The sequence below is a fragment of the Salminus brasiliensis genome, chromosome 24 (genome assembly GCF_030463535.1).
Source record: "Salminus brasiliensis chromosome 24, fSalBra1.hap2, whole genome shotgun sequence".
Lineage (NCBI taxonomy): Eukaryota > Metazoa > Chordata > Actinopteri > Characiformes > Bryconidae > Salminus > Salminus brasiliensis.
The window spans coordinates 4,878,704-5,000,599 of record NC_132901.1 but is presented as its reverse complement, the minus strand read 5'-3'; the positions used below and the strand labels follow the sequence as shown (position 1 = coordinate 5,000,599).

The 121,896-nt window shown below is 41.3% G+C and overlaps 8 protein-coding genes across 9 annotated transcripts; 5 read left to right on the top strand and 3 right to left on the bottom strand.

Moving 5' to 3' along the window:
• Positions 1 to 593: 593 nt before the first annotated feature.
• LOC140546894 (uncharacterized) lies at positions 594 to 50,558 on the top strand. Its single transcript, XM_072670348.1, has 7 exons — positions 594 to 731; positions 3,492 to 3,621; positions 4,646 to 4,870; positions 5,060 to 5,095; positions 5,552 to 5,694; positions 50,179 to 50,285; positions 50,384 to 50,558. Exons 1-7 carry the CDS (start codon positions 636 to 638, stop codon positions 50,535 to 50,537), a joined length of 891 nt encoding a protein of 296 aa, XP_072526449.1. The 5' UTR covers positions 594 to 635; the 3' UTR covers positions 50,538 to 50,558.
• LOC140547186 (uncharacterized) lies at positions 19,154 to 22,909 on the bottom strand. The gene is made up of 5 exons (XM_072670775.1): positions 22,741 to 22,909; positions 21,227 to 21,613; positions 19,573 to 19,697; positions 19,381 to 19,487; positions 19,154 to 19,298 (listed from the first exon to the last, which is right to left on the bottom strand). The coding sequence occupies exons 1-5, from the start codon at positions 22,907 to 22,909 to the stop codon at positions 19,154 to 19,156; spliced, it is 933 nt and encodes a 310-aa protein (XP_072526876.1).
• On the top strand, positions 32,158 to 36,577 carry LOC140547185 (uncharacterized). The gene is made up of 7 exons (XM_072670774.1): positions 32,158 to 32,260; positions 32,349 to 32,429; positions 33,156 to 33,368; positions 34,673 to 34,688; positions 35,677 to 35,785; positions 35,880 to 35,986; positions 36,092 to 36,577. The coding sequence occupies exons 1-7, from the start codon at positions 32,158 to 32,160 to the stop codon at positions 36,246 to 36,248; spliced, it is 786 nt and encodes a 261-aa protein (XP_072526875.1). The 3' UTR covers positions 36,249 to 36,577.
• A 5,398-nt stretch (positions 50,559 to 55,956) lies between the features above and the next one.
• On the bottom strand, positions 55,957 to 57,906 carry LOC140546355 (C-type lectin domain family 4 member K-like). The gene is made up of 4 exons (XM_072669545.1): positions 57,756 to 57,906; positions 56,471 to 56,613; positions 56,245 to 56,351; positions 55,957 to 56,144 (listed from the first exon to the last, which is right to left on the bottom strand). Exons 1-4 carry the CDS (start codon positions 57,904 to 57,906, stop codon positions 56,000 to 56,002), a joined length of 546 nt encoding a protein of 181 aa, XP_072525646.1. The 3' UTR covers positions 55,957 to 55,999.
• Positions 57,907 to 73,306: 15,400 nt separating this feature from the next.
• Positions 73,307 to 78,495, top strand: LOC140546887 (uncharacterized). The gene is made up of 5 exons (XM_072670337.1): positions 73,307 to 73,567; positions 75,613 to 75,915; positions 77,126 to 77,268; positions 77,889 to 77,995; positions 78,096 to 78,495. The coding sequence occupies exons 1-5, from the start codon at positions 73,387 to 73,389 to the stop codon at positions 78,229 to 78,231; spliced, it is 870 nt and encodes a 289-aa protein (XP_072526438.1). The 5' UTR covers positions 73,307 to 73,386; the 3' UTR covers positions 78,232 to 78,495.
• A 1,679-nt stretch (positions 78,496 to 80,174) lies between these two features.
• LOC140546899 (C-type lectin domain family 4 member A-like) lies at positions 80,175 to 90,227 on the top strand. The gene is made up of 7 exons (XM_072670357.1): positions 80,175 to 80,281; positions 83,595 to 83,795; positions 86,479 to 86,619; positions 86,788 to 86,823; positions 87,234 to 87,376; positions 89,629 to 89,735; positions 89,836 to 90,227. The coding sequence occupies exons 2-7, from the start codon at positions 83,615 to 83,617 to the stop codon at positions 89,990 to 89,992; spliced, it is 765 nt and encodes a 254-aa protein (XP_072526458.1). The 5' UTR covers positions 80,175 to 80,281; positions 83,595 to 83,614; the 3' UTR covers positions 89,993 to 90,227.
• Positions 90,228 to 93,003: 2,776 nt separating this feature from the next.
• Positions 93,004 to 97,235, bottom strand: LOC140546354 (CD209 antigen-like protein C). Its single transcript, XM_072669543.1, has 5 exons — positions 97,226 to 97,235; positions 96,922 to 97,104; positions 96,198 to 96,340; positions 93,902 to 94,005; positions 93,004 to 93,796 (listed from the first exon to the last, which is right to left on the bottom strand). Exons 1-5 carry the CDS (start codon positions 97,233 to 97,235, stop codon positions 93,640 to 93,642), a joined length of 597 nt encoding a protein of 198 aa, XP_072525644.1. The 3' UTR covers positions 93,004 to 93,639.
• A 15,509-nt stretch (positions 97,236 to 112,744) lies between these two features.
• On the top strand, positions 112,745 to 116,017 carry LOC140546890 (uncharacterized). 2 transcript variants are annotated; one of them, XM_072670341.1, is made up of 5 exons: positions 112,745 to 112,916; positions 113,204 to 113,464; positions 113,972 to 114,114; positions 115,633 to 115,742; positions 115,843 to 116,017. In XM_072670341.1, the coding sequence occupies exons 1-5, from the start codon at positions 112,745 to 112,747 to the stop codon at positions 115,976 to 115,978; spliced, it is 822 nt and encodes a 273-aa protein (XP_072526442.1). In that variant the 3' UTR covers positions 115,979 to 116,017. The 2 variants fall into 2 exon arrangements, with proteins under 2 accessions (XP_072526442.1, XP_072526443.1); XM_072670342.1 differs by lacking the exon at positions 115,633 to 115,742 and having other exon boundaries at positions 115,843 to 115,957.
• The last annotated feature ends 5,879 nt before the right edge of the window (positions 116,018 to 121,896 follow it).

Below are 121,896 nucleotides of genomic sequence, written 5' to 3'. Positions count from 1 at the left end.
GAAAAGTGTGTGTGTTTAGCATGTGCTAATGTCACATGGCAGCTGTATGTGCTAAAGAACATGTCATGTGGTTGAGGTGGAAATTCAACAAGGCACACAGTCTCTTAGTATATCAGCCTAAGTATCCAACTGCACAGCTGGACTCTGACCTGACTTCATTAATGAAACTCAATAAAAAAATAACCAATAGAAGACCAGTTTGTCCTTAATTGAGGAGTTTGCATCAAAAGTTTGCTGGATGTTTGGGTGTCTGACACCGAACACCACAGAGATAAAGGTTATTGGCATCTAATGAGGGCAAAAATAATGAATACAATGTATTTAGACAGACTGCGTCTAAACTTTGACATTCAGAACCGTGCATGGAAATAATCAGACATAAAGAAGCTAAACTCAGATTTTATTATAATATCTTATAAATGTAAAAGTGTATGAGGGTGAGAACCAGCTTTAAGAAAGAGCAAGAGAGCTCTGCTGCATTCACACCTCCAGCACACAGAAAACTGTACTCAGGGCTCGGTCACTTCCTTTACTAACACCTCTAATGCAGTTAAACTAGCCGAGCCGTGCAGCAGTGCTGTAGTGTTCCTACAGAGACGCAGTAATTCAGTGTTTCAGTCTTTCAGAGATTAGAGATGTCTCTCAGTGTTTATGATGAAGTGATCTACTTTGAGGAGCTGAACAGAGGAGATGAAGAGGAGATAACTGTGGTTATGTATGAGAGCGCAGACGCTGTTAGAGGACATGACCCCAACACAGAGACAGAGGCCGTCAACACGAGGAGGAAGCTACAGACACAACAAGCAGGTATCATTACTAATCCTTTATTTACTCCAAGTTATGCATCTGTTGAACAAGATATTGCACCTGCAAGCACTGACCATTTTATCAGAAACACCTACCTACACCTATATAAGTATAAGTAGATTTACAGTCACTGACTGTAGCTCATCTGTTTCTGCACAGTTTTTCAGCCCCTGAGAAAATGTCTGTAAGTGGAAGGGCCCACCATAGGGCACCACTGAGCAGTTATTATTTGTGTCGTGGACAATTCTCAGTACAGCAGTGACCCCTACATGGTAGTGATGTGGAAGTGTGTGTACAGCTGGTACGAGTGTATCAGACATGCTGGTGTGTTCACACACATCATTGTAACTGCTGAATTAAAGTATCCAGCCAACTAAAGTATCCAGCCAAGGCTGTTAGGTCAGAATGCAGTGAAATGTGGGTATAAGAAAGGTGAAGCTGATAAATTTGCTAAAGCCCTGCTGGAGTTGCCCTAGTCAAATGCGAGTGCTGTCAGTGTGAAGGGGAACACTATATATATATATATATATATATATATATATATATATATATATATAGTGCCCTCCATAATTATTGGCACCCCTGGTTAAAATGTGTTCTTTAGCTTCTAATAAATTGAGTTTTTTTCTAAATAATATAGGACCACGATGGAAAAAAGAGTAAAATCCAACCTTTAACTCAAGTGAATTTTAAGGGGGAAAAAAACCCTAAGAAATAATTATTCTTCATAAAATCACATGTTCCACAATTATTGGCACCCCTAACATTTCTTAGTGTAATTAAAGTATTTCTGTCAATTCTACAGTAGTTTACGAAGTTGATCAGAGTATGTAGGAACATTTAATTAGTAATTCACAACTTCCTGTTTCCCTGGGGTATAAACACAGAGGCCATTTCTCTTCAACATGGGAAAGACAAAGGAACATACCATTCTAGTAAGGCAGATGTGTGTTGACTTCCACAAGTCAGGCAATGGCTACAAGAAAATAGCCACTCACCTGCACCTGTCCATATCTACTGTCAGAAGAATTATTAAGAAGTTTAAAACAACTGGAACAGTGGTAAACAAGCCTGGACGAGGACGCAAGTTTATTTTGCCCCCACGCACAGTGAGGAGGATGATCAGAGAAATAAAAAGGTCTCCAAAGCTCACTCTTACAGAATTGCAACAAATGGTAGCTTGGGGTCACAAAGTCTCCAAAACAACCATCAGGCGCTATCTGCATGCCAACAAGCTGTTTGGGAGGCATGCACGGAAAAAACCTTTTCTCACTCATAATCATAAACGCAAACGTTTGGAGTACTGGAACTTCAACTGGGACCATGTGCTTTGGTCAGGTGAAACTAAGATAGAGCTTTTTGGCAACAAATGCTCTAAGTGGGTCTGGCGTAAGAGCTGAGTATGCAGAAAAGCACCTCATGCCCACTGTGAAATATGGGGGAGGATCAGTGATGCTGTGGGCCTGTTTCTCTTCCAAAGGCCCTGGGAACCTTGTTAGGGTGCATGGCATCATGAATGCTTTGAAATAACAGGACATTTTAAAACAAAATCTGGTGGCTTCTGCCCAAAAGCTGAAGATGGGTCGTCACTGGGTCTTTCAGCAAGATAATGACCCAAAACATATGGCCAAATATACACACAAATGGTTCACCACACACACAATCAAGCTCCTCCCATGGCCATCTCAGTCCCCAGACCTCAACCCCATTGAAAACCTGTGGGGTGAGCTGAAGAGGAGAGTGCAGAGGAGAGGACCCAGGTCGCTGGATGATTTAGAGAGATTGTGCAAAGAGGAATGGTCAAAGATCCCTCTATCTGTATTCTCCCATCTTGTGAAACATTATAAGAGATTAGGTGCTGTTTTTTTGGCAAAAGGGGGTTGTACAAAGTATTAACATCAGGGGTGCCAATAATTGTGGGACACATGATTTGATGTTAAACAATTATTTCTTAATGTGGGATTTTTTTTTCTACTGAATAAATTCACTTGAGTTAAATGTTGGATTTTACTCTTTTTTCCATCGTGGTCCTATATTATTTAGAAAACAACTCAATTTATTAGAAGCTAAAGAACACATCTTAACCAGGGGTGCCAATAATTATGGAGGGCACTGTATATATATATATATATATATATATATATATATATATATATATATATATATATATATATAGTTCATTTATTAAAATTACTGATACTGGTCGGACTGACAATAACAGTGGCACTACTTTTAACAGCACACACACACACACACACACACACACACACTTCTCTACTGCCCTCTAAAGGAAAGCAGCTGCAGCTCCTTCACTGAAGAGGAGCAACAGTGCTGGATCTTCAAAGCACGGTTTAGTGAATCTGTTGGACTCTGGTTTTCTGAATGGATCAGTTGATGATCTTCAGTTCATCTATGAGAGATAAATGTAAAAGTGTATGAGGGTGAGAACCAGCTTTAAGAAAGAGCAAGAGAGCTCTGCTGCATTCACACCTCCAGCACACACAGGAAACTGTTCTCAGGGCTCGGTGACTTCCTTTACTTAACACCTCTAATGCAGTTAAACTAGCCGAGCCGTGCAGCAGTGCTGTAGTGTTCCTACAGAGACGCAGTAATTCAGTGTTTCAGTCTTTCAGAGATTAGAGATGTCTCTCAGTGTTTATGATGAAGTGATTGGAACTGAGGAGCTGAACAGAGGAGATAGGGTGGAGATGGTGGTGGAGATCTATGAGAGTGCAGACGCTGTTAGAGGACATGACCCCAACACAGAGACAGAAACCGTCAACACGAGGAGGAAGCTACAGACACAACAAGCAGGTATCATTACTAATCCTTTATTGAATCTCTTCTTTTACAGACAGTAAGTCCTAGAATACTGGAACACTGAGCTGTATTCTGTAGGAGCTCTACTGTAATGCTGCACTTCTGGACTAGGTGAACTGTTTCAGTGGTGGTAAAGAACAAGCAGCATTACTACAGTACAGCTATCAGTGCATCTTTGTATTGGACTGTAGAGAACATCAGTAGATCACAGGTTCTTGAGAAGCTCTCAGTAAACACAGGTAAGTCAGGTGTAGTTTAGTTTCAGATAGGATTGGTCCGAGAGACCGCAGTATAGGTTAGACCAACACTATAGAACTGTTCTCTGGTTACTAAGAGATCTGCATTGGTTTTATATGGTTTTAACAAAGACATTGTGGTATGAAGACAGACCACAGACAGTCTGGATGATCTGACTGAAGTCCATATTGTAGATTTACAGTCACTGACTGTAGCTCAAAAGCGCAAAAGTTCACTGAAAAAAAAATCTGGCATAACCAAAACAGAGACCCCAGTCATATTTGGTCTCATTATATTTACGCCCCTTAAATTAAATTAAAACCACCCAGATCACTAAAAGTTAAATTCAAGGGCTACTTTGCCATGAATGAATTAACGTTGATCTTTGTGATTAAAAATGCTAAACTCAAATATAAGTAAATCTGTCCCACTGTTTAGGCCTGCGTTCACTCCGGTTCAGACTAACTCTGGTTTTATTGGTTGCCTTGTTCAAAATGACACAAGTTTTTCAGCTGGAGTTAAGTATGTTTAAACTTGATGAAGGGGAAACTTTGATATGTGTGTTTAGTTGAATTATTGGTGTATTTAGGAACGGGCAGTAACCTCAGCCATTGATTACAATATGGCCGAAAGTAGCGCCATAGCTATGCATGCCTAGGCTATGCTATATGGCTACTGTTAACCAGCCAATTAAAGCAAGGTTTATTGATTTGTTATGAACTCAAGCTCCATAAAGAAAATGTATATGACTGAAGCTCATGTATCTGTGTTTCCCCCATAGAAAGTCACTCTGCAGGAAGCAGATCCTACAGACTGACTGCAGTGTGTCTGGGGCTGCTGTGTGTTCTCCTGCTGACTGCCATCACACTGCTGTGGATCAAGTTCATCAACCTGACTGCAGAGAGAGACCAGTTACAAACCAGTTACACCAACCTGACTGCAGAGAGAGACCAGTTACAGACCAGTTACACTAACCTGACTGCAGAGAGAGACCAGTTACAGACCAGTTACACTAACCTGACTGCAGAGAGAGACCAGTTACAGACCAGTAACACCAACCTGACTGCAGAGAGAGACCAGTTACAGACCAGTAACACCAACCTGACTGCAGAGAGAGACCAGTCACACACCAGATATACCAACCTGACTGCAGAGAGAGACCAGTTACACACCAGTTACACCAACCTGCAGGCAGAGAACGATGGGCTGCAGAAAAGGCGTTCTGAACTGGGTTAGTGATTTATTTCAGTTTGTAAATTCAGCTCATTACTGACACCTTTATTAGGAACACTGTTCTGTTATAGTAGTGGTGTTGTGTGTTTGCAATGGAACTGGTGGCACTGAGCATGAAATAATCATGCCAGTGAGGCTAGACATGGCCTTAGTCACCAGGGAGGCCAGTGTGGTTCTACAGTTATGAAGTTGGTTATGGTCAATGCGTCTATATTGCCCATCCCCCCTCTTTTGATAGACTATTGATAGTTCTTTAAGAACACTAGGAGAAAGAGGAACACTCATGTCTGTGGAACTTCACTCCATTAATGGAGGAAACGGGGAGGTTCCAGATATTCTGTACTTTACTTTATTTGTGTGTTTTACTCATAATGGATTACTTTTGTATTTCATTTCTATAATTAAACCCATAAGTAATTCACCATGAGTGAAACAACCTTTATTTGATCTGTAGAAAAAGCCAATGAGGAGGGATGGATCTACTTCAGCTCCAGCCTTTACTACATCTCTACTGAGGAGAAGAGCTGGAGTGAGAGCAGAAAGGACTGCAAAGAGAGAGGAGCAGACCTGCTGATCATCAACAGCAGAGAGGAACAGGTAAGAGAGCTCTAAAACTGGGTAATGCTGTATCTGAGAAATGTGATTTTACCTTTAAGACACTGTATAATTACACAGTTAGAACAGATCTTCAGAACACAGTACTGTTGTTCTCACAGGCTTCCTGCAGGTGGAGTTCTGCTTTTCACTGAAGACAAGAGTTCAAACTGATGACACCTTTAGTGTGTGTATATTGAGTGTGTGTGTGTGTGGTGGGTTGTTGGAGATGTGTAAGCAGTTATTGTACTACAACAGAACTTCATTCACCAGTTGAGAAAACGTTGGCAATCTTGGATTGGTCTGACTGGCGGTGAAAGAGAGGGGGCCTGGAAATGGGTGGACGGCTCAGCACTGACCACTGAGTAAGAGACCACTGAACTGAACTCTGATCATGAAGCAGTTACTGACTCTCACTCTTCACTGCTCTGATAAACACACTGATCATCTGATTCTCTCTCAGATTCTGGGGATATGGAGAACCCAGCAGTTATGCTGAAGATGAAGACTGTGGTGTATGTGGCTATTGGTTTGATCCTGTAAAGAACTGGGCTGTTTATCCCTGTTCTTCCCAGTTGGTTTGGATCTGTGAAAAGAGAATAATAATAAGTGCCTGAGCGTGTTAGTGTGTGTGTGTGTGTGTGTGTGTGTATGTGAGATGTGAAATGTGGGAGGAGTCAGATCACTTTCAGTCAATTTTAGTCAATTGCTTTAGTCTTTTTTAAGTCAAATAATGAAAATAAGAGAAGAGAAAAATGAGAAGTCCACTTTAATGCAACTCAAACGGGAAAACCTAAATAAAGATTTTTTTTTTGTATTGGCTTTTAATTTTAAGCTAAATAAATAAATAATAAATAAATGCCCAGTGCTTTTCTTTACCTACTCACATAAATATCTGATGCATGGGAGTTAAATAGGTATGTTTTAAATTGATAGAGAGTAGCTCAGAGTAGAACTTTAAAGTAAAAGGTAATTTAGAGATCAGCAGTTATAAGGTAGTTGACTTGTAGGTCCTGACTTTAGCACCCATTACTCCTCCTAAAAGGGGCCCCTAAGAGGATCATGTGGACTCCGCAGGCGGAGGGGTCCTTCCAAGTGCTCAAACGGGCGTTCACCTCGGCGCCGCTGCTAAAACATCCAGACCCCCTACGTGATTTTATAGTTGTAGAGATGGATGCCTCCAGCACTGAGGTGGGGGCTGTCCTCTACCAACAACACAGAAGGGAGGACAGGCTTCACCTCATAGCTTTCTATTCAAAAAAGTTAACAGCGGCTGAGCGTAACTACGGAGACAGAGACAGGGAGCACCCTCGCCGTGAAGATGGCATTGGCTTAAGGGCGCTGCTCACCCCTTCTGTGTGGTCACAGACCACATGAACCTTGAATTCCTACGTCATGCTAAGATCTTGAACACACGTCAGGCTAGGTGGTCTCTCTTCTTTGCCCATTTTAAATTCGCTATCATGTATCAACCTGGTTCACGTAACACCAAGACGGATGTCTCGCATCCACCAGGAGGGAGAAAGTGGAGAAACCACACCTGAACCCATTCTGCTCTCAACCATGTCAGTTCATGCCATCCGGATATAGACACGAAGATAGCTCAAGGCCTAGCTCAGACCGCCATACCCACCTTGTGCCCCTCCGTTTGTATGTCCCAGAATCACTCCGTAAACGTCTCATTGCCTGGGCCTATTCCTCCACGTATTCTGGCCACCCGGGGGAGACCCGCACATATCACCTCCTCTCTCCAAAGTACTGGAGGGAGAGCATGCGTGCGGATATCCATGCCGTGGTGGCCTCATGTAGTGTATGCGCCTAATGTACGATCCCCAAGACACTCCCTGCTGGAAAGCTCATGCCCTTACCTGCATGGGTTTTTGATGTGAAGTCAGACCACAGACCGTCTGGATGATCTGACTGCTGGATTTGATCAGTTATAGATGAGGAGCTGTGAAATGACATTTCTCCCAAATGCTGGATGCAGCTATTAGTATTACAACAGAGCAAATATCTAACACACACTCACTTACTTAATGTAACACACACACTTACTGAATGTAACACACACTTAATGAATCTAACACACACTCTTCTTTAATCTAATACAAACATCCTGAATCTAACACACTTTAGGTCAAACCAGGTCAATAGGCCTTTATTATCCTGGCCTTTATTATCCTTTATTATCCCTGGTCGCATCTCGCTGTCGACTTTATCACCGATATGCCCGAGTCCGGGGGGCAGTTGGTGATAATGTCGATTGTGGACAGGTTCTCCAGAGGCGTGCACTTTCTTCCATTCCTGTCCTTGCCCACGGCCATGCAAACCACCCAAGCCCTGGTCGACCATGTCCTCCGTAACTTTGGCATCCCGGAGGACATCATGTCTGACCGGGGCAGTCAGTTTACTTCGAAGGTCTGGGGGGCCTTCTGTGAACATCTGGGGGTAAGCGTGAGCCTCACTTCTGGGTACCACCCCCGAACCAATGGCCAGTGTAAGCGCATCAACCAGGAGCTGGGGAAATTTCTTTCGTTAAGTACCCCAGCGATTGGTCGGAGTATTTAGTCTGGGTAGAGATGGCCCAGAACTCCCTAAGGTGGACTCACGCCTTACCAAGTATGCCTAGAATATCAGCCTCCGTTGGCCCCCTGGACCTGAGCAGAGACCTCAGTGCCTGCCGTGGAGGTCTGGAGCAGCACACACCAGCACATCCAGACCTTCCTGCGGTGCTACAAGATCCAGCATTTAAGCTGCTGATTAGCGCCCTCTTGTGGACCATCATGATGTTCACACCCAAACTCCACCTGTTTCAAATGCTGACTGAAGCTCCTGAAAGGATTATGAAATGCTGAGTGAATACTGCTCATAACTGTAGAGTTTTCTAATGATTTTCTTCACTGATCCATATATATTTCAGCTGGAGCTGAAAACTGGAGATTTTATCTAACGATAGTTTTAATATAATTTACAGTGGGGTTTTAATAAAAACCCATTCAGAGAGGATTTGTTTTGTTCACAGCTGTGCAGCTTGTGTCTAATGTGAAATAAGCAGCTGTGTGAGAAGAACAGCACAGTAATAGTAAGAATACTTCATAAATAGATAAACAGATAAAACACAGTTTCAGAGAATCTTAGTGGGAGAAACTGCAGATTGAAGGAGAGCTGAAGTGAGTAGTGTGTCTGTAGCTGTTAGTGCAGCTTAGCATGAGAGCTAAAGTAGAGGTGGAGATGCTTGTACTGCTCTGACTGACCAGACCAGCAGCACTACTTAGCTTTTCCACAGCACACACACTTCTCTACTGCTCTCTAGAGGAAAGCAGCTGCATGCAGCTCCATTACTGACGAGGGTCAACAGTGCTGGTTCTTCAAAGCACGGTTTAGTGAATCTGCTGGACTCAGTTTATGATCTTTAGTTCATTTAAACTCAGATTTTATTATAATATCTTATAAATGTAAAAGTGTATGAGGGTGAGAACCAGCTTTAAGAAAGAGCATGAGGGGCTCTGCTGCATTCACACCTCCAGCACACACAGGAAACTGTTCTCAGGGCTCGGTCACTTCCTGTATTAACTCCACTAATGCAGTTAAACTAGCTGAGCCATGCAGCAGTGCTGTAGTGTTCCTACAGAGACGCAGTAACTCAGTGTTTCAGTCTTTCAGAGATTAGAGATGTCTCTCAGTGTTTATGATGAAGTGATTGGAATTGAGGAGCTGAACAGAGGAGATCGAGAGGAGATAACTGTGGAGAGAGGAGATACTGTTAGAGGCCTTGACCCCAACACAGAGACAGAGGCCGTCAACACGAGGAGGAAGCTACAGACACAACAAGCAGGTATCATTACTAATCCTTTATTGAATCTCTTCTTTTAGAGACAGTAAATACTAGAATACTGGAACACTGAGCTGTATTCTGTAGGAGCTCTACTGTAATGCTGCACTTCTGGACTAGGTGAACTGTTTTAGTGGTGGTAAAGAACAAGCAGCATTACTACAGTACAGCTATCAGTGCATCTTTGTATTGGACTGTAGAGAACATCAGTAGATCACAGGTTCTTGAGAAGCTCTCAGTAAACACAGGTATCTCATACTGATAAAGGTGCAGTTTAGTTTCAGGTAGGATTGGTCAACAGAGAGACCACACTATAGGTCAGACTCACACTATCATGTGAGCTCTGTACAAATACACAGTGGAACGAATCAGCATTTTTCCCAGAACAAGGTTTCAGCATGGAACAAACGAGAACAAAACAAGACAGTACAGAACAGACTGCAGAAAGTGCAACGCACAGATGTAGGTGACAACATTAAACTAGAAAGACAATACAATAAATTTCTGAGTTGAGGTAGTGAGTGTAAGGTGCATAGATATTTATATGATGCCATGACATCATATGCAGACTGCTTATAACGCATATGAAACATGAAACACAGCAGGTACTGAGGTATAGAATAAATAAATAAGATAAATAAGATGCAGACAGATTAACATGTGGGTCGTGGGGTATTTCAGACCCTGTGAGTTACAGTTTTTCTTGATTGTTTAAACACATTTTCTGACAGCATGCCTCATACTCTCCGAATCAGAATTATTGGCCAAGTTTGTTCACACACACAAGGAATTTGTTTCTGGCTGTTAGTGTCTCTCTAGTATAAACAATATACAGCTACTTCACATATAATTTACAGACAATGCACTATATACGGAGAACAATAGTATACACGGTATACATAGACTGTGCGAAGACATTTATATACAGTGTAACACTAATAATTGATCAGTAATATCTATGGCCTATAGCTGATGATTGTGATCAGCTGTTGATGAAAGTGATGGCCTGAGTGTAAAAAACTGTTCCTGTGTCTGACAGTCTTAGTGGACATAGTTCTGTAGCGCCTGCCAGACGGGAGCAGCTGAAAGAGGTAGCAACCAGTGTGCGAGGAGTCTGTAATGGTGTTCTCTGCCCAGCAGTACACTGAACAGTCCTGAATGGAGGGCAGAGAAGCACCGATGATTCTCTCAGCTGTGCTCACTGTTCACTGCAGTCTGTTCCTGTGACTGCTCCAAACCAGACAATGATGGATGTACACAGGATGACTGCAGTGTAGAACTGGCTCAACAGCTCCTGAGGCAGACCAAACTTCCTCAGCTGAAAGTACATCCTCTGCTGGGCCTTTTTGAGGATGAAGGAAATGTTGGGCTCCCACTTCAGGTCATGAGAAAGGGTGGTACCCAGGAACCTGAAGGTCTCGGCATCTGACACAGGGTTGTTGAGGATAGAAAGGGGCAGCAGAGCTGGAGGGTGTTTCCTACATCCACTCTCATCTATACAGCATTGAGCGTGTTCAGCTCCAGGTTGTTCTGACTGCACCAGAGTACTATTCTTTCAACCTCCTGCTGATATACAGACTCATACAGACAGTCATCATCCCGGATGAGTCTAATGACTGTAGTGTCATCTGCAAACTTCAGGAGTTTAGCAGACAGGTCATTTGAGGTGCTGTCATTGGTATAGGGAGAGAAGAGCAGTGGGGAGAGAACACCTCCTTGAGCAGCATTAATGTTGACAGTCTGTGTGCAGGACATGACTTTCCCTAAATGCACTGGGAGCTGGGAGAGTTTGGAGGACAGAATGTCTGGGACAATGGTGTTGAACGCCGGGGTGAAGAAACAGAATGTCCCTGGGCAGTCAAGATGATCAAGAGGCCTGTAATTGACATCATAGGTAGACCTCAACTATGAAAGACAAAATGAGAAAAAAAATTCTGAAAATCTCTGATTTTTAAAGAATTTATTTGCAAATAATGGTGGAAAATAAGTATTTGGTCACCTACAAACAAGCAAGATTTCTGGCTGTCACAGACCTGTAGCTTCTTCTTTAAGAGGCTTCTCTGTCCTCCACTCATTACCTATATTAATGGCACCTGTTTGAACTCGTTAACAGTATAAAAGACACCTGCCCACAACCTCAAACAGTCACACTCCAAACTCCACTATGGTGAAGACCAAAGAGCTGTCGAAGGACACCAGAAACAAAACTGTAGACCTGCACAAGGCTGGGAAGACTGAATCTGCAATATGCAAGCAGCTTGGTGTGACGAAATCTACTGTGGGTGCAATAATCAGATAATGGGAGACCTACAAGACCACTGCTAATCTCCCTCGATCAGGGGCTCCATGCAAGATCTCCGCCCGTGGGGTCAAAATGATCACAAGAACGGTGAGCAAAAATCCCAGAACCACACGGGGGGACCTAGTGAATGACCTGCAGAAAGCTGGGACCAACGTTACAAAGGCTACCGTCAGTAACACACTACGGCGCCAGCGACTCAGATCTTGCAGTGCCAGACATGTTCCCCTGCTTAAGCCAGTACATATCCGGGTGCGTCTGAAGTTTGCTAGAGAGCAGAGTTCCGGAAGAGTATTGGGATGTCTTATGGTCAAAACCAAAGAAGAACTGTTTGGTACAAACACAACTCGTTGTGTTTGGAGGACAGTGAATGCTGAGTTGCATCCAAAGAACTCCATACCAACTGTGAAGCATGGGGGTGGCAACATCATGCTTTGGGGCTATTTCTCTGCAAAGGGACTCATGTATTGTGAGATTTTGAGTGCAAACCTCCTTCCATCAGCAAGGGCATTGAAGATGAAATGTGGCTGGGTCTTTCAGCATGACAATGATCCCAAGCACACTGCCAGGGCAACAAAGGAGTGGCTTCGTAAGAAGCATTTCAAGGTCCTGGAGTGGCCTAGCCATGCTCCATGTTGGAGCTTTATAAATTGGAGCTTTTTTCCACTTTCCGGGACAATTCTGTATCTTTTAGCTTGTAAAATTCAGGTGTGAAGTTGTGTCTTCACTGCAGTGAATTACACTCTTCACCTGTAGGGGGAGCTGATGACCGAAAAAAACAATTCTCACATAATGATTATTTAAATCATTTTTTTCAAAAGATCAGGATCAGTTTTCACTGTTGAATCACTATTCACAAGATTTAAGTTGTTAAATCACAGGATACTGATTACCTTTCATAACATTTCAATCACTATTCAAAAGATTCAACTCACTTTTCAAACGATTCAACTCACTTTTCAAAAGATCTGGATCAGGTTCTGAAACATGCAAAATACTTTTGGTAAGTTTCTAATGATTTTTAACAGATTTTAATCCATTTTCAAGAGATTCCAATGACTGTTTAAATGATTCAGATTGCTGGTTAAAATATTTCATATTAGTTTTCAGAAGATATAGATCACTTTTCAAAACATTTGTATCACTGTTTAAAGCTTTATAGCTTTAAAAGATGTAAAAAAAAATTCATTTTAAATCACGATTTACTTAGAAGATGAAGAAGCTATGAAGAACGTCTGCTCTCATCTTAAACTTGTTCAGAAAGTATATGAACATTTTTGTGACACAAAAATGTTTACTAAAAAGTAAACATTTTTAGTAAAAACGTTACTAAAAAAAAAAAAAACTTTACTAAAAAGGTGCCGACAATCCTCTGAGGAAGATCCAGTTAGCATTTTAAACAGCCTGAGTTTGGGAGTCACCTCATAATGATCCACAAGAGGGAGCCAATCAGCAGCTTAACATCAGATCCAACCAATGCCTGTATTTCTGAGTTTCTGCATCCAAAGATACTGAGTTCCACACATTAGTGTAGAACACACCAGCATCAAGCTGTGCATGTTTCTTACAGTCTGTTAGTCCTCATAGAGTCTTTAAAGCACAGAATCTGTACAGAAGTGGGATTTTCAGCAGGAGAACTGCCTCTTGCACATTCAGTCCTGCTCCAATAGAGTGTTTGATTGTATACGGAGGTCACTGACTCTCCAGATCAGCTGTTGATCAGTATGTGTGTTGATTTATTGATTATTTAGCTCGACTGTTCACTGTGCTGACAGATGATATATTTCTCCCAGAGCTAAATTTCTATGTTGCTTACTGGAGCTGTCCATGGTGCTGTATTCACCTCTCATTGAGCAGAACTGATGCTTCTTATTTTTCTTTTCTTTATTTTATTGTAAAACTCTGAGTTCTCCACAGTCCACAGTGACCTACTGAACCCAGTACAGTGCCAGAGAGACACTCATACACTGGTTATCACACTGGGGGTTACAGTGTGGGGATGAGTGAGTGAAGAGAACGCTGCATCATTGTATATATTTATCTTTTTCTATGAGATCAGAGATCAGATCCTCTTTGTCTGCAGTGACTGGTTATTTACCAGCAACTCACCACTGAAACCAATGCTAAAAATAATGATGGTCAGAGTACAGAACAGCCGGCTGACTTCAGCACAGCTTCTTAGTATTAAGATCATGTTAAATAGAGAGAGTGTTTTATGTAATGCCGGCTTTACCATTTAACATGAGTCATTAATTTGTGCTGGAAGGCTTTTTGGAAACTCATCCCTGTAGCTGACAATAAAGATCAGAAGGAGTTTAAATAAAATAGGTCTGAATATTACTGAAATATATGAATGTGCTCATACTGAAGATAAACACAAAACAAATAACAGTTTATTATTTTATCATTTAATAATAATCGATTGTTTAGAGAAAGACCAGAAGACTGAGTGAAAGTGGACTAAAGAATTTAACTTTTTGACACGTTTATGTGTATTTTCTCTTCACTTAGTATTTTGTGCATGGTGAGACATTATGTGTACAGGTGGTCTTGGCAGTACAATGGTTAAGGATACCTGTCTTAAACAATGATGCATTTTGATGGATGTGGACTGAGTCATATTACAGGATTTTACACAATCTCTAGGTAAAAGAGTGTGTAATGTGTGTATCGTAGCAGATTCTAAAAACACTTACAGAGTCAGTGTTTTCTTTGTTCAGTTTACAAGGGCAATGGGATCCATCATCATAATATATTCTGCTCTTTAAAAATGCATTCAGCTACTTTAAGTTGCACCTGTTGCTGACACAGATGTGCAAATGCACACACGCATCTTCTCTGGTCCCTGTAGAGAAGTACTGCCAATAGAAAATCTAGCTCTGTAACAGATAACATTAACCTATTAGCACCATGTTGCCTAATGCCAGGCATGGGCTAGAGAGGTATAAAGCCCTAAAGGAATTACATAGTGCCATGGCTCAGGATTCAAACTCGCAACCCCCAGGGTCATAGTGGTAGCACATTAGACCACTGAGCCACTAAACAACAGAAGACAACAGAATACTGGAAATCAAGAAATTAGTAAATTAGAAAAATTAGAAATTAGAAAAATCAGAATCCCTTAAAAACAAAAACTCATACCTAGCTTAGACACTTCCCATTAAAACACCCACAGTAAAAAGGACCAGAACCATTAAGCACAAGATAACCACACCCCCACCCCCAGAGCCAATCCACAAACCATAAACCTCACACTCCATCCCACCAACACTTACGCTAAGACACATTTACCCATCTGTAATAAAATCCCAGTAATGAACAAGGATCCATTTTCCCCCTCATACTTTTTCCCTCCAATCAGTTCCCTCAATATTGTTTCCTCTTAACATTACAGTCATTTCATTATAAATGCAAGTGATCTAAAGGACAAGGTCTACCACCAAAATGTAGTGGATGCAAGACTGCCCATGACTGTTCAGCTGAGGAATTAGATCCTAAACCACTGATGTTTGATAGACATTTCCATTTCAGTCTAAAAGCTTCTTTTTCAGAAGGAAAGGTCAGATCTCAACAATAAGATCCTTTAACAGAATTCCCACTAATGTCTTCTAGAAATACAGAGAAAAGTTTCTGTCCCACCTGTGATTTTTCTTTGTAGGTCCTTCTGTATCCTGGTGTCCTCCATCTCCCTTTTGGCCTTACCGTCTGCACTCTCACTCTGCATGTCCACTGCCACCTCCACCAGTTCTCCTCTGATGATATTATTACAGTAGATCACATCTTCAGAATTACCCTGAGACATCTTTAAAACATCTATAAAAGACTTACCAAAACATTGAAATTAGTTGGTATGTGGCTCACCCCCTGTAAATGCCACACCGCTGCTGGTCTGACTGGGACAGTGTGGTTTAAGAAATGTGGAGCCATCAAATAGGGAAGTCCCTGTTGTGCTGCTGTCAGAAAAGGAAGTCTTACAGGTCACCTTAAGCTGTGAGTGCAGATCCAAGCCATTGGCCATTTTAGACATCCAAAGTCCTAAGTGAGGAACCAAATAAGGTTTCTTCAGGTCGCGGTGAGAAAAACTGTACAGTAGACTTTAAGCACATGATAGAGACTAGACAGAGTGCAGTGGATGAAGTGGTGAACAGGGATGAGCTAAATGAGTCTGAATAGTACTGAGAACCATCAAACAGCTCTCGCCAGCAATCTGACTGCATGGTAGAAGAATCTGTACATGAGTCTGAAGGACTTGGCCAGGTGCTTCAGTCAAATGAAGATTATGGATCCAGGATTGAGAATCACAGATATGGGGAACCATTAAAATAAAAGGTATCTATTTTAATGAAAATAATTGAAGTGTCTAGACTCATCTGATCAGAGTTTTTTTGATCACTTGTATTTCAGACTTTCCTCCTGATTCTACTCTCCAGTGTAGAAGAATGACTTCCCCTTTTGAGTTTTACTTCCTTTTACTGTTTCTTCTTCTCAGGCCTACTGGTTTCACTCAGTGTCAGTCATTATTTCCATTTTAAGGTACAAATGCTACATAGCAGTTCTCTTTGTAAGAGTGTTTTCTTGGCTTTCCACACAACTTGACCTTCACCACTTCTGTTAACTTATTTCTTAATTACATTATGAACTTAGCAACCCGGGCTACCCGAAAAAAGACTGTATTGCCTGGCCTTTCCTGACAATTAAGAACAAGCCATAGCCCTAACAAGGTCTAATACTTTAGTCAAACTTTTCTGAGACTCTAGTCTCTTGGTGTGCTTTTTAAAATTTAAAATTGTACTAATTGTGAGAAATACTACACTAATCTCGCCTAATCACTAATCTCTCAGGATGGTTGGTGTGGCGCAACAGATAATACCACTACCTGCTAGTGAGCTACCTCACCACGTGGGAGACTGGGGTTCGATTCCCAGTCTGGGTGACTATGCTGCGCTACACCAATAAGAGTCCTTGGGCAAGACTCCTAACACTACATTGGCCCACCTCTGTAATATGAGTAACCCTGTAAGTCGCTCTGGATAAGAGTGTCAGCTAAATGCCATAAATGTAAATGTAAAATGTAAAATTATAACTTTCATATCCCAGAGATATGTAATATATGTATATCCAGCATTAGTCATTTATTTATTTATTTATTTAATTAATTTGTTTATTATTTCCTTCCTTCCCCATCATATGAAGTCCAGTCTGATACCCCTAATGAGAAACTGTAGTTATTCGTGGATTCACTTTCCATATTATTTTTTAGCTTATGTACAGTAACTTTTACAGTGTGGTTTAAAATACTACAAATATTTGTAAAATAAAACTACTCATTATTCAGTGTTTCAAGAATTAATAAATCAGTCTTCTTATTGTGAAATCCTGTACATTGACCTAAACTGAGGCAAGTGAATGACCTGGACGAGTTGTCAATGTGCTCTTCATGTAATTTTGGTTGGCTGGTCACTCCTTCGAAGGTTCGCCACTGTTTCACGTTTTCTCCATTTGTGGATAATGTCTCTCACTCTGGTTCACTGAAGTCTCAGAGCCTTACCAGAGGCATCATGTGCTGCTTTTCGAGGCCTTCTAGCCTGCTCCACCTGGCCAGACTGGTTCTATTTAAGTGATGTTTACCCAGACAACATGCTCATATGTGGCTCCCATTGGTGGAACGTGGGCTAAGTGGATTCTAGGAGGGCTTGGTCTCTGAATGGGTTTGTGCAGGTGCTGTTACTGAGACCCAGTTGGACTTTCCAAATGGTCCAACCCAGATGGTGCCCATGTTTAACCCTTCCTGGTCCCACCACAACCATCAGCTGACCACTACCACTTTAATACAATACTGATTACCATACCAGTATTTCGCTACATCCCTAGTGTAACCTTTGGTTAACAAAGGCCCTTTAAACATAGAGTTTATTATTAAAAGCAGAGGGATGGAAGTGGTCAGCCAGGATGTTGTCACATTGAAAACCCAGACGTGAACAACAATGTATCTTTCTGACCACTGTACACTGATCTTAAGCCATCCTTCCAAATGACACTGTAAAAATAACTGATTACAACAGCACTTCTTAATTTCCACCACGTTTAACTGATGAATATTCTGCAAGTGACTAAATCCTACTTTACTGAAGTGAAATTATTAAAAGTAATTCACTATAATAAATCTGGCCTAAGAAATGTTTATTAGACAGAAAACTGAGAACCACATTAATAGTGTACTTGTTCAGTGGAGGAAGACACTTCAACTGTAACCAGATAATTAACCAGTATGTCCTCTGTCATACAACAGATACATGGACTGTCTCAGTTCACAGGTTGTTTCAGTCAGTAGTGCCTCACTAGAACCCAAAGCTGACAGAAAAATTACTGATAATAATGAACTTTAGCTAGCTGACAAGAAAGCTTTCGACTCAAAAGACTAGAGGCCATGTATGTTGAAAAGCTACTTCATAAAAACATCTGTAATTTAATATCAGATCACCTGGATATTTATGATACTGTTAAAAAATGTTTTAGCTAAGCAACAAGGTTTGGCAGCTAGCTAGGGAAGATAGCTTGCTAATACCAGGCTGGTATTAGTCTAGTTTAGTCCTTGGTACTCATGAATTAAAACTACACATCACTACCAGCAAGTGTGTTTCTGTGTCTTTACAGGTCATAGCTGCTTTCTGCATAGCCTGCTAGTGTTGGCCTGCTAGTTAGCAACTTTAGTAACTAGTTAGCAGTGCTACATTACTAACTACATTGTTATTTTCTCATTTGAAATTAATATAGGTATATTCATATATTAATTATATTAATCTTTTTTCCTAGTTGGTGAATATAGACGGATTTAGCAGTCTCCAGTTACTCCATCTCTCCTCACCTGATCCTCAAGAAAAGACACAGCTCTCTAACTTCACACCAGAGTAATGTTTTCTTACAGATCTTGAGATGTCATGTTTAATCACCAAAGTAACAAAGAATTTACAACAGTTCCACCCAATTAAGTAAAAATTCATCACATCAAAATTTTGTCACAAGCAATTTGTAGCATCTATAGCTCAATTGTATATTTTGCAGTGTAAAGATCAGGGCATGTTATGCTTCCTAGCCCTCTTGGCTGGGGTTGGCTGTTTGTCCATGCTTGTGGTCACTTCCTTGCAACAAGTGGTTCTTAGGAGCCTGTTAGAAGTTTTGAACTTCATTTAACCTTTTTTACACCAAACTGAAAGCAGCAAACACATAGAGTTATTGTTAAGCTTTGATTAATTGATGCTTTTAATACATACATTTCGAAATGAAACCTGGGCTACTCGTGCTGTTCTGCTCAAAAGCAAATCCAACACTCTCTAAAACTTTCTCTCACAGAGCCCGACTGCAATATGTCCACAGGGAGCATCAGCCCAGGTTAAAGTATCAGATGTAGAATACTTGAAGCCAGTTAAAGCACAGTCTTCATTTCCATAATCATTGGGTTCCCCCGGCCACCAGAACCTGAAACACACAATAATGAACATCTTCACTATTTCACATCCAGACTTTGACCATGATCAGATTCAGTTCAGTGGTCTCTTACTCAGTGGTCAGTGCTGAGCCATCCACCCATTTCCAGACCCCCTCTGTTTGGATGTCCGTCAGACCAATCCAAGCTTCAGTTCTGAGGAATGTTTTATTGATATAGTCCTGTGATTGTGGAGCACAGTAAAACAGGGTAAGAATGGCCATCTCTCTCTCTCTCTCTCTCTCTCTCTCTCTCTCTCTCTCTCACCTGTTCCTTTCTGCTGTTTATGATCACCAGGTCTGCTCCTTTACTTTGACAGGCCTGTCTACTCCCACTCCAGCTGTTCTTCACAGTTGTGATGGAGTAAAGACTAGAGTTGAAGTAATGCCATCCTTGTTCAGAGCAAAGATGGAGACATGTGGGTAAGTACAGAACACTACACTTTAAAGACTTCCTATAAAGTACAGGGGCTAGATGGTTCAACCTCAGTCAGTACAACATTTTTATACATTAGTATATTGGTGGGGGATTAGATTGAGATTAAAGGGCCAGGATGAGGGTTAGGATTAGGTTTTGGGTTGAAATTAAGATTAGGATTATGGCCAGGGTGACGGTTAGGGTTTGGACTGAGGTTAATTAGGTATTTCATTACAATGGAATTTATTCCTTTTGTGCTCTGGCTCACAGGTTGGACCCAACTGAACCTATTCGTATCAGAGATACGATGTGGTGTACTCTGAAGTCCCCAATCCTAGAGGGTTAGGGTAAGGGTTGGGGTTAGGATTGAGATTGAGGTTAGTGTTGATGTTTGAGTTTAGGTTTAGGTTCAGGTTCAGGTTAGGTTTAGGGTTAGGGCTGAAGTTTGAGTAGAGGTGAAGGTTTAGGTTAAGTTTTAGGTCGAAGTCAGCATCAGGGTTGGGGTTAGTGTTAGGGTTGCGATTTGAGTTGAGGTTTGGGTTGAGATTGAGGTTGAGGTTGAGGTTTAGGTTCGGGTTAGGTTTTGGGTATGGCTGGGTTAGGTTTTGCTTAATGGAACATAAGTTTTACTGGGTTATTGATCTGTTTAGAGTTTATTAATTATCTACAAAGGACCACTTCAAATAAAGTCCAAATACCAAATATCAAAAAATGTAATATTATTTTTTAGGAACATGTTAAATTAAGCTACTTATTTACACTAAGGACATAAACTATACATGGAGTTTGACCAGGGCGTCACAACAACAACAACAACAACAACAACAACAACAACAACAAAAATAATAATAATAATAATAACTTATGGAATTAATATTGTACATATTGTACATCTGAGAACTTTCATCAGCCAATGAGATTTCAGAATCTGTACAATAATACTTTTAATGCAGTTAAACATTTCTTTATTTTTTAGTCAACAACGACATTCGTTAAAGTTTAAGAAGCTCTTCGGAAAACAATTACAAAATTGACTTTTTTTCTTACGTTCTTCGCTACTTCATTAATTGCTCTAAGATTCTCACCCCAGCTTTGGAGACTGTAAGAGTGGCCCTGTTCTCCTGACTACTCTAAGAATGTATTTTAACATGCAAAGAATTGCTCGGAAGCTCATGCAGTGTGTTGTGCAATGTTCTGGATGTTCATTTTTGGGAGATAACCAACAAAAACATCAACAAGACAGTGCAAGTATGGAGTGATGGGGTGGAACCCGATCACTGGATCTAAACAGCATTGAGAGCTTGTGGTACTGTATTGGGAATTGTGTGCAGAAGGTGGAAACTCTAATCACTGCAATTTAGATCATTTGAAGAAATGTGACAAAGTGGAGTGAGGTGGTCACAAGGCTTGATGGTGACTGTAGTAGAAATACTAACATTTATTATGTGTGTGTGTAGATCAAGAAGACAAACATATAGGATGTAGGAGACAAAAATGCACTTACCAAGAACCAAAAGCCCCCTCAAGACTTCCTCTCTCTCTATCTGTAACTGTTTTTTCTCTGCAGTCAGGTTAGTGACACTGGTCTGTAACTGGTCTCTCTCCACAGTCAGGTTGGTGTAACTGGTCTGTAACTGGTCTCTCTCTATAGTCAGGTTGGTGTTGCTGGTCTGTAACTGGTCTCTCTCTATAGTCAGGTTGGTGTTGCTGGTCTGTAACTGGTCTCTCTCTATAGTCAGGTTGGTGTAATTGGTCTGTAACTGTTTTTTCCCTATAGTCAGGTTGTTGAACTTGATCCACAACACTGTGATGGCAGTCAGCAGGAGAACGCACAGCAGCCCCAGACACACTGCAGCCAGTCTGTAGAACCTGTTCCATAGAGCGTCACCTCCTAGACGTAAACGGATACAAATGCAGATTTTCTTTGGTTTAATTTCCATTACTTTCAGCACGTCCTACCTAATTTCAGCCCAACCCATGTCACTGTGAACATTCACTAACAAGACTTCCAGTACTTCTTCACAGATTTTAAACATGGACCCAGAACCTCACTATGAGCCAGATTCATGAAACTGCAGTGCTACGAGAAGCTATCCTATAAGTCACTGTCCCGTGATTATTTTTACTTTTATTAGCCCTGAAGTGTAGGCTTTTTATTTTAACACCTATTATTTGAGTTTTAAGACTGCAAATCATTAACTAGTATTAATATTTAGTATCCACTATGAATTAAGCAGCCACTAATATTAAAAATGTATGTTTATGAATTATTCAGCTACTAATATAAATTATTAACAACTATGAATGATTCAGTATCTGCTTCACTTGTTTTAGTAATTGCTTTAATTGTTTCATTAAATATTATAAATTATTCAGTAACTATTCAGTCATTTTCAGTGCCTGCTATGATTTATTTTCAGTAAAAGAATTGTATCTACTATAAATAGTTCAGTAACTACTATGAATTTCTCAGTAAATACTATGAGTTTTACTGTAACTGCAGTTTGTTTAATTTACTATGAATTATTCATGAACTGCTATGAACTATTCAGCTACTGCTATGCTTTTTTCAATGTCTACTATGAATTATTAACTACTTCATTCTGTATCCACTAATAACTATTCAGGAACAAATATAATTTATTCAATATCCACTATAAATTATGCAGTTACTAATGTCATATGTACATTGTTGTTGTTTTGAGGTTGACCATGGCCCCAGATACAGGTTTTGAGGGTTTAAATAGTTAAATAAAAGAGATTAAAAGTGTATACCCAAGGATGCTCTGAGTTTTTCTGTTTTTGTTTTTGTTTTTTTAGTAAAGTTTTACTAAATTTAACAGCCTGGTAAAACTACAGCCTGAATTATATCCCATGTCACTGATGTTTGATAGACATTTCCATTTCAGTCTGAAAAGCAGGTTCTTTAGAGGGAGCTGTGAGATCTCAACTATACGATGCTTTAAAAGAATTCACACTACTGTCTTCTAGAAATACAGAGAAAAGTTTTAGTCCCACCTGCGTTTTGTGTTTGTAGGTCTTTCTTTATCCTGGTGTTCTCAATCTCTCTTTTGACCTCGAGGCCTTTAACTCTGTCTGCATTCTCATACATATGCTTCACCCCCTTCACCTGCTCTCGTCTGTTGATATTACAGTAGATCACATCTTCAGAAATACCCTGAGACATATTTAATCTGTAAACAATTCACAGAAGGTTGGATATGTGCCTGTAAATGCCACACCACTCTGCTGGTCTGATTGGGACAGCGTGGTTTAACTAATGTGGAGCCATCAAATAGGGAAGTCCCTGTTGTGATGCTGTCAGAAAAGGAAGTCATCCACCTAACCTCTAATTCCTGTGGTTAAGCTATGAGTGCAGGTCCAGGCCATTGTCAACTTTACTGTCACTGTTTCTAACCAAAGAAGTGCTGAGTGAGAAACCAAATAAGGTTTCTTCAGGACACCGTGAAAAACACGGTACAGTAGACTTTAAGCACAGTATAGAGACTAGACAGAGTGCAGTGGATGAAGTGGTGAACATGGATGAGCTAGATGAGTCTGAATAGTACTGAGAACAATCAAGCAGATCTCTTTAGCAATCTGACTGCATAGGAGAAGAATCTGCACATGAGTCTGGAGGACTTGGCCTGAATGCTTCATTTATCCAAACAGGAGGGGTGTAAAACAGTATTTCCTGTCTGAGATGGAGCAGTTTCCATATCAGACAGTGTTGCTGGAGGTCAGGCTGCTCTCTATAGACAATAGAGTGGTCCAAAGAAGGACACAAGAACACAGAACCAGGAGAGGCCTCAGCAGTGTTAGCATGCCACCTTTTTTACTATTATGGATTTGCATGTATAAATGTAATGTATAATTAATTCATAGAATACCTAATCAGTCTGTATCAGTTCCGCATAAGAAACACATTGTTGTTAAAAGGGAAAGTCCGCACTCTGACCATCGCTTGTTCCAGCTACTCCTATCAGGCCGGTGCTTCAGCCAAATGAGTTATAAGATCCAGGGTTGAGCATCACTGATATGGGGAACCATTCAATTAGGATGTATCTATTTTGAAGGTAATAATTGATTTGTCTCACCATCCTTTGTCCGTCTGATCTAAGAGTTTTTTGTTCAATTTTTTTTTTTTTTTTTTACATTTTTATCCTGATTCTGCTCTCCAGTGTAGAAGAATGACTTCCTCATTTGAGTGTTACTTCCTGTTTTTTCTTGATTTCACTGCTCTTGGTTTGTTCTAGATTGACCTAGTTTTGAGCTTTGGCTTAATTTCACCTTATTTCACATTTGAGCATGTCTTAGTACTTATTGGGTGAATTTTAGGCCTCACAGACAGCTCGCATCTCACAGACTTGCTTCATCTTACCCAAATAAAACTGGCCCCCCCTCCCCAACATCCATAAAACACATTACACACATGGTACACCAATGTCTCAACTGACACGGACAAAAATGTTGCTTGTAATGACTTAATAACAGGACATTACAAGGCCTTGATAGGCTACTGAATGATTATAGAAAATAAGGTGCAGCACATCAGCTGCAGATGAACCTGGTTTGGTATGATTCTAGAGTCTGTCTTATTTAAACCTCAGGCTTTTAGTTTGGTTTGCCATTGATTGTTGAAGTGAGCGGTATCAACATCATGACCAAACCCAAAGGGCTCTCAGAGCTCGTTCCACTGTCCGTTCCAATTGTTTTAAATGTTCTCAAGTGGAGAACATCTGGTAGATGGTAGATGCTTTACTTCAACATGAAAAAAGCTGTGCACACAAGGCATCCCAGAAATGCTGCAGATTGTTATTGAAGTCATTGGGTTACTTATTTAATCATTAAAATAAAAGGTATCTATTTTAAAAGTAATGACTGACTTGTTGCACCATCTTTCATCTGTCTGATATAAGGGTTTTTGTTTACACACACACACACACACACACACACACACACATATATGTTGTTTTTTTAATATACATTTTTAGCATGATTCTACTCTCCACTGTAGAAGGATGACTTCCTCTTTTGAGTTCTACTTCCTCTTATTGTTTCTTCAGGCCATTTACTGTTTTTTCTTGATTTTACTGCAATGGGTTTGGTTTTTATGAGTCTGGACACAGTGTGTATTTACCTTATTTTACATTTCTTGGTCAAATTTAGACCTCTTTAGACATGTTGCATGCGTTATCCTGACAGATTACGTTCAGCTAAATTTACCCATCTCTTTTGCCACAATGCAAAACAAGCAAAACCAGGAAAGCTTTTTGTTTTGTTGTTTCAAGCTTGGACCCAAACTCAGCTTACATAAGATTACACCTTTCTGCAGCACAGATACTCGTTAGCGTTGTGGCTGCATGTAGTCCTCAGACCATCAGTACCAGAAAACGTGTTCTAGGCAAACAAGAGGCAGTTCTAGCACCTTTTTTCAGCAAGGTTCATCCGTCAGACACTCACTCAATTGCCTTTTCTTAGCAAGAATACTATCTTAGCAGATGAAACCCTCTCAAATCTAGTCTAAGTATCTGATAGTTTTCATTTTTATATTTATATTTATATTTAAGCTGTATTTTTTGACAAAAGCTGAATTATCTATTATTTCTTAAATTATGCAAAATTCTCTGCAAAAGGAATAAGACATGGCCCTCTGAGCCATCTAATGTGCTGCCACTAGGTTGGAACCCGAGCCATGCCACTTTGCCATCAGCAGCCAGAGTCAGAGATGGCACAATTGGCCTTGCTGTCTTGGGATGGGTAGATGGGGCCTTTTCACCTCATCACCCTCAAAACAATTTTGGCCGGCACAGGCATTTGTTATGTTAACTACAGTTCATTTTATGGCAAAGTTATAAACAAAATAATCAAATCTGCAAAGCAAAATGTTGAAAATGTATATGTTGCTGTCATGACTGGCTAGGTCTGACAATGACGGGTGAACACTCGCAGGGACGGTGCAATGCAAGATCTTTAATGAACAAAAACAGGGGAAAAACATGAACATAAAGCGGCAGCAAAGTACAGGGTAAACTGGGAACAAAAACATACTCGTGGAAAAAAAAGTGCGCAGAACAATGAAGCCACCTGAGGCTGGTGGAAAGCCAGGGAGCTAGGCGCACCACCTCAGCGAGTTCTGGGCCATCTCTGCCCAGACCAGATACCGCGACCAGTCGCTGGGGTAGTCATGACAGTAGATCCGCAGACACTTCCCCAGCTCCTGGTTAGTGCGCTCGCACTGGCCGTTGGTCTGCGGGTGATACCTGGAGGAGAGACTCACGCTCACCCCCATGTGCTTACAGAACGCCCCCATACCCTTGACGTGAATTGCAGAATCACGGAGGACGTGGTCCACCAGGGCATGAGCTGGATGAGAGAATGGTATAAATTTACCCCCCCTAGAGAAGCGATCCACCATCGGTCACTACCCTCCAGCTTTAGGTGTCTTGCACTACATGATGCTACTACACAATGTATGTCTGCCCTCATCCCCTCCCACCCATACTTGACCGATTCTTGGCTTGATTCTTGTGGTCGTTTAAGACTAGAAACAGCATCCACCTCCACCACGACCGCTTGAACCTTCGCTTGATCCATTTGAACCCCCCACTCGCTTATGATATATCCCAGGAAAGGGATCTCTGAGACGTGAAACACACATTTCTCCAGTTTGACATACAGCAGGTGGGACCTGAGTCTTGCCAGGACCAGGCGAATGTGACGCATCTGAGAGATCAGGTCGGGGGAGTACACCAGTATGTCGCCCAGAAAGACTACCATGAATCGTCCAAGAGAGTCTTTCAGGACATCATTGATGAATGACTGGAAGACGGAGGGGGCGTTAGCTAACCTCGTTAATTAACAAAAACATGAACATGAAACGGCAGCAAAGTACAGGGTAAACTGGGAACAAAAACAAACTCATGGCAACGTAAAGTGGGCAGAACAATGAAGCTACCTGAGGCTGGTGGAAAGCCAGGGAGCTAGGTGTGAACGGGATAACAAAAACGGGGGAGATATAACTAGAACTAAGAACACTGGCCGTGGCAGTGTAAAAGCAAGGGAGAACGTAAACAGCGCTCATCAGGTGCAACAAAACTTACAAGATGTAGATACGAAGCTTAGGGATCAGTCGCCGTACCCCAGAGGCGATTAAGAACAAACTCTCATGAACGTTGATAGCCCAGCAGGACCCTTGGAAACGTGACAGACTCTCGCAGACGTCCTCGTGAAGAACTAACTGGACACTTGACTATGTGGACCTAATACAGAAGCCAAGTCTCCAGGTTGGCTCAGAACGGCAAATTCTCTGAAAAGGGGTGTTTGCATTGGCTCCCTAAATACCACAGCCTCAGGTGAACCAAATCAATGAAACAAAGAACACAAATACGACACACGTGAACACAACTTAAAACATGGCGTGATACATGAACAGAATGTCAACATAAAAGTCCCAAGCATGTGACGTGAACATGAACCTTGAACTTAAAGTTCGTGAATAGTGAAATCAAATGAACATCAACTTAAAAGTCCCAAGGGACCGGAACCGCCCCTGGTGCGGGCGCGGCGATGTGGACCTGACAGTTGCGAATGCAATGCGAATGCATGGTGAGGCGCAACAGATAACACCACTACCTGCCACTGAGCTACCATACCATGTGGGAGACTGGGGTTCAATTCCCAGTCTGGGTGACTATGCTGTGCTACACCAATAAGAGTCCTTGGGCAAGACTCCTAACACTACATTGACCCACCTCTGTAATACAAGTAATCTTGTAAGTCACTCTGGAGAAGAGTTTCTGCTAAATGCCATAAATGCAAAATATCTAAAATACTTAGTTTAATATGATTTTTGTGTCGTCTAATTTTGGTAAGAGATATGTTCACTAAGGCCTATAATCCAACATTATTAGCTCAGCTGTTAACTTCAGTGCAGTTATTAACCTGTTATTCAATTAACAATTATTTTAGTGATTGTTTAGTGAAGTTATAGCTATAAATAAGACCTCTAAAATAGTAAACCCTTAAAAATGCAACTAAAAGTAAAAGTAGATTAATATTTTTGAAATTTAATTGAGTGAAACATTTTTCATCAACTAAAGCTAACAATAACTAAATGAAAAAATGTCACTGAAACTAACATACTTTTTAGCTAAATGGCTAAGATTAACATCAAATCAAAATCACCTACCAAAATCACTGGTGGAAGCTGAACATTTTGTCATGGCCCTTACATTCTTCAAACCTAAACATGATAGAAAATTAGCTTTTCACAGTAACAGAAAAGTTGACCAGGGGTGCCTACTTTTGCATGCCACTACACCCAAGAAAAAAATGGTCAGGCTTAACAGTCACATTTCTGTTATTTATTCATTGATTTATGAATCTGTATATTATTATTTTTTATAACCTGTTTGGTCTCAGTGAAAGATTTTAGTAGATCTGCCTGCTTCTGCCGCTACCAGCTCACAGAAAGTAAACAACCGCCTTGACCATAAAAGAACATCTTAAACCTCCTGAAACCAGCAGCCAGCAAAACTTAGTCTTGAGCCAGATTTTCCCCCTATTGCAGTCGTTCATTCAGTGGGTGTGTAGTTCTACAGTTTTGGTTTGTGTGTGTACCGCAAGTGTGTGAGTTTTCTTTACCTGAACTTTTAGGTTTCTGGACATTTTTCCTGTGAATGTCTTTAGATGAAAATACAAACCCATAATACTGGAATTCTGATATATATTGTGAGGCATTCTGCTCTTTTTAGTAACAGGTATCCAGTAATGAATTCTGATCAGTTCAGATTTGAGCGCTCTCAGAGTCTACGAGTGAAGAAGGCTTTCTACTAGATTTTGGACCATTGACCATTGGATTTAATTGCATTTACCAACAAGAATGTTAGTGAGGTCAGGATGTTGTATGATCACCGCTGCACCTCATCCCTAACTCTCTAACTCATCCCATATATATATTAGAAAGCACCATTATTCCAGAAAACACAGTTCCACTGCTCTACAGCTCAATACTGGAGGGCTTTATTCCCCTTGTGGCAGGACTAGGGGTGGAGCCACTGTGTTTCCCCATCACCTGGTGCTGGGAGTCTTCTTCCCTGGACAGTACAAACAGTTAGTCCAACAAAAGCAGGATAAACTCTTTCTTAATCACCCATTGCTGACAACTTTGTTGGAACTCAAATTGTCCAGATTTTGAGCCGTTTGACCAGGGATGCCCAAACAACCAGTTACAGAAGGAGAGAGATGAACTGCAGAGGGGTCTCTGCAGTACTTCTGAACTAAGTAAGCAAATATTTGTCATACCCTGTCACATTTTCTCTTCAGAAGCACCAGAGTCTGTTTACTTTAATGGGTATAATCTGGTTGTTGGGATGTAATACTATCACAAATTTAGCATGGTGTAATTTAGATGCATCACAAACAGCACAAATGCTCATGTGTTGCTAGCGACAGTAGGCTAGCACACACATGCTTACACCCCAAGAACCCCAGGGGCTGTTTTTTTTGGTACAGATCATCAAGTACGGACTGACGCATCCATTCTTGGCTTTGTAGGCCAACGTCAGGGATTTGAATCTGATGTAACATGGAGCCACAGATGTCATTATTACAAATGAGACACATATAAAGTCTATATAACTGGAATGCATCATATTAACCCATTAATTTTGGACTTGCTCGGGAGCGCACTCTACTGTCTGACAAAACAAAATACATTCTCAAGTTATGTAGTTCTTAGTACAGTCAGTGCAGTAAACAGCATAAAAAGGGTCTGCCAGAGTTTCTTCTTCATTGTGTCTATATGGCAGAGGTTGTGGTTCGCATGACCTAGTGGCTACATTGCCTCTACGATTTCCCATGGTACTGCTCCGTACCATCCTCATCATGGCTCAAGATGTGTCAGCTGAAGGTTTTGCCATGGCATAAAACAGTTATTCTACATCAGTAGTTGACAAATAACAGATATCAGTTCAGAGTGTGTACCACTACACACACACACAACTGAAGTGAACTGAACTGAAGATTGCACTGTTTTTGAGGAACTGGAAGCTGAATGTTCAGGGAGGTGGGTCAGACTGGATTATAAGAACCAAGTCCAGAGCATCTCATACAAACTGCTACTAGTGATTTTACTACAGTAGTCATTCAGAGCACATCCTACCTCAACTGTATGACTATTTTTAATAGAGCACTGAGATCAGATTGGTATCGGACAATAATCAGCATGAAGGTTCTTGGATTGGATCAGGTGGGAAAAAAAAACGGGTCAGGACATGTCAGGACATGGGTGGACAGCTCAGCACTGACCACTGGGTAAGAGACCACTGAACTGGACTCTGACCATGATGCAGTTTTTCACTGTAGCTCTCAGAAGATCTAGATGTGAAATAGTGAACAGTCTGATTTGATGTGTTTCAGATTCGGGGGGGGGCAATAGTTTTGCAGGAGACTTAACTGAATGTCCTAAACATCTCACAAGGTTCCAGTGTCTGTTTAAGCTACAGCTGATCTATCTGCTATTAAAGTGAGTATACAGCACTGTTAGCTTGGTGCTATCTAAGAGGGTTAGGGGAGTCTTATTTTCTGCCATGGTCCTACAACTTATGCCCCCTTATGCCCCCTTAAAGCCCCCAGCTACAACATCCTGACCATGATGGATGTCCATGTGTCCCCAGTTTCCTCTTTATGAAAGCCACTATAGGGTCACTCTAAGTTACGTGTTTTTTTGGCAGAATAGTAAGTGATCTGTAAGATTTTCAGGGCTGGCGTGGCCTGAGGTGGTGGGGTGGTGGATTGACGGGGCCCAGTGTAATTTCTGTTCATGTGGCCCAAAATCTCTGGCAGCGCCCCTGACATGATTTACAACCCAGGTTATTAATACAGTGATTGTATGTTAATATTTCTGGTTATTTTTAATATGTAGAAACTGTGACCTGCATTTCTGCTGTTTTTTTCCACATCTCAGCCACAAAGTCATTTCAGAGAAATGGTTTTTGACAGCGAGTGAGAGTGAATTTGCCACCACAAGATTACACAAGATAAGAGCTTGTGTCGTCACACACACAAATGCACAGAGAAAGAGCTGAGTGTTTTTAGTGTCAGTACTTCTATTTCCTCATGTATTAAAAAGCACAGACTGTTTTTACAGATGATGATACAGTTTTATACACTCAGGAGTGAGACAGGAGTGTTAAAGCATATGTAAAAGGGTCATTAATCCTTTCCTGCAATGTTCCAGTGCAGCAGTGTTCCAGTGTGGTATGGCCATGAATATGTGAATGGAGGGTCACACTGACCCTCTTCAAGACCAGGAAACAGAGAGAGTGGACAGAACCCCTGCGTCCCATCTAGGCCCCATGTGCAAGGTACAGCCCAGATGGGGCCCATGTTTAATCGCACCTGGTCCCATCACTGACCCTGGTGGGCGTCCATAAGTGAGTCAGTTTTGGAAACTGTGGACAAAACTTTCTGGTTCACAGATGGGCTACCCACACAGGCCCCACATCAACAACAGATATTCTGTATGATGTGTGTACAATATTTACAATATTAACACACTGATTTTATGCTTCTATAAATGTAATAGATTCATGCCTCAGACACAGGGCTATGCCTGAGAAATATCAAGTAGCAGCTAAAGCTTCCGGTTTTGGTTAGGGGTGAATCTGACCACATAGATTACACAGGGCAAGAGCATATGTTCTCACACTCACACTCTCAGTGTTTAGTGTTTTTGAGTCTTCTATCAGAGGTAAGTGCTTTCATTACTTACACATACTTACTTTTTTACAGATGATAATACATCTACATACACTTGGGGTGCTACAGGAGTGCTACAGGAATGCTGAAGTGCCAGCAGGGAGAAATTTTACATTTACACAGATCAGCCATAACATTAAACCTGCCTAATATTATGTAGATTACCCTCGTACGCTAAAACAGCTCTGATCCATTGGGCCATGGCTTTAAAAAAACTTTTTAAGGTGCCCTGTGGTATCTGCCACTTAAGGTCCTGGAAGAAGTAGTAATGTTGGTCTCTTATGGATTTTTATGCTTGTCTATTTTTTCTGCTTCCAAAACATCAACTTCATAACCGGACTGTTTACTTGCTGTATGATATGTTTATGCACTCTCAGACAGATGCCATTAGAACCAGATAATTCATTGTATTTACTTTACCTGTCAGTGGTTTTAATGTTATGGCTGTTCTGTGTATACTTACACATATTACATGTATGTGCTAAAATGAAGGTTGGTCCTCTGGCTGAGTTTTACCGCCCCCTCAGCTGAAAGGGAGGTTTTGATTGGTTCTTCCACTTCAACAGTATTACTGGTTGACTGTATCATTTGTCAAGTAAGGTAATTAATCAACACTCAGTGTTCTTGATTGTACAAGGCTCCAGTGCTGCAGTGTTCCAGTGTGTTATGGCCATGAATATGGAAATGGACATTCAGAATGACCCTCTTCAGGAGCAGGAAACGGAGAGAGTGGACAGAACCTCTGCATTACGTGATGGAGATTCTCAGTGCCAAGGTCAGGACAAAGCAGATGGGTCAGTTTACTCAGTGTTAACGTGTTTCTACATGTATTTAATGTGTGTTTGTGGGTTGTCTATTTTTAGGGGTGTTCAGGATGGCTGCACTGTGTCTTGGTGTGATGTGTATTCTTCAGGCTACTCTCAACATTGCTCTGAGACTGCACTGTAAGTTCTACACCTTCACCTGTACTAAGGTTACTGATCACAGTGGGATAGCTTCATCAAACCTGGCAGCAAGGGAGCTACCCAACACCAGATTTACAGCACTGTATTTCAGTCCTGCTCATAAAGTCACAGAGACATTGAGCACTCTCTCTTTACCACTGCAGTGTTTTTATACAAGACTTCATGTGAATGAGCTCATGCATATTAATTACCAATGCTTAGCACATGTTTGAGTGCCAGCATGAACAGAAGCATTAGAGTTACTGGTTCTACTAAAAGAAGCAGAAGTACTGTTTGGTCAAATGAAGCAACAGATGGGTCTCTGAGTGGCTCAGCAGACTCAGATGTTGACACTGCAGCCAGAACCCTAGAGAGCACAACTGGCTATACTCTCTCTGGGTGGGTAGATGGTGCTCTGACCCCTCATCACTCACACTGTGATGCAGGCGTCTGTTGGCTGATTTATCAGAACTGGGGGTCTGGTGGTTTCCTCATCTGTTGGGAGCACTGCAAGTGATATGGGGAGTAGTCTTAGTGAGTGAGTGGGTTACCTGACTCAAAACGTCCCACCTGTTGTGATGTCTGTCATGATGGTCAATCACAAAAGTCAACATTTCCGAGCAACACGCCTGTGTGACCAAACATTACAGAACAGATCTTTAAATACAGGCTTTGAGTTTAGACTGCCGTTGCTGTCTGAAGACTAAATGTATTCATGTCTTTCAGTTATTCCTCTACAGACCAGCTGTACTGCAGAGAAACACCAGTTACAGAGCAGTAACACCAACCTGACTAAAGAGAAAAAACAGTTCCAGACCAGTTACATCAACCTGAACAAAGAGATGATACAGGTACAGACCAGTTACATCAACCTGAATAAAGAGAAGAAACAGGTACAGAAGGAGAGAGATGAGCTGCAGAGGGCTCTTTCTGAACTGAGTAAGTAAATACTCATCATTAACTATCACATGACTCTTCAGAAGCACCACAGTTCTTCCATGGCTTTGGAGAACAGTGATAGATCTCATTAATATTCCTACTGGTTAGGAAACCTGCATCTACTTATGTTTGAAGCCATATGATCATTAGTGGCCTCACAATGTTACATTAAACTAAAGGAAATATACAAGCCAAGGGTGTTGCCAGATTCTCTAGCTGTGTCTGAACTTTGCCCTTATCCACTGTCCACTACATGTGAAAATCCAGATCACCATAAAGAGCTCTGTTATAGGGAACAGAAGTTTGTCACATAAACAGTCTGATTGCCGTCTTTGAGGAAATTTTGGAGGTTCTTCAGTTTGAGGAGGAACCTTCAATGAACCTTTTTCTTGAAGGTTCCTTAAATCACATTAAAAGGTTCCTCCACTGTTTAATATTGAAGAACCTCCAAAAGTTCTTCAAGGATCTCAGTGAAGCATACATTGTTTGTACACTGTGGGATTGTTTGGTGCATTGTGGGATTTTTTTTACAGTGCATTAAAAATTCAGCACTATGTTTTTGGACACCACTACAAAATGGTGGATCCATGAAGTAGTGCACTATGTAGTGAATAGGGCACAGTTTCAGACAAAGCTATGTTATTAATGTCCTGCATGATAGGCATTTGTTTATACTGAGTAAAAGTTGATACAGGAGGGCCTTGGCATTAAAAACCCGGCCATACCCACCACTGATGCTGCCCCTCCCTTCCCCCCCTACAGACTGCTGCAAAGAAGATAGCGCTTGCAACAACAGACTGGGAGATGATCTCCAACATCTTACTGCACAAATTAAAGGGCCTTCTCAGAAAATAGTCTGCTCATCCCCTTCTTGTACACAGCCTCTGTGTTGGCCCTCCAGTCCTGTTTGCTGTCGAGCAGGACACCCGCTTCCCTTTCTGACCCGTAATTGCGATGAGATCTCATCTTTTAGTCACTATGAGAAGTAGATGGTTTCTTGCACACCAGTCAACAAAGCTGTTCACCAGGTCTCTGTATTCTCCTTCCTGCCCATCCCTGATGCATTCGACCACCACAGAGTCATTAAAAAAACATTCTGTAGATGACAGAGGTTCGACTTGTTCTGGAAGGTAGTGGTGTTCAGGCTAAAGAGGAAGTGGGAGAGCGCAGTTCCTTGGGGTGCTCCAATGCTACTGACCAGCCAATCAGACTGGCAGATTCCCAGCTGCACCCAAGCAATGGGCTTGTCCACCATCTTTTCCTCCAGCATGTGCGGTTGGATGGTGTTGAAGGCACTAGAGAAGTAAAAAAAAAAAAGAAGTAATTCTCACAGTTGGTGCTGCTCTTGTCCAAATGGGAGAGCGCCCTCTGCAGTTAGTAGATTATAGCATCATCCATATTGTCTAAGGTGTGACAACACTAGCCTTTCTAAGACTTTCATGACATGGGATGTGAGAGCCACGGGTCTGTAGTCATTGAAAGAAGAGACATAGGACTTTTGCTTGATGTGCATTTCTAATTTCTCCAGGTTGTGGTTCGATCTACCTCATGGGGGAAGAGCAGAACTGCATGCATCCTTAACATTTGCATACAGAAGGTCCAGCACCCTGGTTGCACAGATAACATACTGATGGAAGTTTGGTAGAGTTGTGGAGAGTTAGAGAGTTCGGGCAGCAGTCCTGGCACTCCTTCACAGTAATATGTCCCATAATACATCATCTGTTGTTCACGTATAGCATCACTCCATCTTTTTCTCCTGCTCTGTGCTGCATCCCTGTCCCCTCACACAAGATGAAAGTCAGGGATCTACACATTGGAGTCTGGAATATCAGCGACCTCACGTCCCCCATGATTACAGTTAAAAGAGAGAAATTCTTACCATTTTCTCTGATGGGACAGCATGCAGCTACAGGTTGGAGGCTCTAACAGCAGCCATTATACAGTCACTGAGCCAGACTGACTGAGCTGCCCATAGCATTGTCTGTAGGAATTGTTTAAAAATCGTGCACTCATATATTGGCCAATACTGATTATCCAAAAAAAATCTGCCAGATTAATCAGTCAATCACTACTGTATAACATACCTGAGTGAACTGCGGTAGTTTTGCCTGTTGACCTGTTTGTTTTTGTTGGGGGTGGGAGTGGCAAGTCCACATGTCTGATATTGTTAGTGTCTTTATGGTCCTGTTACGTTTTACTGCTCCTAAAGACCAAATAGAGCAGCTTTACTGTAATGAGCTGAACTGAATGATGCATGACTTTCTCTTTGAAAAGAGCAAATGACTGAGGAGGGATGGATCTACTTCAGCTCCAGTCTTTACTACATCTCTACTGAGAAGAAGAACTGGAGAGAGAGCAGAAAGGACTGCAGAGAGAGAGGAGCAAACCTGCTGATCATCAACAGCAGAGAGGAACAGGTGAGAGAGAGAGAGAGAGAGAGAGAGAGAGAGAGAGAGAGACTCTTCTCCAGCTGTATCTGTTAACATGGTGTCACACTGTGCTGGATTTCAGGAGTTCATCAATAAAGAATTTGGCAGCACTGAAGCTTGGATTGGTCTGAGTGACAGAGAAACAGAAGGGGAATGGAAATGGGTGGATGGCTCCACACTGACCACCACGTAAGAGACCACTGAACTGAACTCTGACCATGATGCAGTTCTTCATTGTAGCTCTCTGAAGATCTAGATGTGAAATAGTGAACAGTCTGATTCTGTGTGTTTCAGATTCTGGTGGGAGGAGGAACCCAATAATTATAAAAATGAGGACTGTGGTGTAACTGGATATAAAGGAGCTACACCTGGTGCTGTAGAAACCTGGGCTGATTTTCCCTGTAATAATGCTGTAGTCAGGATCTGTGAGAAACCTTTAGCTGGAGTGTAAATCAGAGTGAAGAGCAGAGGATGGTGTTAAAGCTCTGCTCTTTACATGGTAAATCCTCCTCACTGCAGATTTTCTCACTTCAGTCTCAACACAGAAGACTTAAGATGCTTCACGAATCCAACTGCAGAGTTTGTTTCATGTATTTATTCATGAGCTGAGTGTGAGGTATCTATCTGTACACCTCTGTCATTATGTAGTGTGGTAATTCTCATATTCTTAAAATGCCAATGTCTTAACTGAAGGACTTACTGTAAATCTACAGCATACAAATTAAGAAACTTCTCATAAGCTTCCAATGTGTGTTTAAGATACAGCTGATCTGCCTCCTATTAAAGTGAATGTACAGCACAGAATGTACAGTTTTATTTTTTTTAGTTGTATGTGCGTAGAGAACTGTGGGTAACCGAGGGCCTGAAAGGATGCATCCGTTGCGTCCTCCAGTGTCTAACGGAGGATGCACTTAGCCATTCAGTCGAATGGTTTATTATTCTCCGTGTTCACCACAGGGTGGCAGCATTTCTCCACTTCATTTTCTGTATTATTTCCTCTTTTAGCCATTACCAAAAGCATCTCTTTTAAAATGGTTGATGTAAAGTCTGATAAATCAAGTACTGCTTATTCAGAATCATACTGTACATACTGGAATCAGTGTGTAGGGATGTTAATAAGGTGTTCAAATATTAGATTTTAGTTATAAGTGACTAAGATTGTACCTCTATGCTCACTATATTTATATTACTGTCACAATATTTATATTAATATAAGTATATTTATATTACTGTCACTATGTGTTCGCTGTGCATATTGAGGTAGTTCGGTTAGTCTGGTCCATTCTTTACACACAGAGAATGCTGTAATCTAAAAAAAGAGGAAAGAAAGAATCTCCAGTACTTTAGGACATGTAGATAAACTGGCTACGCTAAACTGCCCCCCTAGGTGCACTGCTGAACTGGTGTCCCGGGTAGATCCGGACCCAACGTGAATGAATGTTTGTTTACCAAATACAAATAATCAATATGGTACCAGATGTAACAATGATGATAAATGTAATTAAATAAGTCCAATAAAAAAAACAAAAAAACAAAACAAAAAAAAAAAACAATTTCTGACAATTATGAACAAGCTGTTTCTGTATTAGGTGAATCTGCCAACATAGATTACACAAGATAAGAGCATGTGCTCTCTCTCCTTTAGAGACATTTAATTGAAATTTCTCTTTCATAAGCTGTAAGACTCATTTCATAGTGTAAGTTTAAAAACTGCAGGCTGGTAAGTGCGCTTAGCCATCTAGCCAAATGGTGGGTTAAATACACATTTTAAATATTTTATATTAAAAAAAATTTTTTTTTTCAAATGAACAAAACTTTTGTCCCAAACTTTTGATTTGTGGACTGTGTCAGCTGTTGATCCTTATGTGTGTTGATTTATTGATTATTGATTAAAGTATTTCAGTGCTCAGTTTTCATTGTCTATTAACAGGACTTGTTCTGGTGCTGACCAGTATGCACTACTAGGGTACACTGGTCTGAAACTGCACAAATGGTCTGAAATAGCACCCTTCACACACTAATTGATTCTCTCTCTGACTGTAAACTCAGACTAGAAGAACCAAAGATTAGAACCAACCAACAGCCAGACTGAGAATGGTGCCTAAAATTTGATTATAAATCATGTACTGTTACCTGGGCATAAGTTTAATGACAAACTGCAGGTCACAAGTGAACGATCTGGGATTTGCCAGATGTTACATAAATTTGCAAATTTATGCAACATCTGGCAAATCCCAGTTCTTGCGCTCTAGTGCAGAGCCATCCACCTATTTCCAGACCCCCTTTCTTTTGCTGTCAGTCAGACCAATCCAAGCCAGCTGACTTTTAAGTATTTTATCAACGAAGTCCTGTTGGCAGTCAGATACACATTCTTAGTAAGAAAGAGGAAAATTTACTGTTAATGTGTTTCATCACACAAGCACATCTTATTCTCTCTCTCTCTCTCTCTCTCTCTCTCTCTCTCTCTCTCTCTCTCTGTGTGATTATTTGAGCTTTCAGATATCCAAAATCATCTCTAAGCAGAGTGTTTTATTAAACCACCTCTTGGAATGTGATTTTTCACCTTTGTTAGCTTTAACTTAAATCATCATAGACTGGCTAGCGGAAATGAGCATTAACAGAGACCCATGTTGGTGCTGAGGAGTAGGCAGTTTTGGGTGATTAATCATAAAAGGGAATCCATTACAAAGTACTAACTAAAATACTTGCTTCATTTACTTCCTGGAAAAACTGATCTCTGTACCATGTGTGAGTGTGAAAGGGCTCCCCCTAAAATCATTCAGCACCTCCAAGAGCACTCCCTAAAAGTTCACAGGTTAATTTAACTTATGTAATAGATCTATTTAGGCTGCTTGAAATTCAAATGAAAGTGTAATTCACTGCAAACTGGCAACACAATCCTAAGATTGATTTTGAATGTTAAATTCATAGGTGCAGGTTTGAGATCAGAATTCGAATCCAAATGCAATAATTCTATTTGCCGTTTGGTAGACGTCTACTGATATTTCAGTTACACAGAGATATGAATGCTTAATGAGTGACTTTATTCAAATGAAAATGGTTTCCCCAATTTAAATGAACATGTATCATGTGATCATGCAACAACTGTGATGATCATTAAAATGTATTTTGCCTAGTATGCATTTGCACTCAGTGACAATGAGGATGAAATAGTCATTTAGTCATCAATAGTCATCAGACTCCTCTAGAAAGATGCCAGAAATAAACTGTTAAAGGGTAAACAGAGCCTTCCTCCTCTGCAATATCATTATCAGCCCTGCTGCAATCAGTCGAAAATCAGTGTTGAAATGCTTGTGAAAGTGCAAACTGAGCAAATTGCGTTTTTATTTCCAAGATCTTTCTAGTTTAGTCAGCCAATCAGGTTCCACAGCCCTCCTACTTAGTCAGCCAATCAGGTGCCATGTTTTTTCAACTCAGTCAGCCTATCAGGACGGGACTACAGCATGGGAAGTAGAACAGGTGCCTTTTTCAAACATGGCCGCTGAAAAGTTTGTAGAGTAATTATAAAATAGAGTAATCTGTGTTTATATATTTATACACACACACAGACACACACACACACACACACACACACACACACGTGTACAGCTGTTTGCTGCTGAAGTGACAGAACTGCTGGATTATGATGTAATAATCTTCTATGATGAAACATTCTATGGAACTCAGAGTCACACTCTGAACCTCCAGCTGAAGAACACCAGCCAGGATCTTCTCCACACATCAAGCCATCAAAGGTAGGATAAGCGGTGTATAATCAGTACTCCTGCCCGCTGTGGCAGCGTGTTTTACACTTTGCTGAAGGGGTTCTTGCTCAGGGTTGTTTTTCTCAGCTCTTGGAGTTAACCCAGTTCCTATACGTCCCCTTTATTAGAGTAAAAGGCTAAAAGGGTGACGGTAAAAAGACTTCATTGATGAAATTTATGTAGAAATAATCATCGAAATTACTATTATTTTTCCAATTTCTGTGTGGACAATTTGAGAGTATGGTGAAATCATTCCAGTATGAATGCCTAAATGTACATTGAAAAGTGAAAAGAATAAACAAATAAACAAAGTTTTAGGACAATAGTTGGACAGATAGACAAGCTGATAGATGAACAGATAAACAGAGAGATAATGGATAGCAGATAAAGAAAGGTAAGTATATAGACAACATCAATCAGATTTTAAATGTGTGTGAGGAATGAACCAATAGCAATGTTTCTATATGAACTCTGTAAAAACCATGAACCCGTAGCAAGGCCTTAATATAAACTGTGTAAATGGAGAAGGCTAACCTGTGCAAAAGCAGTGGGCCAATAGCAATGAGTATATGTACACTGTGTGCAAGCAATAGACCAATAGCAATGCTTATATGAAAATTGTGTACAAACAATAGGCCAATAGGAATTCTTCTATATAAACTGTGTAAAAATAATGGACCAATAGCAATGCTTATATGTGAAATGTGTCAAAACAATGGACCAATAGCAGTGCTTATGTGCAAACTGTCTAAAAGAAACTGACCAATAGAAAAGCTTGTATTTAACCTTGGTAAAGCAATAGGCCAATAGCTAAACTTAAATGTAAGCATAAAAACACTGGACCAATACCAATGCTTATATGTAAATTGTGAAAAAGCAGTAGACCAACAGCAATGCTTAGATGTGAGGGGTATATGAGATGGACCAACAGCAAAACGTCTATATAAACTGTGTAAAAGTCATGGACCAATAGCAATACATGGGTGTAAAATATGTATACCTAGTTTTAAATGTGTAAACAGAATGGACCAATAGCAGAGCTGAGATGTAATGTGTGTGAAATTAATAGACCGCTATGTAATAAGTATACGATGTAATAAGCCTACCTATCTTTTTTCATTCATAAATTATTCCATCTTTTAAAAAAAAGATGGATAGATAGATAAATAGATAGATATCTCCACCTCCATCCATTCAACATTAATCTATCTATCTATCTATACATCTATTTATTTTTCCATTTCATATTTTAGATGTAATTTGCCTATGTATCTCATTTCCATCTTCCATTTTGTATCAAATTTTTCCATCTTTACAACAGGCGGGCCAGTCCATAGCTTCAATGCCTTCATCTTGCAGGAACTGCTGACACACTCCAGCCACATGAGGTCTAGCATTGTCCTGCGTTAGGAGGAACCCAGGGCCAACTGCACCAGCATTTGGTCTCACAAGGGGTCTGAGAATCTCATCTCGGTACCTAATGGCAGTCAGGCTACCTCTGGCGAGCACATGTAGGGCTGTGCGGCCCTCCAAAGAAATGCCACCCCCAAACCATTACTGACCCCCTGCCAAACTGGTCATGCTGAAGGATGTTGCGGGCAGCAGATCGCTCTCCACGGTGTCTCCAGACTCTGTCAAGTCTGTCACATGCTCAGTGTGAACCTGCTTACATCTGTAAAGAGCACAGGGCGCCAGTGCCGAATTTGCCAATCCGGGTGTTCTCTGGCAAATGCCAAGCCTCCTGCACAGTGTTGGGCTGTGAGCACAACCCCCATCTGTGGATGTCGGGCCCTCATACCATCCTCGGTTTCTAACCGTTTGTGCAGACACATGCACGTTTGTGGCCTGCTGGAGGTCATTTTGCAGTGCTCCTCCTGTTCCTCCTTGCACAAAGGCAGATGTAGTGGTCATGCTGCTGGGTTGTTGCCCTCCTACGGCCTCCGCCACGTCTCCTGGTGTACTGGCCTGTCTCCTGGTAGCGCCTCCAGCCTCTGCATTGATGTGCCATCCTGGATGAGCTGCACTACCTGAGCCACTTGTGTGGGTTGTAGAGTCCATCTCTACAACTTGTGAAAGCACCACCAACATTCAAAAGTGATCAAAACATCAGCCAGAAAGCATAGGTGCTGAGAAGTGGTCTGTGGTCCCCACCTGCAGAACCACTCCTTTATTAAGTGTCTTGCTAATTGCCAATAATTTCCACCTGTTGTCTATTCCATTTGCACAACAGCATGTGAAATTGATTGTCAGTCAGTGTTGCTTTTTAGGGAATATGCAAATGACCCCTCTGAGGCGGTTTCTCCCACTCTGATCTTTCTCAGCAGTAATTAATACACTGATCTTTGTTTATATTGAATATGATTTTAAACTCATGTAAATTCACCTTTCAGACACAGGGAATGACGCCTTGAAGAAGAAGATGCATTGTGGGTGTGATAACTGGATTATTAATAAAAGATGAGAAAACATATTCATGAAATCACAATTATGAAATGCTGAGTGAATGCTGCTCATAACTGTGTTTTTAAATGATTTTCTTCAAGGATCCATCTATAAAACTCTACAAACTTGAGCTGACTTCTTGTTTTATGTAATTCTAGTTTTAATTTGATTTAAAGTGGGGTTTTAATAAAACTGTATTTAGAGAGGATTTGTTTATCACAGCTGTGCAGCTCTAACTGACCAGACCAGCACTATTTAGCTTTTCCACAGCACACACACTTCTCTACTGCCCTCTAGAGGAAAGCAGCTGCAGCTCCATCACTGAAGAGGAGCAACAGTGCTGGTTCTTCAAAGCAGGGTTTAATGAATCTGTTGGACTCTGGTTTTCTGAACGGATCAGTTGATGATCTTCAGTTCATCTATGAGAGAGAAGCAAACTGCTGCTACTGGAAAAGTGTCTTTCTCACTTTTAAAGGGAGTCAAACGACTCAGGAAAACAAAAGAGGAAGAAAGGAACCAGAGGGTACTGGCTAACTCTTTTAATGACAACACTCGGCTGTAGGAACTGTAGTCCTCATTTGTTTTCCTGAGTCATTTGACTTCCTTTAAAAGTGAGAAAGACACTAAGTTCTCCTTAGCTTTACAGGTGACATTGCCGTAGCACGTCACTCCTTAAGGCAACTCTATACTGCTATACTCTAGCAGGGGTGTTAAGGTTATTTTGGCTAATTTATATATAAATTAGCTCCCTTGTTTGCTTTTTCCTCTTGCTGTTCATCTACATCTTCAGTCTTAGTTTAGGCTGTTTTGGTTTTCCTCCATTTCCCTGTCTTTTACTTCTTGTTTTACCTCCACAGTCACTAGTACTCCACACTCCTCATATGCCTAGTGGGTACAGCACTGCTCTCCCAAGCCAACTAACCCCAGTTCAAACCCCACTCTCTGCAATACTTCCTTTTCTGCATTTAGATCCACCCAAGTTGTTGTTTATACCTGGGCTGAAAGACACATGACCTTTCAGGATGCAGGAAGTCAGAAATACAGGCATTGGTTGGATCTGCTTTTATGCTGCTGATTGGCTATATTCCATTTTCTCACAATAATCAAAGTAGCAACAGTATATCAGGTTGTATATTACCCCCTCCCCTCCCCACACACACACCACTTAAAGGAAGGAAGCTAGTTGGATGCTTGACTAAAAGCTAACTCTAGACAGACCCTACTCTCTTCAGCTAGCTAACAGCTCACCATGCTGACTTGACACTGCATGGAGCCACAGAGGACTGCAACACTATCCAGTAAGACTTTTTATAATAATTATAAGGCTCACAACAAATGACAAAATGCTCACCATTTTTTTCTGCAAGCCCACTGTAAAAGGATTTGTGGCATTTTGTGGTAAAATAACAGGGTGGTAAACAGCCTTATAAAACCACATCTGAGCATTTTTACATTTAGATTTAAATTAAAGGATTTCAGCAAACACTCTTCTCCAGAGCCACTTACAAAAAAAGCTTTACTATTTACTCAGAAAATACCCTTATCTACTTTGTATTGACTAGGATCTAAAACTTCACTCGGTACTCTCGGGACAGGTGGGTCTTCAGTCTGTGTTTAAAGACAGCGACAGCTGTTCGGACACTCAGGGGAAGTTCGTTTCATTACTTCGGCCACTACTTCGGTGCCGCTTGTCTTCCATGGATCTTAAAGGAAGGTGGGTCGAGCCGAGCCATACTTGAAGCTCGAAGGGCTCTTGGTATAGATCGGCTTTTGACCATTGCCATCAAGTACAGAGGGGCTGGTCTGTTTTTGGCTTTGTAGGCCAGCATCAGGGTTTTGAATCTGATTTGGGCAGCAGCTACACAAAGCCAGTAGCAGAGGAGTGACTTGGCTGAACTGGTCATCCCAACCAAAGTCACACCTGCTATTCATACGTTAACGTATAACTAATAATACTAAATAACTGCATTCTGTGGCACCTTTAACAGATGTTACCAGACACAATTCCCCCGCATTTACAGTTGAGAGCACATGCCATGAAATATGCATTATTAGTAACTTACTTGTTACTGGTGAACTTTTATTAAATTACGTTTAAAGATTTGGGCTATTAGGCTCTCTTGGACTCTCTCACAGATCCCAACTACAGAGAGATTACAGCCATAATCTGTCCAGGTTGAAACGTCAGGTCTAGCAAGTGAATCAACAAGGTTATTAGACCCCCCCCAAACCCCGGCCAATCTTATTTGTTTGTATCCCATTTTGACCAAATGTTTAGAAATGGGGTCCGGCTGCACTGGAAACTACTGTGTGTGTGGGTGTGTGTGACACCACATAGCTATGCCTTAAACCTTCACACACTGAGCTCAAGCACATTCTGTGGGTTCGAGCTTCCTGTTTCATGTTTTTTTTCACAAAGCTCACAGCAATAAATAATGACCATCTGAAATACAAGAAACACACACACACACACACACACACACAATAAACTCATAATAATGACTTTACTCAGGTTCACAGTTGATACATGCTAGGTGTGTGTGTGTGTGTGTGTGTGTGTGTGTGTGTGTGTGTGTACTCAATATTGAAAGAGTGTGAAGGCTGTCTAAGACCATGATTCAGTCCCCATACTCACACACAGACCCTGACTCCTTAAACAGGGGCTAAATTTAAACTTCTCACACAGAGAACACACACATTACAGTATGTTTAATAAATTGTATCAACAGAGACACAAAAGAAAGTGAATTAGTGGGCTTGAGATAATGATCTGCTTCATGCCGACTAGCTGAGGCCTCAACTTCCTGTCCTGAGAGCAGCATATATATATTACACGCAACCACAAACACTGAGTCAGTCTGAGAGCTGGAGGCTCTGAGGACTGTAGTCTGCAATTAAACAAAATTATTCTAATCAAGACTGAAATCTGCTGATTTTTCTACTTGTTCCAAAATGATCCCGAAGAGAGCAGAACCAGAGACGAGTGAGGATGTATATACTAATTCAGGATTTACAGCAGACCTCAAATCGACTGCTTCAAACGACAGCAAGGACTCATATGAGGATATCTATGTGAATGAAGATGTTCCAGAGACTCGTGTGACAAGAAGCCATAAGGGAACTATGACCACAGGTACACTCACATACACTGCAAAAAGGGCCAACAACATTTCCTTTTAACTGATTTGAGATTTTGGGTCACTGAGAGACCTGACTTGTCAGGTCAAGAGATTTCACCCTGAAATTGTGCCAATAAGATTCTCTGTTATCTGAACAAGCACATTTGTTACAGTGTGGCTGGTTGATGAAGCTTTTGCACATGAACTATGGCACATAAAGGAGCGCAACATGGCTTCTTAGTTTTGCACAGCAGGTCTTGAATAGCGTTCTCACATGCAGTACCTAAAACCTCCCCATTTGCTCATGGCATCTTTTGCATATCGAGTGTGCCGCTCCTTCGCTCACTGTTTGAGTGTGGTTGTTCTCCCCAGGTTACCTTCTCTAAGGTATGCAGATAGGTTTTATATAGTGGTAGACTGCCTGGCCACATTACCCATGAGTGTAATGGTGAGATGAAGAGCTGTGAGGGTTCATCTTGGAGCGGTGCCCCTGTTTTAGATCATCAACCATCTCTAATACTGAGATAATTAGCAGTTAGAACCGTGTACTGATTTGCGTATTATTGAATAAACCTGACTGGATTAAAAACTCCACATTTAAATGTGATTTATCAGATTTCTGAAGTTATCTGATAATTCAAGTTGTTGTCTAAACAGTGTGGCGGTAAAGAGGCGGGAGTGAGCCACCCACGGCAACACTACACCATGCTAATGCTGTTCACCTGTGGCCGTGCAGGCTAACAAACCAGGTGAACGGCATAAAAGGGCATGCTCAGTCACACACAAGAACATGGAGAGCACATGACGGCCACTACAGCTTAGATTTTTTTTTATACATTTTGTCAAGTTTTCCATCAATCTAGGAAGTAAAAACAGAATTTTCAATTTTTTTTGCTGTGTCACTTGAAATGTAGCTCTGGGGCCTCCCATTTCTCTTGATGATCTTTTGAGATGTTTCTACACCTTCATTTAAGTCCACCTATATTAGAGTGAATTGATTGGGCATGATTTGGAAACACACACATCTATATAGGGTCTCACAGCTGACCATACAAATCAGAGCATAAAACAGGCCATAAGGGGAAAAAAACTGCATAAACCCTAGAGACAGGACTGTGTGGGAGCACCAGGTACACACGTGGACAAAATTGTTGGTACCCCTCAGTTAATGAAAGAAAAACCCACAATGGCCACTGTCGTGGAATTCTGTCAAGAATCAATAAGGCAGACAAGAATATGCATTGAGTAGCAAAGTTTTATTGAGTCTGCACGCAGCTCGTGACCACGATACAGACTGAGGTAAAAGCATTTAACATACATATTTATAGTATAGATTAGGAAGTTGAGAAAAGGGAGGGGGAGAGGGTGTGCGTGCCACACCGACGTCTGAAGAGATACATTGTTCAGGTCGCTGTGACCCATAGATCAGAGTACTGGCGCCTGAGAGGACACATTGTCCGGGTCGAGAGGTTACTAGCAGGTTAAGATGGGCTGTAAATACGTCAGGTGCACTCCCAATGCAGCTGTAAGCTATGCTAGGACAAACAATAGTGTTTCATGGGAAGAGAAGAGCGATTTAACACATGCCGTACAGGCAGTTGCAAGGCCAACACATGATTATGGTTAGCACACACTATCACAAGGCTAAGCATGATTACAATGAATGAGTGGATTTTAAATGAGTATTATGAATCAACATAAAATTATAATGTGGTTATAATATAATTTTCCATAACACCACAGAAATAATTGATTATAAATCAAAGAGACAGATAATACGAGTGGTAACAAAAGAGCCCAGAAAAACTTACTAAAGAGATTAAAGGTGAACTTCAAGCTCAAGAAACGTCAGTGTCAGATCGCACCATCCATTGTTGTTTGAGCCAAAGTTGACACCATTGTTGAAAACAAATAATAAAAAAAAGCCAGACTGAAATTTGCCAAACTACATGTTGACTCTCTCTATTTAAAGCTTCTAAGAGAATGTCCTAGGGACAGATGGAACTTTTTGCCAAGGCACATCAGCTCTATGTTCACAGATGGAAAAATAAAGCATATCAAGAAAAGAACACTGTCCCTACTGTGAAACATGGAGGAGGCTCTGTTATGTTCTGGGGCTGCTTTGCTGCATCTGGCACAGGGTGTCTTAAATCTGTGGAGGGTACAATGAAATCTTAAGACTATCAAGGGATTCTAGAGAGAAATGTTCTGTGTCAGAAAGCTTGGTCTCAGTCAAAGGTCATGGGTCTTGCAAGAGGATAATTTCCCAGGAGGATCGCTAAGAGGAAAGCATTGGACTATTCTGAAGTGGCCTTCTTGGGCCCTGACCGAAATCCTATTGAGCATCTTTGGAAGGAGCTGAAGCATGCCAAAGTGGACACCATTGTTGAAAACAAATCATAAAAAAGCCAGACTGAAATTTGCCAAACTACATGTTGACTCTCTCTATTTAAAGCTTCTGAGAGAATGTCCTATGGACAGATGGAACTTTTTGCCAAGGCACATCAGCTCTATGTTCACAGATGGAAAAATAAAGCATATCAAGAAAAGGCGGATGGCTAAGAGGAAAACATTGGACTATTCTGAAGTGGCCTTCTTGGGCCCTGACCTAAATCCTATTGAGCATCTTTGGAAGGAGCTGAAACATGCCGTCTGGAAAAGGCACCCTTCAAACCTGGGACAACTGGAGCAGTTATCATGAAGAGTGGGCCAATATACCTGCTGAGAGGTGCAGAAGTCTCATTAACAGTTACAGGAATTGTTTGATTGCAGTGATTGCCTCAAACGGTTGTGCAACAAAATATTAAGTTAAGGGTCCCATCATTTTTGTCCAGGCCTGTTTCATAAGTTTACTTAAAAATAATTCTGTTGAAGCATGGTTCAAAATCAAGGTTAGATTTTTATTTGTTCATTTTCATATAATTTTTCTTGTTATTACTTTAGTCAGATTTAAGTTATTTCTGTGACCATTATGGGTTTTTCTTTCATTAACCGAGGGGTACCAACAATTTTGTCCACGTGTGTAGGTCTTGTTCCTTGCTCAGCTCTAGTCTGTCACACCTCCAATAGTGCTAGTTATCTTATGTTTTGCCCCTTACCCCAGAATATCTCCTAGTAATGGGACATCCCCCTGCCACCCCTTAAGAAACTAAGCCTTATTCAGCAGCTACCTGCTATCTTTCTGGTCTTGGTCCATCACCACTTGCTGTAGATGTACTGCAGGTCATGGAGCTTGTCAGCAAGTTTCATTTTGAGGCCAAATAACAAGGTTGTAAGACTAGTAAGACTACATCTGAGCTTGTTTTTAACCCAAACACAATTACTATTTTTATGTCATATAACAACTTATTCAATAAAGACATTCTTTGGCAGCAATTCTGAACTGAAACTGTAATCTAATCTACCAGCATTTTTCTCCTTCTTAAAAGAGGAAGTAGAAGAAAGATCACATGTTCATCTCTAAGAGTCACTGTAGTGAGTTTACCTGTGTTTAAACAGTGATACTGGCTATGACTGAAGCTCATGTATCTGTGTTTCCCCCATAGAGAGCCACTCTACAGGAAGCAGACGCTACAGATTGACTGCAGTGTGTCTGGGGCTGCTGTGTGTTCTCCTGCTGACTGTCATCACACTGCTATGGATTAAGTTCAACAACCTGACTGCAGAGCGAGACCAGTTACACACCAGTTATGCCAACCTGACTGCAGAGAGAGACCAGTTACACACCAGTTATGCCAACCTGACTGCAGAGAGAGACCAGTTGCAGACCAATAAAACCAACCTGACTATGAAGAAAGACCAGTTACAGGCAGAGAGAGACAGGATCCAGAGATGGCTTTCTGAACTGGGTCTGTGATTACTGTAGCTTTTATGTTTGTTGGGACCAAATATGATAGCCTTCACTAGGCCAGGTCATCAGTGAGCTCTGGGTGCCTCAGGCCACTGTCAGGAGATATTAACTATTTCTAACCAGGAGCACCAGTTTAGGAAATCTTCTGAAATGCCCTTTGTTAAAGTCACACCAGTCTTCATGCCACCCATCATCATTGAGATACCCTTCTGCAAGATACCTGCTGTACTATCCCTCATAACTTCTGCTAAGCAAAGTAGTAAGTGCTGTGGACCAGTGGACTCACTGTTCAGCACCTTACCAACTGACCAGCTCCTTATTGACGCCCTGGTCATCAGAGGTGGCCATAGAGTACAGTCTCTACACTCAGAAGTGCAAGTAACCGTCAAAGAAAAATCTCTGCTAGAAGTCAAAGTATCTCTTCAATTTATTTAATATCCTGCGTAAATTTAAAACTGAAAACAAAAAGCTTATTTGGCCATGTAGTCGACACAGACACAGAACATAAATCTTACTAAAAACCAACCTCTTTTTGAGATACCATCAACATTTTTAAATACAGTGGTATACTGTACCACTGTTATACTGTCCAAGCTTAATTATATTATATTATATATGTTTTTTTATCTCTTTCTCTTGTGTTTAAACTGTAGAACCTTTATTTGATCTGTAGAAAAAGCCACTCAGGAGGGATGGATCTACTTCAGCTCCAGTCTTTACTACATCTCTACTGAGAAGAAGAGCTGGAGTGAGAGCAGAGAGGACTGCAGAAAGAGAGGAGCAGACCTGCTGATCATCAACAGCAGAGAGGAACAGGTGATTGATTGGTTCTGTAAATTTACTGTGACTGTTTCTGAACCATTCAGAAATGTACACTACTCTAAAAATCACAGGCAGGTGAATCCCCTAAACCCTGCAAGGGTACTGGAACTGGGGACTGGAAATACTGGACCTCCTCTGGAAACGTTTTGGAAATTTTAAGCTAACACTCATTCATACACACACACACACCCATGAAATCATAGTGTGTTGTTTATTGGTTTATCAGTGTTTGTTCCACTCTCAGACAGTCTAAGATCTTTACACAGTACTGATATTCTCACAGGCTTCCTGCAGCTGGAAGAGTTCAAACTGATCACATGATCTAAAGTGTGTTGTGTGTGTGGTTTTTTTTTTAATTTATTGAATGGGTTCACACTTCAACAGGACTTTATTTACAAGCTAAGAAGAAGTCAGGAAGCTTGGATTGGTCTGACTGACAAGGAAAGAGAGGGGGTCTGGAAATGGGTGGACGGCTCAGCACTGACCACTGGGTAAGAGACCACTGAACTGAACTCAGATCATGATGCAGTTACTGACTCTCACTTCTCACTGCTCTGATAAAGACACTGATCCTTTGATTCTCCCTCAGATTCTGGGGAACTGGAGAACCCAACAGTTATGCAGTAGATGAAGACTGTGGTGTAACTGGCTTTAAGTCTGATCTGGTAAAGAACTGGGCTGATTATCCCTGCTCTTACCATTTGGTTTGGATCTGTGAAAAGAGAATATTAATGAGGGGGTGAGCGCGTTCGTGGGAGTCTATAAACATAATCAGATCTTTTTTATTGGCTTTTTTTATTATTAATACTTTTTTTAGATAAATATTTAGCTAGAAAAATATTAGGTCTCAAATCTCCTGTTATTAATAATTTCTCTATGATTATGAGGTAAATTCCTGCTGGCTGGTTTGAGCAGGTTGACTAGATTCTTCTTGTGGAGAATAAGGTGGAGGCAGTTCTGGACCTGGACATGGTCAGATGGTCTACATGAATAGAGTGATTCTTAAAGTGAAGAAGAAAGCCTATAAGTGTGAATGTGAAGCTTCAGCTTAGTATCTGCCACACACAAATACATTTCTGAAGAAAAACCTCCAATTAGACACAAAACTTTACAATAAAACTGAAATTCCTCTGGTCTGACACAAGAAGGAGAACCAAAAGTTAGAGGAGAATAATTCCTGAAAAGTGACCAATTAGAGATCATGTAATAATATGACTAAAGTGCTCAGATAACTTCTCTCAGAATTAAATCATGTTTCGACTCACTTGTCAAAAGATTCAAATCAGTTTTCAAAAGATTTAAGTCAAAGATTATTTTTTTTTTCCTATTTGGATCACAGTTCAAAATTAGGATTGTTGGGGGTTTCTGAGTAGAGCTGATGTGTGAGATTAAACAACAGCGTAGTAAGTTGAATTTGGTGGGAGCAGTTTGTTCAGAAAGTGATGTGAATCTGGTTGTTTTGTAAAGCTTGCTGTGAATATGAGTGTTAACCTGAGTAGGATTCAGTCAGCTGCTAGAAGAAGAAGCTATGAAGAGGGTCTGCTCTCGTCTTAATCTTATGATGATAAGACTCACTGTGTGTTTCTCTCATTCTGATTCAGATGTTTTGGGAACTTTGGGAAGCTGTTACAGAATGTATGGAAGTTTATGGTAATTTATGGAAATGGTTTATAATAAAATGCTGATTGAGATTCAACATATTTGTCTTTTTCCATGAAAACACTGTAGTTGTAATTTTACACTCCAATTAATTTATTTTAAATGAATTATATTTTTCATGTTAACAAACCTCCTCCCATATAAAAATATTTTAAACAGCCTGAGTTTGGGAGTCACCTCATAATGATCCACAAGAGGGAGCCAATCAGCAGCTTAACATCAGATCCAACCAACGGCTGTATTTCTGAGTTCCTGCATCCAAAGATACTCCAAAGAGTTCCACACATTACTGTAGAACACACCAGCAACAAGCTGTGCATGTTTCTTACAGTCTGTTAGTCCTCATAGAGTCTTTAAAGCACAGAGTCTGTACAGAAGTGTGATTTTCAGCAGAAGAACTGCCTCTTGCACATTCAGTCCCGCTCCAATAGAGAATAAAGACAGTGTTTGATTGTATACGGAGGTCACCATGTCTACAGATCAGCTGTTGATCATTATGTGTGTTGATTTATTGATTGTTGAGCTGGGCTGTTCACTGTGCTTAAGAATGATACATTTATCCCAGATGCCAACAGAGCTGTCCACGGTGCTGAATTTTATTACCTCTTATTAAGCTGAACTGATGCTTCTTCTTTTTCTGTTCTTTATTTTAATGTTAAACTGAAGATCAGAATGAGTTTAATCAAAACAGGTCTAAATATTACTGAGATTTATGAATGTGTTCATACTGAAGATTAGAGCTGAATGGATGTAAATACAGAACAAATAACCATCATTATTTGATTATTTTATAATAATGCATTGTTCAGTGAAAGACCAGTAGACTGAGTGAAGTATCCTTTTCATCTTTAGCTGAAGAACCCAGCTTCCTTCCGACTGAAACTCCACGCAAGTATGAAAGTACATCCCACCTTCCATGTATGCCGCCTGCATCCATTTATATGTGTGGCTCCTGCCCCTTCTCCCACGCATGATGGGTGGTACCCAGTTTTTGGTTGAATGGGAGGGCCTGAGGAGCGTTCCTGTCCTAGATCCGAGGCTGATCGGGGACTTTAGGCGTGATCCCAGCCAAACACAAGTCCCCGTGTTTCCTTTGTTTGTTTTCTCGCCCTTTTTCTGTGCTTTTTAAAACTTTTTATACTGTCATTTCTCACAGCTGTGGTGGCGCGGTGGAAATGCACTGGACTTCCAGAGTCTCACCAAGCACCATCTTGTCTTGAACCATCACCACGCTCACATAATATAATACCCCAAAACAGGTAGTTTCATTAAATAAATGGATTTATAAATTAATTAACTGCACTTGAGTCCAAACCCCACACACACACCACATTGTAACACAATCACTAGTAAATAAAAGCAAAGAGGCAGGAGGTTTTAGGTTCACCTTTGCTTGTATTATTTACCTGACTATTATTTGGTCAGGTTTTGTTATTATAGCTTTCATAGCTCTCACTGCGGTCCAGCAAACCTTCAGTTTCACATTCCCATTGCAATTCTGCCAAAACTCCTTCAACCCCATACTTTTTCAGTTTGTTCTGAAGCCATTTTTGTTGATCATAAATAAACCAGTGTCTTATTTTGCGGTGAGAGTTTCTGCAATGTGCTGCAGCAAAATTGGTATTCCTGAGGAAAGCTTGAAGGTGGAGATCCAAGGAGATCAAATTTTAATTATTTTTTGGCTATAATCACATTGGCTAAAATGGCTTCATGAAAAATATGAATATGCATACTGTACCTAACATTTTTTTCATAAATGGACAAGGTATTTTGGTATTTGGTATGGTAAAATAAAATGGCAAGATTAATGAAATGTAGAGATTCTAAGCTTTAATATGGTATTTTGGTTTGGTATATTGGACCTATAATGCTTCAGATATGCTGCTAGATATTCACAGTGATGGATTTGTGGCCCGTACGGGCTGTGGCATTTAAAGAGGTTAACATAAAGATTATTTTGTTAAACAACTAACAGGTTGTGGTGAATGCCTGACAAGGAATTCCTGAAGGATCAACTTTGCCGAATGACAGGTAAATGGATGGGTTAGCTAAACAAGTCAGGGGTCATTCAAATATTGTAATCATTTGATCATAAAGTTTTAATGTGATCTAAATCAGTTTCCTTAATCATGATGTTCACATAACTGAACACGTTTAACTGCTTGGCATCAAATGTGTATTCACTGTGTAAACGTATATTTTTTCTGTTCTTTTGTAGCCTCATTCTTAAGCCATTTAAAGTCCTCAAGCATTTCATGATCATCTACAGGTCCTCCAAAAGGAAAAGGTAACTAGCTAACCCACTTCCTCCAAAGGAAGTTACCTTTTGCCTTCGCTCACACATGTCTATAATGCACCAAACAAGTGTCACTTAATTGACAGATTACATTTGGGGGGCACTAATATTGCTTTTAATTACAAGAACTCATTAGTTTGTTGTACACAGAAAAAGCATTGCTTTCAATATGTGTACATATTCATGATAACAATGAAAACATTTGTGTATCTGCAGTATAGTTAGTATCTGTAATATCTGTAGTATGATGAAGTTTGAGTATGGATTAAAATGAATTTGGAATAACCAAATTAAAGACACCTAGTAATCCTAATGTTGTTTTGCCATGTTCTCTCTACAGAATCATCAACTATTGATGATGAGGAGGAGATAAGGCCGCCCTCAAAAGGATAAAAAGCAAGATCAACAAAGTCGAGGTAATAACTAATAGTAATTATAATATACTGTTGCAGTGGTTCTGTTGCATATCTGCATAAAGATATTCTTTAAAGATATAAACTGTTTGCAGAGTAATAATGCGTTACAAGCATGCCCTACATGCCTTTAACCAAGGTGGCTCGATTAAGAAGGCTTTCCAAAAAAGTGGGGGTGGATTGCAATACCATCTCCAAGACACCAATTTCTAAACTTGCGATAGCAGCACCTGGTGTCTTTCAGGCCCTTCCTCCATAGAATGTTCAAGAAGAGAAATTGTCCACATTTGTGGACAGATGGTGTGAGGCCACAACTGACGAAATCAAGGGAAAAAAAAACATGCAGATGAAGGCCTGTGGAGAACTGTTACATATGACCCACTGAGGTGAACAAAAAACATTGGGATGTTTGTTCTTTTGGAATGAGCAATTTTTTTCTGGATCTAGAGGTTGTTTAATATTGTTTTGAATGACAAAGCTTTTGTTGTATTAAACATGATAAATCATGTTATTCTGGAAAAGCTCAATTTAATTAGCTAAAAAAATGGAGGGACAAAACCAAATGTTAAGTCAATGCCTGATAAATGTAAGTCATGTTTAATGTAAGTCATCATTTATTCAACGTACAAATTTGTGATTCTTATACCCTTCTGTTTAGACATTCTTATATATGGCAATCCTACTTTACTTAAAGTCTGTGAAGAGCAAGTATAGTGATTTATAAGTTGTTACAAGTTGATCTAGAGCAATAACATCACTTTACCTACAGCCTGTAAGAAGTGCTTATAAATGTTCATTAAATGTTATGTGCACTTGTAAAGTCATTTTATTTTAAAGATACTGATGATGAATCATGTCATGTGTGTAATTATGAACACTTATGTACACTTACAAATGCTTATTTCAAACGTTATTAAGCCTTATGAATGCTTGATAGATGTTTATAAATGCACTTAATAATGCATTTTAGATTACAGATTCATACAACGTGTTACCACAGTTTTCTTGAAGCTGAATAAAAAAAAAGAAACAAACAAGAGGAAAAAATCATTAAATTAAAATAACTGATTTAATCACTAAATAATAAAAGAATAAATATTAAAGAAAAAAGGCCTCTATTCTCGACTCACAACCTTGAGAAGCAGAGCGGTCTGTTTCTTTAGTCCTGATAAGGCCTCTTCCTCCTTTCTGCTCACTTCTTCCAATCACAACAGTGTCAATCTTCCCCATCTACTCTCTATTCAGTGTCTGTATTAACCCTTTATCTCCCAGGAACAAGGTCTACCATTGAAACCAACCATCCAATCACAGACTCTGGCTCCAGATCTGCCCATTAAAAACTACTGGTTCTGTAAGATCTTTCTGGCGGTGTGGTGGAGTATGTCCCTGAAAAGACCTGTCAGACTCTGGAGTGCTGAGGCCCTAACACATGACAAAACCTGAATTCCTGCATATACTGCATTCACTAAGTCTGACCTTTACTCTACTTATGTGGTTATAATACGCTCAAGCTTAAACATCTCCAACCCTTAATTCCCCTGAATATACTGTAATCTCTACAGAATCAATACACACACAGAAATGAGAGGATACTGTATGTACATCTATCAATCAAACCAACCATAAATTCCTGAAAGGAAGAAATGTAAAATAGAGCTCATAAGCAATCTTAGATAGAGCAGATTGAACCACACACGTGTGGCATTTAGTGTGAGCAGCAAGGAAACTAGAGGTTTAAAAAATATATGAGTGACACTCTGAACCACATGTAGTATTGCCATGGGTGTGTGTGTGTGTGTGTGTGTGTTTGTGTGAGTGAGTGAGAAATCTATTATTTCTAATACACACTTTTTTCACAGACATAAAAAAAGCGGTTATCACAGGGATAATCAGCCCAGGCCTTTGTAGAATTGTACGTATAGCCTGTTAGGACACAGTCTTCATCTCCAGCTCTACTGTTGGGTTCTCCAGGGAACCAGAAACTACAAGATAGAATCAGAGGATCAGTGTGTTTATCAGAGCAGTGAGGAGTGAGAGTCAGTAACTGCATCATGATCAGAGTTCAGTTCAGTGCTCTCTTACCCAGTGGTCAGTGCTGAGCCATCCACCCATTTCCAGACTCCCTCTCTTTCACTGTCAGTCAGACCAATCCAAGTCAACTGACCTTTCAGTAGTTTATCAATAAAGTCCTGTTGGCAGTCAGATACACATTCTTAGTAAGAAAGAGGAAAATGTACTTTATTGTAAATGTGTTTCATCACACAAGCACATTCCTCTCTCTCTCTCTCTCTCTCTCTCTCTCTCTCACCTTTTTCTCTCTGCTGTTGATGATCAGCAGGTCTGCTCCTCTCTTTCTGCAGTCCTCTCTGCTCCCACTCCAGCTCTTCTCCTCAGTAGAGATGTAATAGATACTGGGGCTGAAATGGATCCATCCCTCCTGATAGGCTTTTTCTACAGATCAAATAAAGGACCAGACACTACATTAAAATCACCTCCTTGTTTCTACACGATGTATACAATACATAGTTACAATCAGAATTATTGAACTTTCATTACAAATTAGGTTTATTTAAATAGCTCAACACAACTTACAGAACAAGTGAAACTTTTAATGACGACTGCAGAATGATTCGACCCCTTGAATAGAATTCTATTGTGGCCCACAAAATCACATCAATACAACCTTTTAGCTGTAAAAGCATCCCAATTGTGTAATACTCATACTATAATAATATCTTAATAGTGTGGGTTTGGCAGCTTAGTACACAAAAAATTGTGTATGTATTTGTTTCATATTAACACAAAGTGATAAATGCCAATTGTACCAACATAGGTCACTGTAAGTTTCCTGCAGCCATTGCCCCTGTACTTCCATCATTATCCATCAGTTTTTAAATTTTATTTCAAATTTTACCCAATTTTATACAACGTTTTTCTCCTCAGACACATGTGAAGCCAGCCACTGCCTTATTTCAAACTGCCACTGATGCAGCATCACTAGGCAGCCAACTTGCTGGATGCAAAGGTAAAAGTAGACACATTAATACTTTAACATAACATTAGCTGGCCGGGGCATTAACCATAGTTATCACCAAACCAAGCAGTTGTTTGCTGTAACTGCCTGTAACTTTACCAATTCAGCACTCGGTAGCAGTAATGGTAGCGTCTCTGCACAAAAAAAAGCTCTAGAAAAATGGAAATATACAGATAAGGTTTTCTTTGCTTTTTAGTGAAGGACATCATTCTATTTTCCAAAATAAAGGAAAATCCTGGCCAAATGATTTCAGATTTTCTGTACTAGAAATATGGCTTATAAATATAAGCCTTTTCATGCTGTTCTAATTTGTTGAGATTCACTAATATATTTGGTTAAAAGGCTGGTAGCAGCAGTTCCTCAGCAGTAATTGGAAGGCAAAGTAAATAAGGTGTTTACATTATTATTATGTTATTTACATTACACAAGCTCAGACAGGCAAAGATGTTTGTGGGGGGAGCTTGGGATCTTCCCAGGACAGGCTAAGTCTGCCCATGCCCACCCTTGATGCTGGTCCTGAACTTAACTTAATGTTTAATCCTAGGGAATATTTACTCACCCACATTATAGAGCAACCGAAGACATTCTGTGTGATTCTGAAGCTGACGCATGACTGTGATGTAATTGCTTTTGCATTCATTCTTTTCATTTGTAACATCAGCAAGTCTGGTCTGCTGCTGGTCTCTGTCTCCAGTAAACTTGAACAACATCACTGTGATCCCAGTCAGCATGAGAACACACAGCAGTCCTAGACTCACTGCAGCCACCCTATAGCATCTGCCTGCACAACACGTTCCTGAAAATAGATAATATAATATATTATTTCCTACAAAGTAGATAAAATCACTGCATGTAAAACCAACATCTTTTTGGAACTGCTTCTAACTTTGGACTGCTGAATTTTGCTGGCAGCTTGCCAAGCCTGGGCATCAACCCCACCATCCTGTCATCAGTAGCCTGGTGCTCTAACTGCTGAGCCACGACTGGTCCATTATTACGATTATAACTACGCTCTCTAGGACTCCTGTGGTATCACCAGAGATTGAACCAGCAACCTCCTGATGATTGGATCAATGCTTATAATCTAAAATTCCCCTTTCTAGTTCTTGCTAGATGCTGATGATATCTGCATGAGGACTAACAGTAACATAATAACATAATTATTTAACAGTAAATAATCAGTAAATAATACTGTTAATGCCTTTTTGTTACTTCTGTTATTTATCTACATTTTTGCATCTGAGTGTTTTGCTATCCCTTTTCTGCTGTGACACTGAGAATTTGCCCACTGTGGGACTAATAAAGGATTAATGAGCCATCTACCCACCTAGAGAAAGCCTGGTCAGTTGTGCTCTTTTTGGCTACGGCTAAAAATATCTGAACCTCAGCAAAGTTTGTTATTTTGGCTTCATATCATAGTATAGTGAACTTAAAAAAGCAAGCTCAAAATGCAAAATCTGAGCTTTAATTTGTTGCAGTAATTACTACCTTTTCCCCCTTCCCCCTTATCAAGGTTTGGCCAGACCCAGAACACCCTCCAGGTGTGACATTTATGAAACAAACCAGATGCTGGCAGATGAAAAATGAAAGTTGAAATCTTGTTTAGTTGAAGGATAATTCAAGAGTAGTCAGTGGTACAGGCCAGGTCAAAACTGTGTTGAGCAGTAACCAGGAGTACTCAAGATGCAGACTGTGGTCCGGGTCCAGACCTAATTAATTGTATTTTTTGTGGACAGAGTATAAAGTCTTAAAAAAATAAACATAATCCGTCTAAACTTTGCTGGATCTGCATTTGTTTTCTGTGGTCCAGTCACAAAGAGAAAAACATGCAAGCAGGATAAAGGCCGGATTCATACCTAGTGCGGCCTTAGCGAAGGCCTGAAAAATGAGCACTCACAGTGCCTGAGACATGCATGAGCCCAGTGTCCTTAATTTGCAATGTAACCATGTCCATTGTGAGTGGTATTGTGTGGCGCCACTACAAGACCAATGAGACATGCATATTTTAAACAAAACTAACCTTTCCCACAACACAGGTAAACTCTCAAATGTACACTTACAACAGTGTCTCAGTTTTTGGTTTCAAGACCTGGAAACTATGGTGTAATTTCCTCAACTAAATTGCAGTGTTTTTGTAATATGTTTGTGGACATCCCTTTTGTGGAATGCATTCAGCTACCTTAAGTTGCACCCATTGCTGACACAGATGTGCAAATGCAGCAACGGCTTGTCTAGTCCCTGTAGAGAAGTATTGAATATAGAACTGTGAAACTGTGGAACTGTGTTGTTTGGAATGATGGTGCTATATCCAATACTTTTGGTTAGGGGGGTTGGTGATCATCCAACATTCCTGGACCTCACTACTGCTCTTGTTGCTAAGTGCAATTCCATTCCTCACAGCAATGCCCCAGAATCTAGTAGAAAGCCTTCCCTGGACATCAAAGACAGTTACTCCAACAACTGAGGAATAAACTCTTTTTAATGGTTTGCCAGACAAGGTCGAAGGCAATAAGGCAACAAACAAGCCAAACAGACAGGTGAGGCCATCTGAAAAATTAGGACACCCCATGAAAACCTAAAATAGATAAACAATATTATTACAATTATAATGATAATAGCCTAATATGGAGCTGTTGATGTTCCTGATGTTAGCAAAAGAGGTTTTTTTTACAGCAATCAAGAACTAATTCAAGGGGCTAAAGTTTAAGCCTACTTACCCATCTTCTGAGAATGTGCTCCATGTGAGTGAGAGGTGCCCACTCTCTCATTATTATTGTGATAAACAGGACCATTTCGAAAGTGCGTAGTCTTCCCTGTGTGAACTGCATCGGAGTTCCTTTGGTTGCTTTTGGTTGGAGTTGGAGTCTCTGCTTTCACCCTACATACATCTTCATATGTATTCTCATTGTCTGAAACATATCCGTCATTTACATAGCGATCATTCTTAATGGTCATTCTGCACCTCAGTGATATAGAGTGCCTGTATGACACCTCTCCTAAAAGCTCCAAAAGTGGATGTGTGTGCGTTGATAGCACTAATATATGTGCATGCAGGGGTGGGGTGATGCAGCAGCTACCAGGAAGTTAGGGTGTATGAGCTCTTCACGTCTACATGTTTGTTGACACTTACTGCATCCAGTACTTTTGGATCTTGGGAGTTTAGGATGAGGTGCGGTGGTGATCATCCAACATCTAAACCTGACTAACACTCTTGTCCCTGAACTCAATCAAATCCTCACAGCAGTGCTCTAAAGTCTAGTAGACAGGCTTCTTCCCTGAACAGTAGAGACAGTTACGCCAACGAAACCAGGATAAACTGTTTTTTAATATCCTTAATTTCGGAAGAAACAATGAATAAGCAGGTGTCCCAATACTTTTGTCCATATGATGTATGTATCCTTTAATCATCGTTGCATTTACCAGTTTAAAACACATTTAGCTTTTAATGACTGTTTAAATGCACTTAATGATCCCATCATAATTGGATTACTGCAGTAATCTGATTATTCAAGGGTCTCGAACCAGCATACTCCAGAGTTCATAGATTGTAGTAAGGTCTAGAAATCCGATACAAACATTCAATAACGAGAGCTGAATATTAGCTCAGTAGTCTGATTTCTTAGTGCATGTTTATTCTTTTTCATGCATGTGGAGGAGAAAATGATTCGATCCCTCGCTGATATTGTAAGTTTGTCCACTAACAAAGAAATTAACAGTCTATAATTTTATTGGTAAATTTATTTTACCAGTGAGAGAAAATCCAGAAAATCACCATGGGCAAGATCAAAGAGCTGTCTAAGAATGTCAGGGACAAGATTGTAGACATGCACAAAACTAGAATGGACTACAAAACCAGAAGCAAGAAGCTGGATGAGAAGGAGACACCACGCCCCCGCCCCCGCCCAACGCCCCCGCTCCCTGTCAGGCATGGAGGTGGAAACATTATGCCTTGGAAGTCTTTTTCTGCTAAAGGCACAGGAGACAACTTCACCGCATCATCAGGAGGATGGACGGGGCCATGTACCGTAGAATCCTGTGTGAAAACCTCCACCAGGACACTGAAAATGGGTCATGGATGTGTCTTCCAGCACGACAATAACCCAAAACATACAGCCAAGGCAACAAAGGAGTGGCTCAGGAAGAAGCACATAAAGTGGCCTAGCCAGTCTTCGGACCTTAATCCCCACAGAAAACCTGTGAAGGGAGACTGAATCTTTGAGTTGCCAAGCAACAGCCTCGAAACCTTAATGATTTAGAGATGATCTGCAAAGAGTAGTGGTCCAAAATTCTCCCTGATATGTGAGCAAACCTGGTCATTAGCGACAAGAAACTGATCTCTGGGCTTGCCAACAAGGGTTTTGCCACCAAGTCTTGTTTTGTTAGGGAATCAAATACTTATTTTACTCCAACTAAGTGCAAATCAGTTTTGATTGATTGATTCTGTTGACAGGTGTCTTTTATACAGGTGGCAAGTTGAGACAGGTGTTTTTAATACATATTTTAATGTGATGAGTTGAAATTAGGAGTATGTAACCAGTCTGTGGGATTCAGAACTCTTAATGATTAACAGGGAATTCAATTCTTATTTTACTTAATGAAATGCAAATCCATAATTCATATAAAGTGATTTTCTGGATTTTGTTTTTGATGTTCCATCTCTCACTGTTAGAATAAATCTATCAATAAAATGATAGACTGTTCATTTCTTTTTCATTTGGCAAAGTCAGCGTGCCATCAAATACTTCTTTCCTCTACTGTATACTCCTAACCATGGTCCCAGAAATAAGCAATCTGAATTTAACAAAACACTTGATACTGAATGTTGAAACTACATAATTTAAATATTCTTCATCTGTAGATCATCTTTGTTCATATTGTGGCTTGTTGTGTTTGGATTTTACCTGATGTTTACGCCATGTCTTATTCTGTGAGTTAAATGGCTGGTAGACATGGATTTTCCCCATTATCTGATTACCGAAGTGCATGTAAACACATTGATTTGTATGTATTACACACAAAGTTAAAAATACCATACAACACACTTACTATTAGGTTTAATGGCCCTAAGCAAGTTGAACCCTCACCAGACACTTTTAATAGGAGGAAAAATAAAAAATAAAGGAAAGTAAGAGTGAAAAAAAGTTTACAAAACTGTGCTTAAAGGAAACTAATTTAAGGATGCAGAAAGAATATGACTTCTATCAACATGCAAAACCTGCCAGACCAACCAAAACTGTTTCCATCAGATAAACAATATTCAGAAACAAAACACCTAGCCCAATTTACATAGTGTTAGAGGAAATAGTGCGCGTTATCAGGGTTAGATTATGAGCAGAGATTAGCTGCACTGTTTGCAGATGTTTACATTGCTTCTATACAAAATATACTGGTCAAATACTTTTGCAGTAATTTATCATAAACTAAGGATTAGGTCCTGTCCCCTTGTAAGTGTAAGTGTTGATTCATTACCAATTCCATAATTTCATGAAATCAATAAATAAATACTTGGTTTAATGTAAGATTAATATGTATATCTGGTTGAATGTACGGTAAATTCATTTGTTAAAGTTAAAATACAATGAGGCACAAAATCACACATCTTAAGGAATGCACTGCTGCACTTGGCTGAAATCACAGAGCTATGTTTTGTTTCTAATGGGCTGGGGGCAGCTGATGAGACTCTCTTAAGAGGCTCCTCTGTACTGTGTTCAAAGTCATACGTATTAATGTCGGCAGTCAAAACAGACAGTGAAAGACACTTTAGGTTCTTCATAAAGGGCCTGTTTACACCTGTGTTAACGTGCTGGCTCTGGATAAAATCTTCTCAAAACTTTCCTGGTCCAGGAGACAGTGGGGGCTCCACAACACAGTGGAACAATAGATGCTGCACGCATTCCCCCAACAGCTCTATCAGAAAATGTGAGGGACTATTTAAATCACAAGGGAGCAAATCAGACATATATAAAGTACTAGAGACCAAGTACAAGTGCTCAATCAAAAAAGTGACTTAAGATAAGATAAGATAATCCTTTATTAGTCCCACAGTGGGAAAATTCTCAGTGTCACAGCAGAAAGGGATAGCAAGACACTCAGTTACAAAAATTTAGATAAATAATTTACATTATATACACAATATAAAAAATAATTAAAAAATCAATAACAATATTATTTACAGCAAATGACTCTTAATTGCACATGTGGGTGTGTGTGTGTGTGGGGGGGGGTATTGCACATAGTATTTTTGCATTGAGGGATCTCTGTTCCTTGAACATGAATATGTGTGTGTAGTTAAGTGTGTGTGTATGTGGTCCGCTGGGAGCAGTGCTGGTTGTGCAGTCTGACGGCAGCAGGAAGGAAGGACCTGCGATACCACTCCTTCACACACTTGGGGTGAAGCAGCCTGTCGCTAAAGGAGCTGCCCAGTGCTGCCAGAGTCTCATGCATGGGGTGGGAGCTGTTCTCCAGCATGGATGCCAGCTTGGCTGTCATCCTCCTGTCTCCCACCACCTGCACTGGGTCTAAGAAGCACCCCAGGACAGAGCCGGCCCTCTTTATGAGTTTGTCCAGTCTCTTCTTATCTGCCGTCGAGATGCTACTGCCCAAGCAGACCACTCCATAAAAGATGGCAGATGCCACCACTGTGTCGAAGAACGTCCTTAGGAGCGCTCCCTGCACTCCAAAGGACCTCAATCTCCTCAGCAGGTAGAGTCTGCTCTGGCCTTTCTTGAAGTGCACAAACTCGCCCAAAAGAAAGAAAGGCTGAACAGAACTGACTCAACCTGCCACATACAAGAGTTTTATCTGTAAAAATCTGTGAGAAGAGCAGCTTAAACCGCTGAGCTTCACTCTCTGTAAACTCAACTACAGCTAAAAGATCTCAGGCCATTAGAGGCCACATATGAGTATGAAGGTTGTGAAGATGGTGTTTCCAACATCCTAAACCTCACTAATGCTCTAAAAACTGGAGTTAAATAAAATGCGTCCCTGTTCACTGAACATCACTTTCATGTGAACTCCCAACTTTTCCCTCACCCAGTTCAAAAAGCTCCTTCTGGAGTCATTCTTTGTCCTTCTGTAACTGGTCTCTTTCTGCAGTCAGGTTGATGTAACTGGTCTGTAACTAGTCTCTCTCTGCAGTCAGGTTGGTGTAACTGGTCTCTTTCTGCAGTCAGGTTGATGTAACTGGTCTGTAACTAGTCTCTCTCTGCAGTCAGGTTGGTGTAACTGGCCTTTAACTGGTCTCTTTCTGCAGTCGGGTTGGTGTAACTGGTCTCTCTCTGCAGTCAGGTTGAAAGGGGTAGCTTTAGCGCAAGGCCTCCTCCTGCCACTTCTGAATCTTTTGACTCTGGTCGTGTGTGTGTGTGTGTCAGTCAGTAGTTTCAAGCTGAAGGCTAAGTAGGTGTCACTCCCCTTCATGTGTTTCTCCCGGTGTCTGTGCAGTGTGTGTGTGTGTGCACACACGTTTGCACACATACACTTGTTTTACAGAGGAAGGCAGAGGTGTCTTCCCTGAAACTTCCCAGTTTCCTCGTTTCTTTTGAGAGATCCGTTTTGGCCCTTAGTTCCATTTCCCTCGAGTTTTAAAGAGGCAGCCAGCTTTCCCCTGGAGTCCTTTGTTTGTTTCCTGCCTTTATTTTGCTATAGACGCGACATCTTCTTTGTTTATTAAATCCAACCCTTTACATTTCATTTGTTGGCCACTTTTGTAACTACTGCTTTGGGGAAGTGGCAGAGCGTCTGTCTTGTGACGCGGTGGCCTGGGTTCGATTCCCGAGTGGATTTATTTATCATTTCCATTTTGCCTGCTCTTAAGGACTTTGCACTTGGGGCTGTTGGTCACGTGATCGTGGTAGCTCACTCAGTAGCGCGGTGGCCCGCCAACACAGTGGCTTGGGTTCAAACCCCGGTGTAAGTGCGCACCACATTACAGAAAGATCCAGCCAAAGACATGGACCCAACAGAGCCATTTGATCTAGAGCAGGCAAAGATTGCTCTGGTTAGTCAGGGGGCGATTGTAGGGATTGTAGGGGCGATTGTAGGTAGGCCCTGCAGCAGATTCTTTCTCAGCTGCAGGGTCTGACAACTCTGGTAGCACAGCTCACTGTCTATCAAACCCCTGAACCTCCCCAGGAGGAGGCCGTGGCTGCCGAAACAGCCATGGTGCCTTGTGCTGAACCCTCTCTACCGGCCCCAGAGCGCTACGCTGGTGAACCTGGAGGCTGTAGAGGGTTCCTCCTCCAGTGTTCGGTGGCATTCGAGCAGCAGCCATCCCGCTTTCCATCAGAGCGTGGGAGTGGGAGTACCAACCTGGAGTATGTGCCTCTGCGGCCTGGTTTGCGGCGGCGCTGTCGCAAACCTTTGATCTCCCTGTCCGTGGAGACGAGGCAGGGTCCTGCGTCAGGGAAAAAGGTTGTTGGCTGATTACACCATCTCCACCGCTCCCCACGCTATCGGTGGAGAGTGGATGGAATGCAGGCGCTCTCAGCTTTCCACCATGATCTATGTGAGGAGCTCAAGGATGAGCTGGCCTACCATGACCCTCCCTCGATTGACTCATTGAGTTGGCCCAACGGGTTGATAACCGTCTCGAGGGGAGGCGAAGGGCACAGAGTGGCAAAGCCTCTCGAGCTCCTCATGGCCTACCTGCTGTCTCAGGTTTTTTTCGGGGGTTAGAAGAGCCTCCCCACAGTGGTGTAAGGCCCACATGTGCGAAGGCAGGTGCCTCTACTGTGGGGTCTCTGGGCACCTCCGTTCTGCTTGCCCTGAACTCTCGGGAAATGCCAACGTGCCAACGTGATGGTTCTCCCTCAGGCCCAGGGGGTGTTCCTCAATGCCATGCTAGTGTCAAGGTTGTCTGAGGTCCGCCTGCCTGCCTTTTTGGACTCCGGAGCGGCAGGGAACTTTCTAGATGCCAGCCTCGCCAGGAAGCCTCGCCACTGATCCCCTTAAGGGAGCCCATGCCCATAGCAGCCATAGACGGTCGGTCACTGGAGCCCGGGGTGGTGTCTCATGCTACGAGTTGGTCCTCACACTGAGCAGTTTTTCATTATCAGTGCTCCTGACTTGCAGTTGGTGCTGGGTTTCCCTTGGCTCCAGGGTCACAACCCCCATGTGGACTGGCTATCCCGCTCTGTCTTGACATGGGGCCAGTCTGTCGGTCCTCATGCCTCAAGACCCCTAGGGTTACTGTGGGTACTGACACCAGTCCCGAAGGTTTTGACTCCTCATGAGTCCCAAAAGAGTACTGGGACCTTTGGGAGGTGTTTAGTAAACGGCAGGTCCAGCTGCTGCCCCCCCCACAGACTCTTTGACATTGCTATTAACCTCCTCCCTGGCACTACCCCCCACAGGGGTAGGCTGTTTTCGTTGTCAGCACCAGAGCGTCAGGCAATGGAGGACTATGTCCAGGAGGCCTTGGCCTTAGGGTTCATCCGGCCATCCACTTCACTGGCTGGGACTGGCTTCTTCTTTGTGGGGAAGAAGGATGGGGGTTGAGGCCCTGTATTTACTACAGAGGCCTCAATAAAATAATGATTAAAGACCACTACCTGCTACCCCTCATGACCTCAGCCTTTGAGGCACTGCAACAGGCCTCCATCTTCACCAAGCTGGACCTGCGCAGTGCCTACAACCTGGTCAGGGTCAAAGAGGGTGATGAGTGGAAGACGGCATTCATCACCTTGTCTGGGAATTATGAGAACCTTGTCATGCCATTGGGTTTGATGAATGCGCCCACCGTCTTCCAATGATATATCAACAAGGTCCTCCGGGAGGCTTTGGACAGGTACGTGTTCGTCTATTTGGATGACGTTCTCATCTATAGGAAGTCCATAGACGGACACGTCACCCACATCTGGCGGGTTCTCCAGTTGCTCCTGGAGAACCACCTGTTCATCAAACTGGAGAAATCACAGTTCCATGCACAGTCAATCTCCTTTTTGGGCTTTGTTGTGTCCCACAACACCCTGTGCATGGACCCAGACAAAATCAAAGCCGTGGAAAACTGGCCCAGGCCAACCTCTCTGCGCCTTGTCCAGTGCTTCCTGGGTTTTGCCAACTTCTTCCAAAGGTTCGTGAGGAATTTTGGCTCTGTGGCAGCCCCTTTGACCGCTTTGATGAGGAAGATGTCAGGGAGGTTCATTTTGGCCTACGGAGGCCCAGGAAGCATTCGACACCCTAAGGCGCCTGTTGACCACGGCCGTGGGTGTGGGTGCAGTTCCCTCCCAGTGGTCTGGCTCTGACCAAAAGCTGCACCCCTGTGCCTACTTCTCCCACCACCTTAACCCAGCTGAACGGAACTATGATGTGGGTGACCGCAAATTATTGGCGGTCAAGCTTGCGGTAGAGGAGTGGAGACACTGGCTTGAGGGAGCAAAACATCCCTTTCTGGATGGACCACAAGAATTTGGCCTACATCCAACAGGCCAAACGTCTTAATCCGCACCAGGCCAAGTGGGGATTGTTCTTCACTCGGTTCGATTTCGTATTAGCGTTCCGACTGGGCTCGAAGAACACCAAGCCCGATGCCCTCTCTCACCAGTGGGAGCCCCCTCCTCTATCAAACACACCCACAACTATAGTCCCCAAAACCCGGATTGTGGCAGACTAGAGGACGCGGGTTGTGGCCCCCCGGATCGACTTTACGTACCCGGGCCTACAGGGACACAGGGACTACAGGTACACTCGAGCTTCTGTGACGGTGATTCTGGTGGTCCAGCATTGTGGCTCTCCCAAAGCTGCCATCAGCTAAGGAGACAGCAGATCTAGTACTCAACCAGGTGGTTCGGGTTCACGTACTCCCCTCTGACATTGTGTCAGACCATGGGCCCCAAATTTACCAGCCAGTTCTGGGGTGCATTTTGTCGACTGTTGGGGCGGAGGCCAGCCTCACATCTGGCTTCCACCCCCAGTCTAATGGCCAGACAGAGAGGGTCAATCAAGACCTGGAGCATACCCTCCGCTGTCTGGCCTCCTCCTCACCTTCTAGTAGCTGACTCAGTAGTGCGCCGGCCCGCCAACACGGCGGCCTGGGTTCAAACCCTGCTGTAAGTGAGCACCACATTACACAGGTTGGTGTAACTGGTGTGTAACTGGTCTCTCTCTGCAGTCAGGTTGTTGAACTTGATCCACAGCAGTCAGCAGGACAACACACTGCTGTGTCTCTAGTAGTGGAGCTGTTACCTCCACTACTGTGAACCAGGATGACCAGTACTGTGGTCATGGTTCTCTTAAGGCTTCTTGTCACACGAGTCTCTGGGAAATCTGATGTCTTTGAGGGCTGCTGTAAATCCTGATTTCATGTATAAACACATTTCTGGTTCTGTTCTCCTCCAGGTTCTCCTCCAAAAACTTCTAAAGAGATTAAATGTAAACTTCAGGCTCAAGAAACGTCAGTGTCAGATCGCTTTGTGGGAGAAGACCCAGGAGGACACCATTGTTGAAAACAAATCATAAAAAAGCCAGACTGAAATTGCCAAACAACATGTTGACAAGTCCCAAAGCTTCTGGGAGAATGTCCTATGGACAAATGGGAAACTTTTTGCCAAGGCACATCAGTTCTAAGTTCACAGACAGGAAAATGAAGCATATCAAGAAAAGAACACTGTCCCTACTGTGAAACATGAAGGAGGCTCTGTTATGTTTTGGGGCTACTTTGCTGCATCTGGCACAGGGTGTCTTGAATCTGTGCAGGGTGCAAGGTTTTAATAAAGATACCTTTAAAGAAGACACCATTATCACTAGGTCCGGGATAATCTTGGGTACACTGCACAACATGGACCTGGATATATATATTGATTGAGGCCAGATTGAGGCCAGAAAGCTAAAGTTAATGGTAACATTAAGATAAGACAATTCTTTATTAGTTCCGCAGTGGGGAAATTCTCATTAATGGTTGAAGCTGCATAGCCGAACACAGCTCATTCGCTGATGACACAACAATCATGGGCCTGATCTCCGTTGATGACAAGACAGCCTACAAAGAAAGCACAACAGTGCTCTTGTACCTTAGATGGCTAAGGAGGTTTGGTATGAACCCCCACATAATCAGGATGTTCTACACCTGCACTGTGGAGAGTATTCTGATGAGCTGTATCACCACCTGGTACAGGAACTTCACTGTTCAAGAGCAGAAAGCTCTGCAGAGGGTGGTGCACATGAACCAGTGCATCATCAGGGTTCAGCTGTCAACTTTCTAGAATTATACACTAGCTACTGTCTGATGAAGCCAAGGAGGATTATTAAGGACTCCACCCACCCAAGCCACAGCCTGTTTTACAGCTTCCCAGCAGCAGGTGGTACGGAAGCTTCTAGGTGGTAGAGACAGCTTCTATCCTCAAGCAATACGGCTGCTGAATAAACAATAGCCTGTGGAATGTGGACCTCATCTGTATCATCACACCTCATCACACCCCCTCCCCATACAAACACACTCTGCACCCTGCACTTATGAATGGAAACCCTTTGCACAGTCACATTGCACCCACAAAGACTTTTCCCCACCTACACTAAAACTGTATTCACACCTATCCAGTGCTTTTTGTAAATAATATAATCATTTAGATTATATAAAACCTGTCCATTTATATTGCTTTAACCAGTGCAATATTGTAAGTAGAGAGTGTGTATAATGTGTGTGTATATATATATAAAAAACTGTTGGAGGACAAAAAACCCCAATCAATCCCTCACAATATGACGGATAGTATTTTAAGTTGTGAAATTTTAGCATTTCCTTTAACTGATCACTGTTCAGTTACCTTGTTTTTCTCTTTTAATAAATTTATAAACCTTTAAATTCAATTCAGAAATGTAATAGTAACCTTGATTAATAACAATTTTTGTATAGAAGTTAGGAATCTCATTGAAGACATTTCACTTCTGGGCATTTCACCTTTGAACAAATGGAAATGGTTTAAATGTAATGTTAGGGCAGCAGCAATTAGGATAAGTATTTTACTGCCTTTCCTTTTTACCAGTATCTTTGTGATCAGCCTAGAAGGGAACCAGTACCCTCTGGGTCATTTCTTCCTCCTTTGTTTTCCTGAGTCATCTGACTCTCTTTAAAAGTGAGAAAGTACTTTCTGTTAGTTCCTTGCTCCTTTGCTAAGGGTTCCTTTTGAGTTCTGACCAGACTACCTAAAGGCCAGCGGGTAGCTTATCAGTTTGTTTTCTCCTTTGTTTGTTTGGGCATCCTTTCTTCCATTATCCTGGCATTTTGTGGTCCTTATCCTTTTAAGCTTTTCCATCCTAAGTTTTCCTTAGCTTTGCCGGTGACTTTGCTGCAGCACGTCACTCCTTGGGTGTTAAATTCTCCAGAGTTTAGGTTATTTTAGCTCTCTCTATATATATTAGCTCCCTTGTTTGCTTTTTCCTCTTGCATTTCATCTACATCTTCAGTCTTAGTTTAGGCTCTTTATCCGTAATTCTTTATTGGATCAGAAAGCCTATGGGATGACTCCGTAGGTGGATGGAGTCATGACATGAAACTAATCCATAAACATACTTTAATAGATGGAGCAGGCGCTTTTGTAAATTGTCTCTACTGTCCAGGGAAGAATTGAGGGGTAATTATGTTGGTTAATTACCACTGCACCTTATTTCCAACTCATGTCAAAACGATTGGATGGAGCACCATCATTCCAAAGAACACAGTTCCACTGATACACCGCTCAATGCTGGTGGCTTTATATCCCTCTAGACCATTCCTGGAATTAGACATGGTGCTAATAGGGTTATGTTTATCTGCTCCAGAGAGTCCTATTCTATTGACAGAACTTCTCTATAGGGACTAGAAAAACTGTGTTTGTGTGTGTGCATTTGCCCATCTGTGTCAGCAATGGGTGTAACCTAAAGCAGCTTTCTTGCCTAATTAGAAAGGGATTCCACAAGCATTTGGACACAGAGTGTATTTACCAAAATACACTCTGCTGCAGTCTTTGTAATGCAACTAAACTTCAAACTTATTACTAATAATATGTTCAGTCTTTGTACAAAATCTTTCATTAAAAAATTCCTAGAAATAAAGTTTGGACTGACTCTGGCTACGTCTCTGACTTCAATACATACTTTAATAAGACAAAAAAAAGAAGAGGAGACAGAAACCTGAGTTAAGCTCAGTAAGAGGTGATGACGTTCAGCACCCTGGACAGTCCCAGTAACGTGACCCCAGAAATGTATCATTCTTAAGCACAGTGAACAGCCCAGCTCAATAATCACACATACTGATCAACATCTGATCTGGAGACTCTGTGACCTCCGTATACAATCAAACACTTTCTTTATTCTCTATTGGAGCGGGACTGAATGTGCAAGAGGCAGTTCTCCTTCTGAAAATCTCTTGTGGATCATTATGAGGTGACTCCCAAACTCGGGTTGTTTAAAATGCCAACTGGATCTTCCTCAGAGGATTCTAAAATACTGACCAATCACTGATCAGACTCTGTGGTGTAATACTGTGGTGTTTATTGTTCACTGACTGAGACATGAGAACTCCACAAGCTGGAGCTGAGAGCCAGTCAGGAATGATGGAGAAAAGTCATGTAGCTGTTAAAGGATGAATTTAAATGTATTATTGTTGTAACGTCTCAAAGACATGACTGTAAATATTGTTAATATATATTTATTTTATATGATCAGCTACTGAGGTCACTGTGTTAAATACTATCATAATAATAAGCAAAGTATCAACAGTATATTAGGTTGTGTATTACCACACACACACACCTGTAATAAAGAATACATGTTTTGTAGAATTACATGTAGGACCGGATTCCTCCAGAATTCATTTTTTCTGCAAGCCCACCATAAAAGAAAAAAATATGTGTGTTTCAAAATATCTTAGCTAGTTTGTATCAACTAGGATCCAAAAGATCCTTCTAAGCTTAGATACTACAAAATACAAAACGTCAGAAAAAAGCCCGGGTGCTCATCTTCCGTGGATTTTAGAGGATGGCAGGTCAGGCCAAGCCATACTTAAAGCTCGAAGGGCTCTTGGTGCAGATCGTTTTTTGACCATTGCCATCGAGTACAGAGGGACTGCTCCATTTATGGCTTTGTAGGCCAGTGTCAAGGTTTTGAGTAGATGCGGGCAGCAGCTACAGGAAACCAGTAAAGAGAACCCAGCAGAGGAGTGACTTGGCTGAACTGGTCATCCCAACCAAAGTCACATACCTGCTATTCATATGTTAACGTATAACTAATAATACTAAATAACTGCATTTTGTGGCACCTTTAACAGATGTTACCAGACACAATTCCCCCGCATTTACAGTTGAGACCACATGCCATGAAATATGCATTATTAGTAACTTACATGTTACTGGTGAACTTTTATTAAATTATGTTTAAAGACTTGGACTATTAGGCTCTCTTGGACTCTCTCACAGATCCCAACTACAGAGAGATTACAGCCATAATCTGTCCAGGTTGAAACGTCAGATCTAGCAAGTGAATCAACAAGGTTATTATACCACCCCCTCCCCCAAACCCAGGCCAATACTATCCGTTTGTGTCCTATTTTGACCAAATATTTAGAAATGGGGTCCGGCTGCACTGGAAACTACTGTGTGTGTGGGTGTGTGTGAGACCACATAGCTATGCCTTAAACCTTCACACACTGAGTTCAGGCACATTCTGTGGGTTCCAACTTCCTGTTTCATGTGGTTTTTCACAAAGGTCACAGCAATAAATAATGACCATCTGAAATACAAGAAACACAAACACACCTAGCATGCATCAACTGTGAACCTGAGTAAAGTCATTATTATGAGTTTATTGTGTGTGTGTGTGTGTGTGTGTGTGTGTGTGTGTGTGTGTACTCAATATTGAAAAAGTGTGAAGGCTGTCTAAGACCATGATTCAGTCCCCATACTCACACACAGACCCTGACTCCTTAAACAGGGGCTAAATTTAAACTTCTCACACATAGAACACACACATTACAGTATGTTTAATAAATTGTATCAACAGAGACTCAAAAGAAACTGAATTAGTGGGCTTGAGATAATGCTCTGCTTCCTGCCAACTAGCTGAGGCCTCAACTTCCTGTCCTGAGAGCAGCATATATATTACACAAAACCACAAACACTGAGTCAGTCTGAGAGCTGGAGGCTCTGAGGACTGTAGTCTGCAATTAAACAAAAGTATTCTAATCAAGACTGAAATCTGCTGATTTTTCTACTTGTTCCAAAATGATCCGGAAGAGAGCAGAACCAAAGACGAGTGAGGATGTTTATATGAATTCAGGATTTACAGCAGACCTCAAATCGACCACTTCAAATGACAGAAAGGACTCATATGAGGATATCTATGTGAATGAAGACGTTCCAGAGACTCGTGTGACAAGAAGCCATAAGGGAATCATGACCACAGGTACACTCACATACAGTGCAAACATGGCAACAACATTTCCTTTTTAGATTTTGGGTCACTGAGAGAAAAAAAAATGAATTTTATTGTCAGGTCAAGAGATTTCACCCTGGAATTGTGCCAACAAGATTCTCTGAACAAGCACATTTGTTACAGTGTGGCTGTTGATGAAGCTTTTGCATGTGTACTACAGCACATGGAGGAGCGCTACAGGGCTTCTCAGTCTTGCACAGCAGGTCTTGAACAGCGCTCTTGCATGCAGTGGTTGACTGCTGGGCCTCATCACCCTGAGTGTTGAAGAAGTAGAACTGTAACAATCCCTTCTGAAGGAGAGTTTAGCCCTGTTTGTAAGTGAAGGCCTAAAACACTGTAGAAAAAACACTGCTAAGTTACAATCACTGTCTTTAATAAAGACACTGTGAGAAACTGGCCTTTGACCCCTGCTGAAGAAGTGACAGACACAGACAAACCTGTGAAATGTGTGTGTGTGTGTGTGTTTAAGCAAGCACTAAAGTCACATGGTAGTTGTATGTGTAGAGGAAAGTCACGTGGTTAAGTGTGAGAATCTAGCAAAGCACACACTCGCTTAGTATATCAGCTTAAACATCAGCACAGAAAGACACACGGCAGGAAAAGGCTGGATCTTCTCCAGTCACACTAGAACACTGGTGACTGGGTGATTGGGGTTATGAAAAGTTTAAGGGAAATCCAACTGTATTCAGACAAAATCAGGACATGAAACACGTGTTAGTGCAGGTGTAAACAAACCAGAACTGTGCCTGGAAATCTAAACAGACATAAAGAAGCTAAACTTATTATATTATTATTATATTATATTATATTATATTATATTATATTATATATATATTTATTATAATATCTCATACATGTAAAAGTGTATGAGGGTGAAAACCAGCTTTAAGAAAGAGCATGAGGGGCTCTGCTGCTTTCACACCTCCAGCACACACAGGAAACTGTTCTCAGGGCTCGGTCACTTCCTTTACTAACACCTCTAATGCAGTTAAACTAGGCAAGTGGTGCAGCACTGTCCAGGTTACTAAATGTGCCTGAAAACCCCCTTAAGGAAAATACCTTTAAGACCTCTATCCTCTAAATGTCTGTGATTTGAGCCTCACTTCACTGGACACAGTCTGTAGTTGAAATTACCGTTCTTGGCTGTCTGACACTCTGTGTATCTGTAGCTGAGCTCCCAAACCATGGGGGGGATGTAAAAAACCCATTCAGTTGAATAACTGTGGCGTGAAGCCTGGGAATGCTAAATGTTAGGCCAACCAGAGAAGGATAACTGGTTGACCCCGTGCTATGCTATGTCAAAAGTTAACCCAGCTGGATCTCCAGCTAGTGGGCAGTGGTGGCTCAGTGGTTACAGCTCTAGTCTATTGATGACAATAACTGAGCTCGGCATGCTGTCACTGTTGGGCCCTTAAGCGAGGCCTTTCACCCTCTCTACTCCCTGGGCTTCCCACTGCTCTGGGCATTTGACCTCACAGTCACCGGTGTGTTTCACTGGTGTGTATGTGTGTGTTCACTGCACGATTGGGTCAAAGGCAGAAGCCAACTTTCATCTGTGTCCGACAAAAATGATGAATATGTTTGCCTTGTTTTGTCTTGTCTCCTCATTTAGCTAAATGCACACCATGCCAACTTGATGCCAACTGTTTTTTTGTCACAGTACTTGGCTAAGCTACACTTGGCTAGGCTATCTGCATATCCAATGATGTAAACCAGCCTGTAAAAGCAAAGCTCCTTATTTTTTAATGTGTGTTTCATTCTGAGACCAATTATCAGGGTTGCAAACCCACATCTGAGCTTTTTTTAACCCAGTCTAGTTACATAATTACTGTTATCAACAACTTATAATATTCAATAAATTCATTCTTTGGCAGCAGTTATGAATTGTATAGTCTAACTTACTCTACCAGTTTTCTCCTCCTACTAAAAAGAGGAAGTAACAGAAAAAACATATGTTCATCTCTTAGAGTCACTGGGGTTATTACTAAAGCTCATGTATCTGTGTTTCTCCATAGAGAGTCACTCTACAGGAAGCAGACGCTACAGACTGACTGCAGTGTGTCTGGGGCTGCTGTGTGCTCTCCTGCTGACTGCCATCACACTGCTGTGGATCAACTTCAACAACCTGACTGCAGAGAGAGACCAGTTATACACCAGTTACACCAACCTGACTGCAGAGAGAGACCAGTTACAGACCAGTTACACCAACCTGACTGCAGAGAGAGACCAGTTACACACCAGTTACACCAACCTGACTGCAGAGAGAGACCAGTTGCAGGCAGAGAGAGACAGGCTGCAGAGAAGACTTTCTGAACTAGGTCAGTGATTAACTGCAGTTCTTAATTACACTCACTGACCACTTTATTAGAAACAGATTAAGAATTCTAATACAAGGGGTCTCAACTTTCCCCACACCATTACACTAAATGTCAGTTTAAACTGTTGACTCAAGGCAGGCTGGTTCTATGAATTCCTGCTGTTTATGAACTTGCACTGGAGTGAGGGTGGCAAATTGCTCCAAGTTATTCTGTTACATGTAACTGATTTTGAAGTCCTCTGTAAGTGCTCTGATTGTCTTGATGTCTGAGCAAGCATATCTGAGCAAGAGCACCGGCTTAGGAAATCCATGATATGTCCATGTCCAATCGATATGACCATACAAATTTGGCCCTTGTTAAAGTTGCACCAGTCTTCACGCCACAGTTTTTGAGATTTTTTCCCCCCATTGTTTTGGAGCTCAGCTACAGTTATACTGAGTATCAGACAGCCCAGAGCAGTAGCTGTTGACTAACTGCTGAGCTAAGTGTTGGCACTAAATCATTTAAGGTGGAATGTAAAAGTTAAGTAAGATACTGCCCACAAACTGCACTTTCTATGCTCAGTTTTCAGTGGTTAAAGACAGGACTTGCTCAGATTGACTCACTGACCAGTATACACTACTAGATTAGGCTCAGAGTCGTAGAAAAAAAAAACTGTTTGATAAACTCTGACTGGTTTAAAACATTGACTGACTAAAGATCTGCAGACTAGAGCTAATCAGCAAACACTAGGCAAACTGAGAATCAGGGCTAAAACCCTTTAGGTGGAGTTAGAAAGAAACGTAATTTTGGGAGAAGGACCAAGGACTTCATGTTGAAAAACCCACCCTAAACGCACCCATCGACCACCACCAGCCTGTCACCTCCCTTCTAGTTTTCTGCTTTTATCAGCACAGAGGGCCCATCTCCACGCATTCACCTCTAGCTGTTCAGATGTGGTCCATACTCACAAAATGCACATTGGGAAATGAGCTTATTTGGCCATGTAGAACATAAATCTGACACATCAGACATCTCATAATGATAAAATACCAACCTCCTTTTAAGATACCATCAACATTTTTAAATACAGCGGTATACTGTTGTACTGTTATACCGCCCAAGCCTAATGATATTTGATATTTATGGTGTATAAATGTGTTTTACACATGATGCATTGATTTTTCTATTTTAAATGTGGATCAAAATTCAACCTTTATTTGATCTGTAGAAAAAGCTACTCAGGAGGGATGGATGTACTTCAGCTCCAGTATCTACTACATTTCTACTGAGAAGAAGAGCTGGAGTGAGAGCAGAGAGCACTGCAGAAAGAGAGGAGCAGACCTGCTGATCATCAACAGCAGAGAGGAACAGGTAAGAACCATAATCGTAAGTCCATACTTATGTTCTTCAGTCTCACAACTACATCACAATTAACCTTAACCCTACAATAGAACCCTTTGGAACGCCACAAGATATGCTAAATGACTGCCAAATAATTCTCAGTAGCTTCTGCATTAAAAACAACAACTGAATAATAACCTTAGGGTTTAATGGGTTAATACTGTTTATCTCAGCAGTGTTTATTAACCTGTAAAACACTGTATTACTATAGTCAATACAAATAAACAAAAATCCAGTGGTCAGAAATCAGAATGTGCTGATGATCAGTAAAGCACAGAACAAGACAGGTAGAAGACTGGATAAATTGGGTGCTAGATAGGAACTGGACATGCTGGACTTTCTCAAGGAGAACTTTGGAAATGGTTAAGCTAACACTCTCAAACACACACACACACATCGATCACAGTATGTTGCTTATTAGTTTATCAGTGTTCATTTCCGTCTCAGACAGTCTTTACATAGTACTGATGTTCTCACAGGCTTCCTGTAGGTGGAACACAAACTGATCACATGATCAAATGTGTGTATCTTTAGTGTGTGTGTATGTGTGTGGTGGATGGCTGGAAATGTCAGTTATTGTACCTCAACAGGACTTTATTCACAAGCTGAGAGGAGGTCAGCAAGTGTGGATTGGTCTGACTGACCGTGAAAGAAAGGGGGTCTGGAAATGGGTGGACGGCTCAGCACTGACCACTGAGTAAGAGAGCACTGAACTGAACTCTGATCATGATGCAGTTACTGACTCTCACTCCTCACTGCTCTGATAAACACACTGATCCTCTTATTCTCTCTCTCAGATTCTGGAGAACTGGAGAACCCAATGGAGCAAATGAACACTGTGTCATAACTGGCTATAAGTCTGATTCTGTAAAGAACTGGGCAGATTTTCCCTGTAAAGATCAGTTTGTTTGGATCTGTGAAAAGAGAATATAATGAGGGAGTGAGCCTGTTACCATCGGAGCAATCCCAGGATTCTGCCACGGACCATATAAGGAGCCGGGATTCCTGAAGTCTTTCCTTCGTTAACCTCACTTTTACCTAGCTCTGCCTCCTCCCAGTCCCAGGTTTGTTCTTCTTGCCAAGCCCAGGTTCCTTTGCCATGTTCAGTTTATACACTTTATCCATTAGTTTGCTGCATCCCTGTTTGGTTATTTCCTGTTGATTTGTACCTCTTGTTATTAAACCTTGCATCGTCCATCCCTGCAAGTGTTTCCTTGTTTCACTGCCACGCCTGACCCAGCATGACAGTGAGTGTGTGTGTGTGTGTGTGTGAGTTGAAAAATGGATGGGTGGATTTTATATTTTTTTTAATTGAAAAATATTAACATCATTTTAGCTAGACAAATAGTAGATCTGAAATCACCTGTTATTAATTAGGCCAGTTCAGGTCATCCATAACTTCACCCCTGGGGCTGATAACATAACCCAAAAAGGAAACAGAATCAATGTGAAACTCACATTTCTCTCCCTTGACAAATAACTGTTTTTCAAAAAGACATTCTAACACCTGACTGTTAGTACCTTTATCCAGCGCGAACATTAAAATGTCATCAATGTACGCAATAACGAAATGACCCAACATATCTCTGAGGACATCATTTTTAAAGGCTTGGAAAACAGACGGGGCATTGCATAACCCGAATGGCATGACCCTGTACTCATAGTGCCCCCTAGTGGTGAGAAAAGCAGTTTCTCACACTCTTTAATCCTAACCATGTTGTAAGCACTATGTACATCTAATTTTTGAGCTGTTCTAAGGCGACAGGGACAAGGGGCAGAGGATAAGAACAGGCTTTAGTGATTTGATTAAAACTTCTGTAATCTATACAGGGTCTCTGGCCCCCATCTTTTTTCTTTAGAAAGAAAAAGCCTGATGCCACAGGGGAGGTAGAAGGGCGAATGAGTCCTTGAGCTAATGCCTTCTGTACGTACTCCTCCATAGTCGTCTACTCCGTTTGAGTGAGTGAGTACACCACAATCTCATAGTCCCGATGAGGGGGCCATTTTGTGGCATTAGTTTTACTAAATACTTCTGAGAAGCGGGCATATTCAGAAGGAATACATATAGGAGTTTGGGCTTCAGGACCTCAATAGAGGTGGACCTGAGCATAACCATGGGTAGGGAGAGACAGTTCTCATCACAATACAGAGACCAAAACACAATCTCACCCTCAGACCAAGAAATTATTGGGTTGTGAGTTTTTATCCAGGGTAAATCCAGCACAATGTTATAGTCTATGGAGTCCAAAACAAAAAACCAAGGTCCTCAAAATGTAGAATGCTGACTTGCATTCGAACAGTCTGTGTGATGTATGTGATAACCCACTGTCCACGGGTCCTCCATTGATGGCGGTTAATGTCAGTGGTTTCTTTGTGCAACCCAAAGATATCTGGAGCTGAGCAGCGATATTAGCATGGATAACGTTTCCCTCCGCGTCAGAATCAGAAAAAAAAGACAGGCACAGTACTATGGCAGTAAAGAGTCACAGGTAAGTGGAAAGACTTCAAAACCATAGCCAGAGTGGGAAAACTCACCACACCAAAGTAGCCTCCACACGCTTTCGCAGGGATGGCACTGGAGGTCTGTATGGGAGAGCGTGACAGTCACATAAAACTTGACTGGCAGCACCATAATACATGAACAAGCCTCCTTGAAACCTGCAAAGTCTCTCCTCTGACAATAGACGAGCGGATTCACACTGCATGGGCTCTGCGCCCAGGCCGCTACACAAAGTTCCCTGGTATGAATGTGCAGGAAACACTGACAGAACTGTGGAGAATCATCATCTTCTTAGTTCAGAAACGTGCTCATGCTCACTCACTGTCTCTGCTTGGTTCCTCTGCAGGTCCTACCAGGCCGAGCCCTCCACAGTGTGGCAGATAGGAGTGGTCCTGTACGACATGCTGTGAGAAGAGAGCCCCATCGACACCAGGAAAGAGATCATCAGGAAGAGACCTCACATACCTGGCCACCTGTCTCACTGTGAGTGTACACACACACACACACACACACACACACACACATCTCTGTTTCCTTTTCTAATGACTGAACTTCACTGGCTGAATTAAAATATGGTGGTAAAGAAGCCGACTCTCCAACCAGTGGTCACCTAACTTCATGAGCAGCTGAGTTACATGACAGCTTACAAGTTTCAGGGAGGTTTTGATCAATATGAAGCCATCTGAAGATTCATGTAGAAAATGACCTCACTAAGATGTGAGGAATCCATAACTTCACAGATTTCACATGGTTTGCAGGAAGCTGGAGACATGAAGAAGGTCAGGTGTGTCCAGACTGATGAACAGAGCTGAGGTTACTGTTCAACTTATTTTACTTACCATTTAATAACTTCTTCATCTTCCCAGGAACACTTAAAAAATATACTAAAGTATTTAATTTTAGAGAACTTTACTTTCTACAATAAAACACTTGTGTTTTTTGCAGTAAAGAACTGAATAAAATTGCTAAGTTTGTAATTTTACTTAAAGCTGGATATCACTGATCAGCCTTACAGCCTCAGATTCAGCATTTAAGCTGCTGATTAGCGCCCTCTTGTGGACCATCATGATGTTCACACCCAAACTCCACCTGTTTCAAATTCTGACTGAAGCTCCAGACAGGATTATGAAATACTAGCAAATACTACTCACAACTGTGGGCTTTATGGACTAATGATTTTCCACAGTACACACACCTCTCTACTGCCCTCTAGAGGATAGCAGCTGCAGCTCCATTACTGAATAGGAGCAACAGTGCTGGTTCTTCAAAGCACAGTTTAGTGAATCTGTTGGTTTTCTGAATGGATCAGTTGATGATCTTCAGTTCATCTATGAGAGAAAATCAAACTGCTGCTACTGATCTGCTTCAGTTCATACAGTCAAGTCTTTCAAGTCATTAAAAGAGTTATTGTCATTAAAAGTTTATGATCATACTAAACCTTGATATGTATTGACATTAAAATGTTCAAATGAGCCCAGAGGTTGTTCTTATTTTTCCATCATATTGCATTCATCTTACATTATTACACAAATAAAGTTCATTTAATGGCTTTATTAGTGTATGCCCACACTGCCACCTTTCTGCCACCAGAGGGAGCTCCCAGCCAAAATCAACCTAATTGACTACAGCTGGGCTCTGCCCTGTTTAAGCTCACTCATGGCACAGTCATGTGTTTTGCCCTCAGAATCAGACCTTGTGGGTGTCGCTTCTTGAAGGAGTCCTTTTACTGATTTTCCTTTTTACCAGTATCTTTGTGACCAGCCTAGAAGGGAATCAGTACCCTCTGGGTCATTTCTTCCTCCATTGTTTTCCTGAGTCATTTGACTCCTTTTAAAAGTGAGAAAGTTCTGTTAGTTCCTTGCTCCTTTGCCAAGGTTCCCTTTTGAGTTCTGACCAGGCTACCTAAAGGCCAGTGGGTAGCTTGTCAGTTTGTTTTCTCCTTTGTTTGTTTGGGCATCCTTTCTTCCATTTTCCTGCCTCTGTGTTGTCCCTATCCTTTTAAGCTTTACCATCCTAAGTTCTATCTAAGTTTGCTGGTGACACTGCTGTAGCAACTCCTTAAAGCACTGCTATACTCTACTGTTTCCTTTTTCCTCTTGCATTTCATCTACATCTTTAGTCTTAGTTTAGGCTGTTTTGGTCTTTTACCTCTTGCTTTACCTCCACAGTCACTAGTACTCCACCCAACAAACCCCAGTTCATACCCCACTCTCTGCAATACTTTCTTCTCTGCATTTAGATCTACCCAGGTTGTTGTCTATACCTGGGCTAAAAGACACATGACCTTTCAGATTTCACCTCCGCAGGACTGGTGCCCCCTTTTACAGAAAGATCAGATCAGATTATATGGAGGACTAATACAGTGTTAAGGTCCTTTACACACATATTCTTTAATAGGGTCATGTTTACCTGCCCCAGAGAGTCCTATTCTATTGAAAGTACTTCTTTACAAAGACTAGACAAGCTGTGTTTGTGTGTGTGTGCATTTGCACATCTGTGTCAGCAATGCAGTCTTTGTAATACAACTAAACAGCAAACATTTTATCACTAATAATATGTTCAGTCTTTTGTCCAAAATCTTTCATAAAACGAATCCTAAAAATAAAGTTTGGACTGACTCTGGCTACGTCTCTGACTTCAATACATACTTTAATGAGGCTAAAAAATTAAAAGAGAAGACAGAAACCTCAGTTCTGCTCAGTAAGTGGTGATGATGTTCAGCACCATGGACAGTTCCAGTAACGCGACCTCAGAAATGTATCACGCTTAAGCACAGTGGTCATCCCAGCTCAATAATCAATAAATCAACACACATAATAATCAACAGCTGATCTGCAGATTCTGTGACCTCCGTATGCAATCAAACACTGTCTTTATTCTCTGTTGGAGTGGAACTGAATGTGAAAGAGGCAGTTCTCCTGCTGAAAATCACACTTCTGTACAGACTCTGTGCTTTAAAGACTATGAGGACTAACAGACTGTAAGAAATATGCACAGCTTGTTGTTGGTGTGTTCTACAGTAATGTGTGTGAACTCAGTATCTTTGGATGCGGGAATTCTCATTCAAACTCACATTCAAACCCCCTCAACCTCCCTCCTGGCCAACCATATCTGTTTGTGTCCCAGTATGACTAAATGTTTAGAAATGGGGTCAGGCTGCACTGCAAACCACTGTGTGTGAGTGTGTTTGTAACACCACATAGCTATGCCTTAAACCTTCACACAATGAGCTCAGGCACATTCTGTGGGTTCCAACTTTCTGTTTCATGTGGTTTTTCACAAAGCTCACAGCAATAAACAATGACCATCTGAAATACAAAACACACACACACATAGACACACCTAGCATGTATCAACTGTGAACCTGAGTAAAGTCATTATTATGAGTTTATTGTGTGTGTGTGTGTGTGTGTGTGTGTGTGTGTGTGTGTGTACTCAATATTGAAAGAGTGTGAAGGCTGTCTAAGACCATGATTCCCCATGGTGAGTCCCCATACTCACACACAGACCCTGACTCCTTAAACAGGGGCTAACTTTAAACTTCTCACACAGAGAACACACACATTACAGTATGTTTAATAAATTGTATCAACAGAGACACAAAATAAAGTGAATTAGTGGGCTTGAGATAATGCTCTGCTTCATGCAGACTAGCTGAGACCTCAACTTCCTGTCCTGAGAGCAGCATATATATTACACGCAACCACAAACACTGAGTCAGTCTGAGAGCTGGAGGCTCTGATGAATGTAGTCTGCAATTGAACAAAAGTATTCTAATCAAGACTGAAATCTGCAGATTTTTCTACTTGTTCCAAAATGATCCGGAAGAGAGCAGAACCAGAGACAAGTGAGGATGTATATACTAATTCAGGATTTACAGCAGACCTCAAATCGACTGCTTCAAATGACAGCAAGGACTCATATGAGGATATCTATGTGAATGAAGACGTTCCAGAGACTCGTGTGACAAGAAGCCATAAGGGAACCATGACCACAGGTACACTCACACACACTGCAAACATGGCAACAACATTTAGTTTGAACTGATTTAAGATTTTGAGTCACTGAGAGAAAAAAATATTAATTTCTTGTCAGGTCAAGAGATTTCACCCTGGAATTGTGCCAATAAGATTCTCTGAACAAGCACATTTGTTACAGTGTGGCTGGTTGATGAAGCTTTTGCATGTGTACTACAGCACACAGAGGAGCGCTACAGGGCTTCTCAGTCTTGCACAGCAGGTCTTGAACAGGGCTCTTGCATGCAGTGGTTGACTGCTGGGCCTCATCACCCTGTGAGTGTGGTGGTGAGAAGTAGAACTGTGAAGGGTTCTTCTTAGAATGGTGCATCTGTAATTGACTGCTTTGTTTGTAAGTGAAGGCCTAAAACCCTGAGGAGAACTAGATGATGGGTGTTCATATTGTGGCTTGCGATAAATGACCAGCAATAAATGCATAAATGATAATGTTAAAAAAGTGAGCAGCTGGTGTGGAATGTAAGATGAGTCTAGTTAAGAGTGCAAAATCCAAAATATAATACTGCAGAGAGAGAGAGCAAAAGAGAGAGATCTATTTCCTTTTGATTATACAGGTAGGTCTTGTTCCCTGCTATTTGGCTGCCTGCCAAGGTCCACCTCCATTCTTCTGGTGTCAGGATCTTAAATAAAAAAAACTCTTGATAATGGTTCCCTGGAGGTATCTGGAGGAACTTCCACCACCAGACTTTTGTAATGGATGGACATGTGATTTCTTCTGAAGGAGAGTTTAGCCCTGTCTGTAAGTGAAGGCCTGTAGAAACACTGTAGAAAAAAACACTGCTGAGCTACGATCAGCTCTAGTACTGAGATCATTAGCAGTCAGAACCGTGTACTGGTTTGTGTATTGTTGTGGGTACAGATGTATTACAGTGAGTCTGTAATAAAGACACTGTAAGCGAACTGGCCTTTGACCCCTGCTGAAGAAGTGACAGACACAGACAAACCAGTGAAATGTGTGTGTGTGTATGTGTGTTTTAGCAAGCACTAAAGTCACATGGTAGTTGTATGTGTAGAGGAAATGTGGTTGAGGTGGGAATCTAGCACACACTCGCTTATCATATCAGCTTAAATATCACACTGCACAGCAGGACACACACAGCAGGCAAAGGCTGGATCTTCTCCAATCACAATAGAACACTGGTCACACTGGGGTTATAAAACATTTAAAGGGAATCCAACTGTATTCAGACAAAACCAGAAGATGTGCCTGAAAACAGTGGAAAATACCCTTAAGACCTTTATCTTATAAATTTCTGTGATTTGAGCCTCTGTTCACTGGGCCAACCAGAAAAGGATGACCGGTTAGACCGGTGCTATGCTATGTCAAAAGTTAACCCAGCTGACCAGCTGGATCTCTAGCTAGTAGGCAGTGGTGGCTCAGCAGTTACAGCTCTAGTCTATTGATGAGGATAACTGGGTTTGGCAAGAGGCTCTTCACCCTCTCAGCTCCCCGGGCACCACAGCAATGGCTGCCCACCTGGGCACCAGTCATCGGTGTGTTTCACTAGTGTGTATGTGTGTGTCTTTGGGTTAAAGGCGGAAGCCAACTTTCATGTGTATCGGACACAAATGATGAATATGTTTGTCTTGTTTTGTCTTGTCTCCTCATCTAGCTGAATGCATACCACACCAACTGGACGCCAACTGGTTTTTGTCACAGTACTTGGCTAGGCTATGCTTGGCTAGGGTATCTGCGTATCCAGTGATGTAAACCAGCCAGTAAAAGCAGAGCTCCTAACTTTGTTTGAGTGCACCATGAGAGGAAAATAAACACAAAAAATCACAAAAAAATACATCTGAGCTTTTTTAACCCAATCTAGTTACATAATTACTATTACAGCTGCAGTTACAGCTCAAACATCGGCAACTACGGACCCATTTCTCTTCTTTCTGTCCTGGTCTTGGTGTAGTCATGGATGATCAGTTATCATTCTTGAGTCAAGTTGCAAATCTAACTTGGTTCTGCTGGTTCCTCCTGTACAACATCCAGAGAATTCGACCCTTCCTCTCTAGAGAGTCGCCCAGGTGCTCGTTCAGTCTCTCGTTACTTCAAGACTTGACTACTGCAACTCTCTTCTGGCTGGTCTCACATCATGGCCCCTGTAGCATATCCAGAATGCAGCTGTGTTCTCTTCACTGGCTTCCTGTAGCTGCTGCCCGCATCAGATTCAAAACCCTGATGCTGGCCTACAAAGCCAAGAACGGACCAGCCTCTCCGTACTTGATGGCAATGGTCAAAAGCTGATCCGCACCAAGAGCCCTTCCAGCTTCAAGTATGGCTCGGCTCGACTCGCCATCCTTCAAAATCTACAGAAGACAAGTGTCCAGGCTTTTTTCTGTACGGACACCAAAGTGGTGGAACAAACCACTGACGGCAGAGTCGCTCGCTGTTTTCCAACATAGACTGAAAACCCACATCTTTCGTGTGTACTTGGGTGAAGAGTAGAGTACAATGGTCTCCTCATCGACTTGTGTTTAGTAGTGTATAAGCTTGGAGGTATCGTTGAATTTTTTGTCTACTCAAACTAGGTTATTCCTGAGAAAACAGTGAAAGCATTTTTGTCGCTCTGGATAAGAGTGTCTGCTAAATGCCGTGAATGTAAATGTAACAGTGATAAAGCTCATGTATCTGTGTTTTCCCCATAGAGATTCACTCTGCCGGAATCAGACGATACAGACTGACTGCAGTGTGTCTGGGGCTGCTGTGTGTTTTCCTGCTGACTGCCATCACACTGCTGTGGATCAAGTTCAACAACCTGACTGCAGAGAGAGACCAGTTACAGACCAGTAACACCAATCTGACTGCAGAGAGAGACCAGTTACAAAGCAGATACACCAAACTGACTGCAGAGAGAGACCAGTTACACACCAGTTTCACCAGCATGACTGCAGAGAGAGACCAGTTACAAACCAGTACCACCAAACTGACTGCAGAAAAAGACCAGTTGCAGGCAGAGAGAGACAGGCTGCAGAGAAGACTTTCTGAACTGGGTCAGTGATTAACTGCAGTTCTTAATTACACTCACTGACCACTTTATTAGAAACAGATTAAGAATTCTAATACAAGGGGTCTCAACTTTCCCCACACCATTACACTAAATGTCAGTTTAAACTGTTGACTCAAGGCAGGCTGGTTCCAGGAATTCCTGCTGTTTATGAACTAGGCACTGGAGTGAGGGCGGCAAATTGCTCCAAGTTATTCTGTTACATGTAACTGATTTTGAAGTCCTCTGTAAGTGCTCTAAATGTGTCCTTGTTTGGGCCACCTCTATCCTCACCCTTACTTTAAACCCTCAATGGTCCAGTTACAGTAGCCTTTATGTTGGTTTGGACCAAATGGGATAGCATTGATTTTTCTGTTTTAAATGTGGATCACAATTCAACCATTATTTGATCTGTAGAAAAAGTCTCTCAGGATCTATGGATCTACTTCAACTCCAGTATCTATTACATCTCTACTGAGAAGAAGAGCTGGAGTGAGAGCAGAGAGGACTGCAGCGAGAGAGGAGCAGACCTGCTGATCATCAACAGCAGAGAGGAACAGGTGAGAGAGAGATGTAAACATACCTGTTTGATTAGTACAGAAACTTACAGTACTGTAAAAATCAGATAGCTCTAAAACTGTTGAACCCCTTAAACCCTTAATGCAAATCCATACTTCCGTTCTTACAACTACATCACAATTAACCTTAACCCTACAATAGAACCCTTTGGAACGCCACAATAAAGGCTAAATGACTGCCAAATAATTCTCAGTAGCTTCTGCATTAAAAACAACAACTGAATAATAACCTTAGGGTTTAATGGGTTAATACTGTTTATCTCAGCAGTGTTTATTAACCTGTAAAACACTGTATTACTGTAGTAAATTCAAATAAACAAAAATCCAGTGGTCAGAAATCAGAATGTGCTGTTGATCAGTAAAGCACAGAACAAGACAGGTAGAAGACTATACAAATTGGGTGCTAGATGGGAACTGGACATGCTGGACTTTCTCAAAGAGAACTTTGTAAATGGTTAAGCTAACACTCTCTCACAAACACACACACTCACACACATATCGATCACAGTGTGTTGTTAATTAGTTTATCAGTGTTTACAAACGTGGACAGAAAAACCCACAATGGTCACAGAAGTAACTTAAATCTGACAAAAGTAATAATAAACACAAATTCTATGAAAATGAACAAATGAAAATCCAACATTGATTTCGAACCATGCTTCAGTTATTTTTAAAAATAAACTCATGACACAGGCCTGGACAAAACTTATGGTACCCCTGAAAATAATGTGACCAAAGGAACATGATAAATCAAGGTGTGTCCACTAATTAGCATCCCAGGTGTATACAATCTTGTAATCAGTCAGTGGGCCTATATATAGGGCTACAGGTAGTGACTGTGCTGTTTGGTGACATGATGTGTACCACACTCAACATGGACCAGAGAAAGCAATGGAAAGAGAAGATTAGGAGATTAGAAAGAGAATTATAGACAAGCATGTTAAAAGTAAAGGTTATAAGACGATCTCCAAGCAGCTTGATTTTCCTGTGACTGCAGTTGCACATATTATTCAGAAATTTAAGATCTATGGGACTGTAGCCAACCCCCCTTATGTGGATAATACAAATGGTAACAAAAGAGCCCAGAAAAAAAGAGATTAAAGGTGAAATTCAAGCTCAAGAAACATCAGTGTCAGATTGCACCATTCGTCATTGTTTGAGCCAAAGTGGACTTCATGGGAGAAGACCAAGGACGGCACCATTGTTGAAAACAAATCATGAAATTGAAATTTGACTGAAATTTACCAAACTACATGTTGACAAGCCCCAAAGCTTCTGGGAGAATGTGCTATGGACAGGAACTTTTTGCCAAGGCACATCAGCTCTATGTTCACGGATCGAAAAATGAAGCATATCAAGAAAAGAACACTGTTACTACTGTGAAACATGGAGGAGGCTCTGTTATGTTCTAGGGCTGCTTTGCTGCATCTGGCATAGGGTGTCTTGAATCTGTGCAGGGTAGAATGAAATCTCAAGACTATCAAGGGATTCTAGAGAGAAATGTGCTGCCCAGTGTCAGAAAGCTTGATCTCAGTCACAGGTCATGGATCTTGCCACAGGATAATGTCCCAAAACACTCAGCTAAATACACCCATGAATGGCCAAGAGGAAAACATTGGACTATTATGAAGTGGCCTTCAATGAGCTCTGAACTAAATCCTATTCAGCATCTTTGGAAGTAGCTGAAACATGCCATCTGGAAAAGGGCACTCTTCAAACCTGAGACAACTGGAGCAGTTCCCAGGAGGAGTGGGCCAAAATACCTGCTGAGAGGTGCAGAAGCCTCATGCAAAAGCCAACTGCATTGATTGTTTAATTACAGTGATTGCCTCAAAAGGTTGTGCAACAAAATATTTAGTTAAGGGTACCATCATTTCTTTCCAGGCCTGTTTCATGAGTTCATTTTTCAAAATAATTCTGTTGAAGCATGGTTCAAAATCAATGTCAGATTTTCATTTGTTAATTTTCATAGAGTTTCTATTTATTATTACTTTTGTCAGATTCAAGGTATTTTCTTTCATTAACCAAGGAGTACCAACAATTTTGTCCACATGTGTATTTCCATCTCAGACAGTCTTTACATAGTGCTGATGGTCTCACAGGTTTCCTGCAGGTGGAACACAAACTGATCACATGATCAAATGTGTGTATCTTTGGTGTGTGTGTGTGTGTGTGTGTGTGTGTGAGTGTACTGGGTTGCTGGAAATGTGTAAGCAGTTATTGTACTTCAACAGGACTTTATTCACAAGATGAGAGGAGGTCAGCAAGTGTGGATTGGTCTGACTGACAATGAAACAGAGGGGGTCTGGAAATGGGTGGACAGCTCAGCACTGACCACTGAGTAAGAGAGCACTGAACTGAACTCAGATAATGATGCAGTTACTGACTCTCACTCCTCACTGCTCTGATAAACACGCTGATCCTCTGATTCTCTCTCTCAGATTCTGGGGAACTGAAGAACCCAATGGAGCAAATGAACATTGTGTCATAACAGGCTATTGGTCTGATCCTGTAAAGAACTGGGCTGATTTTCCCTGTAATGATCAGTTTGTTTGGATCTGTGAAAAGAGATTATTAATGAGGGAGGGAGCATGTTAGCGTGTGTGAGTGTCAGGACCTCGTTACCACGCTTCACCGGAGCAATCCCAAGATTGCGCCATGGACCATATAAGGAGTCTTTCCTTCGTTAACCTAACTTGAGTCACCTGGGACTGTGGCTTTATGTGCCCCTGTATATTGCTCACAGACTTTGCTGTGGTCCCAGGTTTGTTGATTTTGCCAAGCCCAGGTGTCTTTGCCACATTCAGTTTATACACTTTGTCCATTAGTTTGCTGCATCCCTGTTTACTCCTGTTTGGTTGTTCCCTGATAATTTGTACCTCTTGTTATTAAAGCCTGGCATCAACCATCCTTTCAAGTGTTTCCTTGTTTCACTGCCACGCCTGACCCAGCATGACAGTGAGTGTGTGTGTGAGAATTCAGAAATGTGGGTGGAGTCTATAAATAGAATCAGATCACTTTCAGCTAGGTCTTTTTAAAAGTCTTTTTATTACTTTTTATTAATAATAATACTTCTTTTTTTACTTTATTTACATATAAACATTTTCTCTAGAAAAATATTTGGTCTCAAATATCCTGTTATTAATTATTTCTCTATGATTATGAGGCAAATCCTGTAAGTGAACAGTGAAGGAAAGCTGAAGTTAATAAAGAAAGAGTGTTGTAATCAATGGCAAAAAGGAAAACTAGAAAAAGAAAATAGTTTGAGTTGAAAGGTTTAGCTTGTCCTTTGCTTGAGTAAACATCACTCCTGGTGTTTCCTTTGTTTTCCCGCCCTTTTTTCTATATAGCTCACAGCTGCGGTGGTGCAATGGAAACGCACTGGGCTCCCATTACCAGGGTTGGGAATTTGAGTCCCACCACAGTCTCACCAAGCACCAATCTTGTATTGAGTTAAAACATTCACCAGCTGTTAAATGCACCACAAAATAATACCCCCAAAAAGCAAATCCCTGCTGGCTGGTTTAAGCAGGCTGACTAGATTATTCTTGTGGAGAAGCTTGTGTGTGTAAGCTGCAGGTTGGTAAAGTCAGGCAGTCTCAAATGTAAAATGAAAATACTTTAATAAAAGGAGCTTGAGAGAGTCTGAAAGCCAAGACAATTCACCAAGGTTCAATAAACAGGCAGCAATCAGTACTTGAGAAGGCAATCGAGAAATACAAATGCTTAATAAGCAATGGAAAGTTGGCAATACTTTGACATGAGTATACATACAAACAGAACAATTGCAAACAGGTGTGGCAGATCAGTACTCCGGTGAATATTAGCCCACATAATCTTAGAGAAACTCATCAAGCAGACCAGGAACAGGTTTCAACAGGAATTGTAAAAGGACAGAGAAACACAGTATTGTTCATTTTCATAGAAGTTATTTCTGTGACTATTATGGATTTTTCTTTCATTAATCGAGGGGTACCAACAATTTTGTCCACGTGTGTATAGATAAATACACAGATAGACAGGTACGCTATGTATATATCTGTAAATGATGGATATAAAACATTACATAAGATTGATAGATTGACACATAGATAGATGGATAGATGCCAATAGAATAGGACTCTCTGGTGCAGACAAACCCAACCTATTGGCACCATGGTTAATTCCAGGCATGGGCTAGAGGGGTATAAAGTCTCACACCATTGAGCTGTGGAGCAGTGGAAATGTGTTCTCTGGAATGATGGATTGTGCCCCATCCAATACTTTTGGGGTGGGCTGGGAAGTTAGGAATAAGGCGGGGTGGTGTCCAACATCCTGAGCACACTAGTGAATTTCTACAGGAGCACAATAGAGTGCATTTTCTGTTGCTGCACCACAGTGTGTTACACAGAGAGGCCTGGCCCATAGAGTTAAATCTGCACAGAGAATTTTGGGAACCAAGCTTAGATCAAGTTTGTGCTGCATGCCTACATAAGACGGCTAGCAAAATTACTGAGGACTCAACCCACCCAGGCTGTTTGTCCCCCATTGGGCAAAAGACACAGGAACCATCAGGACACATTTATAGACTGAGAAACAGCTTCTTCACCAAAGCTTTTCATCTTATGCATAAAAAATTGATCAAGAAACATGGCAGACTAATTTATTAGCAGGTCAGTGCTAGTATAATTTATAATTTCATGTTCTGTATACAGTAGCAGTGTCAGCATTTGTTAAAAAAAAAAAAAAAAAAAAAAAAAAAAAAAAAAAAAAAAAATATATATATATATATATATATATATATATATATATATATATATATATAATAAAGTTTCTATGACCAATATCTTTCATTAGAGATTATTCTAAAAATTCATAGAGAAGAATCTTGGACTTGCTCTGGCTACACATCTGCTTTGACTTTAAAATCTAGTCAGAAAAAATAAAAGAGATGATAAACATCAGTTCTGCTCAATAAAAGATTAAGACTTTCAGGACCTTGGATAGCTCTGGTAACATTACCTTGTTGGAATCTAGGATAAATGTATCATCCTCAAGCACAGTGATCATCCCAGCTCAATAATCAATAAATCAACACACATAATGATCAACAGCTGATCTGTAGACATGTTGACCTCCGTATACAATCAAACACTTTCTTTATTCTCTATTGGAGCAGGACTGAATGTGAAAGAGGCAGTTCTCCTGCTGAAAATCACACTTTTGTACAGACTCTATTACGCTTTAAAGACTCTATGAGGACTAACAGACTGTAAGAAACATGCACAGCTTGTTGCTGGTGTGTTCTACAGTAATGTGTGTGAACTCAGTATCTTTGGATGCAGGAACTCAGAAATACAGCCATTGGTTGGATCTGCTTTTAAGCTGCTGATTGGCTCCCTCTTGTGGATCATTATGAGGTGACTCCCAAACTCAGGATATTTTAAATGCTAACTGGAGCTTTTTGAAATACTAACCAAACACTGGTCAGACTTAGGTGGTCCTGTGGGCTTCTGATCACAGAAGACCAGGTTTAAAGGAGGATAACAAAGTACGCAGAGAAACAGATCTTATTGCTATTTCTTTTACAACCATGCACCTAGCATGAGCCTATCGAGACTAAACACAACAGCTGCTTGTGAAAGTGAAGTCTAAATAGGTTAGCTGGGTGCTAGCCAGATGCTAGGCTTACATACAACTCTACACAGACACTACTACAATCTCTTCAGCTAGCTAACACACCATCCCGACTGGAGACTGAGAGGACCCAGAAAGCACAGCAACCCTATCCAGTAAGACTAAAGAATAATTACCAAATGTTCTTGTTTTAGTCTAAGCTAGGCTAGGCTATGCTACTCATATTCACTGGCTGGATTAGGGTGTTGTAAAACCCTAAATTTGGTTACAAGCCCACCATAAAAGGAGAATCAGAATTTATTCTGAGGTAAAATAACAGGGTGGTAAAAAAACAGCCTTGTAAAACCACATCTGAACATTTTTCATGCAAACTAAAGTCGCATACCTACTATTTATACATCAAACAACTTAAATACTCACTACATGCATTGTTTGATGCCTTTAAGAGAAAATATCTATCAACAGATTTTATACTGAAATAATTCTTATGCATTTTAAATTATGAGCATGTCATGAAAAATACATGTCCAGTAACTTTTCCGTAACTTTAGTATTTCTGTGCTGCTCTAGCCAATTCTGTTTAAAAACTGGGCCGGGTCATGGGTGGCTGTGGCATCACTGTGTGTAATTCACTCCCTCGTATGAACTTTCTCACAGATCCTGACAACAGGGTGATCACAGGGATAATCAGCCCAGTTTGATGCACCAGGTGTAGCTCCTTTGTATCCAGTTATAGCACAGTCCTCTTTTTTTTCATAATCATTGGGTTCTCCCTTCCACCAGAATCTGAAACACACAGAATCAGACTTTTCACTATTTCACATCTAGATCTTCAAAGAGCTACAGTGAGGAACTGCATCATGGTCAGAGTTCAGTTCAGTGGTCTCTTACCCGGTGGTCAGTGCTGAGCCATCCACCCATTTCCAGACCCCCTCTCTTTCACTGTCAGTCAGACCAATCCAAACTTCAGTGCCAAAGTTTCTAGTGATGAACTCCTGTTAGTGAGGCAGGACACAATGATTACATACATCTGTAAAACAATCTCTCTCTCTCTCTCTCTCTCTCTCTAATGAAAATAAAAGCATTGTTTTATTTGATTATTTAAATAGCTGTGAGGGCTGATTCCTGGACAGACAATACACAGAGATTGAATGATTAGTACAAGTGGAAAGCATTTTCATCAGGGTGGCAGTCCATTAACTAGCCACATCCAGCCTGGTTAGGATGATGTTGTGGCTAGGAGGCAGGATTTTTAACACTTACAAACTTTTAGCTGATTACAATAAACCAATCAAACAAAAGCTATTTAAATAACACAACTTATAGATGTTAATTTAACACAAAAGCCACTTTTAATGACGACTGCAGTCTCAGAATGATTTAGCCTCTTTATCACAAGCTTCTTTAGTACTTACTAGAGCAACCTTTCTGCTAGCCACCACCAGGTTTGCTGCTGCAGTCACCAAAGATTTTCTATGGTTTTTAGGTCAGGCAACTGTGAAGGCCACTCCAAAACCTTCCAGGACTTTCAGGCATGTTTGGGATCATTGTCCTGTTGGAAGGTCCAATGATGCTGAAGCTTCAGCTTCCTCACAGAAGACACAGCATCATTTTGTCCTACGATTTCCTGATACATGATTGAATACGTTCTTTTCAGCTTAGGCTTCATTATTCCCCCTCCAGACGTACCATTGATTCATAGACATTACAAGAAATCTACAGAACTACTAAGGAAGGTGAAGCTTGGCCATCTTTGGACCTTCCAACAGGACACTGATCCCAAGCATACCTCAAAGTCCACTGTGGCTTGGTTTCAGAGTAAGTCCTGGAAGATTCTGAACTGGCCATCACAGTTGCATGTCTTGAAACCCACAGAAAATTATTGAGCCCAATTCACTACACATGGGCAGTAGGCTGTATAGGTACACTACAGATCTAGTTGCCCCACTGCTGGATCTTTTGACTCTGATTGTGTGTGTGTGTGTGTGTGTGTGTGTGCGCGCGCGCGCGCCAGTCAGTTTCTCGAGCAGAAGGCTGAGTGGGTGTCACTCTCCTTCATGTGTTTTTCCCAAGTTTGTTTCCCTCTGTGTGAACCCCAAGTTTCCCCTCAAGTTCCCTGTGTGTGTGTGTGTGTGTGTGTGTGTGTGTGTGTGTGTGTGTGTGTGTGTGTTAGCACATATACACTCATTTAGCAGAGGAAGGCAAGAGTGTCTTTCTTCCCTGTAACTCAGTTCTCTAGTTTCTTTTGGGAGATCATTTTGCCCTTAGTTTCCATTTTTCCTCAAGCTTTGCGAGGTAGCCAGTGTTCTTCCCTGGAAACCATTTGTTTGTTTCCTGCCTTTCTTTGTTTTCCGTCTTTATTTATTAAATCCACCCCTTTTAAGTTTCATTTGTTGGCTGGCTTCATAACTGCCGCTTTGGTGAAGCGGCAGAGCATCGGTCTTGCAATGTGGCAGCCTTGGTTTGAGTGGCTTTATTTCTCATTTCCGTTTTGCCATTGCCATTGGTCACGTGATCGTGGTAGCTCACTCAGTAACATGCCAGCCCGCCACTGTAGGTGAGCAACACATTACAATGCCATTTGGCAGATGCATGTAACTGCAAATCCAGGCCCAAATATTCATGTTACCCAAAACAGTAGCACACTAATTTGGTAGCTACAGTACAGCTTTGAGGACAGCCATAAATCTCCATTTTTGCCATAATCTGAACCTGGCAGTTGTTCTTTACATTTTCAATTCCATGATGAATGAACCAGTAGAAATCCTCTAAAATGCTTCTCATGTATTTCGCAAATCCACTGTGTTTTATTCAGGCAAAATAACAGGTTTGTTAAGAGGCTTGTAAAAGGGCATCTGGCCATTTTCACACCCAAATCACATACTTACTATTTTTACATGAAGAATAACAAACATAGAACCTTCTATAGAACCTTTAAAACCCACCCAGCAGAAGCTAAAGCTAACACATAGCAGTGTGAGAATATCAAACTGAATTAATATTAGTCAGCTGAGCATTGAAATGGAAAAAAAACCCCAAAAGGCAACATAAAAAAATAGGTCACAACATACATACATCATTTCTCGTAACTCAGGCATTATCTAGAATCCCAAGTTTCCCAATAGTCAGTTTTCCCACCCTTGTCACACTCCCGCCCAGAGGATGAGAAAACCTTACTCTCTCTCACCTGTTTTTCTCTGCTGTTGATGATCAGCAGGTCTGCTCCTCTCTTTCTGCAGTCTTCTCTGCTCTCACTCCAGCTCTTCTTTATATAAGAGATGTGGTAAAGACTGGAGCTGAAGTAGATCCACCCCTGTTCATTCTGCTTCACTTTTATAAGAAGACAAAAGGAGCCAGAATAAATGGTGCATCTGTTCACTCATCTCCTCTGCTCAGTATCTGGAACACCTCAAAGACTGCAGCCTGCTGAACCCATTACAGTAACCCATACACATGTGCTCATAAAATGCCTGTACTGCAGCCCGACCCCCAAAAACTGAGAAGAGGGGAAGGGTCTTTACGAGTGACAAGTAGGCCCAGAAACCAAAGAGGGGGACAGAAAACAGTGAGCCGTTTTGGATGCTGTGCGGTTTCTCAGACAGATATCTATCAGATCGGAGATAGAGACCAAAGAGAAAGAGAGAGAGAGAGAACAGCTGCGTTCTCACACTCTACTTCTCATATTTCACACCTATTTCAGGACAGCACAAGGGGGCCGCCATGACATTGGTTGGCAGGACATTGGTTGGCAGGACATTGGTTGATTTGCAGTCATGTCATCTGCATCTACAGCAGAGCTGAACATGAAGGGGGAGCTGCAGAGGCTGAATTGACCTCAATAATGTCTTATTAATATAATATCAGTGTTTTTCTGGTCTAATTAGACTTTAAACTTCCAAATATTCACTCACCCAGGTTAGAAAGCTGCGTCTGGAGTCCTCCGTTGTCCTTCAGTAACTGGTCTCTCTCTGCAGTCAGGTTGTTGAACTTGATCCACAGCAGTGTGATGGCAGTCAGCAGGAGAACACACAGCAGCCCCAGACACACTGCCGTCAGTCTGCAGCATGTGTGCCCTGCAGAGCTGCTTCCTGAAGCTAGAAATGAACACATTCTTCACACTTATGATAGTTTACACTTTACAGTGAATACTAGTGTTGATTCATGAAGTGATGCTGCTGTGTCTCTAGTAGTGGAGCTGTATGTATGTGAGTGTACCTGTGATCATGTTTCCTTTATGGCTTCTTGTCACACGAGTCCCTGGAACGTCTTCATTCGCATAGATCTCTTCAGTCAATTTGAGGTCTGCTGTAAATCCTGAATTCATATAAATAACCTCACTCGTCTCTGGTCCTGCTCTCTTCATTTTGAAACGAGTAGTTAAAATCTTGATTATGATTATTTTTGTTTATTTGCAGACTACAGTCCTCAGAGCCTCCAGCTCTCAGACTGACTCTGTGTTTGTGGTTTGTATAATATATATATATGCTGCTTTTAGGACAGGAAGTTGAGGCCTCAGCTAGTCTGCACGAATCACAGAGCATTCTCACAAGCCCACCTCTAAATTTGCTCTCTTGTGTCTCTGCAGATTCAGTGTATTGTCTTTATTATACAGTTTATTGGTATTATTATTATTATACACGTTGTAATGTGTGTGTTCTCTGTGTACGAAGTTTAAATGTAGTCCCTCTTTAAGGATTGTGGTGGTCTTTGACTTCATTCACAATCTCTCAATATTAGGAACACAAACAACAAACTCAATATAATGACTTTACTCATATATACAGTTGATTCATACTGGTGTGTGTGTGTGTGTGTGTGAAATTTCAGATGGTCATTATTTGTTGCCTTGAGCTTATTTTTTTTTTTAATATTAAAAAGGAAGCTGAAACCCACAGGATGTGGCTGAGCTTAGGCTGCTTGCTTTAGGCACAGCTGTGTGATGTCAGTTTACATTTTTTAACTTGACACCATTTCTAGACACTTGGTCATATTGGGACACAAATAGATTTAGTTGATTCACACTGAGAGATGAAATGAAGGTGTTAATAAGGATCCTTTTAAAGAAGACGCCATCGTCACTGGGCCTGAGAGTGATCTTGGGTACACTTGGACTGGACTGTGGGTATGTCCAGGTGTTCCATACATACTGACTGTAGAATAAAGATAAAAGGGCTGGTCTGCCTGGTCAACACCACACACTGAAGTGACGTCTGACTTGTTGAAGTGTGGGCGTTACCCAATAAACTGACAACTCCTGTAAACCTGAGGATTCACTTCTAATAGTGGTGCTACAGTAGTGAGACTTTCTGCTTTACAGACGAGGAAAGTCCCTTCTGATGAAGTACGGAAGGTGGGAGCAACTACAAGTGCTTTGGGGTGAGTGCATGATGGTGGGCTGCTTAAAATGGTTAAGAAAAGCTGTTCACTGTTAATACAGACAATAACAACCTATAATAATCAGTAAATGAATTCTATAGCATCTTGAATGTGTCAGTATATGTAGCTCTTATCTTGAGCTGCTGTGTTTTTCAGACAGAGCCACCCTGTGAGTGTGAGGGTGAAGGGTAGAGCCGTGAGGTTGTTTTAAATATCTAAAGAAATCTTCCACCACTGGACTGTTGTAGTGGATGGACATGCAATCCCTTCTCAAAGAGAGTTCAAGAACTCAAGAAACTGGCCTTTTAACCCTGCTGAAGAAGGACAGACACAAACAAGCCTGTGAGGTGTGTGTGTTTTAGCAAGCACTAAAGTCACGTGGTAGTTGTATGTGCAGAAGAACGTCACATGGTTAAAGTGTGAATTCAACAAAGCACACACTCGCTCAGCATATCAGCTGAACTATCACACTGCACAGCTGGACTGAGTTTCATGCTGTTAAAGAGGGGGGGAGGTCATGTGGGCATTATACTGTGGTTAAAGCAGTCAGTAGTTGGAAACGTGGCTAGAGGAGCCTGAGTGCTGTTGCTGTCCAGATTGCTGAATGGCCTGCAGGTCTCCACAGCCTCCTGCAGAAATATGCCTTCAACATGACCAATACAGAAGTGGTTCTAAAAGTCTTGAGGGTCCCACACCCCTGCATAACTTGCTGAACTGAATGTTTAGGAGTGTATAGACTGGCTACACTGGGTATTGGTGTGGTGTTTTCTTTAGGCACTACAAGTGTCAATAATGCCCTTAGGCTGCACAATCATGTTGGAACAGGAAGTGGCCATCCCCAAACTGTTCCCGCAAAGTTGGGAGCATGAAATTGACCAAAATATCTTGGTGTGCTGAAGCATTAAGAGTTCCTTTCACTGGAACTAAGGTGCCGAACCCAACCCCTGAAAAATAACCACACACCATAATCCCTCCTCCTCCAAACTTTACACTTGGCACAATGCAGTCAGAGAAGTACCGTTCTCCTGGTCATGCTTTAGACTCATGGTGATGTAAGGTTTGGATGCAGCTGCTCTGCCATGAAAACGCATTGCATTAAGCTCTCTATGCGCTATTCTTGAGCTAATCTGAAGGCCATATGAAGTTTGGAGCTCTGTAGAAATTGACTCTGCAGAAAGTTGGTGACCTCTGCACACAATGCACAGACAATTCACGCCTGGACTTGTTGCAAAGGTGGCATCCTATCACAATACAATGCTGGAATTCACTGAGGTCCTGCGAGCAACCCATTTTTTCACAAATGTTTGTAGAAGCAGTCTGCATGCCCAGGTCCTTGGCTTTATACACCTCTGGCATTGGAATTGATTGAAACACCTGAATTCAATGATTTGGATGGTTGAGTGAATACTTTTGGCAATATAGTATATATTGACATTGATTTTGGTAGCTCTAGGACACCTGTGTCTAAAGAAATGAGATCTTAGATGCATCTGTATAAATGATCTATAAATAATGAGATATTTTGATGCATTTTGATGAATGAACTGGGAGATGAGTAGAAAAGTGCATTTGTCATTAGCAGGGGTACTATGAGTTTTTGGTTGTATGTCTTTTGGGCTTTGTAATGCTCTGTCAGTCTTTTAGGGCTTAATTAAGAACATTTTGTATGACATGATCATGAGTTTGTTGTAGCCCCAATTTATGACATGAAGTGAAGATCATATTTATATATATTTAAAGGCAGAGTCAAATTTCATCTGTATCCAATAAAAATGGTGTGTAATATATATATATATATATATATATATATATATATATATATATATATATATATATATATATATATATGACACTTAAATAGAATTTTTATATATCAGATTTTATTATAATATCTCATAAAAGTAAAAGTGTATGAGGGTGAGAACCAGCTTTAAGAAAGACCATGAGGGGCTCTGCTGCATTCACACCTCCAGCACACACAGGAAACTGTTCTCAGGGCTCGGTCACTTCCTTTACTAATACGTCTAATGCAGTTAAACTAGCCGAGCCGTGCAGCAGTGCTGTAGTGTTCCTACAGAGACGCAGTAACTCAGTGTTTCAGTCTTTCAGAGATTACAGATATCTCTCAGTGTTTATGATGAAGTGATTGGAACTGAGGAGCTGAACAGAGGAGATAGGGTGGAGATGGTGGTGGAGATCTATGAGAGTGTAGATGCAGTTAGAGGACATGACCCCAACACAGAGACAGAGGCCGTCAACACAAGGAGGAAGCTACAGACACAACAAGCAGGTATCATTACTAATCCTTTATTGAATCTCTTCTTTTAGAGACAGTAAATACTAGAATACTGGAACACTGAGCTGTATTCTGTAGGAGCTCTACTGTAATGCTGCACTTCTGGACTAGGTGAACTGTTTTAGTGGTGGTAAAGAACATGCAGCATTACTACAGTACAGCTATCAGTGCATCTTTGTCAATTCTTCTGTGTTCATCTCTTAGAGTCACTGGGAGGGTTTAGCTGTGTTTAAACAGTGATACTGGTTCTGACTGAAGCTCATGTATCTGTTTCCCCCATAGAGAGTCACTCTACAGGAAGCAGACGCTACAGACTGACTGCAGTGTGTCTGGGGCTGCTGTGTGTTCTCCTGCTGACTGCCATCACACTGCTGTGGATCAAGTTCAACAACGTGACTGCAGAGAAAGACCAGTTACACACCAGTTACACCAACCTGACTGCAGAGAAAGACCAGTTACAGACCAGTTACACCAACCTGACTGCTGAGAGAGACCAGTTGCAGGTGGAGAGAGATGGGCTGTAGAGAAGGCTTTCTGAACTGGGTCAGTGATTAACTGTATTTTTTAATTACACTCACTGACCACTTTATTAGGAACACCATTGTAATACAAGGGGTCTCAGTTTAATCCATGAAAGATCTTCACACACCTTCACACTAAACATCAGGTTGATCTGTTGACTCAAGGTCAGACTGGTTCCATGAATTCCTGCTGTTTATGAACTCGGCACTGGAGTGAGGGCAGCAATTACTGGAGTGAAGACTAACTCACACTCGACCTGTGTCTGCATGATTTTAACTGTGCTGCTGCCATGTGATTGGCTGATTGGGAGATCTGGAGTTGCATGACTGAGAATTGTTCCTAATAAAGTGTCTGGTTCACTAAGAGCTCTAGTCATTGATTTCAGTTCTTAGCTGAAGAGTTTAACTTCATTCCATTAGATGATGAAACAGAGAGACTGAAATATGATATATTATATTTGATATTTATGTAGAATATGAATGATCTTGTGTTTAATCGAGGAAATGCAGAGAAAAACTCTCCTTTATTTGATCTGTAGAAAAAGCCACTCAGGGGATGGATGTACTTCAATTCCAGTATCTACTACATCTCTACTGAGACAAAGAGCTGGAATGAGAGCAGAGAGGACTGCAGAGAGAGAGGAGCAGACCTGCTGATCATCAGCAGCAGAGAGGAACAGGTGAGACATCTGTGAAGTTGTTGATTGGTTGGTTAGAACATATGAAGAGAGAAGAGCACAGACAGAAGAACACAGATAAAATAACATAATAAGAACACCGTAGAACACAGTTAGAAGAACAGTTAGAAGAGCACAGGTCTGAGTGCTGATCATCTCTGTAAACTCCAAACATGATGGATTAGTTCAGTTTACTTTAATGAGGGACTGATTAGATACACTGGGTGCTGGATGGGAACTAGAAACACTGGACATCCTCAAGAAGAGCTTTGAAAATGCTGACACTCACTCATACACATATCTCTCACTCTCACTCTCACTCTCACTCACTCACACACACACACACACACACACACACACACACACACACACACAGTAGATCACAGTGTGTTTATTAGTTGATCAGTGTTTATTCCACTCTCAGACAGTCTAAGATCTTCACACAGTACTGATGTTCTCACAGGCTTCCTGCAGGTGGAAGAGTGAGCGGATGGAGAGCGGGCGGAGAGCGGACGGAGAGCGGGTGGAGAGCAGACAGAGATCAGACGGAGGATAGACAAAGAACCGACAGAGTGTGGGCGGAGCAGACAGAGATCAGGCGGAGATCAGACGGCGAACAGACATAGAGCAGACAGAGATCAGATGGAAAGTGCACGGAGCAGAGGGAGAGCAGACAAAGATCAGACAGAGAATGGACGGAGAGCAGACAGAGATCAGATGGAGAGCAGACGGAGAGCAGAGGGAGAGCAGACATTGCTATGCTAGATTCTTCTAGCATATTGATCAAATGTTTAATAAGTTCATAAATATGTAGAAAAAGACATTTTTTGTATCGTTTTTTGTAACGATACAAAAAATGTCTTTTTCTACATATTTATGAACATATTCAACATTTGATCAATATTAAGAGACAGGGGTAATCTAACTATACACATATGACTCTATACATGTCTTTAGAAATGATTTGTAGAATTTAATGAATACAAATGCAGTTTTCCTCTGAGGAAAAAGTTAGAACCCCCCCAAAGTTACACCATGATACCTGCAGGTGGCACTAGTGCCGTGTCCACTGAGAGTTCCAGTGCACCTTCATGTGTCCGAGCTGTTACTGAACAGGAGTTTCACTCACTGTATTTTCTAGATGTTATCATAGTGAACAGGCATAACTCACTGTGAAGGTGAAGCATTGAACCCCCACTGTTTACTACTGGTCTAGTGTATTGTCTATCATCATTGGTCCACAAAGAGTAAACTGTGTGAAAGGAATGGGCCAATAGCAATGCTTATATGTAAACTGAGTGAAAGTAAAGGACACTGTATTAAGGCTAGTTGAAATTACAGTTAATTACAGGTAATTAATAATTACTGAAACTAATTACTAATACAGTGTGTTAATGGGGAGCACTGGGAGGTGGAGGGGGTGTTCCTGTTCCTGGTTGCTGCTGAAGTGGCAGAACTGCTGAAGAACACCAGCCAGGATCTTCTCCACACATCAAGCCATCAAAGGTAGGATAAGCGGTGTATAATCAGTACTCCTGCCCGCTGTGGCAGCGTGTTCTACACTTTGCTGAAGGTCTTCTTGCTCAGGGTTGTTCTTCTCAGCTGTTGGAGTAAAGCCAGTCCCTGTATTTCCCTTTACTAGAGTAAAATGGTAAAAGGGTGACAGCAAAAGGCTTATGATGAAGATTTATGTAGGAATGATCATAACCATAATAATTTCTCTTTTCTGAGACTGATGTGGAAAACTTGACAGCGTTCCCATGGCGATGCTTATCTGTAAATTGTGAAAAGAATAACCTCTATGAGTTTTAATACAGTAGCTGGATGGACAGATGAAAAAGACAGACAGACAGATAGACAGATAGATGAAGTTCTATGGAAATGCAGTGGGGCAGTGGTGGATGGAAATGTGGATAGATATCTGGAAGATTAGATAGGTAGATATATAACCAATAGCTAAGCTTATTAGTGAAGTGTGTAAAATGAAGTGACCAATAGCAATGCTTATATGTGAACTATGTTAAATCAAAGGACCAATAACAATGCTTATAGGTAAAATGTGTGAAAAGAATGGACCAATAGCAATGCTTATATGTAAACTGTGTGAAAGGAATGGACCAATAGCAATGCTTATATATAAACTTTGTGAAAGGAATAGACCAATAGCAATGCTTATATGTAAACTGTGTGAAAGGAATGGCGCAATATCAACACTTTTATGTAAGCTGTATAAAAGAAATGAATCAATAGCAATGCTTATATAACTGGAAAATGGACCAATAGCATTGCTTATGTGTAAATTCAGTGAAAATAGTGGACCAATAGCAAAGCTTTAATGTGAACTGTGTGAAAGGAATGGACAAATTGTGAGCAGGCAGCATGTACTGTCAGCCACCAGCAGGGGGCCCGGCCAGCAAAGTATGAAAGCTGGTGGGGTTGGAGCAAAGAACTCCAAGCCCCAGAATCCCCAGCGGTAATCAATGCTGACCAGACCCACCTGTGTGGCACAGTATAAATACACCCAGCCAAACACAATTTCCCATCGCACCTTTGTAGAGGGGCGAATGGTAACAGTGGGTTTAAGTTGCGAACAGTAAAGAAAAGCTGAAATTAAAAGAAACAGTTCAAGTTGTGAACAGCGAAGAGAAGCTGAAGTTAAAAGAGTTGTTGTCTTTTGTTTGAGTAAACATCACTCCTGGTTTTTCTTTTGTTTGTTTTCCCGCCATTTTCTATGTTGCTTATGATCAGTGTTTATAGTGCCACCTCTCACAGCTGTGGTGGTGCAGTGGAAGTATACTCGGCTCCCATTAACAAGGTTGGGAGCTCAAGCCCAACAGTCACCAAGTACACACCATAAGAGGGGTAGTTTAATTTAATAATAATAAATCAAAAAGTTGCACTTGAGTGCAAACCCCACACCACACTGTAACAGAAATAGCAGAGTTTACATATGAAACAAATACAACAGTAACAATGCTTATATGTAAACTGTGTCTAACTTTTATTCAATAGCAATGGTTATATGTACATTGAGTAAAGAGAGTGACCAATAGCAATTCTTATATGTACATTGAGTAAGAAGAGTGGACCAGTAGCAATGCTTATAAATCAAGTGAAAGGAATTGCAATAGCAATGTTTGTGTAAATTGAGTGAAAAAAGTGGGCCAATAGCAATGCTTATATGTAAACTGTGTGAAAGAAATTGACCAATAGCAATGGTTATTCAGGAACTGTGTAAAAGGTGTAAACCAATAGCAAAGCTTTTCTGTAAACTGTATGCAAAGAATGAACCAATGGAAATGTTTTGTAACCAATGAAATGCTATGTAAATTAAGTTCAAAGAGTGGATGAATAGCAATGCTCATGTGTAAATTGAGTGAAAAGAGTGGCCCAATGGTAATGCTCATTTGTAAATTGATTTAAAGAAATAGACCAACAGGATAGGTTATGTGGAAACTCCATAAAAGTATCAATAGACCAAAAGACCAATAGTAATGATTGTGTGAACTGTGTGGAAAAAAAGGACCAATTGCAATGCTTATATGTAAATTGAGGGAAAAAGTGGACCAATAGCTTTTCTCGTACTGTGTGAAATGAATGGATCAATAAAAAAGCTTATATGTAAGTCATGTATATGCAAAGAAAGGAACCAATTGCAATGCTTATGTGTAAATTCAGAGAAAATAGCAGACCAATAGCAATGCTAAAAAGTGAACTGTGTAAAAGGAATTGGTCAATAGCAATGTTTTTATGTAAACTGTGTGAAAGAAATGGACCAATTGCAATGCTTATTTGTAAATGGTGTAAAAACGGATCCATAGCAATGGTTCCATATACATTGAGTAAAATGAGTGGACCAATAGGAATGCTTTTAAATAAACTGTGTGAAAGAAATGGACCAATAGCAATGCTTAAATGTAAACTGTGTGAATAGAATTGGCCAATAACAATGCTCTTCTGTAAACCCAGGTGCAGTCCAAACATTGGAGTTCCTCCGAAGACGTTTCTGGTGGCCAGGAATGGACAAGGACACATGTGCATATGTTACCTCTTGTGAAGTGTGCACCAAAAACAAGGCACGACGGTCCCGACCACCTGGCCTTTTACACCCATTGCCGACTCCAGCTTGTCTGTGGTCCCATGTGTCCCTGGACTTCGTGACTGGTCTTCCATCATCCAAAGGCAACACGGTTATAATGGTGGTCATGGACCGTTTCTCCAAGGCATGCAAGTTTGTTTATTTGTAAATGGTGTAAAAATGGATCCATAGCAATGGTTCTATATACATTGAGTAAAATGAGTGGACCAATAGGAATGCTTTTAAATAAACTGTGTGAATAGAATTGGCCAATAACAATGCTCTTCTGTAAACTCTATGCAAAGTATGGATCAGTGGCAATGCTTATTTGTCAACTGTGTGAAAGAAATGGACCAATAGCAATGCTTATGTGTAAAGTGCTTCGAAAGAGTGAACCAATAGCAATGCTTATTGCTGGGGACAGGGGTGCCTGGGATTCTGTGATCCCCTTATTCTAAAACAGAGATGAATGGATGATCAGATATATATCAATCTATTCATCTATTCATGAAGATGGATGAAAGAATGAATGAATGAAGGAATAGAGAGTTAGACTCATCACAAACAATATGAAGAATGAAAACAGACAGAAAGATAGAACATAGGGAGGAGGTGTGGATGGATGAATGGACTGAGGTTAATCTGATCTGCCCATCGATTAATAAAGATCAAAGAAGGAATGAATAAAAAACAGATGTTGTATGTATATTACTATACATAGATAGCAATCAGATAGAACAAAACGAGGAGGCATAGACGGATGGATGAAGGCTTATCCATCCATCCATCCATCCATATAGTGGAAATGTGATGTGGGAAACATGGCAGCGTTCCCATGGCAATGCTTATCTGTAAATTGTGAAAAGAATAACCACTATGAGTTTTAATACAGTAGCTGGATGGACAGATGAAAAAGACAGACAGACAGATAGACAGATAGATGAAGTTCTATGGAAATGCAGTGGGGCAGTGGTGGATGGGAATGTGAATAGATATCTGGAAGATTAGACAGGTAGATATATAACCAATAGCAAAGCTTATTAGTAAAGTGTGTAAAATGAATTGACCAATAGCAATGCTTATAGGTAATATGCTTATAGGTAGATAGATATATAGATAGATAGTGGATATATATATATATATATATATGTCTATCCAGTCATCTGTTAACAAAGATGAAAATAGAAATAAATAGATCAGAGGGAACAGAGGGATTGAGGTTTAACTGTACACAAATGGAAAATAGGTAGATAGAATAGTGTATGTAATAGATGTATGTATGTATGTATGTATCTCTTTATCTATCTATATATGCATTAATAAAGATAAAATAAGGAATACATGAAAATGGATAGGTAGGCATAATGAATCTAAAATATGAAATAGGCAGACAGATGGATAGATAGATCTTTAATTCTGAAAGATAGGTAAACAGGTCACCTAAAATATGAAAATGAAAAATGGATACATAAAAAGACAGACAGATATATAGACAGATATAAAATATGAAAAGTGGAAAAAGATTTAAGAAGATTAAGAACTTAATCTTAGTCTTAACATAACCCTTAACCTTAATCTACACGTTAATCTACACCTAGCTGTACCTTTAACCTACCCCTTATTCTACACCTAATCTTAACCTACCTTACCCTACACCTTACCCTACACCCAAACCTAACCTTCAACTCTTCTAATCTTAACCAAAGAGAAATGAGGAATCTTTACTGTTTCTTCATTGATGTTCATAAACAGCATAAATTTCTCTCAGCTGTTTTTCTGAGAACATGAACTGCAGCTTGTGTTTGTGTGTATTTTCCTCAACAGCGCTGAGCTTTTAGATTTGACTTTAAGAATGTTAATAATAACACTGTGAGATTCTCTACGTTCAGCAGTTAAACCTGTTAGAAATCAGACACAGCTATTTTTCTCTGAATTCTTATAAAAACCTTCTTTCTATGAGCAAAACTTCAGACCAGAGGTGAAACTTCATTCAGCTGAGTTTAATTATATCAATCTCTGCTTGGTCTCGGTGTAATCTGTAATTAGTCTTCCATTAATACACATGTACTCTTTACTTTTTATCATTTCCTTAAAAATGTTTCTGCTTAATAAATTCTACATTTCTTTATCAAATCAAAGCCTCACTGTGGTTTCTTTAATGTTTCTATTATTTATCATTTCTGTTACACATTTGTATTCATATTGTGCAATTTATTTATTAATAATGCTGCTGATGATTATTATTATATATATCCAATGTTTGTAGATGCCCCTTTTAACGCATGGTTACACCTATTGCACCCATTGCTGACACAGATGTTCAAATGCACACACAGCTTGTCTAGTCCCTGTAGAGAGGAACTGCCAATAGAATAGGACTCTGGTACTGATAAACAGAACCTACTAGCATCATACCTAATGCCAGACGTAGACTAGCATTTAGCTGTGGAGCAGGGGAACTGTGTTCTCTGGAATGATGGATGTTGCTCCATCCAGTACTTTTAAGATGAGTTGGGGAGATGAGGTGAGGTGAGGTGGTGATCATCCAACATCCTGACCTTACTAGTGAATTTCTACAGGAGCACAATCGAGAGCATTCTCTGTTACTGTACTACAGTGTGGTTCATTAGCTGCACTGCTGAAAGACAGATATTTAAGACTGCACAGCAAACTGTAGGAGCCAAGCTCCCAAAGCTGGGCACAGTTTATAATAGCTGCCTACATAAGAGGACTATCAATATTAGTAAGGACTGAACCCACCCAGGCTGTTTGTCCTCCTCCCATCAGGCAAAAGATACAGAAATGTCAGGACACACATCAATAGACTGAGAAACAGCTTATTCACCAGAGCTGTAGCCTCCATTACACCCTCCTTCCAACCCACACCATGTCAATTGGTGTTCTAACCACTGGGCTGCACTGCTTGGAGAGGCTGGGAGGCATGTGTGCTGTGGAAAATTACTTTTAAACATTGAAGTTATATAAACTGGTGCAACTGTACTTACCTAATCAAGCAGTACAGACTAATTAGAAAGAATTGTGCCTGGTTTTGTCCATTTAGATTATTTCAGAAAGAAATTCTAGAGGAAATGTTTGGACTGGTTGTGGCTATGCTTTGACTTCAAGATCTCTCTAATAAAAAAATAAAAAAGTTCTGCTCAGTAAGAAGTTCAGCACCCTGGACAGCTCCAGTAACGGGTCCCTGTTGGAGTCTGAGATTAAATGATCATCCTTAAGCACAGTGAACAGCCCAGCTAAATAATCAAGAAATCAACACACGTACTGATCAACAGCTGATCTGGAGAGTCAGTGATCTCCGTATACAATCAAACACTCTATTGTTGAGTGGGGCTGAATGTGTGAGAGGCAGTTCTCCTGCTAAAAATCACACTTCTGTACAGACTCTGTGCTTTAAAGACTCTATGAGGACTAACAGACTGTAAGAAACATGCACAGCTTGTTGCTGGTGTGTTCTACAGTAATGTGTGTGAACTCAGTATCTTTGGATGCAGGAACTCAGAAATACAGGCATTGGTTGGATCTGATTTTAAGCTGCTGATTGGCTCCCTCTTGTGGATCATTATGAGGTGACTCCCAAACTCAGGCTGTTTAAAATACTAACAGGATCTTCCTCAGAGGATTTTAAAATACTGACCAATCACTGATCAGACTGTGATATATACCATAAATATACACAACACACACCCCCACATCCCCACCATGTCAGTATATCTGTAGTGCTAAGAATGACCCACCACCCAAATACTGCCTGCTCTGTGGTGGTCCTGTTCTGCTAAGCATTGAAGAACAGGGTGAAAAGAGACAGATTTTATGGCTGCATCTTCTACAACCTTGCTAACATTCACATCATCTATAAAACGTTTTTAGGAATTGAAGTGTTCAGAGGAAAAGAGCTACAGTGCACATTATTACAGAATGATGTATATTATACATATATTTTAATAATAATAATCTGGACATCCTCAATCAATTACAGACATGACTTATTTAAGCTTAATACAGCAGTAAGACAATAGAAGTGAATCTGAACATTCCTGCAGTAAATTGAAGGACTTCTAGAGTGGGAAACTGTAGTTACTTTGGCACAGTTTATTTACGAGAGTTCGGTTCATGGAAGTGACAAACTGTGAACCGCAAACACTGTTGTTCCTATTTCAACCCACAAAACACACGTGCCAGGAGCGGCGGGCAGCCATTGCTGTGGCATCCGGGGAGCAGAAAGGGTCCTTGTCTGTGTCCTTGCTCAAGGGCTCAGTGGCCACTTGCCGAGCTCAGGTATTGAACCCACAACCCTGTCATCAATAGCCTGGAGATCTAACTGCTGAGCCACCACTGCCCAACTACAAGTATGCCCCTGAGCCAGACACCAGATTCTGTGAGCCAGACACCAGATTCTGTGAGCCAGACACCAGATTCTCAGAGTCAGACACCAGATTCTGGCATTTTCCTGAGGCCAGTTCATTAATATTCTTCGGCTTGCTGCTGCAATCACCAAAGATTTTCTATAGGTTTAAAGTCAGGTGACGGTGAAGGCCCCTATGGAATCTTCCAGGACGTTTGGGTATGTTGAGATCATTGTCCTGTTGGAAGGTCTGATGATGCCCAGGTTTCAGCTTCCTCACAGAAGGCATGATGTTTTCTTCAGGGTTTTCCTGATTTTTGATTGAACCAATCTTGCTCTCCACATGCTGCAGGATTCCAGTGCCAGAGGAAGCAAAGCAGTCCCAGATCGTCACCAAGCCACCGCCATGCTTCACTGTAGGCAGGGTGTTCTTTTCAGCATATTCTTCATTCTTCCCCCTTCAGACACCCTGCTGACCCATAGACCTGAAAAAAAAAAACAGAATCCACAGAACTACTATAGAATGAGATGCTTGGGCATCATCAGACCTTCCAACAGGACACTGATCCCAAGCATACCTCAAAGCCCACCAAGGCTTGATTTCTGAAGAATCCTGGGAGATTCTTGAGTGGCCATCACAGTTGGTTGACTGTTGAACCTCATAGAAACTCTTTGGTGGGATTTCATAAAAGGCAGTTGCAGCAGCAAACCAAGACTATTAGTAATCTGGAGGCCACTGCCCATGAAGAATGGACTAAGGAACCTAGTGTTGATTCAGAGCCTTCATGAAGTGATACTGCTGTGTCTTTAGTAGTGGAGCTGTTAGCTGTGAGTGTACCTGTGGTCATGGTTCCTTTATGGCTTGTTGTCACACAAGTTTTTGAGATCTCTTCATATGATTGAGGAGACACCACCCTACACCGCCTGATACCATTGAAATAAAGGTTGCTGACTCAATTGAGCCCTGTGTTTTGGTTGTCTCTGAGCCTCGCTGCTTATCAGGTCATGGTGGCCATGCCCATTTCTCCAGAGGCTTGCCCAGAGTCCTTACTGTCATCTAAAGCAGCTGAGGTCTGCTGTAAATCCTGAATTCATATAAACATCCTCACACATCTCTGGTTCTGCTCTCCTCATTTTGAAACAAGTAGAAAAATCTTTGGTTTCATTGCAGACTACAATCCTCAGAGCCTCCAGCTCTCAGACTGACTCAGTGTTTGTGGTTTGTGTAATATATATATATATATGCTGCTCTCAGGACAGGAAGTTGAGGCCTCAGGTAGTCGGCAAGAAGCACAGAGCGTTCTCACAAGCCCACCTCTCAATCTGCTCTCTTGTGTCTCTGCAGATTCAGTTTATTGAACACCTTGTAATGTGTGTGTTCTCTGTGTAGGAGGTTTAACTGTAGTCCCTCTTTAAGGATTCAGGGACTATATGTGTGTTTGGAGACTCTCTGAGTGACGGCATTCAACTGTATTCACACTCTCTCAATATTGAGTTCACACATAAACTCATAATAATGACTTTACCCATATTCACAGTTGATTCATACTGATGTGTGTGTGTGTTTCTTGTGGTCATCATTTATTGCTGTGAGCTCTGTGAAAAAACACATAGAAATAATAAATAGGAAGCTAAAACACAGAGGACGTGGCTGGGCTTAGGCTGTGTAGGTTAAAGGCACAGTAGTGTGGTCTCGGTTTCAATTTCCAGTAGAACTTCACCTTGACCTAATAACCTTGTTGATTCACACTGAGAGCTGAAATGAAGGTGTTAATGAGGATCCCTTTAAAGAAGACGCCATCGTCACTGGGCCTGAGAGTGATCTTGGGTACACTGGACTGGACTGTGGGTATGTCCAGGTGTTCCATACATACTGACTGTAGAATAAAGATAAAAGGGCTGGTCTGTCTGGTCAACAACACACACTAAAGTGACATCTGACTTGTTGAAGTGTGTGCATTACCTAATAAACTGACAACTCCTGTAAACCTGAGGATTCACTTCTAATAGTGGTGCTACAGTAGTGAGACTTTCTGCTTTACAGATGAGGAATTTAAAGGTGAATTTGAAGACCACCTCTCTTCAGAACCAGGACCCTCTCACACCCCTGCATCCTCACTTACCCCCACACACCCTCATGCTATTTAGAAATCTGAACAGACATAAAGAAGCTAAACTCAGATTTTATTATAAGATCTCATAAATGTAAAAGTGTATGAGGGTGAGAACCAGCTTTACGAAAGAGCATGAGGAGCTCTGCTGCATTCACACCTCCAGCACACACAGGAAACTGTTCTCAGGGCTCGGTGACTTCCTTTACTTAACACCTCTAATGCAGTTAAACTAGCCGAGCCGTGCAGCAGTGCTGTAGTGTTCCTACAGAGACGCAGTAATTCAGTGTTTCAGTCTTTCAGAGATTAGAGATGTCTCTCAGTGTTTATGATGAAGTGATTGGAACTGAGGAGCTGAACAGAGGAGATAGGGTGGAGATGGTGGTGGAGATCTATGAGAGCGCAGACGCTGTTAGAGGACATGACCCCAACACAGAGACAGAGGCCGTCAACACGAGGAGGAAGCTACAGACACAACAAGCAGGTATCATTACTAATCCTTTATTGAATCTCTTCTTTTAGAGACAGTAAATACTAGAATACTGGAACACTGAGCTGTATTCTGTAGGAGCTCTACTGTAATGCTGCACTTCTGGACTAGGTGAACTGTTTTAGTGGTGGTAAAGAACAAGCAGCATTACTACAGTACAGCTATCAGTGCATCTTTGTCAATCCTTCTGTGTTCATCTCTTAGTCACTGGGGAGAGTTGACCTGTGTTTAAACAGTGATACTGGTTCTGACTGAAGCTCATGTATCTGTTTTCCCCATAGAGAGTCACTCTGCAGGAAGCAGACGCTACAGACTGGCTGCAGTGTGTCTGGGGCTGCTGTGTGTTCTCCTGCTGACTGCCATCACACTGCTGTGGATCAACTTCAACAACCTGACTGCAGAGAGAGACCAGTTACACACCAGTAACACCAACCTGACTGCAGAGAGAGACCAGTTACACACCAGTAACACCAACCTGACTGCAGAGAGAGACCAGTTACAGGTGGAGAGAGATGGGCTGCAGAGAAGGCTTTCTGAACTGGGTCAGTGATTAACTGTAGTTCTTAATTACACTCACTGACCACTTTATTAGGAACACCATTGTAATACAAGGGGTCTCAGTTTAATCCATGAAAGATCTTCACACACCATCACACTAAACATCAGGTTGATCTGTTGACTCAAGGTCAGACTGGTTCCATGAATTCCTGCTGTTTATGAACTCGGCACTGGAGTGAGGGCAGCAAGTACTGAAGTGAAGACTAACTCACACTCTTGACCTGTGTCTGCATGATTTTAATGTGTGCTGCTGCCACGTGATTGGCTGATTGGGAGACTGGGGGTTCCATAACTGTTCCTAATAAAGTGTCTGGTTCAGTAGAGGCTCTAGTGATTGATTACAGTTCTTAGCTGAAGAGCTGAACTTCATTCCATTAGATGATGAAACAGAGAGACTGAAATATGATATATTATATTTGATATTAATGGAGAATATGAATGATCTTGTATTTAATCGAGGAAATGCAGAGAAATATGTATTTGATCTGTAGGAAAAGCCACTCAGGATGGATGGATCTACTTCAACTCCAGTATCTACTACATCTCTACTGAGGAGAAGAGCTGGAGTGAGAGCAGAGAGGACTGCAGAGAGAGAGGAGCAGATCTGCTGATCATCAACAGCAGAGAGGAACAGGTGAGAGAGAGAGGATGTAAGGGGTAGCTCTAGGGCAAGGCCTCCTCCTGCCACCAGGGGGAGGCCCCGAGTCACCCCAGCTAGTGATTGAGCCCAATTCCCCACACCTGGGCGGTAGGCTATATAGGCACACAGATCCAGTTGCCCCACTGCTGGATCTTTTGATTCTGGTGGTGTGTGTGTCTGTGTGCCTGTGTAGTCTCGAGGTGAAGGCTGAGTGTGTGTCACTCCCCTTCATGTGTCTCTACCGAGTCTGTCTCCCTGTGTCTGTGCAGTGTGTGTGTGTGTGTGTGTGTGTGTGTGTGTGTGTGTGTGTGTGTGTGTGTGTGTGTGTGTGTGTGTAGCACTCATACACTCGTGTACCAGAGGAAGGCAGGAGTGTCTGTCTTCCCTGGTGTGTGTGCCCGTGTGTGTGTGTATGTGTGTGTGTTTGCACACATACACTCGTGTACCAGAGGAAGGCAGGAGTGTCTGTCTTCCCTGTAACTTCTCAGTTTTCTGGTTTCTTTTGGGAGATCCTTTTGCCCTCAGTTGTATTTCCCTCGAGTTAAAGAGGTAGCCAGTTCTCCCCTGATGTCCTTTGTTTGTTTATTAAACCCATCCCTTTTTAAGTTTCATTTGTTGGCTGCTTTCATAACTGCCACTTTGGTGAAGCGGCAGAGCGTCAGTCTCGTGACGCGGCGGCCTGAGTTTGAGTCCCGAGAGGCTTTATTTTTCATTTCCGGTTTACCTGCTCTAAGATTGAAAGACTCTGCACTTGGGCCCGTTTGTCACGTGATCGTGGTAGCTCACTCAGTAGCGCGCCGGCCCGCCAACACGGTTCAAACCCCACTGTAAGTGAGCACCACATTACAGAGGATGGGGGATGGGGAGGAGGGGGGGTCAGAAATCAGAATGTACTGTTAGTCAGTCAAGTTGTTGATTGGTTGGTTAGAACACAAGAACAGAGAAGAGCATTGTTAGAAGAACACAGATCAGCACATATAGAAGAACAGTTAGAAGAACAGTTAGAAGAGCACAGTTAGAAGAACAGATCAGCACAGTTAGAAGAGCACAGGGTTGAGTGCTGATCATCTCTGTAAACTCCAAACATGATGGATTAGTTCAGTTTACTTTAATGAGGGACTGATTAGATACACTGGGTGCTGGATGAGAACTGACTACACTAGACATCCTCAAGAAGAGCTTTAAAAACACTGACACTCACCCATACACACATCTCTCTCTCTCTCTCTCTCTCTCTCTCTCTCTCTCTCTCTCTCTCTCTCTCACACTCACACACACACACACACACACACACTCACTCATCAGATCAAAGTGTGTTTATTAGCTGATCAGTGTTTATTCCACTCTCAGACAGTCTAAGATCTTCACACAGTACTGATGTTCTCACAGGCTTCCTGCAGGTGGAAGAGTTCAAACTGATCACATGATCAAATGTGTGTATCTTTAGTCTGTGTGTGTGTGTGTGTGTGCTGGGTTGCTGGAAATGTGTGAGCAGTTATTGTACTTCAACAGGAGTTTATTATTAACAAGCTGAGAAGAGGTCAGGAAGGTTGGATTGGCCTGACTGACAGTGAAAGAGAGGGGGTCTGGAAATGGGTGGACGGCTCAGCACTGACCACTGAGTAAGAGAGCACTGAACTGAACTCTGATCATGATGTAGTTACTGACTCTCACTCCTCACTGCTCAGATAAACACACTGATCCTCTGATTCTCTCTCTCAGATTCTGGAGAACTGGAGAACCCAACAGATCAGATGAACACTGTGTCATAACTGGATATTGGTCTGATCCTGTAAAGAACTGGGCTGATTTTCACTGTAATCATCAGTTTGTTTGGATCTGTGAAAAAGAATATTAGTGTGTATATATAGTGTGTGTGATTGTTAGTGTGTGTGATTGTATGTGTGTGTGTGTGATTGTGTGTGTGTGATTGTATGTGTGTGTGTGTGATTGTGTGTGATTGTGTGTGTGTGATTGTATGTGTGTGTGTGTGATTGTGTGTGATTGTGTGTGTGTGATTGTATGTGTGTGTGTGTGATTGTATGTGTGTGTGTGTGATTGTATGTGTGTGTGTGTGATTGTGTGTGATTGTGTGTGTGTGATTGTATGTGTGTGTGTGTGATTGTATGTGTGTGTGTGTGATTGTGAGTGTGTGATTGTGAGTGTGTGATTGTGAGTGTGTGATTGTGAGTGTGTGTGATAGATAGTGTGTGTGATAGTCACTGTTTAAGAGATTGTAGTCTGGAGCTTCTGTGGTGCTCTAGTGCCACCTGCAGGTATCATGATGTAACTGTGGGGGGGTTCTAACTTTTTCCTCAGAGGAAAACTGCATTTCTATTCATTAAATTCTACATATCATTTCTAAAGACATGTCTAGAGTCATAAGTTAGATTACCTCAGTCTCTTAATATTGATCAAATGATACAGTAGCTGGATGGACAGATGAAAAAGACAGACAGATAGACAGATAGATGAAGTTCTATGGAAATGCAGTGAGGCAGTGGTGGATGGAAATGTGGATAGATATCTGGAAGATTAGATAAGTAGATATATAACCGGTAGCAAAGCTTATTAGTAAAGTGTGTAAAATGAATTGACCAATAGCAATGCTTATATGTGAACTATGTTAAATCAATGGACCAATAACAATGCTTATAGGTAAAATGTGTGAAAAGAATGAACCAATAACAACGCTTACGTATGTAAAGAATAGATCAATAGCAATGCTTATATGTAAACTATGTGAAAGGAATGGACCAATAGCAATGCTTATATGTAAACTATGTGAAAGGAATGGACCAATAGCAATGCTTATATGTAAACTGTGTGAAAGGAATGGAGCAATATCAACACTTTTATGTAAGCTGTAAAAAAAGAAATGAATCAATAGCAATGCTTATATTACTGTGGAAAATGGACCAATAGCATTGCTTATGTGTAAATTCAGTAAAAAAAAATAGTGGACCAATAGCAATGCTTTAATGAGCACTGCGTGAAAGGAATGGACAAATAGCAGAGTTTACATATAAAACAAATACACCAGTAACAATGCTTATATGTAAACTGTGTGGAAATTTTATCAATATCAATGCTTATATGTAAATTGAGTAATAAGAGTGGTCCAATAGCAATGCTTATGTGTGAACAATGTGAAATGAAATATATGCAAGGAATGTTACATTGCTATTGGTCTGCTATTTTCTCTGAATTTACACAAAAACATTGCTATTGCTTATAGCAATGCTTATGTGTAAATTCAGAGAAAATAGCAGCCCAATAGCAATGCTTAAAGTTAAAGCAATGTTTATATGTAAATTGTGGACCAATAGCTTTTCTCTAAACTGTGTGACAGAAATCAACGAATAGCAATGCTTATGTATAAACTTCAGAAAATTGACCAATAGCAATGCTTATATGTAAACTGTGTAAAAGATATGTACCATTAGCAATCATTATATGTAAATTGAGTAAAAACAGCAGACCAATAGCTTCTTTCTAAACTGTGTGAAAGAAATTGATCAATCGCAATGCTTATTTGTAAACAGTGTAAAAAAAATGGATCCATAGCAATGGTTCTATATACATTGAGTAAAATGAGTGGACCAATAGCAATGCTTTAATATAAACTGTGTGAAAGAAATGGACCAATAGCAATGCTTAAATGTAAACTGTGTGAAAAGAATTGGCCAATAGCAATGATCTTCTGTAAATTCAAAGCAAAGAATGGATCAGTGGCAATGCTTATTTGTCAACTGTGTGAAAGAAATGGACCAGTAGTAATGCTTATGTGTAAAGTGGACCAATAACAATGCTTATATGTGGATTGTGTGGATAAAATGGATCAATAGCAATGCTTATGTGTAAAGTGGACCAATAGCAATGCTTAGGTGTAAAGTGCTTTGAAAGAGTGGACCAATCGCAATGCTTATATGTAGATTGTTTGGATAAAATGGACCAATAGCAATGCTTATTGCTGAGGACAATGGTGCCTGGGATTCTGTGGTCCCCTTTTTCTAGATGGATGGATGTTCAGATATATTTAGCGATCTATTCATCTATTCATGAAGATGAATGAAAGAATGAATGAAGGAATGAAGAAATAGAGAGGCAGACTAGTCACAAACAATATAACAATGTAAACAGATGTATGAAAAACACTGTGAAAAACTGGCCTTTGACCCCTGCTGAAGAAGTGATAGACACAGACTGTGAGATGTGTGTGTGTGTGTGTGTGTGTGTGTGTGTTTTAGCAAGCACTAAAGTCACGTGGTAGTTGTATGTGCAGAAGAACGTCACATGGTTAAGGTGTGAATTCAACAAAGCACACACTCGCTCAGCATATCAGCTGAACTATCACACTGCACAGCTGAACTGAGTTTCATGCTGTTAAAGAGGGGGGGAGGTCATGTGGGCATTATACTGTGGTTAAAGCAGTCAGTGGGTGGAAATGTGGCTAGAGGAGCCCGAGTGCTGTTGCTGTTCAGATTTCTGAACAGCCTGCAGGTCTCCACAGCCTCCTGCAGAAATATGCCTTCAACATGACCAATACAGATACAATACACCCCTGCATCCTCACCTACCCCCACACACCCTCATGCTATTTAGAAATCTAAACAGACATAAAGAAGCTAAACTTAGATTTTATTATAATATCTCATAAATGTAAAAGTGTATGAGGGTGAGAACCAGCTTTAAGAAAGAGCATGAGAACTCTCACGCTGCATTCACACCTCCAGCACACACAGGAAACTGTTGGTGGTACTTGGTCACTTCCTGCATTAACTCCACTAATGCAGTTAAACTAAGCCAAGCCGAGCCGTGCAGCAGTGCTGTAGTGTTCCTACAGAGACGCAGTAATTCAGTGTTTCAGTCTTTCAGAGATTAGAGATGTCTCTCAGTGTTTATGATGAAGTTATTGGAACTGAGGAGCTGAACAGAGGAGATAGGGTGGAGATGGTGGTGGAGATCTATGAGAGCGCAGACGCTGTTAGAGGACATGACCCCAACACAGAGACAGAGGCCGTCAACACGAGGAGGAAGCCACAGACACAACAAGCAGGTATCATTACTAATCCTTTATTGAATCTCTTCTTTTAGAGACAGTAAATACTAGAATACTGGAACACTGAGCTGTATTCTGTAGGAGCTCTACTGTAATGCTGCACTTCTGGACTAGGTGAACTGTTTTAGTGGTGGTAAAGAACAAGCAGCATTACTACAGTACAGCTATCAGTGCATCTTTGTATTGGACTGTAGAGAACATCAGTAGATCACAGGTTCTTGAGAAGCTCTCAGTAAACACAGGTATCTCATACTGATAAAGATCAGTAGATTAGTAGTTTAGTTTTAGGTAGGATTGGTCTGGGTAGTCTAAAAGCTAATGCTAAGCTAACTAGTAAAGAGAGCCTCAACTTGAGGAAGTGACACTGTGCAACAGCAACACTATTTTTTAACATCTTGTTACAGTGCTAGGCTAGGCTTGACTAGGGTATACTCTTGCTTGTGATCTGTCATTTTCTATGAATTTACCATAAAAGGAAAACCAGCATGTTTCTATAGCAGCTTTTAGTAAACAGCAGAACCTATGAACTCAAACTGTATCTTAATCTACCAGCTTTCTCCTCCTTCTAAAGAGTCACTGGGGAGAGATGCCCTGTGTTTAAACAGTGATACTGGTTATGACTGAAGCTCATGTATCTGTGTTTCCCCCATAGAGAGTCACTCTGCAGGAAGCAGACGCTACAGACTGACTGCAGTGTTTCTGGGGCTGCTGTTCTCCTGCTGACTGCCATCACACTGCTGTGGATCAACTTCAACAACCTGACTGCAGAGAGAGACCACTTACAGACCAGTTACACCAACCTGACTGCAGAGAGAAACCAGTTACACACCAGTAACACCAACCTGACTGCAGAGAGAAACCAGTTACACACCAGTTACACTAACTTGACTGCAGAGAGAGACCAGTTAGAGACCGGTTACACCAACCTGACTGCAGAGAGAGAACAGTTACACACCAGTAACACCAACCTGACTATAGAGAGAGAGCAGTTACACCAACCTGACAGCAGAGAGAAACCAGTTACACACAAGTTACACCAACCTGACTGTAGAAAGAGACCAGTTACAGACCAGATACACCAGCCTGACTGCAGAGAGAGACCAGTTACACACCAGTAACACCAACCTGACTGCAGAGAAAGACCAGTTACAGACCAGTTACACTAACCTGACTATGGATAAAGACTTTTCAGGCAGAGAGAGACAGGCCGCAGATAAAGCTTCCTCAACTGGGTCAGTGTAACATACATCATGTGTCCAAAAATTTATGGACACCCCTTCTATTGAATGCATTCATCTGCACTGACCTAACTCAAGGCAGGGATGGAATGCGACAAAAAGTGTTGTTTATACAGGTTATCAGATTATCATCTAAATACTGATGATAATTATCAGAGATTTACAGTTCAAATGTTTTAGAGAGAATTAATAGTGTGTGTGTGTGTGTGTGTGTGTGACAGGTTGTTTGAGGGGCTGACCTATACTTTATGTTCCTACCACGTGAATAAACTCAATGGACAGCAGTAAGAACGCCCATATATACCTCATGTTCACCGTCATACCTGTCTGAACATAAACATAGCACATCTTTATTGGCTGTTGGAAATGTAGGCTTAGCCAACACTAGTACAACACTAGCCAACACTAGAACAGTACTGACTGTACTGTTCTCTAGTGACTGTTAGAGCTGAAGTTGAGACTGCATTAGGACCACCAGCAGAAAGTGATAGTCTCACTCATAGCATTTCCGTAATGTTATCTTATCTCATTCTATCTTATCTCATCATCCTCATTATGGCATGGCACTGGTTTTTAACCTGAGCAGGATTAAGCTAGAAGAAGAAGCTATGAAGAAGGTCTGCTCTCGTCTTAATCTTATGATGATAAAACTCACTGTGTGTTTCTCTCTTTCTGATTCAGATGTTTTGGGAACCTTTAGGGTGTTCGTTTTTAAAGAACTGCTTCTGTTACTGCTGTTACAGAATGTATGGAAGTTTATGGTAATTTATGGAAATGGTTTATAATAAAATGCTGATTGAGACACCCATATAAAAACATTTTAAACGGCCTGAGTTTGGGAGTCACCTCATAATGATCCACAAGAGGGAGCCAATCAGCAGCTTAAAAAAAGATCCAACCAATGTCTGTATTTCTGAGTTCCTGCATCCAAAGATACTGAGTTCACACACATTACTGTAGAACACACCAGCAACAAGCTGTGCATGTTTCTTACAGTCTGTTAGTCCTCATAGAGTCTTTAAAGCACAGAGTCTGTACAGAAGTGTGATTTTCAGCAGGAGAACTGCCTCTTTCACATTCAGTCCTGCTCCAATAGAGAATAAAGAAAGTTGATTGTATACGGAGGTCACAGGGTCTCAGTGAACAGTGAACAACCGAGCTCAACAATCAATAAATCAACACACAAAATGACCAACAGCTAATGTGGATGAGAAAATTATCCCAGACTCCAACGGCAACACTTTACCGGAGCGGTCCATGGTGCTGAACTTCATCACCTCAGAACTGATGTTTCTTCTTTTTCTTTTCTTTATTTTAATGTGAAACTCTAGTTCTACACAGTCAACATACTGCAGTAACCTACTGATCCCAGCACAGTGCCAAAGAGACACTCACACACTGCTTATTAGACTGGGGGTCACAGTGTGGGGATGAGAGAGTGGCGAGAAAGCTGGAGGAACCTTCCAGCACTGTTTA

What these genes read in the sequence shown, in the direction of transcription:
- LOC140546894 (XM_072670348.1), top strand. Translation starts at nt 636, where the DNA reads ATGTCTCTCAGTGTTTATGATGAAGTGATCTACTTTGAGGAGCTGAAC. An exon ending in TTATGTATGAGAGCGCAGAC is followed by an intron (nt 732 to 3,491) that starts GCTGTTAGAGGA and finishes GGAACTGAGGAG; the next exon opens with CTGAACAGAGGAGATAGGGT. An exon ending in GAAAAGGCGTTCTGAACTGG is followed by an intron (nt 5,096 to 5,551) that starts GTTAGTGATTTA and finishes TTTGATCTGTAG; the next exon opens with AAAAAGCCAATGAGGAGGGA.
- LOC140547186 (XM_072670775.1), bottom strand. Translation starts at nt 22,909, where the DNA reads ATGTCTCAGGGTATTTCTGAAGATGTGATCTACTGTAATATCAACAGA. An exon ending in CCTACAAACACAAAACGCAG is followed by an intron (nt 21,614 to 22,740) that starts GTGGGACTAAAA and finishes GTTTACGTCTAG; the next exon opens with GAGGTGACGCTCTATGGAAC. An exon ending in GGCTCAGCACTGACCACTGA is followed by an intron (nt 19,299 to 19,380) that starts GTAAGAGACCAC and finishes TGTGTGTTTCAG; the next exon opens with GTTCTGGTGGCCGGGGGAAC.
- LOC140547185 (XM_072670774.1), top strand. Translation starts at nt 32,158, where the DNA reads ATGAATATGGAAATGGACATTCAGAATGACCCTCTTCAGGAGCAGGAA. An exon ending in CATTGCTCTGAGACTGCACT is followed by an intron (nt 32,430 to 33,155) that starts GTAAGTTCTACA and finishes CATGTCTTTCAG; the next exon opens with TTATTCCTCTACAGACCAGC. An exon ending in TCAACAGCAGAGAGGAACAG is followed by an intron (nt 35,786 to 35,879) that starts GTGAGAGAGAGA and finishes GCTGGATTTCAG; the next exon opens with GAGTTCATCAATAAAGAATT.
- LOC140546355 (XM_072669545.1), bottom strand. Translation starts at nt 57,906, where the DNA reads ATGTTGTTCAAGTTTACTGGAGACAGAGACCAGCAGCAGACCAGACTT. An exon ending in TCGGTTGCTCTATAATGTGG is followed by an intron (nt 56,614 to 57,755) that starts GTGAGTAAATAT and finishes TTTGATCTGTAG; the next exon opens with AAAAAGCCTATCAGGAGGGA. An exon ending in GGCTCAGCACTGACCACTGG is followed by an intron (nt 56,145 to 56,244) that starts GTAAGAGAGCAC and finishes TCTATCTTGTAG; the next exon opens with TTTCTGGTTCCCTGGAGAAC.
- LOC140546887 (XM_072670337.1), top strand. Translation starts at nt 73,387, where the DNA reads ATGATCCGGAAGAGAGCAGAACCAAAGACGAGTGAGGATGTTTATATG. An exon ending in GAGAAGACTTTCTGAACTAG is followed by an intron (nt 75,916 to 77,125) that starts GTCAGTGATTAA and finishes TTTGATCTGTAG; the next exon opens with AAAAAGCTACTCAGGAGGGA. An exon ending in TCAACAGCAGAGAGGAACAG is followed by an intron (nt 77,269 to 77,888) that starts GTAAGAACCATA and finishes GTACCTCAACAG; the next exon opens with GACTTTATTCACAAGCTGAG.
- LOC140546899 (XM_072670357.1), top strand. Translation starts at nt 83,615, where the DNA reads ATGATCCGGAAGAGAGCAGAACCAGAGACAAGTGAGGATGTATATACT. An exon ending in GAGAGACCAGTTACAGACCA is followed by an intron (nt 86,620 to 86,787) that starts GTAACACCAATC and finishes AGTTGCAGGCAG; the next exon opens with AGAGAGACAGGCTGCAGAGA. An exon ending in AGCTCAGCACTGACCACTGA is followed by an intron (nt 89,736 to 89,835) that starts GTAAGAGAGCAC and finishes TCTCTCTCTCAG; the next exon opens with ATTCTGGGGAACTGAAGAAC.
- LOC140546354 (XM_072669543.1), bottom strand. An exon ending in TCAACAGCAGAGAAAAACAG is followed by an intron (nt 94,006 to 96,197) that starts GTGAGAGAGAGT and finishes CCTCACTAACAG; the next exon opens with GAGTTCATCACTAGAAACTT. An exon ending in GGCTCAGCACTGACCACCGG is followed by an intron (nt 93,797 to 93,901) that starts GTAAGAGACCAC and finishes TGTGTGTTTCAG; the next exon opens with ATTCTGGTGGAAGGGAGAAC.
- LOC140546890 (XM_072670341.1), top strand. Translation starts at nt 112,745, where the DNA reads ATGTCTCTCAGTGTTTATGATGAAGTGATTGGAACTGAGGAGCTGAAC. An exon ending in GCTACAGACACAACAAGCAG is followed by an intron (nt 112,917 to 113,203) that starts GTATCATTACTA and finishes TTTTCCCCATAG; the next exon opens with AGAGTCACTCTGCAGGAAGC. An exon ending in GGCTCAGCACTGACCACTGA is followed by an intron (nt 115,743 to 115,842) that starts GTAAGAGAGCAC and finishes TCTCTCTCTCAG; the next exon opens with ATTCTGGAGAACTGGAGAAC.